At 45.9% G+C, this 144,179-nt stretch overlaps 2 long non-coding RNA genes across 6 annotated transcripts; both read left to right on the top strand.

The window, feature by feature from the left end:
* The first annotated feature begins 3,651 nt into the window (after positions 1-3,651).
* Positions 3,652-70,440, top strand: LOC142568158 (uncharacterized). Of its 5 annotated transcripts, none has more exons than XR_012825376.1 (6): positions 3,652-3,802; positions 16,008-16,131; positions 22,152-22,328; positions 26,107-26,132; positions 38,177-38,323; positions 70,250-70,435. It is a non-coding gene; the product is annotated as an uncharacterized LOC142568158 (long non-coding RNA). The 5 variants fall into 5 exon arrangements; XR_012825377.1 differs by lacking the exon at positions 3,652-3,802 and adding an exon at positions 3,831-5,368 and having other exon boundaries at positions 70,250-70,440; XR_012825379.1 differs by lacking the exon at positions 3,652-3,802 and adding an exon at positions 3,831-4,028 and having other exon boundaries at positions 70,250-70,440.
* Positions 70,441-71,878: 1,438 nt separating this feature from the next.
* On the top strand, positions 71,879-107,148 carry LOC142568160 (uncharacterized). Its single transcript, XR_012825381.1, has 3 exons — positions 71,879-72,042; positions 73,405-73,500; positions 106,980-107,148. It is a non-coding gene; the product is annotated as an uncharacterized LOC142568160 (long non-coding RNA).
* Positions 107,149-144,179: the final 37,031 nt, after the last annotated feature.

The following is a 144,179-nucleotide window of genomic DNA, read 5'->3' on the forward strand; positions in this document are numbered from 1 at the left end:
TAAGCAGTAGCGGCTTGGTGAATATGGCAATAAAATAGGAGCGACAGCCGAACGTCCGAGAGGGATAGACGACCCGGATTACTCAGCAGTTCACGAAGTGCGCCATGGTGGAGAACAAATTTATTTAGAATAAACGAGGCGGCGCCTTTTGCTGATGTAGCAGGCAAGGTGCTGGTTTCAGCCCACTATGTGAAATGTTCCACGGCGACAATAATTCATCGGTTGCCAGCGCCACCTGTTGGTAGAGGTCCGTATAAATGAAAGCCGACACGGTAAAACGGCCGAGCTGAGCAAGGACGTGGCTGCAGACGTGCAGTGGAGAGATGCGGGGCATATTTGCTTTGTTGGTAGGCAATGCAGGAGCATAAGTGTTTGCGGACGAAATTCTACATCCCACGCCAATAATATTGTAGGCGAAGCCGTGCGTAAGTCTTCAAAACTCCGCCGTGACCACACCTGGGGTCAGAATGAAAAGCGGAGCATAAATCTTTTCGAATACGGCGGGGCACTACTAAGAACCATATGCCGCCGTTTTTGTAGTAGTTGCGGTGGTATGAAAATCCGTCGCCAATGGGGAATTGCAGCGCTTGTCGGCGTAATGCTCCAGGTGCCGAAGCTGTCAGAAGATTTCACAAAACATCGAGTATTATGACGATCCATGGATCTCTGCTTTGCTCCAAGGCCATGCCTAGGATGTCAAGTGATGAGACATCATGACTGTAGCTGGCGTACTTAAATGGGAAGCGCGAGAGGGCATTTACGTTGTAGTGTCTGGTTCCAGAGCGGCAGGCGACACGGATCCCTTATTCCGGAATTCCGAGGCTGCACCCGACGAGGCAGCTCGACAGGTCCGTGAGGTTAGACCACCAGCAAAGAGCGCTGTTATCCGTCACCACGCCGAAGGGTTGACCGTAGAGATATGAGCGAAATGTTGAACAATCCATACGATGGCCAACCACTCTTTTTCTGTTACTCAGTAAATAGTTTCCGGGTTTTTGAGGGTACATCTGACACAGCCGACGATGTATTCGGCGTTAGTGTTCTTACATTGATTAAACACGGCACGGAGGCCAACATCACTGGTGCCAGTGTGAAGTTCGGTAGGTTGGCTTTGATCAAAATGGCGCAAGATCGGCGCAGCCCTAAGTAGGCGGCGAAGAGTTGCAAAGGCATATTCAGAGGCCTCCAACCAAATAGAAAGCTCATTGGCGCCTTGCAGAAGCTGTTTGTGGTGTGCGACAACCGTAGAGAACTTGCGAACTAATCGTCGAAAACAGGAGCATAGGCCAATGAAACTGCGTAGTGCTTTAAAGTTAGCGGATATGGCACGAAGTTTCGCAGGATCAGGAAAAATGACCTCTTTGGAGAAAACATGACCAAATGGAGTCAGTTTTCGAGATGCAAATAGGCACTTCAAGTTAAGCTTGAGACCAGCTGTCGTGGCACAGGTGAAAACTTCATGCAAAAGACGAAGATTGGTCGGAAAATCTAGGGAAAATACGACAGCGTCAGGGAGGTAGCAGAGACCAGTATGTCACTTCAGGCCGCGCAGGATGCCGTGTTTCATGCATTAAAGGGACACTAAAGGTTACTATGAAGTCAAGTTAAAGTAATAAAGCAATGCTCTAGAACGTCTAAGGCATCAATATAATCGCGAACGGAGCTTTAGTAATCGAGAAATCGAGGTAAATGCATGACACAATTTGAGACCCCTCAGTGATATTCCAGTACTAGCTCGATGACGAAGGCACTCCTCATCATAATTTATGTCACTAGTAGTCAACTACTCGCATTAAAAAAATCATTTCATAAAGTTACAAGACGGAAGAAATTCTGCTTGTCTACGTCTGTTCGATTCTAAGAAAAAATAACATCTTGACGTTACCCTTCAATAGTATGGGTGGTCGAAATGTTACGTTTTCGCTCGACTCTGCGCGCTCGACTCTGCGCCGCGCGCTTTTTGGAGTTTCATTTGTTTCGTTATCGCGTCGGGCTGCGCTGGTTCTGCTGGCTCGCGAAACTGGCAATTGGAACAAGCAGCGAGAATGCCACGTCCATGTGTTTTCGTGGGATGCGCGAACGGCCCGCGGAACTTGGCCAAGGGCAGTTGGAGCGGTGGCTCCAACGTTACTTATCACTGTGTGCCAACCAGTGAACTTCTTCGTTCGAAGTGGTTAAGTGCGGTACCTCTGCCACAGCGCGTTGGCAAAGAGCCGAAAAATCGCATAGTGTGCTCGCTGCACTCTAGTCCAGAGGATGACGACTTCAACGCAGACTTACTGAAGTCGTGTGGAGTGCCTTTCAAAGCAATGCTTTCCCGCAGCGCTGTTCCGTCGGTCTTGCCTACATCCTCCGGAGCGCAAGAACATCTGCAGGTTGAAGACCGGGCGGCGAATGCGCCATTTGGTTTTCACGAAGGAAAAGCTACAAATGTGTGGATATGCACAGCCATCGCATACAGTTGCCGTCGTAGTAGTACGCGACGACGCAGGCAGCGCGAGCCCTCAGCAGCAGGTCACGTTCATCAGTGCTTAAATCGCTGAAGTCGAGCCCAGCATCGCGAGCCAATGTGTCGTTGTCAGGGTCGTCCAATGCAACCAGCGTCAAAGATGGCGTCATAAAATAAAGAACCAGCTGATCTTCGCGCACTTTCCCTTCCGCTAGCCACCATAGCTCCGCTTTCGCGCGGCTGTCGGCTCTGTCTTGGCTCTGTTTCTGGCCGCGTGTTTGCGCTTTGCGCAGAAAAGCCGTAACGGCGCCGTGTGCGGGCGCCGTTTTACTCAACGACGGCGCAACGTCACTTTAAGACCATGACGTCACCACTCCTCGGTCGGAGGGCGGGCGATTTGGACTGCGCTAGAGGTACGCAGATGCTTCAGAACTCATTTGCTCTTAAAGTAGGTCTCTTCTTCGCATGCAACAAGCGTTTCGAGGTTTCTGGGATGGTATTTCAACAGTCCACGTTGACCTAATATTAACCTTTAGTGTCCCTTTAAAAGGTGGTGAGTGTGTTGCAGAGACCAAACAGCAATATAGTGAATTCGCACTATCCGTCTCCTGTCATGAACGCTGTTTCGGAACAGTCAGCGTTAGCCATAGGCACCTGCCAGCAGCTACAGCGTAGATCTGAGGAGGAAAAAACTCCGCTCCTTGCAACCAGTCTAGTGCGTCGTTGATACGTCTAGCGCGTCGTTCATACGTCTCTTTTCAATACGACGACTGGTGATGCCCAGGGAGTACTAGACGACTGCGTGATACCGCGTTTGAGCATATCGTTAACCTGGTCATCAATAAGGCACCTTTGGCTCACCGATACTCGGTACTGTCGTATGGGTGCATGGCTCCCAGTGTCGATAGTTTCCGAAACAGTCGTTGCACGGCCGGGTGACGTTGCTTGGCAGCGAAAAAAGAAAGAGAAACCTTGCAGCAAGTGAAAAAGTTCGTCTCCCTGCGTCGTTGTAAGGTCGCTGTAACGTCACTGCTTATAGCTGGCGTAAAAGAACGCGGCATTGGCTGATAGGTCAACGCCTCAAGAGTGACAAGGTGAGCGGAGTCATCCATCATGTCAAAAATCGAAGATAAGGTCAGTGGATCTGCAGTCCCAAGGCTTTCACAGCAGCGTAAAATATTTGGATTGACCGATGGGTTCGACACGCGCATGAGAGAGGGGCCAGCTTTAAACTCGAGGAGAGCGAACGGCAGTGGCAGTGATCTTTGGCGAACTAATAGTTCAGACGCTGCGAAGAGTACTCTGCTGTCATTTACATAGTCACAAGGGACACTGAGAAGAGCAGAAAGCAAGGCAAGTATAAGGGTGTCTTTTCAAACGGTGATTTCGCAACAAGCGTGCTAGTAATGTTCAGTGATATCTGCCGAACACGGAAGCACCTCGATTTCGGCTGCGGTGCAGCCGATGATTGCATGATGTGTGGAGAGAAAGTACCAACCTAATATGACCACGTGAGAGCGAATGGAAGCACGATGACTTCGATGACAAGGAGGACCTCCTGAATGACGACACGAACGGTGTAGGTGCAGGCATCGGATCGCTCGGCGTACTGCGCGTTGGTAGTCCGAAGGGATTGTCCAGAAAAAGGCGTCGTCACTTTCCCAATTTTGCAGCAATTATGGGTATCTATCGCTGTAAGTGAAGCGCCGATGTCGACAAGTGGTAGCGTCAATGTTACTTTTATTGTGACTTGAAGAACATTTGTTGGGGAACTGTATGTTCGTGTACATTCCGGTGACGTCACAGTTTTTGTGCAGAAGGCTCCGCCGATGGCGCTAGGGAGAACGGGAGCGACGGTGAGGAGATGGTGAACGGCGAGTGGACAATGCGGACTTGGCGGCAGGAGGAGATTGAAACCTGTGCGAATAATTGCGCCATTGTTGGAAACGTGGCGCATATGTACGCACATTGTTCAAGACGTTTGGTGTAAGTAAGCGACAGTGACGTGCCACGTGTCTAGCACTGTCGTAGTAAAAGCAAGTCGGACGGTTGTTTTCCATGCGCCAATGGTATTGACGGCATGCATACTGGACCAGTGGCCAGGCCGGAGGGCATACGGGCAGGCGCAAAGCGGGCGAAGTGGACCGTAGGTCTGCCGTCCACGCCTCGTAGCGACTTGATCGTAGGTCTGGGGACCGGTTGTCGGAGCCTGATGGAGAAAAGGCGGAACGTGGTCGACTACCTCCTTCTTGATGACACATTGAACAGCCAGCGCCAATGGAAAACTCGACTGGCCAGACGTAAGTGGCATCAGCGAAAACTGCCGAGCAACCTCCTCATGCACGAACTTCTTGATCTGTAGCAGCAGCGAAGTGCTATCCGGGGCAAAAGTCAAGCTCGACATAAAGCGTCCTGAAGAAGAAATTGGAAGAGATGGAAACTTTCACAAAGGCAGATGGGTTAAGACATGCGTGCAATGCTTTTAGCCTAAACGTCTACAACGTCTTTTAAGATATGCCTGATATCGGCACCAGACATTGCGACGGAAACGCGCTGAGAGTGGTCGACAAGACCTTCTATATAACTTGTGAATGTCGCCCTCGGCTGTTGCGCACGAGCACTCAAACATTGCTCGGCGCGAAGCTTGCGAAGGAAGGGGCGTCTGAATACCTCCGTCACGTTCGTTTTGATGGCCACCCACGTTGGGAGATCATGCTCGTCGTTGCGGTGCCACACGCTGTCACCAGGCACTGGAACTTTATTTTGTCAATTTGGTTTAGTGAGGGGTCGCTACCCGGCAATGCCTTACGGCTACCTCCCCGGCTCTTTCGATGGCCCGAAGTTGAACCTGCAGGCTCGAGCACCAGAGTATTGCTTCCCACGCTTCAGGGAAGAGAGCGGCCGGAAGATCTCGTGAAGGTGGGTCTTCCCTTCTGTACCACAGAATATGATTCAAAGAGGCTATGAACCAATATAGTGAGCTGTGTGTGTTTATAAAGTCAGGGTGAAAGTGCGTGTATATTTGTGGGCTGAGAAAGGAGTGCGTCAGGCGTCGGTTCCAGGTGACTCCTTGTCTCTTGGTGAGCTTGGGATGAGGTGGGGGTTGTGCCCGTCGTACGACGCTGTAGTGTTGTGCAATCTCGTGGTATGTCCACAGTGGCTCGCTGACCAGGCCCCCCGGGCCAGAGACGGCAGCCAACGCTCGGTTGACGAATCCTCGTGCCCAGTGGTGCGCTGCCTAGTTCCCTGGGTTCTCTGCGTGAGCCGGGATCCATATCAATTATTAGGTTGTGTTCTTCCCTATCTTCTTTATAAATTGTTGTAACCGCAATAAAGAATCGATCGCCACGAGACCGGACAAGAGAGGGTCGCATTCAAGGCGAGAAGAGAAAAAGAAATTCACGCAAAATCTGCAGAAAGTGTGCACAAGCATCTTGCACTTACCGCCGTAATCAGCGACCCAAAGACCGCCATATCCAACTTTGCATTTGGAATTGTGGCCCCAACCACGTTACGAATACTTTCCGTCCCCCTACTCTCCTCCAAAGTTTAGCTTTAAATCTGTTTTAATATACGACATTGTCGTTTTGAAAACCATGCTTAAGATAGCACATATACGTTTCGCTACTTTTAATTCCAATGCCAGGGCCATCAATCATAATGGTCACTTCTTCCCGTATAGCTGCGCGTCGCCAAAGTGGCACTCAGCAGGCGCAAGTGCCCTTGGTTTAAGTGACGCGAAGTTTCTCCATGTGACACGGATAAAACTTAACTTCCAGTCCTTTGCTAACTTATTGTTTACAAGGAACAGAAAGGCGCGCGCACTGCACTTTTTACAAATGACGATCGATCGACATTCACGACGTTTTGTGTTCTAGCTTGACATTGAGATAGAAGGAGGAAAGGCCACAACTTATGCGCTCTAACTTGCTGCAGACTCCAATCGTCCAATGCTATGAAAATGTTACAGCATTTCATTCATGGTCAGTTTTATGCGGCTTCGTCTGATGTGGTAGCTGTGCTCGAAGCTACAAAAGGGCACAACCAGTTCAACATAACGTTACTAGTCTGTACCGCAGCTTCGTCTACGTTCTCCTAGTTGCCCAAAACCTTTGGCTCAGAGAAGCTATGTACATCAACCTTTGTCGCTGGGATATTCCAGCTGATATGTTCTTATATTCCATCTGAACACGTATAGTGATTTCTGCGCCATTTCCATACAACTGCTCATCACGCGAAGCACTCAGAAGAATATCAGGCAATACGATGGCCTCCAAGACCAGTGACTCAGCGATATGATGGTGCACTAAGGTACCTGGATCTGGGCGCCTCAGATGGGTCACAGTGGAGGCAGAATAAAAAGGAACAAATTCGGTTGGTTTGGAATGAAACCTGCAAGTTCGGGTTTGCTGAACAGACGTGCTACGTGTCTTCGCGCAAGCTCCATCAAGAGGAAAGTGAGAGGAGTTCCAGCCTAGCCTTTGAGCTGAAGATGAGTATTAGCGGAATCATTCGCCTCCGCTATTTAGAACGCCGCGCTCTATGTGTGTTGGTGCGTGTGCTCTAGCCTATCGCTTTCCTTAGACATACACAAACTTTGAGCGTTGTTTTATGTTTTCGAAATTCACGTTATTGTAAAGGAGAACTTCTTCATTCAGATTGTTCGCATGACGAACTCGCATGGAAATGCGTTACATTGCATTTTTGCTTCATCGTTCTTAAATTTACGCAAGAAAATAAAAAAAAATTATTCATACCTAACAATGTCTGTCTTGATATAGACGTAAAATAAGCAGATGTCTACTGCTACGGCACTGGTGAAAGTATTAGGCTAATGCTGTAATTTAAACCATAACGTAAAATAAGACAGGCTATAAAATGTGTGCAAAGAACTTTATTTTCTCCATCTATGCGGTGTAATTATTATCACTAGAAAGACAGGTACAATCGAAGACAATGTTAGTACAGAGCATTCGACCCAAAATTTGAGGACAACTCAAGGATTTCAAGGATTCCAAAGGCCACAATTCAAGGAGGGAAACAAAACTTTTCATATAACTACACTCACAAATAGTGGACTCTGTAGCTGCTTTTTTGTGCACATGATTCATGCTCATCAAGTCGATTTTCGAAGTTCACTTTCCCGTTGTAAATGCCAATCTCCTTATTGCATGATATTTAGAATTGTCCGACTTAAGACAGATACTCGTCGTGGTCATGGCAAACATTTCTAGAGCCTATGCCGCAAAAACGGAGCAATCATGGCTGCCGTGTGAATCAGCTAGCGAAACAACAAGATGTTCGCACGGCTCAGTTGGATGATGTGCCTTTGTGTACCTTCATAGCTGCGACGGTCATTTAAACAATCATGGCGTTACTTACTGTGAAATCACCACAATGCAATAGTTTAGCAGCACTCCCAAAAGAAAATAAACTGTTACTGTTTCCGTCGAGACACCACTGATAAGACAGACCGTACTTGCGCGTAGTTTGTTACATTTAATGTTACAAGGTCGCCTCAGACCCCATTTACAAAGAATTGTAGGAACACATTGATTTTGAATTTTACCATTGATTTTGAATTGAACACATTGATTTTGAATTGTAGGAACACATTGAATTTTACTGGCCCTCGATTCCCTATATGTCAAATTCAAAGGTTTTTAAGGATTTCGAGGACGTTCACAGAACCTGAGAAAGCGCTGCAAAGTAACCGTGAAATACGCTGTTTAGTAATATATCAAGCAAGCTGTGTAACGCTGGTGCCTCTTGCGAAGAGGTGCAAGGCATTATACATCATCATCTTTTGTTGTGGTGGACTGAATTCAGCGGAGGCGTGTGTTTTATTCCGGCGAATATTACGCAGGAGAAAGGAGGTTTGTATTCAGCAGTCTAATGGAATTCTGCCGGATAAGAAGACGTCATGTGGTGGAAACATTCTGCTAAGCATAAAAATTTTGAAATCAAGAGCGTGCTTATCAACTTTTTTGTGATCTATGTTTCAAACATGACATGCAGTATTCGCTCCTGCAAAACAGTGCTCCAGAGTGCGGTATCATTGGAGAAGAGGCGGATGCAAACGATATTCTCATTTGGACGCCTTATTTTATCATTGTAACGTAGCAGTAATGCGGCGGTCTGTATTTTTTACATGATGCACGCAATATGTCAAACCTTTTTTCAGCGTGCATGGAGATGCTTTTTGTGCTGAGGCGCAGTTCCCCTCAAGCAAGTTTTGTCCTTCTCCTGTCGTGCTGTACTGCATTGTTTACGCATTTACAGCTGCTATATTGCGTACATGTGCAACGTTGTGCAAGCAGCATGTCGTATAAATGAGGAACAAGCTTATGATGGTGTCTACTAGTAACTTTAGATAATAATGGGTGCCAGCTGTTTGCAGACCTCTATTCCGCGATCTTGCTTGGCCCCACGCGTCTTGTCGAATAGTGATACACTTCAAGCAGAGATATCTCCGCAGGCTCTTGGGTGATTAGTACAGAAAATAGTTTCTTGCAAGCAGAAGTATAAAAAGAAACATTTATGCACGCAAACACCGCGACAGACATGTACACGTGACACACCGAGTTATCCTTCATTTCTATTGTTCCACCCAGTACTGCGAGTACTTCAAACCTCCTGGGCGCCTTTCTTTCGTGATTTATTGTTTTTCGGACGCTATGGCGATTGTTCATTTGTGTCATTGATCCCACGTGAAATGAGGCGCTATCATCTCCGATACTTAATCAAGTTTGCAGTTTGTGCACATACTAACATTTATTACAGAAATATGTTACACTGGTTCAGTTCGCAATGCATCGGCATTTATGTATACGTCAGGTGAGGTTTACGCATCAGTTTGCATTTGAAGCTTTGTTTATCAAAACGAAGGTTTCTCAGCACAACTCCCGAATTTCGGGGTCCATTTCTTTCTTTTTGGGGGTCCCACGGAAGTTATCTTCACTAGCAAGATCTTCACAGAATACCAGACCACCAGGTGGTGCTCGCTTGTCCCGGCATCGCTCCTTAAAGGCCGTCTTCATCGAATGTCGACCATTCTTGTCATCAGCAGTAGCTCGTGCACAAACTCACGCATTCTTTTCTGCTTGTCAGGTTGGTTAAGACAGCATCTGTCATTTTGTTTCTTATCCTATTACTGCCGCCACAAACTGTCTTTTACGCTACTTGTGCCCTGGCATTAAGTTTTTAGTGCTTTTTTTCTGTATAGTTGAGTGCTGTTAGATATGCCCACTTGCGCGGAGCTCACTAGGAGAATTGATGAACTGTAGTCAAGACTTTGTAATGAATCTGATTGTATGAATGATCGCATTGTTGACAAGATTATAGTTAACGTGAAGACATCTGGAATTGACGTGCAAGAGCTAAAGAAGTACGCGGACAGCATTGAGTCCGGTTTAATGTTTCTGAATGATCTGGTTGACAAGCTGCACAGTGAGAAGGTTTCACCTGTGGCAGAAAACAAAGCCCTGAAAACTGTTCACTTCCTCTCAAGGCCTCCGAGCTCGAGCAGTACTATAGAATTAACTACGAAATAAGACGTATATTGTGTACTCAGAGCGAGGACTTTGTTGCGGTATTGAAGATAGTTGTCAAGAAAATCGGATGTCCCGCTACTTCGTCTGATATCGCTCTTGTTCATCGACTCCCTACTAAAGATAAGGACAAAAAAGAACTTAATTGCGAGATTCTGTTCTCAAACGAAAAAGAATGATTTTATCAGCACGGAACGAATGGCAAGGCCCTGCCTCAGTGACATCGGCAAATAACAACTTTGCTATGTTTATTAGTGGCCACTTGACACCACGAAAGGAGGCATTTTCTTCCAAACCACTGATGATCAATAAACCTAACAACTGGAAGCACTTGTGGACGGATAATTGAAAGATTAAGACTAGAAAAACAAGAGCCGTGTTTGTCACATTACTGATCCGTCTGAGCTCTATGTTGTCAACTGACTGCCTCTATTCTAACCCTTAAATGTCATCACCATCCACCATGGATTCTTACTTGTCAACATCTGCACTGAATACATTGATGACGGGAGTGTGCCATTAATCATTCACTTCAATGCTATAACTCTCCACAAGCACTTTGATGTTTTCGGCAGCTATTTTCGACACTTTAGAACACGTTTTCACTAATATGTGTGTCTGAAACCTGGCTTAGCAATGATGAAAAGAACCTATTCTGCTTTAACTGATTCATTTTGAGTATTCCATAAGAGTCACGAATAGTCACGATGGTGCAGGCGTATTTGTGCCATATAACATTCCATACAAACGTCGCCATGACTTGGAGTTGAATATTACTAACTGCGAACCTGTATTTGTTTTTTTTATTCCCCCGTCTTCTGTATAGACAACAAAACTTCGTGTTCGGCTGCATTTTTCGCTCACCTTCTTCTTGATTTGCTGATTTCTGTAGTGTCTTTGATCAAGTCATGGAACAAATATCATGCGCTAATTGTACCGCAATAATTATGGGCAATATCAATATTAATCTCATGGATACCACTTCATCTAATTATTCTAGTTATCCAAGCATATACCATAGTTTCGGGTAGGAATGTTTAATTACTTTCCCTACTCGCTGTTGTACCATTGCCGATCGCACCTAAATTGATCGCGTATTATCGAACTTAATAGGCCCACCTTTTACTGGCATTGTTACCACCGACATTACTGATCACCACCCTATCGTTCTACGCCTGCGCACTCAATACACCTCATCAAACACTTCATTCTACAGAGTTCTCCTTGATAAAGAAATGTTCCTTGCTAGCCTAACTAAAACTGGCTGGTCGGAAGTTGTATTATCTAATGATCCTCAATAAGGTTTCTCATAGTTTTAACGACAATTTCATCGCAGTTCAACTCCCACTCTAATAAACTAAAATGCAGAAAAAAGGTGTCATCGCCTCAAAGTCCATGGCTTACAGATAGCCTTCTGAAAGCAGAGCGGTCTCGTGAAAGACTAAGAACAAACCTTTCAATACTAAACTTCTTGCCCCTTACAAAAAATTTTCTAACTCACTTTCTGCACAGCTGATAACTGCGAGGAGGAATTATAGGAAACAAAAAATTATAGAATGTCGTAATAACACTAGGAAAAGGTGGGAAGCTGTTAACACCTTTTGAAACCACTACTCTCATAACGTCATTTCGAGAATCATTCATAATGCCATGGTGTACATTAATCACCTTTTGTGAGGATTTCTTCAAATACAATTCTGATTCTGCTTCATGCTGCAATATGTTCTTTAAGCGCTTACCTCACAATCTTTTTTTTTTCTTTTTCTAACAACGCCTGATGAAGTATTTTAATAATTAGGACCGTTAAAGCCAGTAGTGCTGGACTCCATAACGTAAACGCTTAGCACATTAAAATTACCACCCCCCTCCCTCCTTATCGCAAAGTTCTTTCAGCTAACATTAACGTGATTTTTAAAACTTGTTGTTTTCCCACGTGAACTCAAACGCAGTCGAGTGATTCCTGTTTTCGAAAAAGGTGAAGGCCCGATTGCACAGAATTATAGACCCATTTATGTTCTTTCATTTTTAATTAAGGTATTGAAAAATTTATCGAGAAGCATCTAACGAAATAGTTAGGTAAAGTTGGCATTTTCCCCTTATCAATTTGGCTTTCGTTTTGGTTTTGCAACCTTGCATTTGTACTTCCTGCTGATTATCTCAAAAGGCGATTGATGAAGGTACATTTGCAGCCTCAATATTCTTTGACCAATACAAGGCCTTCCGCAGAATCACAGAATTTTTTGTGCTAAACTTGAAGTTATTGGAACAACTGGTCCGTCACTACGTCTAATCCGCAGTTACTTAGAAGATAGAAAACAATTCGCTTTCTACCTTGGTGCTACTCCAAAGAAGCTACTGCTAACATTCGTGTATATCAGAGGTCCATATTAGGTTCCTTACTTTTCCCAATTTAATTGATGATCGGCCTAGTTGCATTTCCTCATCGAATTGCATTCTGCACGCTTACGACACTACTATATTTCGTTGTAACAATTGTGTAACAACGCTAACGAATAAGGTAAACGGAAATATCTGGACCCAAATAGTGTGAACTTCATAAGCTACACATTAACAATAATAAGACTGCTTTTATTGTTTTTGCCTAGAATCAGCCATCACGTGAACTCATTCAGTCTAGTTTCATCAACAAAAACCTAATCACTGCAGTTGATCATTGAAGATATTTAAGTACGGAATTTAATCACTACCTTGAATTTCACCATAACATAGCTAAAGTAAAAAAATGGCATATGCAATACGCGTTTTATTCAAAGCACGACCATATTTCTCATTTTGTACTCTCAGGTAGCTTTATTATGCTTTTGTTCAGTCATATATTAAGTATAACAATGAATCATGGGGAAACGCTTATAACTGTCACCTAAGTTACTTGCAAGTCATCGAGCTATTCGCCTAATAACAATTTCACCTTGTAGAATTAGCGCTCAATTATTACAGAAATATAATATTTCGAGTCTTAATAATTTTGGTAAATATAACCTCGCCATATTTATATCTAGGGAATTAAACAATGATATCGAAGAAACGATCATACCAAAGGTATGCCTTATTATTATAAGTAATACTATATTTGTAGACAATATGAACTTCATTTTATCCTACATTCGAACCAACTATGGTAAGCATTCATTACACTTTTTAGCTTTATCCCTCTGGAACACAGTACCATTATCTTTAGAATCCCTGGAAGCTCAAAGATTTCATACAGAACTTAAGCACGAATTCCTGTTAGCTTTCTCCGACCTTCCCATTTTAGTGTAGTGTGTGTTGTATTTCTAACTTTACTTTACTGGAATTTAACTTTGTTTCTATATTTGTCTACCATATTTGTTGCATCGACATCATTTATCGTGTATGAGTTTATATAATGTATAATTGGGGTTACACTCTTCCATCCTTTTCCCACAATTAAGTCTCAAGGATGTCTAATCAGCCAGGTGCACTTAGACGTATCAGTAATGTTTGTGCAATACATGTGCTTTCATTTCACTCACACGTGTTGCAATGTATGCGCCGAGTACAAGCGATATAAACACGCGAATTTCGTCTGCACTTTGACGTCAGTAGCCAAATGATTTGCGTTTCCAAATACCTTGACTAATGCACTCAGTGCTACTCACTGATAGAAAGTATGCCAATGACGTCATCAGGCGTGTATGAAAGAGAATGCATAACCGCTTCCTTTGAGATCTACATGGCACCCTCTCTTAGACATACACAGCTTCGAAACAGGAAGAATGTGCGTGAAGCCATACACAACTCGAATTTCTGGAAAAAGAGGCCTACACATTGCACATACCATGTGTTCTCTTACAACGCAGCATTCTCTAAAAGTTGGCAAGCTTAGCTTCCTTAGATACACATGAGCGATAAGTTCTGTCAATTTTTTTTAAATCTTCACAATTTTATTTTTAGATTTTGTGTTAGACGTTCATTTTCTCTTACCTACGAACCAACTCAATAACAAGTTCATTATGGTGACCTAAATATTACGTCGGTAGTTCAACAAGGCATTTCCCAGATATTGCGCATCACGTCGCTTTCTTTTGAACCTCTAGAATGATTTCGGCTGTAGCTAGTCCTGTATCTTCCCTGACATATTTCTTGAACTTATTTGCCTTTGACCAAGAGGAAACGATGGCGTGTGATAACACACCACTGAGTTGTATACAACGCGTGAATACCAAAACGTTTTGTGCATAAGCACTCCATATAGAATGCCAAGATGGCTTCATTCATAGACCCTGAACAAGAAAAATTATGAATAGCTGTTGAATAGCAGCGATAAACAACAACCGATGTGTGATCGCCGGTTTGCCATCTTACTCAGTACGCAGCAACCACAGCAAGACAATCATCCACCTATGTTTGCGTCGCAGCTTCTAGCTTCTTCCGTTTCGTGATTCCGCGGCATCGCCCACCTCGCGTGATCGCCGATGGTAGTTCCCCACCAACGCTGTAGACGAACTGCTTCGTCTGTGCGACGCGCATTTCCGAAACTCAACGCCGTATCCTCCACAGACCTATGGTCTCGTTTAATGGATGAACCGAATGCTGACAAGCATGCTGCCCACGTACGTGTACTCTGACCACATGAATTAGGATGACGCCTTACCATTCATCAAGCATGCATACCTATAACACAGCGGAGCATGATCATCTCACTACAGCCCTTCCTATCTCCCTTATGCCTGGTTGCCGCATATCTTCCTCGACACCATCCTATCGTTTTCCGTATATACCAAATATTCAAGTCAAAGTCCAAGTTCAGTTTGTTTGAACATCAACATTTACAGACAGTGTTGCAGCGGACAGGGAAAAAAGCCTCAATATAGGGCTTGACTGCGTCCACTGGCCGTCTACTTGGCAGCAGTGCAAATAAAGACTACATACAAGAGTGTCGAATGGAAGAACGCAAGACGTAAAAAGATAACCACTTAGAATCGTAGAACAAAAAGCAATATCATTATTAGAAGAACGCATATCTAAACAAACGGCCAATAAATATATAAAATGAACATGTGTATAAATCGCAAACAAATTTGATCGCCGATACACTCTGCCTTGCCGAAGAAGCCCAAGGATAGCACATTTTCGCACTCTGCCACCGCAAAACCGCTCAAAGCAGCGGTACCACCGCACTCAGTAAGGCTTTGGATCCCACAGCGCAAGCGCGGTTTATGCTGTAAGTTTTCGTCACACTATGTTTGCTCGTTCACCGTTTTCGACCATTTGAGTGTCCTAACTTACGTCGTCACACGCCTCCAGTGTATGGTCTGCGTTTTAAGCACGATTATACCATCACTGAACAATGACTATCCCAGCTGGCTTCGTCTGCGAAACGGCAATTAAAAGGCGGCGAGATCAAGAGGTTGAAGAAGAAGAGGACGATGACGGTCCATGCGGCGAGCAGCAGTGTTTACATGGCTATCATCCCGATCAATCGTATATACCAGCCTTGATCTGTAAATAAACACACAATAATCCGTAACAATATCATTAAGGGGGCCCGAAAGGCAATAGCACGCCTATAAACCATCCGAAGAAGTCGGACACACATCCGATGCATGTCCCATACTAAACTCCCTGGGATGCTGGATCTGTGAGACCACCATCCTCATACCGCCATCCCTGAGGACTACAACTGCGCTGTACCTTGTGCCCTATGCAGTGGCGCACACCACACCATGGACCCCGAGTGTAAGAAACTACTCAAGCCCAAATATATCACAATAAAAAAAAACATGTAGGCTTAACTTGGTGTTAATGCCGCTACGACAGAGTAGACATTGATGTGGTGGGATGTAAATAGCCATCACTTAAATATATTTGTTTTGGCTGCTAGATAAACGTCTACAGTGACGCTAACTATCCGTATCAAATTAAGAAATAGGGATTTTTTTTTTCTATAGAGCAAACAAATCTAGGCTTTGATTTTCAATATGTGCGTTTTCTTCAAGAACGGAATGCACCCTAATTTATTGCAGCTTCTTGCAAGGGAAACCCTTCTTTAGCGTCAACGGCTGCAACGCACGCCAAGAGGTAAAATGAAGATATGGCAGAGTGCGTTGTTAATTGCGACGGCAAGCTGTGTATCATCTATTTGCGACGGTAAGTTAAATATTTATTATAGAACTGCACTTTGCGTAATCTTGTAGGCTAGATTTTTTTGCCATTCATAAAACTGCCCCGCCAAATAATTTGAATAAAAAATCAGTGACCTGTCGCAAATCCTTACTTTTAAAATTTTTAATGCGATAGCGTTGCGTGAAATGTTTCACTCCGCGCAAACGTAGCTGGCATTATGCGGCATTGTACATACCTAGGCCGCATTAGTTACGCCTACAAGACGTCGTAGTGCACTTAATGACGCTAGTATACATTTCTATAGTATCTAAATTGGTATTTGCTTGTTGTCAATTACGAATTGGGATATTCGTATAAAATAAGAGGTTATAAAGCACATACGACTGCACAAAATCCTTTGGAAGAGTCGAATGTGTTTTTAGTTGGTCTAAATAGATCACGTGCAGACGAAGGGAGTTATGACAACAAGCAGCTTTATGAATAGAAACTGCAAAAAGGACGGAAGCACAGAATGATCCAAAGCGAGCTCTCGACGTACCCCCTCCTCTCTCTTGATAGTCTATACTTTTCTGGACATCCATTTACCTTGCTGATCAAATACAACTGTTCCATTAGACGAATACATCCGTTTATCAGAAGCAGCAAATTCAAATTTTCTGAATGAAGTGTAATCACTTGAGCTGAACGCCTTCTCAATTCAACAACTGCGACAGTGTCTTTTTAATGATTTTGGAAGGAAGTTGTTATATTCATTGACAATAAAAGTATCTTTGATAACGTATCATGCAAGAAATGGCATAATCTTAGTCAATTCAATTCGATATATACTTTACCCCGCCGCACGTATATAAAATATTCGCACCGACAGCATTTTGGCTGGTATCGGCCACAATATAAAAAAATCACTGTAGGCCAGTCAAAACCATTAAGTAGGTACATTTCTACGAACATACTACATGTTACCTCAACAAGCGAATACAATTTGTCACAGGATTGGTCTTAGTGTCCAGTATCCCGGCTCCCATATGTAATGCCCCACGGGGGCCTTTGAGGGCACGATAAATTATGATGATGATGAAAAAATTGATCAATTATCGCGAATAAACAAGTTATGGCATGTGATTTTACAATATTTAGCACATACAGACACGCGCATTCTCTGATTGGTAATATTATGCATATTGCGACAGAATCCAAGGTAAATAGCCAATGATATTCAGTAGTCAGTGGCCGTTCCAAATAAGCCGACTGGAAAGATTTCAATTGCCCTTTAATGCTTGTATAGCATGCCGACTTCGGAACGTAATTACATCATCAGAAAAGAGCGACCTCCAATATTATGTGTTGTGTGCTAAATATGAAATCCCCTAAATTGAAGCACGTGAAACTCATCGCACATCTCACTTGAATTTCTACGTGAGAAAAGCCTATTATTGTTTACATCGCTCGCTAAAAAAAAAACAAGCTTGGGAATTAGGTTGCATACTGTAGTCCCATTATTTTACAGCATTACGGTAGGTTACCATGAACAAAGAAGAAACCGATCTGAAAGTAAACGGCTTGGAAAATATTAATGGGCAGGAACGAAATCGAATAGAGGATGAGGAGCCAACCTAGTTGCACATATCCGGTGACCCAAATCGTCCTCAAAAGTGTACAGTGAAGACCAGCACAGACTAGTCGACATGTGCCCAGTGATTGAAGTCGGTGTCGCAGATGCTCATAGAAGAGTAGTACATACCCAGTAGAGCACCTACAGCGACCCATTTCGGTGGGATGGAAGTTCGTAGAAGAGTGGTACATGTGCACATTATCCTATACTCAATTACCAAATTTGCTGCGGCGGTTGCTTTCGAACCCTGCTTCCTCACAACACAGCCAGGCCTATAGTCAAGCACCTCAACATGTGCTACAGAGTGAAGTGGGCTGTTGGGAAAATGTTAACACAAAAACCGAGACAGACAGACAGACAGACAGACAGACAGACAGACAGACAGACAGACAGACAGACAGACAGACAGACAGACAGACAGACAGACAGACGGACGGACGGACGGACGGACCGACAGACAGACAGACAGACAGACAGACAGACAGACAGACAGACACACAGACGGACGGACGGACGGACGGACGGACAGACAGACCTCGGAAAGTTCGTGATGTACGCATTCTTAGCGTACATCGCGAACAGACAGTACAGTTTTTACAGACAGACAGACAGTTTTTAGTACAGAGTTCTGCGACAGATAAATCATAGAGCAAAATCACTATTACGTTCCGGTCACTGTAACCTATCAAGTGGTCAATAATTATGGCATATTGCTTGCAAAAGGAAGTGCAGGACCTATTCATGTTTTTTTACATCGTAGAAGTGGACAAAAACATACTGACCGAATTCGTCTTAAGGGCAAGTAAATTATTATGTCAGCGTTTGTTAAAAAACAACTGTATATAAGGACAGAAAATATTTTCTATACTAGTATGAAGCATTTGCTGCTTAAAAGAGGAGGGCGATAGCCCACTCTTATTAAGAGGAAGCTTTAGCTCGGGTGCTCCAATCTAAATACATGTAAAAGGAGAATTCGTTTTTCTCGGCAACCACTACACCAAATTTGACGAGGTTGGTTGCATTTAAAAGAAAAACGTAAAATATAGTCATTGCTGGTTTCGAATTTTCGAGTTAGGTCGTCAATTTTTTATTAAAAATTGGCTAAAATCAAAAATTTTCACGGAACGAAACTATCAAGTTTACAAGTCTATAACTCAACAACAAATAAACGGTAATACGATTCTGTGAATTGCACCTAACAGTACATCTAAAGCGGACAAAATTGATACCTCACACAGGAATAAAAAAAAAGATTAGTAATAGGGAAATACAACTTTTGTAGAATCCTTGTAACCAACGTGACAAATTCACGTAAGATGTAAAATGACATATCGGATTTGTCCGCTTTGACCTATCTAATGGATGCTGTTTATAGAATGGCGATATCAATTCTTGATGCAGAGCTATGAATTTGTAAACTTCGTGCTTCTATGTTTTTTTTTGAGACGGTAAAATATCTGAAAATTTTGAAAGAAAATTCTAGCCCTAAATCGAAATTCTGCTCGCAAGAGTCACTAGAATTTAACTTTTTCTTTCACATGCATCCAACTTTATAAAAATAAGTCCAGGGGTTATCTCGTAAAACGTTTTTGCGTTTTACATGTATTTCAATAGGCCGCATCGGAGTTGGGCCCGAGCTAAAGCTTCCTCGTAAGACACCGCAATCCAGGCAGACAAAGAACGTTTGAATTCAGTCTTTCCTGCAAGAACATTCAAGGAAGCATGCGAATCTTAGCCATTTTTTGATGAAAGAAGCAACGCTGCCGCCTTCTGTAGGGTATCACTTTATTTGGTTTTATAGATCTTGACGTAAGCCCTAATGTCCATCTTTTTTAGCCATATATTCATTACCGCAAAATCTCAGTCTCGATGCTACGAAATATATGCGAGATCCTTGCATAGTTGCATCGATATTGTCTATTTCACAGCAAACCTTGATTTTACATTCTACGTAAGCAACATCTTTCGCGTATGCCGCATCTGTATCCTCCTATCTCATATCCAAGTGAAATTCCATACCTTTGTTTTTTTTTTCTATAGCAAGGCACTTTGTCACGCAGTACCTTGCTGTCCGCACAAAGATTCTCGCTTAAAGGAACGGGAGCGTTGGTATTCCAGCCTACTGCTACTAAAAAGCACTACTAAAAGAATCTTACTAAAAAAAGCACGCGTGCCCAATTATCTGCATTCATAATGGTGAAGCACAAATACTAGAAGGGGCCGCGTGTTTCCATAAAACGAACATCAGCATGAAGGCTATGCTTTGGTAGCACGTGGCTTGGAGCGCATGGGCCCGTTGCGGCCAAATTACATAGTACTTCTCTTTATTAAGGTACTAAGAGTAAAAGGCAGAAACAATAATAGCACAAGTATTGGGGCGGTCAAGAACACACTGTGGGATGTTTTAAGACGCAGCGCTATTTGTGCCATCAGATATCACCCCATTAGCTAAAAACACGTTTCTCTTCCGCAATATTGATTTTACCTAAAACGCCAATACATGTTGGTTGCTGAAGGAACGCCGATGCCAAAATCCTGTAGGTATCATAATTTTACGTTGTGCCCACTTTATTGCGATAGTAATTACATGGACAATCCAGGCGCATTGCTGCCGCTATCATGACGTTTCGTAAATGTCAAAGGGCGATAACATAGACGCCACGTGCCTTATGCTTTATGTAGAACTGAGTGAGTGCAAAGGTGAGCCTGCGATGCCGACTCAATCCGGCCGGAAAGGAGGAAAGTGGAGAGGAAGCGTCTCACGCAAAGGGACAAGGGGAGGGGAGGGAGGGGTTCGTTCTACTTCAGCAGCTGCTCCGCTTTATGCGGCGGCGCTAGCCGTATCATGAAAGGGATCTGCGATGGGGAGAGAGTGCACCGACGGCTGATAGTTTCGTGTGCGCTGTGTTTTCACGGCTTAGTTCGCGTTGAAGCGAGAGGCAGCACGAAGGACAACTCGGTCGCTGCTGCTGCCGCGCTTCCTCACGCCAGCGTACTAACAGTGAGTTTCCACAGTAATTGAGTGAGATGTGTTCACGTTGGCTCGAGCACGTATGACATCATTGTTCTTAATTTAGTTTGTAAGCGAATGTTTCAGTGTTTATACGGATGCTAAATTTACTATCCTTACTTCCTATAGTTGTCTACTAGTTTGTTATCCCAATAGATGTTTCGCTTTTCGACAGTGACTTTTTTTCATTAACAGCGCTTACAAAGTTTCCTGGAACATTTGGCACATGACAGGTGTGCACGATCGTATGAGTTTTGTATAGGTTTCGGAAAGCAGCATATGTAAAAAAGGAACACGAAGTTTTTAGTTACGTGGATTTTAATGAATTCCTCGTGAATATAGTTAATATAAAATGTTATTTTCTCTATGTTCCTATTACCCGTCTATGCAATTGCGTTCCGTAGTCATTTAATGCCTTTTATTTCATTTTTCCATGATACATTGGTTTGCTTCGTTAATGTTTTGCCAAATTATTATGCACTTCTGTGTGTGTTCTGTATCTTAACCATCCTCTTTTCCTTTGTTTTGTCTACCTGTGGGAGTGCGATAGCCGCCTCTAGCTGTCGTTTAACGTCGCACATTTTATATTCAATAAAAATGAGAAGAAAGGGATAGAGAGGAGTCTGCGCTACATTCTTCCGCCAGAATCTCCATTTTGTCAGGACAATAAAAAAACAGTTCGGTACTGTGTTACACTCCTGTAATACGTACGTGAAGCAGAAAGCCTACTGCGCGCATGGTTCTGCATTAATTGATGTTACCGGAGGGGTCAGAACTCTTGTAACACATAACGAGCCGTAGTGTTAGGTAAACCTATGGCGCTTTAGCTCGACCTCCTCAATTACACATGCGAGCACTCAATGCGCTACCTAAATGTTATTTCTTTCTTTCACTTTTTCTTTCCGTCTTCTGTTCCATGTTTCCTTCGTTCTTCCTTTCTTTAGTTTCTTCATTCATATCCATGCATGGTATCTTTGCTTGCTTCCTTACTTACAGGAGTATGAGACGCTCCTAATAATGGCATTATTTCTCTCGCTGGACTAGACGTTGCTTTTTTCAGGTAGGAGCCATTTCCATGAGCCACTTAAGGCTTTTGCCTTGAAAAGGCGGTGCGCGCTTAAGCGCGAAAGCAGTAAACAGCATTTTGGTCGGATACGCGTCTACATGGAACAACAAAATACATCATGTCCTATGAAAGCTGCGTATAAAGCACATCAATCCGAATACCAAGGCACCAGGCGAAACACACACAGCTTCCTTCCAAAATAATCTTCATGGTATTTTGTCCGACCTTTCTTATTCTAGCACATCAGCCACCGAAATTTGGCCATTCTAGCAGTAAAGCTAAAGAAATTAGATATCACAAGGGGTGCAAGACAACCTTAATCGCACATTGCTTCCTTTTTTATTGTTTTTGTCTAGAATGCTGGCGAGACAATGAATGGAAAGTGAAATGCTGGGACAATTTCGTGCCGGAGAAGTTGTGCCCTGGAGTTCCTGAGACATATTGCAATAAGAAACGGCGGCGATGCGTTTGCGGCTGCAAACACGGTACGTTTCGGAGGATGGACTGGGCATGCGTGCCTTATCGAGAATGCGGTGAGTAGACAAGCGGATTAGTACTTTCGATCGCCTCTGCTGTGGCCGTGCTGAGAACTTAGGAAAGAAACGGGCAGTGAATCGGTCCCGAACTATGACTAAAGCGTGAGAAATAAGTGTCCTCCGTGTAGATAGTATATTGCACTGCCAATGTGCTTTCGAATAACGTCGGGTGAGTGCCGCTCCAGAATGCCTTCCACTTACGCATCGTGGTGGCTTCCTGAAGAAGCCACCACGATGCTACTTATTTTCAGCTTTCACTTTATTTCTTTTTGTTGTTACAAACGTTGCTGAAAATCTCCTATACGCTCTTAGCTATAGTTTTGGGCCCATACAAATGAATACAAAACACCATTGCAACTCGGGTTAACAGCTAATGTGATTTCCAAGTACATATTCCGGTAACATTGTTGTTAAAATGATATAATTAAATTTGTTATAGCAGAAGGAAAAAACAACAATCGCAAAATTCGTTACTATTACGATAGAGAAACACATGGCTTATGAATTATAAATTGCTTAAGAGCATACTAAAATCATGGACTCTCTTTTACCCTCTTCGGAAGATTATTCGATATCTTCGTTCCAATGTCGGCTAACCTGCGCCTACCATATAAATTGCTAAAAGTTGGTACGTTAAAATTTTTGTTGAATTGTGTCCTTGTCTGTCTGTGTGGTGTGATGAAAGAGGTACTTGGAAGCGGGTGGTTGTCCGAAAGTGTGGCATGAACTCAGCACGCTGTTTTGAAATCTCTCATAATGAGGAATGGCATAATGTTAGTTTCATTTTTAATAGCGGCACCGTGTGTTCCGTATAACAAGAGAAGGACATAATTCGAAGCGATCTTTTCTGCAGTTTGATTACTGGGTCTCGATAAGATAAATACATATGCCCCCATGTATCAATACATTAGGGTAAGTGACTATGAAAAGACTAAATTAAGTCATTCGTAGTGTACATCCGGGAACATGCTGACGCGCCTGATATAAAGTAAAGCATGCATGACTGAGCCGACTGCAAGCATTTGCTATGTGTGCCTCGTACTGAAGGGTTGAATGTAACGTTATACTGAGATATCTATATTCCTGAGTTTCTATCATTGTTTTCATCGCAATCATCAAAGTTATACCTAGTATTTTAACTCTATCGGACGAAAATATAGTGCATTTTGTTTTATATATATTTAGTGTTATATTTTTATCCTTTAATCAGTTTTTTAGGATTTCTAGTTCTCTATTTCCACTGCTTTCTAAGTGATTGATACCTTTTCCTGATATTTAAACTATGGTATCATCAGCATACATAATTTCCTAACCCTTATCAAGGCTTTGGGGTAGGGCATTGATGTACACGGGAAATAGTATCAGACCCAAACCGATCCCTGCGGAACGCCGTGTGTAATGAGGAGGAAGTCGGACGCGACACTAGCCAAGTATACGCTCTGGTATGTTTCTTCTAAGTAATTCTGAAAGAAATATAAGCTGTCTCCTCGAAATCCATAACACTGCAGTTTCTTTAACAGGATCTGGCGATCGACGGTGTCGCACGCTTCTTTAATGTCTAGGAATATGCCAATTACTACTTCGTTGTAATTCAGACAAGTGTTAATATGGTTTGTAACACTAATAAGTGCGGTTCTGTTCTACTTGTTAGGGCAAAATTTGTGCTGATGCAGTATTAGTGTACTATATATTGGGAAGAACTTAGTTATTCCCTTGACTATAAGCTTCTAGAACAGTGTGTTAATGGTAGAGACGACCACTGCACGTAGTCTAGCGCTGCCACCTCGGCGTGCCACGACGAGCCCTTTCGCAGCTCATGCACCCAACTTCTAGGTGGCGCTTGGCCCTCTTGGTTTCTTCCCTGTCACGGCCGAGCTAAATGGGAGACGGTAAGAGAACGCGCGTCTCTATATGTAGCCCGGCTATACCTCTAGTGTGGCTTCTAGTGCGCTAGCAGAGACGAACAGAGAAAAGAGGCCGCTTATAGGTGTGATAGCTGTGCCAATATCTTAAGAATTTCAAAAACGTTTCCAGCATCAGATTGGCGGGACAACATTAATGAATCGTGACGCTGTTCTTTGGTTAGTTTGAAAATTGCTTTAGCGGCCCATTAAGTGCCAACAGGCGTGTACAGATTCTCTGATTCAGTTCTGGATTACTGCTCCAAGCGCCACGAAAAACAAGACGTCTTGCTAGATACATTGTCGCACAGGTCCCCTAATAGATTTCTTTTGAAGCAAATACTGTATTTGGCTCTGTCAACCGTTTGCGTGGCGAGCGGCTGGGATATTTGTGCTAACGGAATAAGAAAACTGTAACGCCCACATCACACGCCTGTTAGACGAGAAAAGAAGTTTCCATAACACATGTGACGAAGGAAGGGAGCCATAATTTTACATCAGGCACTTGCCTTCCTAAAACCTGCGGTAAGCTTGAAATTCTATTGGTTAGTGTGTTTGTGCATGTATTTGTGTGTGTAGGTTAGACATAGTTTTCTCGCACCCGTGTAAAAGAAATACGCGTGTTATTACTATGATATGTGAACGTTACGGGCGCCACCTCTTCACTTGTGACTTGGCGTAGTCCCAGTGAGCTCTTAAACCGAAGAAGCCCCGCGGCACCACTGTAAGAATTGTCGCCATTCGTTGACACAAGTATTACCATGCAAAAACACGGCCAATAAAACTGAGGTTAGAGTCCCAATAAATTGCGAGTGCTTAAAGTACAGGTAAATACTACTGCTAAGTTGGTTTGTTACGTTCGTTTGCAGTTGCCTATCATTTTAATTCATAATATTGTTACGGCGATGTTGGGAGTATAGACAGACTCTATTTACAATACATATATACAAGCAGAGTCAATGTGGTTAAAATAGCTCGCCAGCAACAGCGGGCAGCAGCCAGCGTCTCGCGATCTTCTTCCTTTTCTCTTCTTTCATCCTTCCGTAACAACATAACATCAGACGATACAGAAATGCACGACCCACGTAACACGGAATAAAATTTATTCCTTATGGGAATAGTAAAAAAAAAATCCAGCGATGAACTTGATGCACCCGGCTGCGTGTGCGACACAGCTGCTCCCTCAACTACACGCTTGTGCTATGGCGTGGATAGAGCATTGTTTCGCAGTACCACACTTCTGCCGCAACTAACCCGGAATCGAAATGCTATGTGGAGGCACAAGTCTCATGTGCCAATTTTAATGTCAAGCCCCGTGTGTGCCGAAGGTGCGCAAGCACTTAACTTTATTAGCATCAGGAGGTTCGTAGCACCCTTTCAATTGCAAAAAAAAAACTTGACAAAATGCATTTAAATACTAGATACCTGCGCAATGCATACTGTTAACCCGATTATTTCCAACGAAGTAGAACAAGTCTACCTATATCACAGCGTACACTAGAGGGATGTTTCCATTTCGCTTATAAAATTTGACCAGTCCTGTACAGCCTATGAAGGTAAGTTCTGATAGTCAAACGAGACGCCAGAGGGACAGGTGGAAGTTCCCTAGATGCACAGCGGTGGCACATTGAGAGCAGGTAATTGAAGCCGCTTTTGAGCTTACATGTGCCTGCCCGTCCATCTCTTGCTCTCCTATGCTCGAGCGGCAAAAAAAGTATGCATAAATGACCATACATTATTATCTACAACAGCATTTATTCCAGAGCATCCTCATATATTTACCTTGTTGTTAAGCCAGTGCCCTTATCTATTTTCTATTGTCTTGTTTTCTATGGTATGACGATAATAATACATGGACTGTAATAACGCTAAAGTGCACAGGACCATGGAACCAATGCACGTAAGTGGAGGATCACCTGTACTTTCATGCAAATTGCTCTCCTTGCTGCCTGACATTTGCATCGCGTTTTTAGCCCCATAAGCAGAAACCTATTTAGCTGGACCTCACAGCTACAACGGCAAAAAAACGATTAAACGTGTACAGTTCTTCCTTACAGAAAACTAAATTGTGACTATCACGAACTTCTACAAACACGAAATAAACATTTACAATAATAGGGATTTTAATGCATTTTGTTTCTTTGAGACGGAACTGGTAATATTTTGTGTCTAACCGTTTACATGAACTGGTCCACAAGAGCGGGCAATCTAACGGCGCGGTAAAGACCCCACGGTGGTATTGTACCACCGGGCATTTCTACCAGTGTTACCCCTAGTACCATGCGGTGCCGCACGGTTGTAAGAGGAGCATCGAGGCCAGTAGAGCACAGGGCAATTAAAAGCGTGAATATACTACGTGGAGTTATGAAAAGGAGGTGAGAAACACCGACGGTCACTTCTATGCGAAAGGTAGACACGATAAAGAAGGGGGATATAGAAAAGCAGGAAAACAGAAATTAGCAGGGAAAGCTTGTATGATGACGCAAAAAGCAGTGTCTTGCTATTTGAGGCCCTAGCGGGCCGCCTGAGAAAAAAAAACATTTGGAAACAAATATGTGTCACTGGATGAGGCATGCGCGTACAGCAAGAGAAGCCCGGAAAGGACTCCGCACATCGTAATTGAATGCAACGATTGCTTCGGTGGGCACAAGTTCACCCAATCAAAGTTAGTTACACTCAAAGCACAGTGATAGCGGCGAACACAGCCGGTGGTCGTCGAAATCAGATCTGCCGGTCAAGCGTATCGGCTTTTATAAATGAGCCATCGAGGGCTCCATAGTAATCGCTGGTGCCCGCGCGTCTTCCAGAAAGTTCTACACAATTCGCTTCGCACGTGCAATGAGATTGCACACGCTTCGGTGACAACAAACAGCAGAAAGAACCACCGATAATATTCGAGAAACTTCCCATGGATGCGGGCGCGTCCAGCGCTTAGCGACACATTTATTTTAGACGGTGAAAGGCGGTCACACGAAAAAGATAAACCTTTGCACGTGCCAATAGTATATGACAATAGATGTGAAAAAAAAACCTGCTTGCATCAAGCTTGCAATGTGTCTGTCTAGGCTACAGTTAAAAGGAAACGCCAATCAAGATCATCATTGGTGTCACGTCATTCTCTCTCGAGAGAGCAAACCTTGGGAGACGCATTCCCTGATATGCTGCCTGCCTTGGGTCCCAGTATAGGTGAGGACACAGCGGCCCGCACAGGTCCCCAATAAAGTCCCCAAGTTTCTCTTAATGCCACGAGATGGCTGTTCCCGCAGCAGCCGGGGCGGTGTCAGCGGCAATGCTTTTCTTCGAGAAATACGCGTCTTGCGAATGCCATTTTTCCGGAAACTGTTGCTGACGAAAATAAGAAAATACTTTTGCCGCATTCTTTCTGTGCAGCTTCGTTACTAAGTTCAATTTTGTGAACCAGCAGTTTTGTGATCGTTTAGTTGAACGCACGGAAGGCAATGAATTTTGGCGGGTTATTTCAACCTGCTAGGCGACTAAGAGCCGGCGCCCTTATAACGAAGCTGTAACCAAAGCTCGTCTCTTTTGTTCTCATGAACGTTGGCTCGATCGTTTCTTCGTGCATTATTTTGCCTGCTCATTTTTTTGCTCGTTGCACGTCCTGATCATTTGTTCGCTAGTTCACTCGTTGGTTTCTTAAATCATTGCAGCATTTGTGCGAGCTTCCGTACACACCACTCGTTGATACCTCCGTGCATTTGCTTGTTCTACCGTTAATTCAATCATTCGCTTATTCGCTCTTGATTTGTTCGTTCGTTTCGTTGTTTTAGTGTGAAACACTACTAGCCTACCACCCTAGATTCCACGACTGCATCCTTGCAAGGATGCGGGCGTGCATGCGTGCGAGGATAACTTCAGCTCCCGAGAGATTGTTCAGGGAGAAAAACATGGGTTTCGCAAGCCCCACGGGTGGCTGTTTTGAAAACAGCCGCCTGCCGGGGCAGTGGTGTGTCAATTAACCGCTGCCCCGCTGCGCCAGGAATGGTATGAACACTTTCGCTGATCTACAAACCTTCTTAGCGGATCGTGCCTCTGTGCTAGGGTGCAGTGAAACCATAATCTACGCATAGCAACGGCCTAGCATCGCCTACCCCGACTCTCGAATGAGCTGTCGCGGAGTACTACGCTCGTTGGCGCAGCCAAACATCCCTTATTTATTGATTGATTATTATTCTTTACTTTTTCCCATTGTCGTGCTCGAGCGTGCCCAAGTTTTACGATATTTTTTAGCAGTTTTCTCGCATTAATTTACTTTACCTAAAACGTGCGAGAACTATGTTGTCGGAGTGCCTGCAGTAGAATAACCGTGACTCAATGGGGGGTGATATGCTACTCAGTCCACCACACTGCTGCATCAAGTGCAATATCAACCTACTGCAATATGTGCCAGGTGTTATTTATTTCTGCTTCGCTAAGGATCACGGTTTATGCCTCCAGGTACTGCTGGTGTCTGTGTAGATGCATTCGAGGCGCACATATGCATGCTTACTGGGGCATGGGCCGGCAGGACAGAGTTGCAGCTCATGAAGACATTCTACCACTTGGCTTACAACGGCCTAGTTCCCTTCAGCTGGCAAACATCTGAAATTCATGTTATTTGAAGCTTGCGGCCTAGTATAAAAGTGCTTCAGGAAAACGGTGATTGTTTTCACCTGCTGGACGAAGAGAGCCTTCGATGGAAGGGGTTGTCCTAATAAGATAATTTTGATAGAACAATAAATGTGAAGCCGCTCTTAATGCACATATTGCTTGTTCCAAGCAGCAGTGGGCTGTTGAGCCGCCGACGGATTTCATCGAAGATGGAGCTGGCCTGCGTTTCCACTGTTGCTGAGTCCTTGCTGGGCGTTGTGTCGAGATGCCTAGTGAGGCAGCCGTCATGAACGTTGAAATTAGGAGATTCTGTACACTTTTGGTCAATAAAGAAAAAGTCCTTTTCTGCAGAAGCAACGGTTGGGTCCTCGTATACAAGAGCAGAGGATGGTTGCCTCATCTGATCATGTTGGAGTGCTCCATAAGCCTCATCATTCCTGCTGACTTCTTCTGCACGTTATTTCTCTCTGGCCCTTGTGGGTAGGGGTGATTCCCTTGTCGTGGGTGTCTTCCGCTTCTTCACATATGCTGGTGGGAAAATGCAAGGTGATCTGCGGGCACGTTTCTCTTTGTAACTTGAAGCAAACTGCTGACACAAAACTCAGCGAAGCACCCTTTTCTCAACCATCATTGCCTTCATAAAGTTCTTGCTGCAAAGGGCTTTTTTTTGGCTGAGCACACGGTATTTGCGAGGAACGGCTTCCTGCCCAGTGTTTAAATCGCTTCGGGTCAGAAGCAGCATTAAATTAGATTTCCATTCCTTTGCAGCTTGTGTAGTCACTGTTGCAGTTTTGAACGAAACACTCAGCTTACTCATCGCTGCAGCTTGCCTATCACTCACAAGTCAGCGATCACAAGTGAGCTTGCTTGAAGAGCTGAGACGATGCAGCTGGCGACACCGCAAGGAACAGTTCAGGCCATGTAAACGGCGTGTGTGACATGGATGAGCCATGCGATGTCATCTAATTGTTATGGCAACGAGATCTGTTGCGTATATTTTTGCTTTTGCCGGGATGACGCTGCTACCATCAGCCCCGTTCGCAGGAGCTTGACTGGGACCTTATCTGGGTCGCTTGTCCCTTGTGCATCGCTCGTGCTGTGTCGTCACCTATATATCTTACACCGTGCTCGCAGTTCCAGTAACTGAAAGCGGTCCCGGAAGCTGCACGGTGTTCAAAAATAATCCTTGAGGATGTGGCACTCGAAGTGCCAATTGGATCCCACGTACGCGAAAAGCATGGTGGTAAAGGAAGCGCCACACATAACATTTGGTGCAACATAGTGCCAAAAATAGCCACCTCCAATGTCATTCTTCAACGGATTTTCGGGTAGCAGTTGAGGTAGATTACTTGTTATTTTATTGCGACCCTAATTATAACAGCGTTCCAGGCGAATTTTCGTCGTCGCCATCATCTTTCACAAACATACATATCTTATTTTAAATAAATAAACACAAACGAAATGAAACGAGAGCAGGATTACAACAAAGGAGCTCAAATATATAAGTGCGATGCACTAACCACGGTAAAAAAAAACATGTGCAGGTGCAAGAGCCGTTACATAGCCGCGTTTAAATGAACGCGACAACTGGCGCATCTCATCTCATCGCATTAACTTTTAAGCGCATCGCCTTCATTCGAACGGGTCTAATGCGCTACGAAAGCACGTTGACTGCTGCGCCCGACAGAAGTGGATTCAAATGAATCTTAGAACGACAGAAAGCTCAGCTAGTTGGTAAGGATTCATCATGCAAAAAAGAAGTGAGGCGTGCAGACAGGACACAAGAGTAGACAAGTGGACAACACGGCGTTCGTGTTGTCCACTTCTCTACTCTTGTGTCCTGTCTGCACGCCTCACTGCTTTTTTGATTGTGATGAGTAAGTCAAATTTCGGAGTGCATTTAAATACAGTCAGATCGCATTACGAATTAGGGTAAGGTAATTAGGTGCAGCTATTTGTACAACGTTCAAGGAGTTAAAATTGTTGCCCCTTCAAGTATGAGTAATACCCTTTGTGGATGTGCGGTCAAGAGATGACAGGAATATTACAAATAGGGGTGTAGCCAAGAGGGGGAGAGGGCTCATGGGGCTTCAGCCCCTCCGTGCGCCACCGACCGAAACAATACCCGGCAGCGGAAATAATGCTGAAGATTTTGTCTACAATGTCTATTCAAGCTTCAAAAGACATTTCCGCGCGAACATTGCGCAATCGGGCTGCATTTCGCGGTAAGGAGCCCCATGCATGCACAAAGTTTCAAGGGCGTTTTGATGACGAGAGGGCTCATCGCGGCATCGCGCGGAGGCCGCAGAATGTGCGGAGCTCATGAATTTTAATTCTGAAACTTTATGGATATAAAGTTCTCATAAACTTTTGACGCGAAAGGGGCATTGACATTTCCAAAGTCATGCGTTAGATTTTGAATGCGGCAGCTTTGTGGGTTTAATGATGTTATAAACATTTGATGCCAAGGGTGCATTTGCTTTTCTAAAGTCGTACATCGCACCATACAAGACAAGCCAAATAAAAAAATTATCGGACAAGTTGACAAAGCAAGCAGCGAGGTAGAATCAGGCGAAGCGTTTGGGGTGGTTCAATTGTGTCATCGTGTCACACAAAAGAATATGAAAATTTTTTTTTACCTGCGCCAGAGTATCCATGTCAAGACACTAAAGCCAGCAAAGGCAACTACTGTCTTAATTACTTTTCTACTTTGACTTTTATTCGCGAGGACACCCTGAGCCTCTTCAATTATTTTTATTTGTTCTCGCTACCCGCAGGCTGCCGCAACCAGCCAGAACGCATGCTTGGTTCTCGTGTTGCCCGGACAACCGCGCGGTGCACTTCGGTGCGCGTTCGATTTTCTCTGGCCGAGTGGATTTTCGCCTGGCAGAGTGTTGGACGCTTTCTGGCTAGCAGATGAGAAAAAGAAACAATGCGTGGTCGTTAGCCGCCATCACTGCGTAGACGGATTGCAACGTGTTCGCTGGAGCGCAACCTCTCCGAAAAATTTTGCCTCGCTGGTGTAGGATACCGAGCAGTATGCCTATGGTTCTCTGTGGACCAAGCGTCTCACGTTTTCTTCGATATTCCTTCGGTAGCCAGCTTAGGTGCCCAAAGTAGGCATTTGATAATAGTCAACATGCTTTCCTTCCGTCTAATGGACACTGTGCTCTCTGGACTCAAATGGCAAATGCCTGGTGTACTTCGATGACGTGATTGTCTTTTGCGCAACCTTTGACGAACATTAGCGACGACTGAAAACTGTTTTTGAAGCAATACGCTTTGCCGGTCTATGAAGCTAGAGAAGTGCCATAGTGGTTTTTGCGAGCTCCAGTTCCTCGGTCGCGTCGTCAGTAGCAAAGGAGTCCGGCCTGATCCAGCTAAAATTGCTGCCGTCGCTAATTTCCCAACCCCGTCTACAAAAATTTATCGCTCATCGCATGGCCGCTAACACAGCTCACCAGAGACGATAACCATTTCACTTGGGGCAAAGAACAGCAGCGAGTATAGGAGCTCTAGCAACGCATGCAAGCGCCTCCCACGCTAGCACACTTCAATGAAGACGTACTGGCGATATTGTATACAGACGCTAGTAATGTCGGTCTAGGGTCGGTGCTCGTACAATGCCAGGAAAATAGAGAAAAGGTGACCGCTTACTTCAGCAGGACACTATTGCGAGCAGAGGCTAACTACTCCACCAGTGAAAAAGAATGCCTCGCAATGGTATGGGTTGTTCTGAAATTTCGTCCGTATTTGTATGGTCGGTCTTTCACCATTGTTAGCGATCACCGTTCCCTCTGCTGGCCCATTAATTTGAAAGATCCTTCCGGCCCGCTCGCACGCTGTAGTCTCGGACTAAAGGAGTTCGACTTTTTTGTTGCGTACAAGTCGGGAAAACGGCACACAGACGCCGACTGCCTTTGTCGATCTCCTGTTGAGCCGGCAGCACAAGACGGTAACGAAACGGTCTTTCTGCGACTCGTGGACACTGGCGATATTTCACGCCAGCAACGGGATGACACTGAATTGCTGCCGCTTATTGAATACCTGGAACGACGAGCCAACAGCGTGCCGAAGCAATTTGCAAGAGGACTGGCATTTTACTGCTTGCGCCGCAACTTCCTCCACAAAAAGAACTTCTTACCTAGCAGCAGCAAGTACTGACTCGTTGTTCCATCATTGCCACAACGAGCCGACTGCTGGGCACTTCGGCTACACTCGCGCACTGGCACGGATTCGGCAGACTTACCACTGGCCGAGACTTACTGCGGTCGTTAAACGTTACGTTCAGACATATCTGGATTGCCAACGTCGCAAGCCCCCATCCGTCCAGCCGGCCAGTCTACTGCACCCTGTCAAAGTACCGGCCACCCCACTTGCACAAGTAGGCGTGGATATTTTGGGCCCCTTAACGACGTTTACTACCGACAATAGGTGGATAATCGTCGTCACGGCTTATCTCACTAGTTATGCCGAGGGAGGTGTTCTGCAACGGGCAACAGCAGATTAAGCGGCACGATTTTTTGTCAAAACCATCGTTTTAAGGCATGGCGCTCTCGCAGTAGTCGTCACGGACCGAGGTACTGCGTTCATGGCCAAGTTTTTCGCTATCGTTCTACGTCTAAGTGGCACCGCCAACCGGAAGAAAACTGCGTATCATCCCCAAACAAACGGACTCACGGAATGACTCAATAACACACTGATATCGTAAGCATGTACGTAGATGTAGAGCACAAGAACTGGGACGACGTTTTACCTTATGTCACCTTCGCGTACAACACGGCTCGTCGAGAGACCACTCGCAAGACACCCTTCAGTATTGTATACGGCCGGAAGGTTACGACAGCATTAGACGCAGAGCTCCGTCATAAATTTTATAAACACGAGGCTGGTGCTGAAGAGATCACACAATGAGCAGATACAGCTAGGGAGCTTGCGCGTCTGCGAATCCACCAACAGCACTGTGACGCCAGACGCTACAATCTTGAGCACAAACCCGTAACCTACAACATCGGTGACAAGCTGTTGGTCTGGACACCTATTCGTCAGCGTGGGTTCTCTGAAAAGCTGCTGCGCAAATACTCCGGGCTCTACATACTTCTCCGACGCATCAGTCACGTCAACTATCAAGTCGTTCCAGACGGCTCTCACCATTCAAAGCGCCGACGGCATTTATCCGAGGTCGTTCACGTGCTTCGTATGAAGCCATACTATGAAGACTGACAAGACTGCACATTTTATCGCTGGTTTCTAAGCCTCTATCATCAGGACGATGATCTTCCTAAAGGGGGAGGAAATGGCGCTACTATATTTGGGACAACTTTATTGCAGCGGGCATGTGCCAGTGGGCACGAGGTTGAAGTAGCGCGGGTTTTGGATACGCGTGCAGACAAATAAACGTTGTAGGACTTTCTTTGACGACTTATAAGTATATGTTGCTGGTGCTGCTGCGCATCCTCGTGGATCCCACGTCGTTACATTATGTGCAAATATTTAAATAGTGTTCTTACATGACAGAGAGAGAGCGGCAAATTAGAGAAAGGCAGGGAGGTTTACAAAGTTTCATTAGAATATTTGTCCTAAACTTGTTAGTTTCATGGCCTTTACATTTTTCATATCAGCAGCAGACACTCCTTCGCTGGTTTCAAAGTGATATAGTTCTAAAGTTGCTGTGTTTTTTTACGTATTAAATAAACAGAAAATCCGGAAGCATTGATATCAGTTATTTCGGACGCACATTTTGAAACCTCCGAGCATGTACTTTTATGAAAAAAATGCATATTTCATTTGTATTCATAATGCATAGCTTTCAAGAATTCATTTTCAGCATCTTTGGCAATGGCAATGCAGTTATTATTATTGTATTTGATTCCTTGACAAATTCTATCACGAGGATGCAGAGCCGCAACGTCAGCCCTCCGAGACGACCACAATTTGAGGTTACGTCACTGATTACAAGATATAATCACAGAACTTTCTTTGCTACTATAGACTAAGTGCTATTTAAAGGTGAAACGCCATGTTACATGGACGCTCTATAATATTGGGCAGGAGAAGAGATTCATAGGAAAGAACACCAAAAAGGCCAAAAGAACACTTAAACAGCATATTCGATCAAGCATCACAAGAAATGGCTGCGCTGCGGGGCCAACAATTCTGTGGCTGAATGTCATAGTAGACGTCCAAAAAAAAAGAGAACATGCCCCAATGCTAAACATTGCTCTCACATTTATTGTTTCACCTTCGAGGCGAAACTGATAGTTATTTACGCATATTATTCACTTGTGTCTTCAAGAAATGTAACAGGCTACATTTTTCTCACTTAAATTTTCTGTCCCCATTAAAGAGCAACAAGCCAGGTCGCCTTCAGATATTTAAGTTATGTACATAGCATATGTCCTACGACGATAATCTTTTTATGAATTCTGTAGTAGCTGGATAGAAGTAAACATTCAAGAGGCAGTTAGTTATCTCTACGTGGATGAATACGAAAGCATTGCGACAACCGCGCGATGCATAGAATTATGCCGCAGCACAAGGTCGTAGGTTCGACTCCCACTATCGGTCGATTGTCCGGCTGCCAGGAAAAATCATGGGCTCGAGTCCCTACATAACTCTACCTTAATTTATGTACCTTATTTAGCTTCACCCTAATTAATAGCAAAGGTGATGGGCTCGACTCCCACCATATGTCGTTGGTTCGGGTGCCTTGATTAGCTATGTCCTAATGAATCTCGTCTTAAAGCCAAATTTCGTGAGTTCAACTCCCACCAAATGTAGTTGGTTCGAGTGCCTTAACTATATATTACTTAACAGTTCATTAATGACCTCTTCAAGCAAGAAAACATGGGATAAATATATCTTAATTTAATGTACCTTAATTACCATCGCCTTAACTAAGAGAAGGTCGAGGATACGTAGCCTTAGTTAACACCAAAGGGCGTGGGTTCCAGTTTCGACATTGGTCTAGGGTTCGTAGCCATTTCGAGACATCATTTCGTCACACCGAAAGCACCATACTTTGCGTCTCATTAGCAATTTAATCATTTCCATTGTAAAGTGACATCTTAGGAGATGAGCTTCTCCTCTCCAACAGATGCTCTCTCTCGCTCTTTGTCTCTCCTGAGAGGGCCGAATTCTCATTTCTTCATTGTCCCGTCTTCGCAATACCGTGTGATTTTATTTGTCCGCCTCGTTCTCTTGCTGCGCCAAGCATTCCAACAAGCTGCTCTGGACCCTCTGCATTTTATGCGTACGCACTATTTCTTGCACTTCTGCAGACCTTTGGTGCCCATGCGGCATGCGACGCGGGAGCGCTGTCGCGAATGACGTCTCTCTCTCGCCTAACCGGTGACTTCTTCGACGAGCACGCTGGTTTTGCTTGCATTTTCCGTTGGTTTTGCGGGGAAAACCAGTGTAGTACATTGCACACACGACTGCCAGAGCATGAACCACGCACAATGGTTATCTCTTTCGCTTGCCCGAACCTAAAAGTAACTTAGGGAGGGATGACGATCTCTAGACCAGAGCTTAATTTTGGGCAGGTCATATCGAGCACGTTGTGCGCGTGCGCAAAATTATGTCTCATATACACCGGCACCCTATATCTTGAAGTAAACATGCATTGCGTTTGAGCTTAGTGCATCTGAACATGTGGGCAGGAGATTTACTGTGGGCAATGGCATGTGATGGAGGCAGGCAGCAGGGCAACACAAGTAATCTACTTGTCAGTTTGAGAATCATCTGTGCTGGGTTTTCGTCAATCTTTCTGTTATGCGAAAGCATCCGATGACCCATTGAGCGAAAAAGGGCGGCGTCTGTAGCAGGGGAAAGGCACCTAAAATCCCACTGGCTGCGACGCCGCATCACGTGTGCGCCTCGACGATGCAGAGCGGGCGAAGGGTCGGTGTTGCGTGGCATCGCGACGACGACGCGCCACCAGAGCTCCTCGGTGGAGCATATAAGGCGATGAGACGCAGCGGGGGGCGTTATCTTCTTTTGAAGCTGTGGCGTGACTCATGCGTGAGGGTTCGCCCGTCTCACTCTTGGAAGCCGGCGCACGGTGCATGTCTCTAACCTAACCAGGCTGGGGTTAGCTGCTGCGGGCACATGCCAGCCTTGTTAGCCGCTGATGCTTCCGGTCATGCGGTACCCGTTGCTTTTGAGCAATATCGTACAATATGCAGCCAACGCGCTAACTTAGAAACTGTACAAAATATAACCCACGGAAAATACATCTGAAACATGATAACATACCCCGGAGCGAAACTCGAAAGCATTACTCGCAGGCCAAAACTCGAGCGGCGTTCAAATATACATTAATGCTTTTGCTTCTGCAATTCATACGTAGTGCTTAGGTGTCCTCGAATTTTTTGGCATTGAGGGTTGCTGATTGCCCCAGCTCTTCGTCCTTTCTTTTCGCATACAGCGTCGGGCCGCAGGGATATAGTGTCTTCATTTATAAGAGGTTTTCAGAGAGCAACTGCTGCCGTGCCTTCAGGTAGTCGTTGCCTTTGTCGGAGGAACGCCATACGATGTGTAGTTGCTTTGCACACTTCGTCGTATTGCAATCATAAACTAACAAACAAAGATGCAATCACGATCGTTTCTGGAAAGTACATTATTTGCGATGGAAGAACAATGAGTTTCTCTTCGACATCTATGTACTACATGCGCCCTTCTACCGCCACAGAACCAATGATCAGTAACGTCACATCATTGACGTTGCTTAGCAGGACATTTCACGTGGTTCATTTCAACCTACTCCCTTTCAGCTGCATGTAATAACTTTGTGTGCTCGTTTCATCTGTCTGCTATGAGTGTATTAGTGCATGTGCTTTGGTCATCTCAATCCTTCTTTCGTAGCCCGTGGCGCCTGTCTAGCAGCCAATTTCTCTAGGTACGCCTACCAATAACCTTCTGCGTGTTCGCGCATTTGGCAGTATACTGCGTGACCTGCATTGCTTACTTGAGACTATTTGGTTTGAGATAATTGTTTAGGACACAATAGATACAGCAAGTAGTGGGAATCGCATCGCACTGATTATTCTGGAGTCTACATTCCGAGGCTATTGGCGAATGACACACAGCGCCACGGTCCGATCATTTTACCTATGAATACAAGGAATGACAAATTCTTTATCATTTTGCTAAAAACGGTTTCTCGCTGTAAAGTGTCATATTGTCTTAATTTCTATGACACCAAAACACAGTGGTAGCCTGAATTTTTCAAGCTCCACGTTCTCCTGCGCATCTTCTTTGCCAAACGCGTGACACACGTATCCAATACATCTATCGTAATCCGAGCGAAATAATAAACATTCATTTTGTACGCAGCTGCTGAAGAGCGAAGAAGACCTAATAATGGTGGGCGTTTCGGGAGACATGTACCGATGGGCTCCGGTCAGCTGCTACAAATCTGAATTTATTAAATATCAAAATAACAAACTCCAGCGCACCATACAATACGAAACAGGTCGCTACGTGAGTACCGTTCCATTTTTCTTTTGAGCTACATTCCGAAGCAGTTCAATTGTGAAATATTTATCAGGCTGCTGAAACAGGTTGAGTGAAAGTATTCTGTTCAAACCAGTGAGGTCAACAGCCCTTGAAGATAGTGTAATGACTATCTGGTGTTATTTCGCGGTTAAGTAAATTTTCGATAGTTCAGGCAGGTTTCAATGCTACAAATCTGCTACAAATCTGAATTTAGTGAGTATAAAGGAATGAAACTCCAGCACACCAAACAATACGACACAAGTCGCTACGTGAGTACAGTCCAATTTTTTTTAGCTGCATTCCGAATCAGTTAAATTCTGCAATATTTATCATACCGCTCGAACAGGCTGCATGAAAGACATCTCTTCAAACCAGTGATGCCACAGCCCTTCAAGATAGCGTAATGACTATCTGGTGTTAACCCACGTTTAAGTCAATTTTCAATAGTTCAGCCAGTTTGCTATGGTGTGCTTGTACTCACCGTGCGCACAATAACACTTCAAGTGGAGTCAATGTTTAACGCATACAGATTACCTGACCTGGTAAGACCATGCTGACTACTGGGCGTTTAGGTGAGTTCCTGTCGTACTGCAAAAATTCCAAACACCCTCAGGAATGAAAAAAAAAATTCACGCAGAAGCTTTGCTATGGTTGCCTAAATATGTGTAAGCATTGTTGTACTTCGTCGTCTTCACGCAGCTAGGGGTCAGTATGAATCTTACCAAACGTGATCCGACTAGTGTAAATGTGTATCATTCTTTGTCGGACTAGATCTATGCCTTATTAACTATTACCTGCCGTTATATACCTTATGGCAATTGCTCTAATCCTTACCAACCCTTTTCTGTGCTTCAATCAATCAGTCAATCAATCAAGGTATTTTATTCCCACCATAATAGTCGGGGGTCACGCACGCGAAAAGCGCAATAATGCACCTTCAAGGCGCTTGGTAGCTCTTGCTCAAGGTAGCATACGCAAAATTTATTTATAACATGCGAAAAACATAGCAAATATAAATAACAAACATTCTAAACTAGTACAGAAAAATTATTGACATAAAATGCTGACAAACATAACCGATGCATACATGTAACATAAGTCGGTGTAATTAGAAGCAGTAAACACAGGAATGACATCACATAGTTACAGCACAGTAGCAATTGATAAGACGACAAAATAATAATAATAATAATAATAATAATAATTACCGCTTAATAATAATCCGCGTTCAGCCACAAGGTATGGCGCGGCCAGGCGCTGTGCTTATGTGCCTGACATATTTAAAAAATTACCCGAAGAAATCTTTAACGCGACATCAAAAAGCACGCTCAAACACTTCTTAAAGCAGCTAAAGTAAAATTACCCTCTTTTACATTTCTTTTGCATCGCAATATTTACCTCTTCAACTTTTGTTATATGCAGATAGTCAAATGTTATCTTGTTCTTTTCAATTTTTTGCCTTTCATTTTTATTTACTTTTCTCTTCTCCATTTCTCATCAATTGATGTTTTCGCTTTGTCTATCACAATCATTCGCACGGTCCTACAAGCCAACTGAGGCTTAGACCGGCCTGCTTGTGTTATTTTGTATATTTTGTGGCAATAAACATTATTATTATTATTATTATTATTATTAATATTATTATTATTATTATTATTATTATTATTATTATTATTATTATTATTATTATTATTATTATTATTATTATTATTACCAAAACTAAGAACACAAATCGTACATAAATACGTAATGGAAGAAAACATGGCAATCAGAGGCCGAATCTTATAACGGTTCGGTTGGGGAACCGTTCTTTTGGCCTCACCTGATTGGCTAAAATTTTGATTACGTCACAGGTCGTCAGAGGCAGCGGGGCGGTATTGCAATTTTTGAATACGTCATGCATCTGTCAGTCATCTTCATAGTGAACCGGTCGTAGAAACCTGCGAACGGGTAGTCCGCTTTGGGTTCCGTTGCTGTGGCTTGGCGGTTTGCTTGCGACCCTGGCCGCGCGCGCCTGTCGCGCCACCCCGGAGACACGCGGGCATCGCGCGCGCGTGCGTTGGTTGCTTCGGAGGCTATTACTTGCCTTTGTCGCCTGCTTGACCTTGCTCTTTCGGTGTGGACCACGGCTGGAAGTGCGATACGTGTTCGAAGAAGTGACGGATAATGAGTCGCACCACACTTGCCGGCTTTCTAAATAGACCTTTTACAGGCTACGCTATCAAATGGAGGAGACTCGAGTGCAAGCGTACCAGTGGTCATTCCACTTAGAGGAATGAATATTGCGTCTCCGGCCTGCAGCTCCCTTTGGTCGGTCGTTCGCGAAGCATTTATCGGAATGGCCCAGATCTCTGCTGCCGACAATGTCCACAAAAGTTGCTCTCACAATTACTGCGTTGGCCGGTAGAAGGGCTGGGTCAGCTTTCCCGTGACCTCCGCTTCAAAGCCAATTACAAGCAGATATTTGCATAGTAAGATCGAATTCCCAGTGATATCGCCAGCGTGAATATTTCGCAGATCGCCGTTCTGCAATCAGAAGAGTTCAACCTAGGCTGTGTCAGCGCTTCCTTCGTTCGGCTGATAAAACTATGCAGTCAGGACGGAAATATGGAGAGAAAGCTTTAGCTCCGCGCCAACTTTGATTTTCATATTCAAATTTGTAAAACGCAGACATTATCGTATGAGACAACTGCTTCCCCGATTTTAATGAAATTGGAGGCATTTCAACGAAGATGTTATGTACAAGAATTTGCCGTTTGAGGTAACCACATGCCTTAAGGGATTTCACAAGTCACAGTCGCAAATTAAGGTAGATTTGCGAGCCTGTACAATGCATCAGTTGAATATCTATTTTTAGCCATTTCGCCCGTTTTCATGGGCAGTGGCTGGACGTCGGCCGTAGGCGATACAAGATAAGCGCTTAGAACGACAGAAAGCTGAGCTAGTTGGTAATGATTCATTATGCAAAATAGAAGTGAGGAACTGAAGGGAGCACTGAGGCGAAAAAAGAAAGAAGACACAAAACTCATCTGCGCATGCTCAGGAATGGTAACACCACGTGTCAATAGGGTACACGTGCCGGTCTACATGAGAGATAACTGTTAAGGCACTTCATCTCTTCCTTATGTAAAGTAATCGAAGGCTGACTCACGCACGCACTTCCACCATTGTAGATATGACATGCCTCTACCATAAGACGCGTATCTTCATTCTTATGCCTGTACAATATCGCGCATTCGTCTAACTCTGGCGTGCAATTACAATCTCGGCAATGTAGCGAAAGATTAGAAGGCGATCCACCGTTTAACGACCTTTTATGTTCCATTAGCCTCTGATTGATACACCGTCCCGTTTGCCCTACGTAGAACTGGCCACAATTAAGGGGAATTTTGTACACCAAACCCATACGACAGTCAGTAAAACTGTTGTTCTTATTGTGCTTTACCGGACAAATATCTGTTCGTTTTTTTGCCTTTTACCCGCTGCTGTTTATTCTGTATTCTGTATCTTACCTAGCTTATTGTGAGCAGTGAAAGCAGCTTTAACATCATATCTACTAGCAACTTTTTAAGCCTGTGCGACACTGAATGAATATACCGAATAGCCACTACTCTTTTTTTGCTATTACTGCTTTCTGTAATCACGTCCGTCCTTCTCGAAACCGACTCCTTTAGGCGCTCAGCCACAGTGGCCACCGCTACACTAGGATAACCTGCTTCTAATAGGCGCCGGACCTGCGCATTAAAACTGGCGCTCATTTTGTGCATGCAGGATCTGGTGAGCGAAGACTTAAGGCACGACATGGCAATTCCGTTTTTTACTAATTTAGAATGCTTGGATTGAAAGTTCAGCAAGGGCTTCAAAGATCTTGGGCAGTACTGCGAACAAACATGATTTTGTTCGAAGATCAAGGAAATGTCAAGAAACTGAATTACGGGTCGCTGAGGAAATTCCTTGGTAAACTTTAATCCTCCCTCATAAAGTTTAAATTGCTCACTTACTGAGGTAGCAGCGGAATCGAATTCTTCCCTATTGCAGAAAATCAGGTAATCATCAACGTAACAAAATATCTTGATAACGCTATCACCTAAGGCTTTCTCTAAGCAGTTGTCAACCTTACTCAGGTAAATGTTGCTAAGAATAGGGGCAACCTTTGAGCCAATACAAATACCTGATTTCTGCAGAAAAACGCCATCTCTTCACCCAATCAGTGGCGTTCGTGTTGTCCACTTCTCTAATCTTGTGTCCTGTCTGAACGCCTCACTTCTATTTTGCATAATGAAGATAAGCGCTCAGAGATTCGTTGTCGCAAGTTACCACAGCAGAGCTGAACAAAAATTATGCAGAAACTATTATTTTTATTTTTATTTTATTTATAATACTGTCAGCCCATGAAGGGCCATTACAGGAGCGGAAAATACAAACACATACAAGGATACAGTGACAACAAAAGCAAGTAAATGAACAACTGCAGACATTTCAGCAGGGACGCGAATCAGTTTATATTATATGCACCTTACAAACTTCCCCCCAAAAATAAGAAACCAAATGAAGAGATACACCTTTGGCAAAGTTATGATATACATATTAGTTAGCGGCAAAAAGAATAACGAGTACACATTGGAAAAATTCCTCTACGCATGAGGCCGACATGACCGAGTCGGGGAGCGCATTCCATTCCGTAATACCTCTCGGGACAAAGCTGTACTTAAAACAGTCATTTCTGACTTGAGGGGGTGTGATGTACTGGCTATGACGATGTCTGGATATTTCATTTGTCGAAATTTTGAAGAAGTTGTGTTTGTCCATAAGCAAGTGACCATTAATGATAAGGTAAATTAGTTTCAGTCGCTCATACCTGGTACGTAAGTCTAGCGGAGGTAAGTCGGCAAGTTTACAAAGTTCAGTGGGGGATTGGCAGTAGCGTTACTTGTTAAATATGAACCTTGATGCTAACCTCTGGATTCTGTCAATTTTGTGTTGGTTCGATTTAGTGTAGGGATCCCATACAGCTTTAGCATACTCCAAGGTAGGACGTATTAAGGATTTATATGCTAAAGTTTTGACCCCAGGTGTCGACGCATTTATATTCCGTCTTAGGCTCCAGAGCGCTTTGCTGGCCTTACCACATACAGCATCAATGTGTTGATTCCATCTGAGGTCAGAAGTGAACGTTACTCCTAGATACTTATGTTTATCGACTCTGCTAATAGTTATACTATTCATGTTCTAAGGGTAATGCAAAATTTTTTTTCTTTCTCGTTATGGACATAACAACAGACCTAGCTGGGTTTAGTTCCATCTGCCAGTCGTCACACCATTTTTTAATTATTTCCAGATAAGACTGTAAATTGGCCTGATCATTACTATCTCGAATTTTATTATACATCACACAATCATCAGCAAACAGTCTGATAGGGACACTAATATTACTGGGCAAGTCATTTATAAAGATCAGAAATAAAAGAGGACGTAGGACATTTCCTTGCGGAACTCCGGACACAACACAGGAAAGGCGTGATGTGCACCCCCCGAAATCAACGTGTTGTTCTCTAGAAGAAAGGTAAGATGAAAACCACTGAGTTATTGCGGGGCTCTGAAATACAGAATTAATTTTTATGATTAACTTCGGATGGGACACTTTGTCGAATGCTTTCGCAAAGTCGAGGAAGATTATGTCTGTTTGACCACGGGAGTTCAACGTTTCAGAGAGGTCATGTACAATTTAAATGAGTTGGGTGGTTGTTGAGAGCTGTTTTCGGAAACCATGCTGTCCAGGAAAAAACAAGTTGTATTTGTCCAAGTAAGAAACTAATTGTTTATTAACAATGTGCTCGAGGAGCTTAGAACACGCGCTTGTAATAGAAATTGGTCTGTAATTTGCCACTTCCGCTGTACTGCCACTTTTGTGTATAGGTATGATTTTTGCGTGGTTCCATGCTACCGGAAAGCAACCACTATCAAGAGAGTACCGAAAAATTTTAGTTAGGTATTTAGAGCTCTATTCTGCATATCTACGTAAAATTCATTTGGAATGCCGTCAGGACCAGGGCTCTTCTTAACACCAATATTCAGCAGAATGTTTAAAACGCCTTCTTCATTGATTTCAATGTCTGCAGTGGGTGGTCTAGCAGCTGTGTAGGCTACATGAGGTGTATGACCATTATCTTTAGTAAAAACGGATGCAAAGTAAGGATTAAAATTATCAGCTTGCATTGCAGCAGTACTGCAGGATTCTGAGGCCGTCACTGCAGTTATCTAAGTATGCCTGAGCGTGGTGTCGCTTGCTCATCTCCACTCAGCCCGGTGTTATTATCGATCTGATAGAATTTCATCTGAACAGTATAAACACTTATAAACCCCTATTGCTCGTTATCAGGCTTGTCGAACTTGGTCAGACTCTTACCAAACCTCATCAATTTTTATCAACCTTAGTGGACTCTATCTGATTCTTATGAGCCCGTATCGACCTTTACCAACTTTATCGCAGTTAATCTGATCCTTAACAACCCTTAACGCTTACCTGTTCTTAACAATCTCATTCGACGTGATCCGGTCCTGAGCAACCTTTATCGCTCCTTATTAAGATTATCGGACTTCACCAACATTTATCAACCATTATCGTTATCAGAATTCTCCCGACCGTTATAAGCTCTCATCGCTGTTATTTATTTATTTGTTTATTTATAGATACCGCGACGTGGTAGCAGATAATAGCAGTGTGTATACATAGAAATATAGAAGAATGTAAACGTACAGATTCACAAGAATTGCAGGCATTTTCCAACATTGTTAAATAATTATCGACATATTGGTGACTGAGCGAGCCGATCTGATTTGATCTGACCTTTGCGGAGTCGATTTGATTCATACCAACCTTTATCCATCGTTCTCAGCCTTACCGAAGTTGAACCAATCCTTATCAACCGTTATCGGTTCTTACTGATATTATCGGACTTAATCCGACCTTGAACAACCCTTATAAGCTTTATCGAAATTCTTCGGAGCATTCGAACCCCTTATCGCTGTTAATTATTTATATAGTTATAGATACAGCGATGTGATGCCAGAATATAGCAGGATGGGCCTGCATAAATATAGACGAGCTTATAAACACATACGAATTCGTAATAATTGTAAGCATTATCAAACATTGGTAAATAATTATAATGACCTCTAAAGAGAACATAAGAACATACGAGCATATAAACACACAAATTCACAATATTTGCAAGCATTTTTCAAAAATCTGCTGTAGAATTCTGGGTAACAGTCTTTTAATTAGGAGGATGGATTAAAATAATTGAATTGTGGGATATTACGTGCAAAAATTACTATCTGAGTATGAGGAACGCCGTAGTGGGAAACTCCGGAAATTTGGGCCACCTCGAGTTCATTAATGTTGACTTAAATTTAAGTACCCCTCCCCTCCCCCCCCCCCATGTTTTCGCATTTCACCCCTATCGAAATGCGGCTGCCGTGGCCGGGAATAAAATGAGGATCATTCTACTATTTCATTGGCTTGGGGGAAAATAATAATTGATACAGTTATTTCATGCGCTCAAGAGTGTTTTTGTTAGAGCATGCCGTTGTCTCCTTTCAAACCCTAATGAGTAAGCAAAAAAATGGAAGTGCTTTCATTATAATGGCCATTTACAAGTTGAAAGAGAGACTTTATTCGGTAGACGCGCTTACGCACAGTCACCGGGGGTAATCCACTGCGTCATATGAGGTTACTAACAGTCATACGACCCCGGTATGATTTAAAAAAAAATCTAACTGCCGCATGCAGTATACGTCCCAGTTTTTTAATGTTGGTTAAAGTGAATGGGTCCCAAAATGTTGACAGTCACTTTAGCCTACGGTAAAGAGGATGAAGTCGAAATACTGTCCACTGATGACACATTCATTACATGCTTTGACATTTAAATTTTTATGCTTTGTCCCTTCCTTTTGTTTTCTCTCACCAGAGTTCATGAGTTAGAGTGCCTCAATTAAATGTGTCTTATTAACTTCGCCCTAATTAACACCAAAGGTCGCAGCTTCAACTCCAACTAAAGGCCCTGGGTCCGAGTGCCGTAATGAAATATCATAATTAGACAGACAGACAGACAGAGAACTTTAATAACAAGGTCCTGAGAAGCTTTGCCCTAGGGCAGAGCTGCGGGCCGCTCCCACGTGGGGACGGGTAGGCCGAGCCTAACCGCCGCATCGTGGGCTCTCTGGACCGCCCAAGTTTGACGTGCATACTCTGAGCTCCGGATTGCAGAGCTCCATTCTTGTTCTGTGATGCGATTGGGTCCCTGTAACGAGGGGCATCGCCAGAGCATGTGTGCCAAATTGCTAACAGCCCCACAATCGGGGCAAGTAGAGCTGAAAGCCTCTGGAGTGATTGTGTGGAAAAGGGCCAGGTTTGGATAGCACTGCGTCTGAAGCATGCGTAAAGTGGACGCCAGAGGTCTAGCCAGTTTGCAGTGAGGGGGAGGATAAGTCCTCCTACCCAGGTTATAGTGCGTAGTAAATTCGCTGAAAGTAGTGAGAGTGTCCCGAAACTTGAGAACACCGGAGTCTGAGCTCAATCTTGCTCCCGCGCGGTGGGTTAGTGCGCGCGCTTGGGAGTGGGCAATGTCATTAAGATTGGGAAACGAGTCAAGCTGGGGGTCGAGGTGAGCCGGAAACCACCTGATGGTGTGCGGAGAGATTATCTTGTTCTTGAGAATCTTGTGAGCCTCCTCGGCGATGGATCCTGAAGCGAAAGCCCTGACCGCCGACCTCGAATCAGTGAAGATTTGTGATCTGCTGTTGTCTAGGAGTGCTATAGCAACTGCGACCTGCTCTGCTCTGGTTGGTGCTGAGCACTTCAGGGAAGCCGCATTCTCTATCTGTCCGTTGTGATCAACGAGGGCAATGGTGAAGTTAGACGACTGTCCATATTGTGCTGCGTCGACAAAACATGCCGAGTAGGGATCGTCTTTGGTACGCTTGAGGAGGGCGAGGGCTCTTGCCCTGCGTCTGCCTACGTTGTGTTGAGGATGAACATTACGGGGAAACGGTGCAACTCGTATGTTGTTCCTTTGATTTTCTGAAATTTCATATTTCCGCTCTTTCATGAGGATAGGGTTGATCCCAAGAACTGCCAGGATCTTCTTTCCAGCCGGGGTAGAGGATAGACGGGCCAGTTGGGCTGACTCCTGGGCCTCGATTATCTCGTCCAATGTGTTGTGCACTCCTAGTTGCATAAGGAGGTCCGTGCTCGCCCGTAACGGAATGCCTAGTACTTTTTTTATACTTTTTCTGATCAGCGTGTTTAATCGTTTCTTCTCGGAGTTATACCAGTTATGCATGGCTGCCACATAAACTATATGACTCATGAGGAAGGCGTGGAACAACCGGAGGAGGTTGTCTTCCTTTAAGCCTCCACGCCTATTCGAACCCACCAAAAGTAGTGGGTTCGACACTCGTCCTTCATGATGTCATCGAAATGCAACTTGGAGTTATGGCTGTTTCGCCCGCATCTCCGTAGTGGGTCTTAGGTTCGAATGCCTTAATGCACTTCGCCTTAATTACTACCAAAGGTCGTGGGTTCGACTACCACCAGTGGTCGTAGGATCGAACCTCAAACTTCGCGATGTCAACTGGAATCGAACTGGGAGATGTCGCCGGTTCGTCCGTATTCACATGTTGGTTAAACACACACCAAAGGCCGCAGGCTTAAATAAATAAATAAGTGCCTTAAATAAATCCGACCTAAATAACTCCAATTAAGGCACAGTTAAGTGCCTTATTTCCCTTCGCCCTAATTAACACCAAAGGTGGTGGGTTCGACTGCCATCAGAGGTCGTGAGTTTTAGTGCCCTAATTAACTTTATGCTAATGAACTGTGCGTGAATTCATTTTTCCGTAATGAAAACCAGATGTGGTGGCTCGAGGGTTCGACCTCCAATTCTGGTGCCATTGGATATGCAAGCCATAACGTCGGACGGTAAAATTTTCGTTCCATGAGCTGTCTAAGGGTTCCGCTTTATTAATTACGGATAAATAAGCATTTAAACCATCCGCATCAAACCATTATCAACCGTGATGTAAGCCATATGACCCCTCATAACTCCTCATCATCCTTATCAACTAATTTACTCATCATCTATCTGTGTTGCGCTACGCGAAGCGCGTGCGCCCGCGGTTGTCGTTGGAATTTCGGTCGGGGAAGGAACGCGCCAATGGAAGGCGCATCCCGGGTCCACCGAAACGCACCGGTGATATGGCGTGTTCGCGAATAAATTTTAGCAAAACCGGAATTCGGTTGATGTTCTCCTGGTTCTATATTGGTTCTACATGTTGTCCTAAAGATCAGTTTTATTCCACCATCATCAAACGTTTCAGGAAAGACTCCACAGAAACTCTCCTCCTTACACGTTCGTTTTGCACCACAGGGACGACACATTCATATGGTTAAGATATTGCCGCCAGGTGTCACGAGCCAGCGCTGAAAAACAAAGAAGTTGGGACTGGAACACGCGCTCAGCAAGAGACGGGCGCTGAAGTAGAAGAGGTAGAAGCTGAGGACGCCGGCTTAAATTATTGCACGCCATCTTGTTCAACCGCCTCCCTCGCCGATGCCGGGTACATCGTCTATTGTCTTTTCGTGACAAAACTGGTGGAGGTGCGGGGTACGGTTTATCCGATGCCACAAACCCCTCCTGGTAGCAGGAGTACCAGCCCTATCCTAGTGGACACCCCTGTTCACCGGGAAAGCAGGAGAATCCGAGGATTGCCTCCGGAGCTTGATCATCTCTCCGCAGCAACATCGACGCCACCACACACCGGTATGGAAGGAACGTCGACGTCCCTACCGACCATTAGGCAAGGTACGGCCACAACGGCAACGCAGTATCTGCTGCAGAATCTTCGAGTGCCGAATGTGTTCCACGGAGATATCTTCGAGGATGTAGAAGACTGGTTGGTCTAGTTTGAGCGCGTTGCCGAGATAAATGAATGGAGCGACGTGGCGAAGTTAAGGAACGTCTACTTCAGCTTGGAGGACGGTGGCCGCACTTGGTACGAGAACCGAGAAGGGCTCATCAAATCGTGGCTTGATTTCCGTCGTGCCTTGCTGGATACCTACACCAATGCTGATCGCCGCGAACGAGCCGAACGGGCGCTCCAATCCCGCATTCATCTGCCGAACGAGAGCGTGACGTCGTACGTCGAGGATATGACGCGCCTCTTCCGTCGGGTGGACCCAACCATGTCCGAGGAAAAGAAGCTGCGCCATCTAATGCGGGGAGTTAAGGAACAGCTATTTGCTGGCCTTGTTCGAAGCCCGCCGAAGACCGTGGCTGAATTCTTAACTGAAGCCACCACGATGGAAAAGATGTTACACCAGCGCTCAACTTTCTATGACAGGCAATTGAACCCAACTTCACCTTCGGACCAGCGCTCAGCTCCGTATGACAGGCACGCGAACGCTGCTTCACTGACGGACGCGATTGCCTTTGGAAACGTGGACGTTCTCCGAGATCTTATCCGCTCTGTGGTGCGTGATGAGCTTCAACGGCTCACCTGCCCGCCTCAGCCCACGCTAGGTTCCATTTCTGCCCTTGTGAGGAACGAAGTGCAGCAAGCGATCCAGTGTCCCGTTCCTAACAACAATGCGCCGCCTGTGACAGCACAGTTGCAGCGGCCGTCGTATGCGGAAGTTTTGAGGCGAGTCCCTGTCCAAGCTCCGACCCATTTCGACCCCTCCACGTCTTACGCCGCGTCATACGTCCCGCCGCTCCCATCTGTGCAACCAATCCAACGTATGGAGGATCGTCGCCCACCCGAAAGGAAATCTGACGTCTGGCGTACCCCGGACAGAAGGCCTCTGTGCTATCATTGTGGAGAAGCCGGTCACATATACCGCGAGTGCCCATACCGCCGTCTCGGACTGCAAGGTTTTGCCGCGGATTCACCAAGGCCCAGATATGGTGAAAGGCCTAGGGCGATTGAAGAATACTTGACCCAGCAGAGTATGCCACTGTTCCCGCGGCGGCAGTCGCGCTCGCCGTCCCCCAGGCGTTCTTCCCCCGCTCCTAGAAGCCCTCCAATGGCAGCGCAGGGACGATCGCCAAGCCCTCGCCGGGGAAACTAAGAACAGCGACCTTCGGGGGCGAGGCCGCTGATAATCGCCCTTCCGAAGACCTCCCATCGACGCCAGCACGGTCTATTCAGCACGATTCAACGACGACAGCAGCCGAACTCAGCGACAGACTCTCGCTCGACATACCTGTTGTGCTCGACGGGCGCCACGTTAGTGCTTTATTGGACACGGGGGCTGACTACTCAATCTTGTGCGGAAAACTAGCGACGGAACTTAGAAAAGTTATCACGCCTTGGTCTGGAGCGCAAATTCGTACTGCTGGCGGGCATGTCGTCACACCGTTGGGCATGTGCACGGTCAGAGTTCAAATTCGTGGGTCCACGTTTCCTGCCAGCTGCCTAATACTCCGCGATTGTTCTCGGGACCTTATCTTGGGCGTCGACTTTCTGCGAGAGTATGGTGCCATTATAGACCTCCGGGAGCGCACAGTGACTTTTTCGACAGAAAGAGCAGCGAACAACCGCGATAATTGCCGACGTAACGCGCTTCGAGTTTACGCCGACAGTGTAACTGTACCACCACGCGCAAGTGTCATGGTAATGGTCGTATGCGACGATCTGCGTGACGGCGAAGCTGTTGCAGAGGGCAATTCCTCCCTTATGCTGACACACGGTGTATGTGCAGCCCGCAGTCTGATTATGCTTCGAGGTGGACTTTCGGCGCTCCTCGTGACGAATTTCAGCCAGGAACATCGGCACCTATTTCGTCGTACTACTATTGCTTTCGCTGAGCCCATAGCAGACGTTGCTGAATGCTGTGCGTCTGTGACGAAGGAGAACCCAGCTCAGACACTCGGCAATATCGACATCAATTCAGACCTTTCGGAGGAAAAGCAGAAAGCGCTGCGTGAGTTGCTCCTTCGGTTCAAGGAGTGCTTCGCATCTTCTTCTAAGGTACGCCAGACGTCCATCACGAGACACCGAATAATCACGTATGACGATGCTCGTCCCATACGACAACTGCCTTATCGCGTACCGGCGAAAGAGCGCAACGTGATTTATGCACAAGTGAAAGAAATGCTTGACGATGACGTCATACAACCATCCCAAAGCCCTTGGTCATCGCCGGTGGTCCTCGTCAAAAAGAAAGACGGAACGCTTCGGTTCTGCGTTGACTATGGAAAGTTGAACAACGTCACAAAAAAAGACGTTTATCCGCTTCCGCGGATCGATGATTCGTTAGATCGACTCCGGCGAACCAGGTATTTTTCATCCATAGATCTGAAGAGCGGATATTGGCAAATCGAAGTTGACGAACGAGATCGCGAAAAAACTGCCTTTGTTACCCCAGATGGACTGTACGAATTTAAAGTACTTCCATTTGGCCTGTGTTCTGCACCGGCCACATTCCAGCGAATGATGGACACTGTTCTGACGGGTCTGAAGTGGCACTGCTGTTTAGTATACTTAGATGACGTCGTCGTGTTTGCGGCGACCTTCGAAGAACATCTGAAGCGTTTAGAGGCGGTACTTGAGGCGCTCCGCTCCGCTAATCTCACACTAAAGCCAGAAAAGTGTCACTTCGGTTACGAAGAGCTGAAGTTCCTCGGGCATGTCGTGAACGCCGACGGCGTCCAGCCTGACCCTGACAAAACATCTGCTGTTGCTGCTATTCCGACTCCTCGTGACAAGAAAGCAGTACGCCGCTTTCTCGGTCTGTGTGCGTACTATCGTCGCTTCATCGCCAATTTCTCGCGCATCGCTGAACCACTCATACGCCTAACGCGAGAAGACACACCCTTTGTTTGGGCGGATGAGCAGGACGCAGCTTTCACCGAGTTAAGGCAACGCCTGCAGGAATCACCTGTCCTTGCTCACTTTGACGAGGACGCTGACACCGAGGTGCATACCGATGCCAGCAACATCGGTCTAGGCGCTGTACTCGTTCAACACCAGGAAGGCGTCGAGCGAGTCATCGCTTACGCCAGTCGCACCCTTTCACGCGCCGAGACCAACTACTCCACCTCCGAGAAAGAGTGTCTAGCGGTTGTGTGGGCCATCATGAAATTTCGGCCTTATCTCTACGGTCGCCCTTTCAAGGTGGTGACAGACCACCATTCCCTGTGTTGGTTAGCCAACTTGCGAGACCCGTCCGGGCGACTTGCTCGATGGAGTCTCCGTCTGCAGGAGTTCGATGTTACCATCGTCTACAAATCGGGCCGAAAACACGAAGATGCGGACACGTTGTCGCGCGCTCCCGTCAAAACTTGCGATAAGGACATGGACGAAGACGGCGCATTCCTTGGGGCCCTCACCGCATCAGACTTGATCATACGGCAGCGCGAGGACTCCGAAATACGCCCTCTCATCGATCACCTAGAAGGCAAGAATGCTACAATCCCACGACATATTTCTCGCAGTCTCTCGACCTTCTGCCTCCGACAGGGCGTCCTCTACAAGAAAAACTCGAGTGCCACCGACAAAGAGTATCTATTGGTAATACCTGCCGCCCTTCGTGATGACATTCTCCTAGCCTGCCATGATGAGCCCACGTCTGGACACTTGGGATTTTCACGCACTCTTGCACGAGTACGCCAGACGTACTACTGGCCCAGACTTTCTACCACGGTGAAGCGTTACGTGCAAAGCTGCCGGGAGTGTCAACGCAGGAAGTCGCCGTCTTTGAAGCCCGGGGGGTTACTCCAACCCATCGCACCACCTCGCGCGCCGTTTGATCAAATCGGCATGGATCTTCTGGGACCCTTTCCCTTGTCAGCCAGCGGAAACAAGTGGATTATAGTCGCCACGGACTATCTAACACGCTACGCCGAGACGAAAGCTGTACAACGTGCCACGGCCTACGAAGTTGCCCAGTTCTTTATCGAGCACATAGTCCTCAGACATGGTGCCCCCTCACATGTCATCACCGACAGAGGCACTGCCTTTACAGCCCAACTTATAGAGAACATATTCGAGCTGAGCTGCACGCAGCATCGCAAGGCGACTGCCTATCATCCGCAGACCAACGGACTGACGGAACGGCTAAACAAAACCATAGCTGACATGCTGTCTATGTATGTGGACGTCCAGCATAAAACATGGGATCAAGTCCTGCCGTACGTTACATTCGCGTACAACACCGCCATTCAGGAAACCACACGCTTCACACCGTTCCGTCTTGTCTACGGGCGCGAGGTCCAGACCACGCTAGACGCTATGCTCCCGCACGACACCGACGCATCACTTACTGCCGACGCCGAGCAACTTACTCAACACGCAGAGGAAGCTCGCCAACTCGCGCGCATACACATCGCGAAGCAACAGAGTACAGACGCACGACGCTACAACCTTCGACATCGGCACATCGAGTACCAGCCAGGTGACCAAGTCTGGGTGTGGACTCCAGTCCGTCGCCAAGGGTTGTCTGAGAAGCTCCTTAGTAGATACTTTGGGCCCTACAAGGTGATACGCCGCGTTAGTGAAGTGAACTATGAAGTCATTCCCGACGGTGCCGCGTCGCCTCGGCGTCGACAGCACCGCTCAGAGATAGTGCATGTTCTTCGCCTCAAGCCGTATTTCGCGCGTTAAGGCGACGGCAATCCGATATCATACGAATTCCACACTTCCTCCTTCTGGTTTAGTAAGCATCGGGTCGATGCCTTTCTTTTGGCGGGGGAGTAATGCCGCCAGGTGTCACGAGCCAGCGCTGAAAAACAAAGAAGTTGGGACTGGAACACGCGCTCAGCAAGAGACGGGCGCTGAAGTAGAAGAGGTAGAAGCTGAGGACGCCGGCTTAAATTATTGCACGCCATCTTGTTCAACCGCCTCCCTCGCCAATGCCGGGTACATCGTCTATTGTCTTTTCGTGACAATATATTCACCTTCTGCCAGCGTGGGTGTTTAGCACAGTAGCTCTAGAAAGCGGGCTAAACATCGACGCTTGCAGAAGGTCAATAAATCTGGGTAAAACACTCGGCTTGTGTGCATGGAAGTTCGAAACTTTCATACGTTCATTGGTTCTCAAGTACGAATCTCACCACCGCTCGAGTTCTTCCTCTCGAATTTATTCTATTTTTTTTGCTATAGAGCGCATCGTGTTAAGCTTTACGGACGAACCGACCGAACGACGGACAAATTTTCTTATGGTCGCTTACAGACTAAAAAGATACCGCTTTCAAGAAAATTACCGACGATTACGTTACTTCCTAATGCGAAATTTGAGCGCAGCAAATAAGCTGTTTCACCTTTTGGATAGATTGAGGCAAAGAAATCGAGCAACACATGTATGCGCTATCACATAATTTTTTTTTTCACACGTATTCCTTTAACAAAGACTCCACTAACAGTTCTTGACAGTCATGAAGGAAGCTTTGTGGTCGGAGAAATAGACTGATATATGTTCGACTTGGTACACCAATGCTTGATTCTCAAAGACGAGATCTATACAAGTGCCTCGCGAGGTTGTCACAGCCGTGGGGGAAGCAGAGGCTAAGCGCCGCCGCCGAGAAGACCCTGCCGTTCGCGCCGCCGAAGCGGAGGCTCATCGCCGCCGTCGAGAGCGACCAGCAGTAAGCGAGGCTGAAGCAGAAGCTCATCGCCGCCGCCGAGAAGACCCTGCAGTTCGCGCCGCCGAAGCGGAGGCTCATCGCCGCCGTCGAGAGCAACCAGCAGTAAGCGGAAGCGGAGGGGGGCGGCGTGTACACCCAGCGGCAAACGATGGGGGCAGAAGCGCGCGCAGCAAGCGGACAACACGATAAAGGGAGGAGGGAAGAGATAGCAGCGACTGACTGATGCCGCTGACGGCGATAGTGAGTCAACCCCAGCTATCCGCCACACAAGAACAGGGGGGGGGGACCCTTTCCTCCTCTTTCTGCATGGCGGCGATGGTGTTCTATGCAGTCACGTTATCTTGACTCTCTAGCGGCGTCAGCGGCATCCAGCGGTATCAGTCGGTCGCTGCTAGCGCTGGGGGGATGAAAGGGGGGCGGAGCTGGTTACGAGGCCGACGATGACGCCGACGACGACACGAAACCCAGGAACGGACGCCAAAGAGCTGCGCTCTAAAAGCGCGTACGCTCACGTAGTGGGGCTGGTTTGATGCCGAATGCCAACTGTCACAGCTGTTCCGGTGGCACGTGCTGTCCACCCGTACAAGCGCCAAATGTGTTCTGAATAACCACAATGTCTTCCGTGAAATTACGCAATTAGACGAAAAACCAAGCCAATTTATTTTTAGTGCAACAAATATATTGTTACACACGAGGTGTTTTAATGCAGAACCAGATGGATCTGGTTGGTAGGCGCGGTTGTTGAAGAGCGGTCTCGCGGCAGCGTGGCTAAATTCGTTCTCTTCTTTCTCTCATCTGGTTGTCTGCGCGGCAGGCGTGGTTTACGACAGGTTGTGACATTTCCCCGCTGGCAGACGAAGCCCGCCGGGCGAGTCAGTCATCTCGTGGGTTGTAACGCCTCAGGCGCCCGACGTGTGTCACGTCAGCCTTGGCCGAGCGTCGTCCACTGCTCGTGAAACGCGCAATGCGGTAGTTTACTTCGCTGAGGCGCTCCAGAATAACGTAAGGGCCGACGTAGTGGCCGAGAAACTTCAGGCACAAGCCACGCTTCCGCAACGGCGTCCAGAGCCGCACAAGATCCCCAGGATCGAAGTAAACGTGGCGGTGACGCCCGTCATAGCGTACCTTGGACCAGTCCTGCGATGCTAGGGTGCGTAGCCTAGCGAGGCGTCGCGCTTCTTCTGCTCGGCATAGCGCTTCTTCTGCTCGCGAGGCGTCGCGCTTCTTCTGCCCGTTGTCATGAATGAAGTACAGAAATATAGTGTCGAGGGTGTAGCGCGGCGGACGAGCATACAGAAGGAAAAATGGTGAGTAACCAGTGGACTCGCGTCTCGCGGTATTGAAGGCATAGGTAATGAAAGGCAAGATACTGTCCCAATTCTTGTGTGCTGAATCGACGTACATGGACAGCATGTTGGCAACCGTTCTGTTCATGAGCTCGACCAGACCATTAGTTTGTCGATGGCAGGGTGTAGAATGGCGGAAGCTACATGAACACACACGAAGGGTTTCTTCAACGACGTCCGCGGTAAACTGTCACCCACGATCGCTGATTACTATGTGAGGAGGTCCATGCCGGAGTATAACGTTAGCCAGCAAGAAGATAGAAACTTCTGTAGCTGTGGCCGATGGCAATGCGGCGGTCTCACAATAGCGGGTGAGGTGATCTACGCAAACGATAACCCAACAATTACCCTTGGAGGATCGCGGTAAAGGGCCCAGAAGATCTATACCAACTTGCTCAAAGGGGACGTTAGAAGGGGGAACTGGTTGAAGCAGGCCATGTGGCGCTTGTGGCGGACGCGTGTAGCGCTGGCATTGAGAGCAGCTGGCGACGTACCGTTCGATATCTTTCCGCATCTTAGGCCAGTAAAAACGTTCTTGAGCCCGGTAGAGTGTACGTGTGGAACCAAGATGACGGGAAGTTGGGTCATCGTGCATGGCGTGTAATACTTGGTGGCGAACGTTCTTGGGGACAACTAAGAGGTAGCGTGCACCGGTGGTCGGGTAGCTCTTCTTATACAGCGCGCCACCATCACGTAGGCGAAAGCGACTGCCTGCAGGTGGCTCCTGTGCTGCCGCGAAGAGCGGTTGTAAGCTCTCGTCCTTGTGCTGCTCGGATTTGACGGTACCCATATCCGGAAATTCTGAGGACACAAAAGCGATGTATTCATCAAAATTGTCCGCATAACATTCAGTTGTTTGAAGTGGCATCCGAGAGAGACAATCAGCGTGAGCATGTCGCGGCCACTTTTGTAGCAAATAACGAAATAGTATTCCTGTAGACGGAGGGCCCAGCGCACTGTCGTCCTGAGGGATCCCGCAGATTCACAAGCCAGCATAGCGAATGATGATGTGTTATCATAGTGAAGGGGCGCCCATAAAGATACGAATGAAACCGTTGCACGGCGAAATGACCGCCAGACACTCTTGTTCGGTGACTGTGTAGTTGCGCTCGGAGCGGCTCAAGGACTGGCTAGCGTAAGAGATCACGTGCTCGCTGACGCCAACACGCTGAACTAGCACAGCACCGATGCCTACGCCGCTGGCATCGGTGTGAATCTCAGAAGGTGATGAAGGATCAAAGTGGCGAAGAATTGGTTAGGATGTCAACAGGAACTGGAGCTGGCGAAATGATGAGTCGCAATCTGCAGTCCACTCAAAGGGAACGCCTTTTTGGAGAAGGCGTGTAAGGGGATGAGCCATGTCAGCAAACCGGGGAATGAATCGGCGAAAATAGGAGCACAAGACCAAGAAACTTCTTAACTACTTGACAGAGTTGGGTACTCTAAATGCTTCTACGGCCGCAGTCTTTTGTGGATCTGGTCGGATGCCTTCTTTAGCGACCAGATGGCCTAGCACAAGAGTTTGTCGCTCCCCAAAACGGCATTTTTTTTAATTGGGCACAAGACCCGCTTTCTCCAAGCAGTTCAAGACCAAATCCAAACGTTTGTTGTGTTCACTAAACGTTCGCCCGAAGATCACAATGTCGCCTAAGTAGCACAGGCAAACTTCCCATTTTAAGCCGCGTAATATCGTGTCCATGAACCTTTCGAACGTTGCGGGCGCGTTACACAACCCGAAAGGCATCACGTTAAACTCGAATAGTCCGTCGGGTGTGACAAATGCTGTCTTTTCTCTGTCGTCCTTGTGTATAGAAATTTGCCAGTAACCTGACCGCAAATCGATTCAGGAAAAGTAAGATGCCGCAAAGAGACAGTCGATTGCGTCGTCAATTCGTGGGAGCGGATATACATCTTTTCAGTAACGGCGTTTAGGCGACGGTAATCAACACAGTACCGCCACGTACCGTCTTTCTTCTTCACCAATATCACGGGGGCTGCCCAAGGACTGGATAATTCTCGAATGACGCCTTTGCATAGCATTTCTTGGACCTGATCGCTGATTATCTTGCGTTCTGACGGGGATACACAATAGGGTTTTGTCGGATTGGCTGGACGGCTTCTGTGTTGATGAGGTGACGAGTTCTCTACGCAGTAATTGATGGCGGGCCATCGTGCTGCGCAAAGTCGAATACCGAGGTATGTTTCATAAGCAGGGCCATCAAAACTCCACGCTCGTGATCGCTGAGTGACTTATCAATCATGTAAAGTACCTTCGAGCTCCGGGGGCTCGAGACACTGGTTGCTCCTCCATCGGGGAACTCTGTAAGTACTGCCACGGATACGGGCGAGTCTTCCTGAAAGTGGCAATCTTTAGGCCTTGAGGTCGGACTGCCGCTTCACTGGAACAGTTTAGCGCCCACAGCCCCGCGCATACATCGGTCACTGAGACCACGCAGTGCGGAACTAACACATTTTTCTTGAGGCAGTTCCGATGTACAGGTTCCACTGCAGCGTCGAACGAGATAGGAGTCGGAGATGAACAAGCGACGGCAACATGCATCGCGGATAAGGCGGGCACAACTGTACCCTCAGACACGCACAACACACTCTCCGGGCAAGCTTCATCTTCAAAGAGCACAGGTGAAACACTGGTGTCGACACTGAGTTCTCCCGTCCGGCAGTCAACATTCGCACCACACAATTGCAAAAAGTCAATCCACAGAATCACGTCATGCAAGGAGCGAGGAAGAACAGTAAACTCTGTATTAAAAGCTTTCCCACCCAAAAACACATCCACGTTACACACACCAGCAGGGTATAATGATTCACCACTGACTCCACGGAAACTTGTGCACTGGTCCCAACGAAACATAACCTTGTGTCCCAGAAGGCCTTTAAACCCCACACTCATGACCGAGGCAGTTGCTCCCGTGTCGAATAAAGCCATTGTAGAGATCCCATCAATCGGTACATGAACCTTATTCTTTAGCATGAAAATAGTTGGAGGAAGTTGAGTCGGCAGCACACATTTTCCAGCGACCTCACCTCCATCGGCCGCGCTGGCTTGTTTCCCGGCGGGGGCGACACCAAACGGCGCCGAGGCAATGGGGACGTGAATCGCGGCCGAGGGGATGGTGATCGGGAGGCTCGGAAGGCTGGTGGTGGCATCAGAGTACGGTCGGAGGCAGGGGAGCGGTAGCGATTCCGGGTTCTTTCTTCTCCAAAGTAGGTCTCCTGGGTGGTGCATTGGTCCTCTCGAAAGTGGCTTCCTGAAGCGGAGTCTCCTGGCCACTGAGTGCGCAGTGTACGACCGCTAGACCGCATAGTCGGCCCTGACGATTCGTAGTTTGATGCTCGGCGTCGGCTACAGTACCTAGCTATATGGCCAGGCATGCCGCAGCAGTAACACACTGGCGAAGGGCGAACTTCAGAATGCGGATTGAAGTATTCTGCCGAAGACATCGGTTGAGGGTAACGAGGCTCTTCCCCTTGAAAGTCGTAGGTAGCGGCGAGTCTTCGTGTACGAAAGTTGCGTGGGCGTGGATGAAAACGTTGAGGGGGCGAATCATTGCGCGGTGGTTCGGTCGTAATGTAATGCCGTTCGTCTCTGGAGCCGTTAAGATTCGCGACGCTCACAGAGTCGTTCCAAGTATCCGAAGGGGGTTCCCAAAGAGTGTCTCGGAAAACGGAGGAGCTGCAACGTGGCGCCGCATAACGTACCTGTTCGTCATGTCGCTGGAGCTCCTCGCGGACTATCTGGCGGATGGCGGACGAAAGGTGTGGGAGCGGAGGACTCGTGTCAACACTTGCTACAGCCGTTACTTTGGCCAGCCGTCCAAACTTTGGTGTAATTCGGCGATTCTTCAGCGCCTAGAACGTATGGCAGTGCCGTATCAGTTCTGATGCAGTGTGCAAGATCTCTTTACCAATGAGGAAGTTGTACACGTCTTCCACTATTCCTTTTACCACGTGCCCCACTTTATCTTCCTCTGTCATTTGAGGGTTGACGGTTCGGCACAGCTTCTAAATTTCTTCGATATAGGTAGCGCAAGTCTCGCCGGGTACCTGAGCTCTCTGGGCTAATTTGAGTTCACCACGTTTCCTCTTTGCGTCCGAGTCACCGAAACACTTTTTGATCTCCTCAACGAAGCGTGTCCATGTAGTTAGCATGTCCGTGTGGTTTTCATACCATACCAACGCCGTGCCGGCCAAGAAGAAAACAATGTTCCTAAGCTGACTGGCAGCGTTCCAGTTATTGTATTGGCTTACCCTTTCGTAATGGGTCAGCCACTCATCCACATCTTCCTCTGTCTTCGCCGAGAACGTGCGTGGCTCTCGGTAGTGCTGAATAGGGACTGGGCTTGCCAAGGCACTGCTGGTGAGGGTATTTTGCTCTGTGGCCATGATTGAGCGCGACGGCGAAAGTCCGGCGAGGCGACGGCTACGGCGTAGCTCTTGTACTGGTGGCTCCATTGTAGGTCGTGGGAGTTACCCCGCACCTCCACCAAATGTTACACACGAGGTGTTTTAATGCAGAACCAGATGAATCTGGTTGATAGGCGCGGTAGTTGAAGAGCGCTCTCGCGGTAGCTTCGCTAACGTCGTTCTCTTCTTTCTTTCATCTGGTTGTCTGCGCGGCAGGCGTGCTTTATGACAGCTTGTGACGATATGTTGTCTAGCACACTATTCCTTTATTAAAGCGAGAACTTTTCTTGAAGCGTTTAGTTATTCACTTTTTTGACAAATATTTTTGATGGTTTCCGCACATTTCTTTTTAAATTGTGCGAAATTGAGCAAGCTGAGAAAAAAAGTTGAACGCCTAAATAAAACGATTCTTCCAAAAGTCCCTAGATTTTACCTTTTCCTCATAGATGCAAGAAACCTAATCAGAAAAAGTGCTGTGACTGCCAGCAAAACAAATTTCTCTGTTCTCATGTGTGACGGTCAGCGCTCCCGAGGTACACCGCCCCTTAATGTCACATTGCTTCACGTTAAATTAGAAAGAAAGAAATGAGAGCGTTAAAGAGTGGTAGGATTTTTCGCATGCTTCTGGGAAGTAGAGTGTACTTCGGCCCACCAAAGAGAGAGAGAGAGAGAGAACTAAACAATACAGGCTCTGTATCTGTCTGTTGGGTAGCCAAAGGGGATAACAGAACACATACACAATTTCAATACATATATTATTCGAACTTTCGAACACGAATCGAAGATTGCCTACTGAGTATTGGCATTCACAATTTCTCGCTTTTCTTCGGATTGAAAAAGCAAAAGAGAAAGTACCAAGAGAAACCCTAATTATTGTTTTGTAAAAAAAGCAACACATGGCGTGCATTCTGCTGAAGCCTAATTAACTCTTTTGGTACACGTGTAAACATAAAACTGCATTTTTAAGGACGGGGCATTCACACGTGTTTTACAACACCATATGACTTTCTTCAAAAAAAAACTGGACCGATTACAGGTAAACTCTTTCAACTGTTTGTGCATTGTATTCCTATCTACCGGAACAAAAGTTATTTCCCATTCTTTATGTTTGCAAGCGAAAACAATCCGGAAGTTATTTTTTGGCTAAAAGTGTGAGCAAGATTTTCCCTAAGTGTTGCCTGCGCAAACACAATTCTATGAAGCTGTTTAGAGATATTGCATATGAATCTAAAATAACTTCAAAATTGACAAGGTCGTTCAATCATTCATTTCGTAAACGAGGTTCACTGAAAAAGAATGCTGCGTCTGAAATTTCGTACTGAACCACATAAACTATTGAAGGCACCACCGGTTGATGAACCTAAACATAACCTAAACAGTCACACGCATCAGCACCCAGAACTTCGCGTCAACTGTCGTATTTATTTAGAATGCCAAAACCGAGTCAATTATTTACCATACGACCCATATTACAAAGAGAGGTCCACATACCGAAACATAGGCTACCATTTTTGAGGCGATTTGTCTCTGTTTGTGTAACTCGTATCCCACAGTGTATTATTGCATCTGTAAAGCCCCATTATTGACTTTGAGCCTCCTTTGTACTGTGGCAATTAGTGAAGGATTATGGCGCTCGCCATAGTGGTAGGCCGCAGTTTAACTTTGGTCACATGGGGATTTGTACAGGAACCTAAAGCACCGAAAACGAGTGTCATAGCATTTTTCTTGCACCGAAACGCGGTCACCGCCACCGTGAATCACTGTTGCCCACTGTGTTCTCAGGATAATACACGTAACCAACTTAGCCACCACAGGTTTAATGAACAAACATCAGAGGTTTCTTATTTGTGAGGATACAGAACCAGCTTACATTGAGAAAGGGGCGGAAATAAAGCATGGTTAGGTGCAGTGCGAAGCCCTCTCTACTTGACGTGATGCTACCCTTTTCTGGGAAAATCATTTCTGAGAGAAGAAATGTTCGTGCTGTCAATCGTGCTCACTGTACCGTTGTATGAAGCATCGAGATTGCGGAAGTCATATACAGTTACCAAAAGCTCGATTGGCTTGGAAACTGACGCCTGTAAGTCGTCCAATGTTTTCACTGTGCGAGCTCAATGCAGTGTGTTGCAAATGGGTCGCAAGCCCCAAGGGTAGCGTTGGCCTGGCAAAGGATGAGTGGACTGCTAACAGAACAACTTGTTTATTCTCGCATCGCAAAAGAGCAGCCGGTCAGGTCGACCGAAGTGGAGCAACGGGAGAGGACGTTACTTGACGGAAGAATTCGAAGCCTCTCTCCTGGCGTCCGGGGCAGCTGCTTTTATACTCTCGGAGTCGAGGGCAAGAAGGAACGCCTCGATAGAGGCGCAAGTGACGGCGGCGCCCGGACACGTTGTGACAAGAAGTGACGCATCCGTCGGGCCGGCGCCGGTCAGACCTCCTCGCTTCACAGTTGGGGAGATGCTCTCCCCGGCTGCCGCGCTTTGACAATAGTGGGCACGAACATGTACACACACACACACACACACACACGAAGACACGTGGCATTGAAACATGCCTGGACGTGCTTGGAGGAGGCGTTGGGACAGCGCTGAACTGGCCAAAATGTCCGCCGCTGTGAACGAAGCCCCGGCGTCCGTTGCATCCGCGCCGGCTAGACCGCACGTCGGAGGCGAAACGTAACATACCGCCCCGCCGGGAGAAGGAGATCCCGATGGTCAGGGGACTGCATCCGCTGTCCGGAGGGATGTCGCTCGATGATACTCATAAGCGAAGTCGGTCGTCCCTCGGCGTTTCTTGAGCGCAGCGCACAGAGAAGGCCTCGTTCTCATGTTCAGGTTCACACAGGACACTGCAAAGTAACTTCGGGAGAGTTGCCATTTTTGTTATCGTTCCCAGCAAGCGTTAGAACTACGCCGAAACTCAACCGCTCAGTCAGCAAGTACGGCACAACCCTCACTAAGCCCTGCCAGGCTCTTTCCCCTTTTATACCACTGCCTAGTTCCTTACAGTAGTCTAGGAGCACTCAGAACGCGTCCACAAATTGGAAAATTGCACTAGAAAGCACGTCATGACTTTGAAACCCTAAACAAAAGCATATGTTAAAAATACCGCCTCATGAAGAAAAACATCACTAACAAACAACTTTGAGGCTCATTCCTACGTTAGGGGCCTCGACTTATGCTATCGGCGTTACCGTTGAGACTCCCCTTTGTGTAACGCACCTCAAAGGAATAGTGTTGCAAAGCGAGGCTCCAGCGCAGGAGGCGGCCATTTTTGGAAGAGATGGTCTGCAGCCATTGGAGATGGCAGTGATCCGTCCCGAAGCATGCGAAGCGGAGACCGCAGTGAGCGACCGTACACCAGCTCAGCTGGCGAAAACCCCGTAGTCGCATGCGGCGCGGTCCTTAATGCAAACATCACCCCAGGCAGACACAGCTCCCAGTCAGTTTGTTGTTCAAACCACAATGCTCTCAACACGCGCTTCATGACGGAGTGGAGCTTCCCAAGGAAATTCGACTGTGGGTGGTACACTGAGCTGTGTAACAGCTTTACCTCACACCTTTCGAGAAAGGCTGTCGTCAAAGCGCTAGTAAACACTGTGCCCTGATCTGACTGGATTTCCGCAGAAAAACCAACTCGCGCAAATATGGACAGTAGTGCATTTACTATCTCAACTGAGCTGAGTTCTTTAAGCGACCCTGCTACAGGAAACTGTCGCTGGGCAGATCACAGTCAAAATGTGTCTGTACCCCGTGGTTGTTACCGGCAGAGGTCCCACTGTATCAATAACGAGCCGTCTAAAAGGCTCCGTAATGATAGGTACCAACTTCAACGGCGCCCTCGATTTGTCCCCTGGTTTGCCCACCCGCTGACAGGTGTCACATGTCCTCACAAAGTGTTCTGCGTCACGAAAACACCCTGGCCAATAGAACTCTTGCAAGAGACGGCCCTTAGTCTTCTTAACTCGTAGGTTTCCGGACCACGAACCCCCATGCGACAAGCGCAACAGATCCTGACGGTAGCACTGAGGCACGATCAGCTGATCGAACTCCACTCCCCTGCGGTCTAGATAGTTACGGTACTGGACCCCACTTCTTTCCACAAAACGAGCATTTTTCTTGGCGATACATTCCTTGACATTGCAGCGCATGTTTTCTAGGCTGCCATCCTTTTTTTGCTCGGTTATCAAAGCCGACCAGCTGACTTTTAGCAACCTATTAAGTCCATCTGACGTAGGCGCGACGAGCAAATCTGCAGATAGCTCTTCTAACCTTCCCATGTCGGGCATTTGCTCTCCAGTACCTGGTGCCTTCAACGCTACAGGCTCAATGTTATTCAGTTCTGACATGCTCTGAATATCAGCTTGCTGCGACTCCGACCCTTTCTCAATGTTGGACAACGTCGGCCCCGCAACTACCGCCTTTGCAGAGAGCTCCCGAACTCTTGATCTGGTTAAGGCCTGAACGCTAGCCTCACCAAACAGCCCCTTCTAGCGCAGGAGGTGATCGGACCTGTTCGAAAATAGGTACGGGTACTGGAGAGGCAGCATACATGACACTGCGGCCTCCGTCTCAAGCGCTCCGAAAGGTCCTTCAATAAGCACTTTTGCTACGGGCAGACACACGCTAATGGCTTCCACGGCTTGCTTGATCCATGCGCACTCACCCGTGAACATGTCGGGTTCTATGTAAGAGGGGTGAACTACATCCATTGCAGCTGCGGAATCACGAAGCACTCGGCATTCTTTCCCGTTCATGAAGAGGTCTCGCATGTAAGGCTCGAGAAGCTTCATGTTCGCGTCAGTGCTGCATAATGACAAAAGCACGACTTCTGTTTTTGTTTCTCGACACTGCGCCGAAAAGTGACCCGGCTTCTGGCCCGTATAACACACGCTCGCTTGCCTCGTCTCGAACCGCTTTCTGCGTTCGGCTTCGGCTGCGGCCGTCTCCTTACGCTCGGTTGGACTGCTTTCACTCGCATCCGCACTACGTGTGTCCCCCCTTGCTCTCATGGGCGTGAACTTCGGCCACTGAAACTTGGAGCCTAATTCACCCTTTTGACCGTCCTTAGCTTTGCGAGCCCGACGCGTCGCAAGCTCCTCGGCTAGCTCGGCGGCTTTAGCCATCGTACTAACATCTGGCTTATCCAAGACCCAGTACTGCACGTTCTCAGGTAACCGACTATAAAACTGTTCCAGCCCGAAACATTGCAGAACTTTCTCGTGGTCACCAAACGCTTTCTGTTCTTTGAGCCACTCCTGCATGTTTGACATAAGCCTGTAGGCAAACTCTGTATATGACTCACTTCTGCCTTTCTCATTTTCCAGAAACTTCCGACGGAACGCCTCCGCGGACAGCCTGTACTTTTTTAGCAGACTCGATTTCACTTGCTCGAAATCCTCTGTCTCCTCTCTCTTCAAGCGAGCGACTAGATCGTCCGCCTCGCCGGGTAACAAAGTGAGCAAGCGCTGTGGCCACGTTTCCCGAGAGACCCCTGCTTCTCGCACGTTCGCTCAAAGTTAATTAGGAACAAACCAATGTCCTCTCCAAGCTTAAACGGCCGCATCAGGTCAGTCATATTGAACGATACTCGTTCTCCTGCACCGCGTGCCTGACTTCCATTTCGAGCGCGTTCCATCTCTGCCTCGAGACGCTTCATTTCGAAAGCGTGTTGACGGTCGCACTCCTCTTTTTCTTTCTCTTTTTGCTCTTTACATTCGCGCTCGTCTTTCTCTTTTTCCTCTTTACGTTCGCGCTCCTGTCTTTCTCTTTTTGCCGTCTCCCTCTCCTCAATAGTCTCAAGGCATTCCGACAGCTCGTCATCCTCAGCTTCTAACTCAAGAATAGCCCTTAGCAGTTCTGGTTTTCTGAGTTTGTCTGAGACATCCAGACCCAACTCTCTTGCAAGCTCCAGCAATTTCGGTTTGCGCAACGACTTCCAATCCATGGCTGCTCTGAATGCTGCTTTCTCTACTGCCTACTATTGTCTCGCCGCAAACTAACCAGGCAGCAACGTCAACCACAATTACCAGCTCTGTTTCTAACACTAACAAAAGCCTGGCAAAACTCTGAAGAAGAAAGTCCCGCATTCACCAAACCTCGCCGCCAAGAATTCAGCGCAGTCGTTCCGCTGCAGGCAACCAGTCATCACACAGGGCTCGTTGCACTGCTCCCGGATGGTCGTGGTGCTGCTCAGCATGCAGTCAACCGCATAGCTTCGCTGCTGGCCTCAGTTGTCGCCATCTAACTGCTGGCAAACAGTTGTTGCAAATGGGTCACAAGCCCCAAGGGTAGAGTTGGCCTGACGGCCTGGGGCACAGCTGGAAGCATCCGAAGGTCCTGGCAAAGGATGAGTCGACTGCTAACAGAACAACTTGTTTATTCTCGCATCGCAAAAGAGCAGCCGGTGAGGTCGACCGAAGTGGAGAAACGGGAGGGCACGTTACTCGACGGCAGAATTCGAAGCCTCTGTCTTGGCGTCCGGGGGCAGCTGCTTTTATACTCTCGGAGTCGAGGGCAAGAAGGAACGCCTCGATAGAGGCGCACGTGACGGCGGCGGCCGGACACGTTGTGACAAGAAGTGACGCATCCGCCGGGCTGGCGCCAGTCAGACCTCCTCGCTTCACAGTTGGGGAGCTCCTCTCCCCGGCTGCCGCGCTTTGACAAGCGTGGGCACCAACATGTACACACACACACACACACACACACACACACACACACACACACACACACACACACACACACACATACACACACACACACACACGAAGACACGTGGCATTGAAACATGCCTGGACGCGCTTGGAGGAGGCGTTGGGACAGCGCTGAACTGGCCAAAATGTCCGCCGCTGTGAACGAAGCCCCGGCGTCCGTTGCATCCGCGCCGGTTAGACCGCACGTCGGAGGCGAAACGTAACAAGTGTAAGAAATTGGCGTGAAATTGAGGCTTCGTCAGTGGCGTTACTGGTGGCTGGAAAATTCAACTGTAGTTTATGGTTCAAGGGGAAATGAATGCCATATCTCAAGAAAGTTAGATATGACACTTTTGTTTGAGATTTGCGATGCGTCCTTCATGATCTAGGCGCTGAGAGACAATCGGAATGCGTCCGTGATTTACAAGTGGCACGTTATTTCCGAAGAGCGCGTCTTCGAAGTGGGTATCGCAAAGGTGTAGACTGCACGGAACTTTGTTGGTTAAGCGCTGAAATCGTTGCGCCTTGTTTCAAAGACCGAGAGGAATCTGTAGGAGATTCGCATGCCATTACAGTTTGATGGTCTATATGTATACGAGGACAGCGTCCATCTCCGAAATTATAGTCGCCCCGCAGTTGCCTGCAATGCTTTTGAATACGTGTGCGATGGTACAAGTGTCAAGAATGGTAACACGGCTGAGAGTTCCGCAATCGGCATTCTGAAAGAGTACATTTTTATTCTATGCACAGAGATGAGCACCAAAAGCTGTTCGAGGATCATGTGGTGCCGGCGCCAGGTTGTGTTGCAACTCATTCTGTGGTTCGTTGAATGTTTTATTTCAACGCTGGTGCACATGGTCGTGGATAGGCTGACCGTTAGAGTTTTAAGAGTGCAGAAAATTGTCAGTGATTTTATTGCCCTGGCACGTTGACGGCATCACATAACCACACTTGAGTAGATCTGCCGATAAAGAACGTGAAACAGGACGTTTTGATAGCAAAGGAAAGCTGCACCAATGCTGGCGCATTGAAGTTCAGCAGCAGTAAACAGTTATTGAAAGAGACAGAATGGGATAGGTTTAGACTCAGCGACTTACCATTGTCAGATGTCATATTGCTGTCTTGACAGCTTTGAGGGAGAACTTTAAAAACGTCTGCGGTGGGCAGCCGTGGGCAGTAGGACACTTACTTTGGATACTGTGTCCAACAAGATGCGGTCTGAAGGGACGCACCCAGAAGCGATTTGGTGGCACATAGGTGGGGCAGAGGGCAGTAATGGGACTTACCTAACTCGTGGGACTGCGGAGGAACGCACTTGCAGGGTCATGTCATCGAAACAGCGATGTTACCGGCACAGCCTGACGGCGAGAGAACTGGTCCCAGCACGGCGTAGGTTGCATAAACGTTTTTTTTTCTGAATGAACACACACAGATTGCGTAAAGTCAACAAGACAGGACACGTCTTAGCCTAGCTCTACCGCTGGATCCCCGCATCTGTGAGCTTCGATGGCCAAGATGGAAGATGCCGAAAGGTTCATAAGCTCGTGCGTGAAATCTGCAAGATTACAGAGGGCAATATCATCGCCTGCCGCTAAGATAAAGAATGTCTTCAAATTATTCGGAAAGAGCTGACGCAGAAGTTATATATCGGTGTTGTTAGCTCTTTGAAGAAGTAGGCATTGCATGTAGACCTTTAACCACGCTGTTGTGTTGCGACAAAGCTTTTCTTCTGCGAGTAATTGCTGAAGACACTTCCGATCGAAAACTGAATGCAGTTAGCCATGGGTTTTTTCACGTCCTATAGCGTGAAGTCTTTTACCGAGGATTAACATTCGAATATTATTCATATCTAAGGAATGAATATCCTGAATGCTCTCGCGCTGTTCGGTATACTAAAATGGGCAACTAAAACAACAGAAATTACTATATATTCGCATGTTTTCCCCACAAAACAAGCACAGGCTTGATATGTGTTCTGACTCATCAAACAAAAAGTCTGTAGAATAGTTGGCATTGCAGAGATACCAATTTGAAATGTATGCGCCTGGATGGATGCAGTCGCACAAGTCTTTTGGAGTGTTTGGTTGTACTCGTTCAAAGCGCCATGCACAAAGTGTTGTTTACTGAGTTAGGAAAGGCGACACGCTGAGGCGTTTTTCGCTCTGACCGTGCATGAGGTAAATATCAGCATTCTTCTCCCATTGGGGCCACTTCTTTATTTGTCTCAGATTTGGCATGTCGAAGAATCGCCATAATACAAGTGGTTCAGGGTAGCTTAGGCGGCCTCGGACTGGCGTATGGCACTGAGTTCACTAATTTGGGCAATGATATTAGCAAGTAACTTGGTCAGAATGTAGAAATAGCGCATCTCTTGAGAGTTTAACTGCTGTGCAGAAAACTTGCCCAGGCCCGTAGGAACCAGAGGACAAGATTTGACAAGCCCGAAAGAGGAAATTGAATTTGAACTATAGGTGGAAGCAGCACTGGAGCTGCCTTGACTGTGTAACGGGCAGAACGCGTACCCTCGTTTATTGCCCCAGGCTAACACTAATGTGTTCTACAATATAATCAGCGTAGCAACACAAAACAAAGCTTAAGTAGCACGTGTTTCCAAGGATACATGGCCTTCTAAACCGCCTCGATTTTCGTCAAACATCACATAGCAGTCACATTACAGTTTCATCAGATGCCGACAGGTTAGTGTTGTTTGACCAAGTGAATGCGTGCATTTGGGGCATTTGTATTATTGTGCAAAGGGTTGGCTAGTCTTGAATAGTAACAATAAAACTTCCTTGTTTTTCAGGGTCGACTGTACGTATGCTTACAAACTTACACAGAATCTTTCATTATATTCTTTATTTTTTCATAAGTTAGCATGAAGAATGAGAAAGGTAATGCTCTTACTTTTTTACCTTGTTTCGTATTCAAAGCTTCTCAGCATAACTAGAGGTGTAAGCTTTTAGATTAAGGATAACACAGAGCGAGCATATGCTAAAATGAGAGAAAAGAGCATTCTTTTATTTCTTCCGTAGATAATGACAGTGCTTGGATACGGAGAAAGTCACAAAATTATTACACAGGCCAAAGAGATTGTAAGCAGTATGTCTATGGCATCCTGTTATTGTAACTCTGCATTAGTGGCCTCTGGTAATGTCTATTCGCATCATAATTACACTGCGTACATCTAACGTTGACGTGCTACTAAACAATTCCCCTCACGTCACCTAACGGCTTTTTCAGTGGGCCGCAGAGAATTACTTGTTATTCTGAAACGAGACCACGATGGGGTGCTAACAGCGATACAGCAGCCATACACTTTAGCAAAATAACCAGTTGTCTCGCCTAACCTAGTGAAAAGGCGTGCGAATCAGGAGTGGCGACGTTGGATACCTTTAGTTAAGTTATTTTTTAATTAGTATTTCAGCTCCTAAACATTTTGTAGGCTGCACTCTACACATAACATTTGCTGAAACGTGGGCCTGCTTGCTCGTAGTGTATGGTACATCGCATATTTAATGTTCCTTACTTGCCCCAAATTTTCGATGAATTGAGAGTAATTGATAAAGGGAAAATCAGACATCCACCAGTTCGTATCAATTGCTACAAAGGAAACCGATACGGGTTCCTCGAAAGAAAAGCCTCAGAGTTGAAGAAAAATTCAACTCTTTAACTGTGAGGCTTTTCTTTCGAGGAACCCGTATGGGTTTCCTTTGTAGCAATTGCTACGAACGGGTGGATGTCTGATTTTCCCTTTATCAATGACTTCTCTCCACCTTGCGGGTTTCCGCAGAACTAGTTCGTCAAATTGAGAGTAATAATTGTAACCCCCGAGCTAAATTAGTCGATAAGATGACAAATATTTTTATTAGAAATGAAACCGTCTAATTAAATAAATAATATATGTATACACAAATTATTTTAAGTAATAATTTAGCGCACATATTTCAGTCTACGAATCGTACTCAGCTAGTCAGTTTGCAAGGATTATCCACCTGGCACAAATTTTGAGGATCGCACCGGTTTCGAGATATGGGCCGTAAAACTTACAGTAAAAATGCACTGTTCCATTTTTTTCTTTAGAAAAGCATACCCTTATCCATTTCAGCATAAAAGTAACCGGAACGTCAATGCATTTCGTCTAGAATCTTGAAACTAGTATCTCGAAACATGAATAATCTTGGCAATTCTCTATACATCGACACGCGTAGCGAACTAACTGGCTACAATCAGTAAATTGAACCGCGCCGTAAAGTAGTTTATTCAACCGGTAAATTAGGGCAGTTATGGTAATTCTTCAATTTAGCATTTGCATATCGCGTGGAAGTAATGGCCGCATCTTCCAATAATTTACCTTATGGCCGAGAATTATGCTACCAGCCAAAGAATTTTCTTTTGCGTTTCATGCAGCAAAAATAACACCTGGTATTCAACGCTTAAGGTGTGGAGTTGTGACCTATGTCGATTTTTCTTGTAAGGGTGCTGAAGCGACCGTCTTCACTAAGTGGTACCTGTGTCCAATATGTTTTAGGAGAAGTAATGTTACGTTGGAGGTTGCGATGCACCAACAAGGAAAGGTCGCTGATATAAAAATCAACCGTAAGTATTAAAGTACCACAGCAATTCGCTCTGCTCTTGAGAATTACAAAGCGCTAGCAAATCTCAGCAATTCCTGAAGGTGTATTGTCTTTAGTGTTATGACGCCAAATACTAAATTATTGTTTGATAAATATGTAAAGCCTGCATCAAAGACCGCGATAATTATGAGGGAAAAGACGAAGAGCTTACCAGAAAATATATAAAATTAAATGCGACAATGCCTTTACCTGGCTCGCATAGTTCCTAAGGAACAGCAGTGTCAGAATAGATCGTGCGCCATTCTTTCACGTTGTGCCATTTCTGTAGTTCTTCATTTGCGCAGTAAAGTATAACAGCATAATTTTACTGAAGCAGGGCGCTCCTACAACACGCGTTCTACAGTTGGTCGATTGTCTGAGCTGGGCATGACGTTCTTGCCCGGTCACCCGATGTACAGCAGGAGATTGTAGCCCGTACAATGTTTTTCTTTTTCCTGCTGACTCTTTTTACGGGATTATTATATTTATCAACTTATCGTCAGGAGCGCATGCGCGCGTGCTATATCCGAAATTTCTTTAACGTTGTTGTAGAATATTTGTGGAAAAGCCTTGTAAAATCAGACTTGGCGCATGATTTGGTGAATGTTGATGTTGCACACTCTAGAATGAACGGAAACTGCAGCGATAGCTCTGTAATGTATGTTGATATTTGCAAAAATAATGGATTTTCTTCACCTCTCATGTTTGGTTACGACGAACGGCAACGGTTCTTGGCGCTGTCATTGTGATTCGAGTGTTGTCTTTGCTTAGCTTCATAATTCCGCCCAATAAAGAAGTAATTTGAAAAAAAAAATAACTTTGGCGTTTTGCATGCGAAAACCCTGATATGAGTATGAGGCACGCCGTAGCAGGGGACTCCAGAATAAATTTGACCACCTTGGCTTCCTTAACGTGCCTCCAAGGCACACTACAAGTATTTGCATTTCGACCACAATCAAAATGCGGCTGCCACGCACAGGATTGCATCGTCAGCCTCCGTCTTAGCAGGGCAACATCAAAGCCGCTACGCTACCATGGAAGGCAGAGCTAAATTCCTAGCTGCCACATTTGGCGATGTTTACTTCTTCGCTTTCAATACAAGGTGCCAATTTGTGCTTGGTAGATGTTGACTTCAGGAGCAGACCTTGTTTAAAAGATAACTCCAATTTCTCTTTTGGGTAGAACGTAGGGCTGCTTCCTTTTGACAATAACTACCCGATACATGAGAGTGCTGGTAACAAAGTATTACTTTTGTGCAATTATTTCTGTGCATCACGGATGCTACTAGCAGCTCCAAAATAACTCTGTCTCTTGCTCCACCCCCCTCTTCCTCCACCCTTCAAAGCCGGAGGCCAACCACCCAAACACGTGTACCCAAAATACGAAGTTTTATATGCTACACAACACTGCATTATTACCGGCAACGTGCCGCAGCCAACGCGTAAGTAAACAAGACATTGATGTGTTTGTATAAAGAGTAGCACCAGCTCATATATTGAAGTTGTAAACTATCTGTATGTGTATGCTACAAAAAATTAAGATAATCAAACTTGAAACTTACAGGAATGGCAGGCACCGATTTGCTTCTAATTTAGAGTATTTATGATGGACTTTCTAATAAATTATTTTTCTGACACACAGTAGCCAGAATTATTACTACAGAGTACCGTACAAGGAACATGTAGAATACGATGTAGCCCGAATCTGTCTTTAACTACGTTACAAAAGCCATTGAAGAACCTGAAGGACCCTATCGCAGTTGCTTGACAATCCGTTAAGTTGTGATAATTCTATGTTTTGTGAGGACACTGTGTACTCTTTATATAACATACAGTTCTCAAGTATATAGTGCATTATAAAACTGATCTGCGATTAAAGTTATTGGGCCCGCTAGGTGTCATCCATTATGCGCCTTTGTGCTGCCCATATGATATCGTTACAATGGGGTGGGCTTATTTACCTATGAAACAAGTGTTGCCGCGCCCACACAGAGCCACTCCAAGGACAAGCGTACTTCGTCTTTTTCTTCATCCGTCGCTGCTGTCACATTAGCATAACACTCCTCACTTGACAGACGGAGCCCGCTGGGCGACTGTGACGTGCACTGAGAGTCACGGGGATGACAGCGTTTCAGGAGAGCGACAGAAACAAGCTGCGTCTTCTTAGAACGACAATACAATGAGACACGAGAAGAGCCGCAAAAGAATGTGTCACGTCACTTAAGCAACGGTGATGACGAAATGCCCGGTGTAGCGAGTCAGAAACATGTGTTATGGGCCGTGCTTCCCAAATTGTATCCAGATCTATATTATGTCCCCTTTCTCATACAACGCATTCATATGCCGTGAACCGTCGGTGATTTTGGGGCGGTCCTGGGCCGCCAGCGTACAGAGCTCAACTGTGCGACGTGCCTTCTCAGCGCAGCGGGATTTCTGGGCTATATAAGAGCCTGCATGAACTGTAAAAGGCAGAATGGTGTCAAGGAAGCTCTGGGATGGTTTAACATAAATAAGATAGAAGGGGCTGTTGCCGGTGGGTCCATGCTTTCTAGTATTGTAGGCGTATGTGACAATAGGAAAGATGTCAATGCAATTTACGTGCCTGGTATTGACATAGACAGAAAGTATGTTCGTCAAAGTTATCTTGGTGCGCTCGATCAGACCATTTCTTTGCGGGTGATACAGGGTCGCGCGGCGAAACTGACAAGCACAGAGACACAACATCTCTTGGACAACGTCGGCCACGAACAGGCGACCGCGATCACTCACAATCATACGAGTGGCCCATGACGTAGTATAACTAAAAGCAGCAGGAAGCTCGAAACGTCGATAGCCGTAGTTGTTGTCATCGCTGCTTCTTCAGCCTAACGTGTCAGATTGTTGACGCACACTATAATCCCACGGTTGTCGTTTGTTGATCGCGGGAATGGACCGAGAAGATCTACTTCAAGCATTTTAAAAGAAGCTCATGGTGGGGGTCATGGGGTGAAGAAGTCTAACCGGAGTAGTATTGGGATGCTTGAATTGCTGTCACTTGTCTCAAATGGCCACATACATTTTTATATTCCGCTGCATACTAGGCTAGTAGAATAGGCCTTGTATGCGGTGGTATGTTCTGCAGAAACCCATGAGCCTCGCAGCCGCATCATCGTGGATAGCCCGGAGCACGTATTAGAACACTGCACGAGCCCTCTCCTCAGGCCCGAGTGCGGCCCGAGCCCGAAAGTGCTTTGCGGCGGCCCGTGCGAGCCCGACTCAGTAGTTTCAAACCTGACCCGCATCCGGCCCGAGCCTGAAAGACTTGGGCCGGGCGGGTTTGTCCCATTGGCCCTTGAGCGTAACGAGAACATGGTTCAATTCTTCGTAATTGTGGAGATAATATCCGCCGTGGGACATGACATTTTCTATAAATAGTTTTGACTGTGTCGGCACTTTGTCTGGCATTGTTGCTGATAAATCAGCAGGTTAAATGAAAGAAAGATGATATATTCAACTCATTATACTCCTGCGTTAACCTGCGATATGAAAACCTGCTGTACATTTGCAAAATTGTTGCTCCATCCACCAGCGTGATGGTACAGGTGCGGCATGGTACAGATCACCTGAGCAAAATATAGCTAAGCGGGAGCAGGGGCAAAGTGAGCGCGCGCCAGGGAGAGCGAGGAAGAGGTAATCGCGTTTGTCCTCCTCGGCCGTAGCACAGGCTCTGCATCACTGCCCACGCGACTGAACACACTCTAGAATGTGTGTGAAACTGGCGACACTGATGCATATAATATGACACTGGGAGGAGGACAAGTCTCCTTTTAGCCTCATAGCCTCTTCCTAACCTGAAGCATGGGATGTTGTGCTGCACAGTTCTAGCCTGGACACCCAACTCCATAACTCCATGCCGTAGAATGATTTGAGGAAGTAGCCATGGAGCATCGATTGATGGCTATCTGTCCCGCTTAAGAAAGCACGCCTAATCACCCCACCTGAAGCTGACAAAATAAAGCTTTGCTACCTATTGTAGGCAGTTTTACCAGTGACATACCCGGCGTATTACAGGCTTGATGGAGATCCGGGGCTATGATGGGGTTGATCGATTCCCGGGACAGACCCGACTCCTTCCCGGGCCGCACTACATACGTTAGCCGACCCGAGCCCGGCCCGTGGGCTGAGCCGGGCCCGGGCCTGTTCAGTGCTCTTGCATGTTTGTTCTAAAATTCTTAGGAGAGATTAAGTGGAGGTGGGCACTATCAATCACGTAATGCTTTTTGTGGACCAGGCCATCTTGCAATCGGATAACAAAGCCATTGTTACCTGTTAGCTGAGCAGCTGGCGTGAAGAGGGCATCCAGGCTGCGGTCGGCATACTGCTCTTCCCAGAAGATGGCCAGGCAGTCAGAAACTCATCGAAATTGTCGGCGTCGCATGCTGTCGGTGTCACATGTTGGTATAGGGAGCTTCTAAACGCAGTCGGCGTCCGCATGATGGTGGCCGCTGTTGTAACTCACTGCAAAGTAAATTTTCTGCAAAAGTAGCGCCCATCGAGCAAGGCGACGAGACGGATAGTGCAGAGAGAGAGAGGGGGGGCAAAGGAAGGACAGGGAGGTTAATCAGAGATTATCTCCGGTTGCCTATCCTGTACTGGGGAGGGGCAAGGGGATGCCATAGGTAAAAGAGAGAAGAATAAGATTTAAAAAAAAAACATTACACACACATGCACGTACACACAGACTGTTTTTGTGGCCAATGTCACGCAGCCCGCAAAGGCGTTCCTAGTGTTACGCAGAGTCACCGTACAATCCTACGTCACACAGTGCAGTCACAATTTGTCAGAAAGTCCAGTGTCTTAAGTACCGCCGCAGCGCCTTCATAGCGGATCGCACTGATGTTCGCGTAGGCCAGTTTCCGGGGGCCTTGTGTTCTGTCAATGGGCGCTTGTCCAGTTTGTCTAGGGTGGCTGAGAGGACTGCTCTTTGCAGGTTGAAACGAGAGCACTGACAAAGAAGGTGCGAGATTGTTTCATGGCACCCGTAGAAGTCACAAAGTGGGCTGTTGGCCATTCCGATAACAAAAGAGTACCCATTTGAAAATGCTACTCCAAGCCATAGACGGACTAGAAGGGTGCCGTCACGTCGTGTAAGCTCGGGCGGAATAAGGAGCTGTAAATTAGGGTCCAGGGTATGAAGGCGTGCACTTGTGAAATCGGATAAATTTCATTGAGCTACTGTCAGTTCATGTGCATATACGGAGAGTTTTATCGCTGTGTCGGCTATCGAAAGAGGAATGGCAACGCAGTTGACGCCGTCATGGGCAGATCGGGCAGCTGCGTCTGCTCGATCATTGTCATGTATGCCACAGTAACTAGGCAACCACTGATATAATATATCGTGTCCTTCGTCAACTATGCGATGGTGGACTTTTCTGATCTCTGCGACGAGCTACTCATGTGACCAATGACGCAGTGCTGAGAGTACACTCTGCAGAATACACTGAGTACACCCCGCACGCTGGGCTACCAGTTCAGCAGCTGCCGTGGACGATACATGTGACGCTTTTAGCTTATTTTGACTGATCTTGTTGGTATCACCACAGCAGCAGCTGAACTTGCTGATGTGACTGAGCCATCGATGTAAACGTGTACGCGGCCACTGTGCACCTCATGTAAAAGTTCTAATGTGGCCTGTTTCAGTGCAAAAGACGGCATGTTAGCCTTCTTCGTCATTCCTGGGATGGTAAGGCGTATTTCAGGTCTGTGCAGGGACCATAAAGGTGAAGATGGCCTTGCTGCAGGCACATAGTTCGATGGCACTGAGGTACGACGGGCAACAATTATACGACTGAAAGTTGCCTGTGGCCTTTTTGCGGGTAGAGCGGCAAGATGGTGACAAGGTAGTCGGGCAACGTGCCGAATATGCGCCCTGAGATCGTCGTTTGCCAAGTACGTTGATACTGGGTGATCTCGAGCTATAACAATCGTGGCCGCTGTAGACCCACACCTTGGAAGACCGAGACACATCCTTAGAGCTTGCATGTGTAGCCCTTGGAGTACACGCAGGTTTGTTTTGCAGGCGTTACCAAGCGCAGGGAGGCTGTATCTTGCGAAACCAAAGAACAAGCGTTCTAAAGCTGCAGCATTGACCGCACCGATGTGCCCCACGACTTCCAACCGAGACATTGGAGGAGATGTATTATTGTCATTAACCTCTTGTTTAGGTATGAAACGTGCGGGCTCCGTGATAGGTTGCGGTTGATAGTTACCCCTAAAACACGGTGTTTCCGTGCGTTTCCGACTACTTGTCCATATTGACACTTACAAAGTAACGCTTCATTACCTTCCAAGGGAATGTAACAAGGCAGCATTTCTCTGGAGACAGCTTTAAGTGCTGTTTTCGCAAGTACAGTGATGTTAAGGCCGCTGCTTTTTGTAGCCGTGCTCGTGCCTGCAGTCGTGCTACAGCAGACGCCGAAATGCAGATGTCGCCGGCATATATTGATACTTGAACTGTGTTGGGCAAGCATCTGACTAAACCAAAGAGCGCTAGGTTGAATAGCGTAGGGCTCAACACTCCACCTTGCGGTACTCCACGGAACGTTTGGTGTTGAGTCGTGGCACCATCGTCCGTCATCACGAAGAAATGCCTGCCGGTAAAATACCTGCACAGCCACGGAAAAGTGCGCCTACCGATTTTGGCTTCAATAAGAACCTCTATAATGCCCCAATGTGCTATATTCTCATAGGCACTTTTATGTCAAGGAATAATGCCACAGTGAGTCGTTTCAGACGTTTTTGATGTTAAACACACGTGACCAAGTGGATGACATCCATGGATGAGTGCCCACGACGGAAGCCAGCAGCATCTGGGTACACGTTTTAATTTTCCAGGTACCATTCCAGGCGCGTCAAAATCATTCTTTCCATTACTTTCCCTATGCAACTGGCCAGAGCGATGGCGCGGTAAGATAACAAATCTAACGGCGATTTACTTGGTTTGAGAAGTGGAACGAAGCGGCTGCATTGCCATTCACGTGGAACTAAGCCGTTGTGCCAAGAGTCGTTGTAATGGCTTAGCAGCATGAGTCGTGCTTTCTGCCCAAGATTGGCGAGCGCCGCATAGGTAACGCCGTCCGGCCCAGGTGTCGAAGAGCGCCTACAAGTCGCCAGTGCCGCTTCAAGCTCCTCCACCGAAAACATTACATCCATGCGGGAATCCCGTGGCACAGGAGTGGCTCATGGTGTAAGTGCGCTTTAGAGCTGCAAGCTGGCAAGTCTAGAGCAAAGTTCTTCAGCAATGACAATTTCGCTGCGACTTTGGTGAAAAGTGAGGCATTTCAAACGAACACGCTGTTGCGGTGATACGCAAAGTCCACGCATGGTTCGTCATATCTGAGATGATCGCTCACGTGGATCCAACGACTCACAGAAACATTTCCATCTTTGTGATTGTAGTGCATCAATGCGGTGTTAAATCTTCTTTTGTATCCGCCTTGACCCTCCGGGATCATGGAAGGATTTAGTTCTCCTGTATCTTCTTCCAGCTCACCGGCGAATTGCTCGTAGTCACTGCAGTTCGGCTTCAAATTATTCATATTTCGGGAAAGGCTGAAAACCACGCGTAGCCTCTTGCATGGCTTTTTGAATTTCGTGTTACACACTTGAATGGTTCCCTTGCTGACATACTTCCTCCATGCGCGACCGAAATGCCAACTAGTCAACTCGCCGGAGGGTCTTCGAGGAGCATTTATATGGTCCCTTGATCTTCAGGCACATCAAAATGTGGTCGCTTCCATGCGACTCGATGTCTCGAAACCACTGCATGTTTCTTTCAAGACGCCGAGAAACCAGGGTCAAGTCTAGGCAGCTGCTGATTGTAAGCCCGCCTAAATATGTCGGACTACCTTCGTTGAGGTAGTAAAGGTCGTGCTGTGTGGCAAAGGATGCTAGTCTCCTTCCCCTGGAGTCCATCTTCAAACTCCCTAAAAGCGGATGGTGAGCATGAAAATCTCCGGTGAGAATTGTAGGACCGGGTGTCGCTGATAGCGCGTCGTGCAGTCGTTTAGAGTCCCAGCCACTTGAAGGAACAATGTAAACAGTGACGAGTGTGAACGTAAGCATATTCGTTTTCACAAGTAAACAAACGTACTGGTTGTCGTCGTGAGGCGACACTGGGTGCAACACGTATGACAGATCACATCTAATATATACAATTACCTTGCTCACATCACCCCAGGTAGAGGACATGAATGCCTCGTAGCCAGAAATGCGTGCAACATTCTGAACGCTCCGTTCGCAAATTGCGAGGATGGGAAAACGGTTTTCGAAGAGAAAGTGTGTCAAATCTGAAATTCTCGATTTGAGACCACGGGCATTTCACTGCAATAGAGATGCTTTCTTGACTTCCTTGTGGAAGGTAAGCGAGAGACGGGCCACGGGGCTATGCGACGCTTTCAAGTACTGGAGCCAGCGCGTCTAGTACTTGCAGTGCGCTACGAGCAGCCGAAGTGTCCATGTTTGTCAGTAGTAGATGCATGACATTCGTGAGCGATTTGAGCATAGCACTTGTGAATCCTTGTCTCGCATTTGGTCAACTGAAGTGATATTTCACGTTGAGTGGCGAGTCATGTGCTGTGGCTCTGGCGCGTGGCATGTCTTAAGCAGTGCTGGCCACACCTTACTTGATGAAGCATGAATAGCATGGCCGCTTTTATCGTTGCCATTCGTGCTCTTACTGGAGACAGGTGGAACAGGAGGCGGCATTGCCAGACGACACATTTTCCTTGAACCGGTAGAGGTATTCCTAGACTTTCGTTCCCGGGAGCGATGTCGCCTTACCGCCTCAGAAGCATCTCTGTGCGAGGATCCGTCTCGGGGCATCTTTCTCAAGATTTTCTGCTCTTTCTTTAGGCGTCGACAGTCTTCTGAGGATGCGGCGTGCGAGCCTTGACAATTCGGGCACTTTCACTCTGTTGCACGGCAAGTGCCGGTGTTGTGTTGTTCGGAACATCATGGGCACATCGTTGTATTTCGGCAGACAGCACTCACATGTCCAATTCTTTGACACCTTCTACACTGAAGTGGTTTCAGTACGAAAGGTCGTACCACATGCCGAAAGTGGCCGACCTTTACATGTGACGGTAGGCAGTCACCTCTAAACACGAGCCTTACACAGGTCGACTTGCCAAGGCGCCGAGCTTGTAGTAAGGCAACACCATCTGTTGCAGGTTTGATTAAAATTGGCAGGTCGCTGTCGCTAATCGATGTGTCAGTATCATAAACAACACCCGCCATGGCTTCGCTGTCCTGCAAAATGAGGCAGTGGACATTGATGTTTCCCAGGAGCTTTACTACCATCAAAGCATTCATTGCGCTTCGGTTGTGCACATCAATAGCCAGGACGTTCTTTCGAGTATTAACTCTGGTATCCTTAATTTCTCCTGGGGCAAGAGCCTCCAGAGAAACAGAAATTGCTTGCCGATGAAGGCGGTTAAAGTGACCGGCAGGTGTGTCCAGCACAAAAAGAATTGTGTTGTGCCGATGACCTTCGTTGTGGCATGACGGTAGACTTACTTGACGAAAACAATCCGCTGATGTTTCTTCTCTTGGCCTTCCAGTGTGCCACTCTTTCGAAGCCCTCGTCATCTGAGGTGTCATCGCTTGAGCAGGAGTGCAACACAGTGTCCTCGCTGTCAGCTTGACAAGCAGGGCGATTTCGTTTCCTGCCGAAGCAGTCACGTCGCGTCGGCATTATGCCGATTCAACTTCCATTACCGCGCCAATGGGAGCGGCGTCTCCAAGTAAAACACGGGAAAAAGCCGAAAAAACTGCAGCGCGAAGGAACAGTGGTCTCTACAAGAATCACTTTGTCTTCTTCTCCCGGATAGCGCAGACTAACCAGTCAACATAGTAGGCAGAGATAATCAACGATTGTAAAACGGCTTTCTTAGATATATTGGCGGAAATAATGGACAGCAAATACGACAGACAGGCTCTCCTCCTCTGTGATGGTGTAGTTCTGTTCAACCTTGCTCAATGAACGGCTGGCGTAGGCAATGGTATGCCCGGTGGCATCAAAACGCTGCACGAGGATGGCGCCAAGGCTGATTCGACTCACCTGGGTGTGCAATTCTGTTGTGGCAGTGGCGTCAAAACAACGAAGTTGAGGATAGAAGATAGTAGGAACTTAAGGTGACGAAACGAGCAATCGCAATCTGCTGTACAGATAGTTGACTTATCTTTGCACGGCAACAAAGTCAGGGAGTTGGCGGTATGCACAAAGTTGGGCAAGAAACTTCGGAAGTATGAGAAAAGACCCAAGAAACATCCAAGCTCGCGTTGTGACTGCGGTTGTTTGAAGTCAATAATTATAGCGACCATTTGTGGGTCTGGTCGCAAGCCGTGCTTGTCCAGTACTAGCGCCTCTCGTTGGCCCAATCGAGATTTCTTTGAGTTGAGAGTAAGGGCAACTTGTTCAAGACGCGTCAAAAGAACGTGAAGTCGATGATTGTGCCCTGCGAGAGTATAACCAGAAAGGAAACCTCATCAATATAACATAAACAAATGCAGCATTTTAGGCCACGCAGTACTGCGTCCATATCCTTCATAATGTGACAGGCGCGTTGCGCAAGTCAAACGGCATGACGCTGAATTCTAACTGTCCCTCTGGTGGCACAAAAGTGATTTTGCCTTTCGAGGCTGAATGCAGTTATCCGGTCGGAAATTCACGGATGAAAATTAGGATATGGAATGAAGACAGTCGATAACGTCATCGATACGGGAAGTGGATACACATCCTATTTGGCCACAGAATTGAGACGCCTGTAGTAGACAGAAGGGTTGCTGCGCGGACAATGAGCCGCTTCAAAGACAAGCGTATTTCGCCGTCCCCTTCTTCCGCACATGCTTTGGCTTTAGCATAACAATATCAATCGCCCAACGAAACCTTGTTAAACGACAAATAGGACCAATTCACTAGCTTTGTTTTCAGTAAGTAGGGATGGGCGAACATTCGAATGTTTGAATACAAATCGCATATAACAGCTTAACTGTTCTTATTCGTATTCGAAAATGAACTATTTGGTGCTGTCGAAAATTTAAACTGGTCATCAATATCATCATTATCAGCCTATTTCATGCTTACTGCAGGACGAAGGCCTCTCACTGCGATCTGAAATTGTCCATGGCCGGCGCCAGCCAATTCCCAATACCGCCCGCGAATTTCCTCATTTCATCGCCCCACCTAGTTTTCTGCCGTCCTCGACTGAGGTTCCCTTCTCTTGGTACCCATTTTGCAACCCTAATGGACCAACGGTTATCGAACCTGCCCCTTTACATTACCTGCCCAGTTCCATTTTTTCTCTTAGTGTCAATCAGAATATCGGCTATACCCTTTTGCTCTCTGATCCAAACCACTCTCTTTCCGTTTCTTACCATTATGCCTAGCATTCTTCATTCCATCGCTCTCTGCGCGGTCCTTAACTTGTTCGCAAGCTTCTTTGTCGGTGTCCAAGTCTCTGCCCCATCTGTCAGCACCGGTAAAATGTAATGATTGCACATGTTCCTTTTCAATGATAAAGGTAAGTGTTCAGTCAGGAGCTGTACATGAGCAATCAGTGCTGACTTGAGATGACCATGAAAGCGTTCCACGAGGCCATTGGTTTGGGGATAGTAGGTGGCTGTGCGCAGCCGATCCGTGCCAAGCAAGCGAAGAAGCTCTCGAAAGAAAGCGTACTTGAATTGCTGTCATCTCTCAGTAACAATTTTGGTAGGGCATCCGAACCGGGTGACCGACGCTGTGACAAGAGCTGCCATGACCGTTGCAGAAGGGCTGTCTTGAAGTGGCCTTGCTTCTGGCGAACGGCTAAACCTCTAGATAGAGGTTATCAGGCAACGAAATCATTATCAGGTTGGAGAAACTGGCGTGCTGGGAGAACAGGATACCTATGAACTTTTGTCCGGGTGCACATGCACGGATCCAGTCGGGTACGTTGGCGTTTATTCATGGTCATACAGAGCGCAATGCAATAAGGCGTTACGTATCTTGGACACCGGGGTGAGCGAGCTGGTGCAGTGTGTCAAAAAGCTACTTGCTTAACTTGCTAGGGACAAATGGTCTCGGTGCGCCTGTAAAAGTGTGGCAGACGCGTGTGACCCCATCAAGCAGGATATCGACCAGCCGTAGTGCTGTTTTCGAAGAGCGTAGTTGAAGGAGCTAGGAATTACCTTGATATGCGGCGAGTGTCTGCACATCTGGTCACGTAGGAAAAGCAGTTGCTGTGACGACGTTCACACGGCTAAGGGTGTCAGCAGGTACAATCTGCTCGCCGCTTACATGTCAGATGTCAGTGGAGAATTCCGAAGTAAACAAGAGATGGCGTATTTCTCGTGCTATATGTGCTGACGATATTTTGTAAAGCACATACGTCAAACGCTTGTGATTCGTTAAGACGGTAAAGCGTCGGCCCTCAACGATATTGCAAAAGAGACGACTGGCGAGGTAAATTCCAAGCTACTCAAACCGAAAGTGCTGTGGTGAGCTAGGGTAGGAGCGAGTTTCTTTGACAAGAAGGCTATGGGTTGCCATGAATTATCGATGCGCTGCTGGAGAGCCGCTCCCATGGCTATGATGGACACGTCCATCATGAGGGCCAATGATGCTATGGGGTTAGCATGTGCGAGATGCACGGCGTTTTCTAATGTGCCCTTGACCATGATGAAGGCGCATTCAATGGCGGCGTCTCAATGCAGCGAGGATGTCTTGTTCTTGTTGGTAAGGACGCGATCCAGACGCGCCGCTATGGCACCACAGTTCCTGATAAATCGGCGGTAAAATTTAACCCTACCGAGGATTTGTCGCAGCTTTGTGATCGTTGTGCTCTTGGGGAAGCTCTCTGCTACTTCAATTTTTGATGAAAGTGGCCGAATGCTACTAGCATCGGGGTGATGTTCTGGAAACTCCAAGTTGTCAGCACCAAACTCGCTTCTGAAAACGTCGATGACGATGCCATACTCAGATAGTCGTTGGAGCAAAAGTCGTAGACGTAAATGCTCTTCGACGCATTTTCTCAATACCAACAAGTCCTCGACGTCGACGAAGGGTAATCCATGTTTTGCTGTTTCAATAAAACGTTGGAAAGACTGTGTGGCGTTCCTGAGGCGAAACGGCATTTGCAGAAACTCGAAGCGTCCGATTGGCCTTGCAATGGGCGCCTTAGGTATCTCTTGCTCAGCCACAGGTATATTGTGGTAGGCACGGGCAAGGTCCATCTTTAATATAACAGGGTCTCTTAAATTATATCTTAAGAGGTGAACGGTAAAAACCTACTCTTCCTCCTCTTATCTTTCGCCTCTTTCTCATTGTCTCTTTCTCTTCTTTTTTTAGTCGTTACTGCTCACTACTAAGCATTTTAGTCATTTCTAATCAATTGTGGTCCTTACAATTTGTCGTTAGACATATTGGCCATTTCATAGTCAATATTTGTCATTACTGGTCATTACGAAGCATTTTGTAATTTCTAATCAATTGTAGTCGTTACATGTCGTTAGACATTGGTCATTTTCTAGTCATTACAAGTAGCTAGTAATTGCAGTCCTTACTACTTATTACTAGACATTTCCAGTCATTTCTAATCAATTGTGGTCATTAGAAGTCGTCGTTAGACATGTTGGTCATTTCGGAGTCATTAGTAATCACTACCAGTAATTATTAGTCGTTACCAGTCATTCTTAGCCTCTACCAATCTCTATTATAACGTTATCATTCACTAACTGCCACTATGAAATATTTTTCATTCTTTAACCCGCCTTTAATCTGTCTTCATATGGAGTGATCACGCTTCGGCGGACACTGCCCCATGAGCCTAGACTTAATGAAAAGATATTGGCGCCGTGCAGAGCGACGGTGAAATCTTGTGTGTTGGGTAAAGGGTACCGATCTGGTATAGTCTTAGTATTTATACACCTGTAGCCCCTAAATTGCCTGCAGTAGCCTGATTTCTTAAGCACCATGTGGAATGGAACAGCCCATTTAATGGTGGATGGGCAAATAATGTATAATTCCGACATGTGCTCGAATTCTGCACGTCCCAATTAGTTTTTGTACGGAGCAAGTCGACGTGGCCGGAAGAATGCAGGAGGTCCGCAAGTGATTAGGTGTCGCACGTCATGGCAGACGATTGTTGTTAAGTAGGGCGACGCGGTGAGTTCAGGCGATTCTCGCAGCAAATCCGAGAAGGATCCATTGGAAGCCGCAACGCTATAGAGTGCTAAATTTGTGGTCTCCGGCGCTGCAATGTCTTGCAGAGAGACAGGTTGTCGGATCCAGGAGATGTCGCTTGGCGTCTGCAATGAGGTCGTGGTATGTGAGGAAATCATCATCGATAATAACAGAAATAATGTCGGGAACCACGAACAAGCATCGCAACGCTCTTCGCAGGCCCAGGTTATGTGCGAGCGAGCGTTGTCAAAATATCGAAATGCGAGTTCCATTCACAGCTTGTATGTACAGAATGGGAGCATCTGTGTGATGCGCTCGTCTAGCAGGTAGAATGCTGTGCCCCGTGTCGGTCGCGAAGCGTTACCCAGTGACCTTATCGATGACGTAGAAGAGGCGACTTGTGGTGCGGCCGTGACCGAATTCATCGCCGCTAGAGGTCCGTCGGACGGTTTGCTGACCAAGAGCAACGAAGAAAGGAGCGACGTACTTCGGCAACAAAGCGGCAGTGATACCAGAAGTTGGCTGGCTGATCTGCTGCACCGTAGCGCTGGCACTCGCTGGAGGGACCGCGCTGACGAGATGGAGATAGGCGATTACGACGGGAATGAGAATAAAGGTTCCTACGAGTGATAACCACCAGGAACTCGTTGAGTGCATCGCACAGCTCAGCCACGGGAAATGGTCTCGAAGCTGTCTGTCGTCGGTTTGGAGGTAAAGAACGCGCAGTGCGCGACGCTGACGCCGACATCACAGCTGCAACCAGCCGATGGGGATTGGCAACTTCCATCTCTTTGTCGGCCAATGCAGCGAGCTCTGACAGATGGTGGGTTGAAGCAGTGGCCAGCACCATCTGGACTTGAGTAGCCAAGCGCTGAAGGAATAGCTTACCCACAGAGGCGTTGTCCGTGGGGGAAAGCGCGTGGGCCGAGAAGCTTAAGCATTCGGCGTAGCAACTGACTTGGGCATTGATTGCTCAGCTGCTCGAATGAGAGTAGCTGTTGTATTCGTGTGTACTCCGGCGTAGCTGCCGAATCCAGTATGGCGCCCTTGGTTGCATCACAACACACCACTGGGAGGGTGGGCGCAAACGAAAGGAGAAGATTGGCAATCTCCTGGATGACGGCTGCAGGAAGCGCGTCTATTACAATGAGGTACTTGCGGGCTTGTGACATTATCCGCGAAAGCTCGAAACAGGCCTCTTCTTGGACGAACCACGTCGTCGGGTTCTGCTCGCAAAATTCTGGCAGGCGGATGACGTCGAGACAAGCGCAGCGGTTGAAGCGAGCTCAGCGGCTTACCGGTTGGGCGAGCCTTGCTGGCGTTTTTCGTCGGTGTTCGACATGCCTCCATTTCCTTTCTGTGTGGCGCGTTGTTACCAGGCACAGGACTCGTGTTAATCCAGATGTCCGCGGTCACCAATTGTACAGCACATGAGAGAGAGACCACGTGGCGTCATTCCAGCACCGGAGCTCAATTTCTACTAAGCTTTATATCTGCGTTCCCAAGCCAGAGCTAAGCTCCCACGCCACTCGTGGCAGCTCCTGACTTCGTCATCTTTCCTAAGATGATCGCGTCGATGACACTGGTGCTACCAGTCAATGGGTAGCGCTTTCGAGACGGCCGCTTATGTCCTTAGTTCTCACTTAATATCCTACAGGTTTTCTGTTTGCCTGCAGCTCCTGAAGATATGGATGCAGAAGCTCCACGCGTTCGTCCCGAAGAATGCCTCAGTAGTTGACAAAGGTAACACCGGACCGGTTGTCCCTTATAGATATTTTTTCGTGACAACCTTGTCTGTTATGTCCTCCTTAGGGTGACTAGCACCATTATCTTGAGCTCTTGGGCCTTTCAACGGTCTTGTTCCATCGGCTTCACCTACACCTCCCTTTTTTGGGGAGAAATGCCGTCTTGGGTTATGCTTTCCATTTGGATGCGTGCCCTCGGCAGTCAGTCTTCGCCGCGTCCTATACTGATTATTTAGCCGAGTCGCATTTTCTATCGGGTCTGCAGCCTGTATATCCAGCATCCAAGGCCTCAGTCGCTGCAGAGTGCTCGAGTTGTTCGAGACATGCATTCTAAAACCCTTTTCCACTTACATAGACTAAGGCTCCCTTAAGTCACACAACGATGTTTACTTCCATACCGCACGCAGAAACAGAAAGTTTGCGCGAGGTCTCAAAGCGAACTTGGTTTTATGTTGTTCGTCCCTCTGAAACGCAGCCTGAACGCTTCCGGTGTAAGTCAATTTCTCCTCAGGAGCGTTGACTTCATTACAGCGAAACTGTTTATGGGGACCCTGTTTTGTCGTTGTTGGACTTCTCTAAAGAGGGGCTACGTGTCCTAGCGGGAGAGGAAAAGAAGAGCTCAACAAGGGGAAAGGGGTTGGAGTGACGCCTGTCCCTCTGTGAGAATGATATCTATACGCAAATCTTGTACGGTTGTCATAGGATGCATTTTGTGTGATCGACCCAGATATCAGCATCGAACCAGATATCAGCAGTGCCCAGAGATTGAAACGCGATACTAAGCGCGCATGCCGGCAGTCACGTCAATACAATTCAACCAATCGCCAAACGACTGCTGCGCCCGCATCTCCAGCGGTGGGCCTTGCGTCCAACACACGCACCTTTGGATAAGTGGTTCCGCACATACCATCCTAGCTACAACTGAGGGAAGACCACGAGTAGTGCATGCTCCTGAGGAAGAAGCTGCCAGCCGAAAAACCGAAAATGAGGTGAACGAATCATGAAAAGGAAGATTTACTGTACACGCTGCTTGCGAAGTTTGACATGCATGGTGTAACACTCGGTGTAACTAACACAGCTTCACGTTCGACCATCTTCGTGGGCTAAAAGCGGCGGTAATTTTTCCTCGTAGCCCCCGCTTCTATCGGCTTGAGCTTTGTGACTGCACTTGTCAACGAAGTCACCAACTGCTGCGACCATGTGCCCGGAGCGAAGTTACACCTCTTGCAAGTTCTTTCTATTTGAGCTTATGACAAGGCAATGTCGTCGACGACCTTTTGTAGTTTAATCCGCTAGTCCATACAACATAGTTTGAAATCACTTGGCGTACTTGAATTGTCACGGCACTCGCCTTCTTAATGTCAAGCTACAGCTTTCTATTCTCTTGGTCTGTCATCTCTTCTTTATGTTCTTTCTGCTTCATACCAGCCCCACGTTGAGACACATGCAACAGCGATGAGACGCTCGCACATATTATCCCTGTCTGCCCACTATATAGTGCCCAGAGAGGAGTGATCTGCAGAGTACTGGACCAGTTGGACAATCGCCCACTATCAGAACTCTAAACATTTAGGTCACTGCTCCGAAAGAACATCCGCGTTGCAGGCCTTACTTGCGTTATTAAGGTTCCTGCGGTCTACGGGGCTTCACGATAGACGTTAAGAACGCCGCCCCCTACCGCTCTATAGTGTACGCGCTTTGTTCGTGCTCGTCTCTCTTTCTCTCTATACCTCCATACACTCTCTCTTTTTATCCCCCTTAACGCTTCATCGCGTGCAGGGTAGCCAAGCGGAACCACCTCTGATTAACTTTCCTGCCTTTCTCTGTATTTTTTTCTCTCTCTCTTTCTCTTTCGTATTCTTGTCGGTCAGTCAGTCACTCAGTCAGTCAGTGTTTTATTTTCCCCAAACAAAAACATCTGTGAAAAAGGGGAGACGGCAAAAAAGCAGCGGATACTGCAGCTTCACTAAGCACCGTCCACCCTGTAAGAGCAATGACAGGGTAAATATGCAAGCATAAAGAGAATTATACAAGCAAAAAGTGAATAATTAAGGTGACAGGGTTAACACAAAAGCGAAAGCAAATAATTATTATACACCAGTACGAAAAATAATAGTACATATAGGATCATTTTTGCTCATAATAAAGCAAGAGAAAACAAATTGGCATCGTAGTTCTATGCTTAGTGAAAACTTAATGATATAAAGCAATACACTTTAAGGAATGCGCAGTTAAAGAAACAATGTAACTACATTGGTGGCGTTTAATGTTTTGATTTCAATGTCTTGCTGCTCATATGCGTTAAGAGTGCTTCTTAATGTGTGGCTAAGCATTTGCGTTCCGTGAATAGTGCGTGAGAATGGAGTTTTCCAGGGGAGTTTATATCGATGGAAGTAAATACTTTGAGTAGGTTCAAGATTTGCAAGTGTGAGAAATGTGTGGAGCTTCCCGCGATTTGCACTAATGTAGGATTGTAGCAGCCTGCATTTGTATATATTGTTCGCCGTAACAATTTTATGCTTCACAAAAAGATGGCTAGTGTGTTCAAGGTATGGTATGTTCTATATGCCCTAATAGCTCTTTTCTGAAGTATATTGAGCTTATTCAAATTAGTTAATGCAGTGTTTCCCCATATTAAAGCACAGCAGTTCAAGTGACCATGGAAGAGAGCTTCATAAATACGTCGCTTTATGGTAAGAGGCAAAAGATATCGACAACGATTTAAAGCACCAACCACGCGTCTCAGCTTTAAGCTAATCTGATCTATTTGCTCATTCCAGAATAGATGTTCATTAAAATTTACTCCAAAGTCTTAATTGATTTGGTTACTGAAATTTTGTATGGACCTAAGGTAATATGGTGAGCTAACTGTAGGGATGCGCCAAGGGCTCGAAAAATGACACATTTCGTTTTTGTTTCATTTAGCGTCAAATTGTTTATAGTGCGCCAATCGCGAAGCTTATAACTGGTGTTTGCTCCTAGTGCCTCAAGAGTACCTAACTTTTTTCCAGTGAAAAATAGTGTGCAATCATCAGCATACATTATAAATTTGCAATCTTCATCGATGTTGATTATGTCATTGATGTAATATAAAAATAATGCAGGCCCTAGAATACTCCCTTGTGGCACCCCGGTTTTAATTGGTTGTGTGCGTGATTTAAGACCATTTCTTTCAACGTACTGAGACCGCGCACTCAAATACGACTGAATAAGTTTGAGTGAGATTCCTCTAAATCCATAGCATTTAAATTTATTTAATAATAATTCATGACTTACGCTATCAAATGCCTTACGGAAGTTCAAATTTAGTGCAAGTGTGAAAAGCCTGTTCTCGATATTGTATAGTATGATTTCTTTTTGTGGTAAAAGAGCGCTCTCAGTTGAACGCTTCTTTCTGAAATGATATTGACAATCGGTAATAAGATTGTACTTTCTCGAGAAGATATTGATCCTATCGTTTATTATTTTTTTCAAGGCATTTCGAGAAAATGGGGAGTATTGATATTGGTCGATAATTCCTTAAATTGTTTTTGTCTCCTGTTTTGTATATTGCGGTAACTTTTGGTAGTTGCATGAGCGTTGGAAAAATACCTGTTGATAACTCCAAGTTGTAGATATGTGTTAGTACTTCCGCTATGATACCTAATACATACTTTATTGGTCGCATTTCTATGCCATAAGGATCACAGCGGCGACAATTTTTTATTCTACTGAATAGTGTAATTACTTCAGAACTGGAAGTTTGTTTAAGGAAAAGCATGTTTGGAAATGGATTTATGCTGATTGTTGTTGTGAGCTGTGGCTGGCATTTCCGATTTTCACGAAGAAATCATTGAATTGTTCTGTAAGCTCAGTTCCGTGTAACGTTTTTCCGTCTATTTCCAGATTATCGATTTTAGTGAGACTTGCTCCTTTATTCAGTACTTCATTTAGTTTCTTCCACATAGCATTACGTTGCTCTGGACGTTGTGGATCCAATATGTGGTAGTAGTTGTACCTCTTCGCCCTTTCCTTATCTTTATTTAACTTATTTCTAATAGTCTTGTATTCAGCCCATAAGTCCGCTATACGTGTTTTAATGAACTGCTGGTGAAGTTTATTTTTATGATTCATCTGTCACTTTAGATAGTTTGTTATCCATGGTTTCCGCGATTTGTTTGGTCTGTGATATGTCTTCAGAGGAAACGATTGAAAGTAAAGTTCTTTAAATGTTAATATAAAGTTATTATACGTGTTGTTTGCATCTCCATCGGCCAAAATATCATACCAATGCAAATTGTTTGATACGGTGCCTAAAGTGCTCCAATGTTGCAGGTGTCACTGAGCGGTACGTGAATTCTGTTTTCACGTACGCCGGGTTGGTGTGCATATTCAGGAAAATAAATATAGGCAAGGGATGGCTTATGTCGCAACTTAGTACCCCTGAAATTCTTTCTTCAGTTATAGAATTGGTAACAAACATGTCCAGCAATGACCTTGTTGATTCAGTAAATCGTGTTGGCATAGTAATGACATTTTTAAAAGAGTGGCACTCAAGCACTGATAAAAATTCATTACTTGTGACTGAGTTCTTCAAGACATCTATATTAAAATCCCCGCCAACAGTAAGCACATTATTCATGGCATTTGAATGTGACAAAAGACGATCAAGAAATGTTAGGAAATCAGCCATAGAACCGCTAGGAGGGCGATACAGAACAGCGAACACATTTCTACCCTTCTTGATAGATAAGGCTTCGCAGCATTATGTGATGAGGCTGTATTCTTCAATTACTTCACAAAACTCAAGAGTTATTAGAATGGCAACGCCACGCCCTCTACTCTCCGTGCGGTTTAAAACGCAATGGTTGAACCCCGGCTGCATGAAATGTTCTGATTCAATGGTATACCACGTTTCTGTGAACAATAAAAGGTCAAAGTTTATGCCACATGATTGCAACAGCAAATTGATATCATCTTTTTGTGGTTGAAGTGACCGTGCGTTTAATTGCATCACTTTTAACAACGTGCTGAATGTCCTCAGGGGCGATATAACTAGCCGACATAACATTGCGAATAGGCATCATCGAATGGTTGTAACACTAAAATTGTGAGGTGCTGCTAATCTTTTCCACATCACTTTCGCGACAGGCAGCAATGATAGGTGAGGTCTCCGTACGACGAGCAAAGATGTTCCCATTCCTTGTCCAAACGAACTTCAAACCGTTTTCGCGCTTTCGGGAAATTGTCATCTTCAGGATTCTATTCGTATCCGGGCACAAGTGCTCATTTATATAGATTGGAGCGTCGTTTTGCAATCCGATGGCAGCATTCGTTGTCTTTTTTCGAGCGACGTTGAGAACCCTGCCACGTTTTTCCTGGCGTTGAAACTGGACAATGATGTTCGGTTCATCTTTATCTTTAGTCTGCACCCTGTGACACATATTGCCGTCACAGGCTGATACGGGTTCTCCGATATCTTCGCCAACTTTCGTCAGGAGCTGTGCAAGGTTCTCATCATCTGTTTTTCCTATTCCCTTGATTTCAATATTTCCATTTCGCGAGTATTGGTTCGATTTTAACATGTTCATTTGACGGTCAGCAACATCTCTTTCGAGAGCGTGGATCATGAGTTTGAGAGCCTCATTTTCCTTCTGAATACCTTTGTTCTCGTTGCGAACAAAGTGAGGTCGACGGCTCGCATCATCGAGACTTGAGCTAACATAATTCAAGCTACATTTTATTTCTTCAAATTCCGCACGCATTTTTCGCTCGTCTGTGCGCATGCTTCGTTCGACAGCATCCTTTGTGCTTTTCCACTCGGCTCTCATTACGTCTTTAAAATCTTGCAACAGCTTTGCGAACTCTTTTGACATGATAGGTACAACAAGCATACACAGGACAGAAAGGGCAGATGGCAGCAGTGACAGCGGCTAAGTATTATACTAGCTATGTCAGATCAATGTAAAAACATGTACATCAACCTGGAAAATGCAATGGATGGTTGTAAAAACGTGCGTACACTGCTGTCACTGCTGCCAAAGTGCCGATCCGTGGGGTGGTGCCATATATATGAGGACCAGACACCGTGACCAGTTAAGGCCTCGTCCGCCAGTCGTCGCTTGCGGTCAGTCGTCGTGTTCATTCGCATGCGTCGATAAGATAGTGGTTTCCGCAGCCGTTCAGAAGTGCTTGACAGTTCTCGATATCCTTCGGTGCTACGCTCTGGAAAATGCAATGGATGCTTGTAAAAACGTGCGTCGTCATCATCATCATCATCATCATCAGCCTGGTTACGCCCACTGCAGGGCAAAGGCCTCTCCCATACTTCTCCAACAACCCCGGTCATGTACTAATTGTGGCCATGCCATCCCTGCAAACTTCTTAATCTCATCCGCCCACCTGACTTTCTGCCGCCCCCTGCTACGCTTCCCTTCCCTTGGGATCCAGTCCGTAACCCTTAATGACCATCAGTTATCTTCCCTCCTCATTACATGTCCTGCCCATGCCCATTTCTTTTTCTTGATTTCAACTAAGATGTCATTACCTCGCGTTTGTTCCCTCACCCAATCTGCTCTGTTCTTATCCCTTAACGTTACACCTATCATCCTTCTTTCCATAGCGCGTTGCGTCGTCCTCAATTTGAGTAGAACCCTTTTCGTAAGCCTCCAGGTTTCTGCCCCGTAGGTGAGTATTGGTAAGACACAGCTATCATACACTTTTCTCTTGAGGGATAATGGCAACCTGCTGTTCATGATGTGAGAATGCCTGCCAAACGCACCCCAGCCCATTCTTATTCTCCTGCTTATTTCCGTCTCATGACCCGGATCCGCCGTCACTACCTGCCCTAAGTAGATGTATTCCCTTAAGATTCCCAGTGCCTCGCTGCCTATTGTAAATTGGTGTTCTTTTCCGAGACTGTTAAACATTACTTTAGTTTTCTGCAGATTAATTTTCAGATCCACTCTTCTGCTTTGCCTCTCCAGGTCAGTGAGCATGCATTGCAGTTGGTCCCCTGAGTTACTAAGCAAGGCAATATCATCAGCGAATCGCAAGTTACTAAGGTATTCTCCATTAACTTTTATCCCCAATTCTTCCCAATCCGGGTCTCTGAATACCTCCTGTAAACACGCTGTGAATAGCATTGGAGATATCGTATCTCCGTGCCTGACGCCTTTCTTTATAGGTATTTTGTTGCTTTCTTTATGGAGGACTATGGTGGCTGTGGAGCCGCTATAGATATCTTTCAGTATTTTTACATACGGCTCGTCTACACCCTGATTCCGTAATGCATCCATGACTGCCGAGGTTTCGACAGAATCAAACGCTTTCTCGTAATCAATGAAAGCTATATATAAGGGTTGGTTATATTCTGCACATTTCTCTATCACCTGATTGATAGTGTGAACATGATCTATTGTTGAGTAACCTTTACGAAATTCTGCCTGGTCCTTTGCTTGACAGAAGTCTAGGGTGTTCCTGATTCTATTTGCTATTACCTTAGTAAATAGTTTGTAGGCCACGGACAGTAAGCTGATCGGTCTATAATTTTTCAAGTTTTTGGCGTCGCCTTTCTTATGGATTAGGATTATCTTGGCGTTCTTCCAAGATTCCGGTACGCTCGAGGTCATGAGGCATTGCGTATACAGGGTGGCCAGTTTCTCTAGAACAATCTGCCCACCATCCTTCAACAAATCTGCTGTTACCTGATCCTCCCCAGCTGCCTTCCCCCTTTGCATATCTCCCAAGGCTTTCTTTGCTTCTTCCGGCGTTACCTGTGGGATTTCGAATTCCTCTAGACTATTTTCTCTTCCATTATTGTCGCGGGTGCCACTGGTACTGTATAAATCTCTATAGAACTCCTCAGCCACTTGAACTATCTCATTCATATTAGTAATGCTATTGCCGGCTTTGTTTCTTAACGCATACATCTGATTCTTGCCAATTCCTAGTTCCTTCTTCACTGTTTTTAGGCTTCCTCCGTTCCTGAGAGCATGTTCAGTTCTTTCCATATTATACTTCCTTATGTCAGCTGTCTTACGCTTGTTGATTAACTTCGAAAGTTCTGCCTGTTCTATTCTAGCTGTAGGGTTAGAGGCCTACAAAAACCTGCGTACACCGCTGTCACTGCTGCCACAGTCACTGCCTCCAGGCCTCCAGCCTTCTGGGTGGCTCAGGGAAGGCAACAGTGGAGTGGAGTCCACGTTAGGGTGACTAATGCCAAGACACGCAAATTTAGGGGGCTGTCGACTCAACAAACAACACCTGCACAGGTTGACGACGCACAATGTTATGCAGTGTGACGTCGACTAATTTCTGTCACCGAGCAATGGCAGCAGGCACCCGGTTGTCGCTCGGTTGTACGCGTCAAAAAGCTGGGAATGCGGTTGCGATGGCGGCAGTTTGTTGGCAAGTAGCGGCAAGGAGCCCTCAGTTTGCCGTATATAACAGCAATCAAGCTTTACGGTTGTTGATAGGCTATTCGTGCTGTTTTCTTATCGTTAATTTTGCTTAAGCTTTTGGAAATTTACTTTAATGATAATCGCCTGTTCACAGATTCCCAATTTGTTTTTAGACAACGTTTATCTACGGAATCTGCGCTGCTTAAACAAAAAGAACATCATCATCAGCCTGGTTACGCATACTGCAGGGCAAAGGCCTCTCCCATACTTCTCCAACAACCCCGGTCATGAAACAAAAAGAACAAATTTTGTAAATTATAAACATAAACCTCTAACACTGGGCACTTTTATTGATTTTAGCAAAGCATTTGACTGTATTAATCGTAACCTTATTTTAGATCAACGTTATGAATACGGTATCAGAGGCAATCTGCTTAAGGTGATAAGGTCCTACCTTCCAAAACGGCAGCAATCTGTATGTGTCGATGGTTGTAGCTCCAGTATTGAATATATAAGATGCGGAGTATGTAATGTGTATGTAAACGATCTCGTCCATATCTCCAAGAAAGCTAAATTTATAATATATGCCGACGACACTAGTTTATTTTTATCTGAAAACTCGTCGACTGAACTCCTGCTTGAAGCGTACGTCATATTAGAAAGCCTCAATAACTGCTCACGCGTAAACAGCTTAAAGAATAACTATAGTAAAACAAAGGCTGTCATTTTTTGTTCAATAAATCGGAAAGTTACGATATCAATCCCACTGCTCATTGGAGACTACGCTATCGTAATCGTTAGTAAATATAAATCTCTTGGCATAATATTTGACGAGCATCTTAAATTGGCTTATCACTTCCATTACCTTTCGTTAAACTTGTCAAAATCTGTAGGAGCTCTTTCACAAGGTCGCGACTTGCTTCCCGTGAAAGTTAAAAAATTATTATATCATTAAATATTTCATTTTCAAATAAGCTACTGTCATATCGGGTGGGGAACTGCGGCTCGCGTGCATCTAAACCAAGTACTACTTCTGCAAAAACAAGCTATTCGCATAGTTTCTGGCTCAGATTAACAAGCTCATACCGGGCCATAGTTTATTAAACATAGAATATCTACCATGCATCATATAGTGTCATTTACCATACTTCGCGCCCTTAATAACTTGTGCTTGCCTCGGGCTAAGTTCATAATCCAACTCTGATCGGTGACACAAACGCTCACTCATACAAACACCAGACGCAAAGAGAAATGGTATCTACCCCGACTTCGTACAACGTATGGCTCCCAAATGTTGCATTTCCTGGTTCCGAACATCCTTAGCACAAACAAATGCTACACGGAAAATCTGAACCTAAGCAAAAAAACAATTGTTCAGCAATTTTTTGAGCATGTTAGGGTTACCCAAGTTTGGGTATTCTTGTTATATTTTTACCATAATATAAAAATTGAAAATATTGCTATGTATTGTGTTCGAACTTTATTTTTATATCGTAGTGTTGAATTGCAATTATGTATTAAACCTTATGTTTCTACTATACCGTTGTTATACGCCTTTTTTTGTTTATGTGTGCAATGCATATTTGTATTTTACTTTTGTCCTACATTAAGTTCAATTGTAATTATGCATTGTGTATGGTTGCTTGATTCATGATGTATGTAAAATTGTATTTTTTTTCCTCCAATGCTGCCATTTTGTAAATGGGCACCGGACCCTGTCAAGCTGCTCCAAGGCAGCTTTTTGTCCCGGGCCTTTTGTCCTTGAACAAATAAGTGAATCTTTAATCTTATTACCGATTAGAGATGTGTTTAACACAGTTGGTAATTGCCCGTGTATTCCGCTGTGTATCTTCTCATTTGTCTGTGTAAGCGATGTACTTAATTATACCTAAATAAATATTGCGATTCCAAATATGTGTACAGCTTTTTACTATTCCATATTCGATTCGATGTGCGATTCAAGCTACTTCTGTTCCATTTGTATTCGAAAAATTTTATGCTCGCCTACTTCTGCTGATTAGGTATGATTGCTACGTCGGCCGGAAAGTATAACTGCGCTAGAACAAGGTATTCATTCATTCTGGATTGTTTAAGTCACCTTTTTCAATACCAATCATTCTGAGTTCTTTTTCTTTAATTACGGGGTTTTACGTGCCAAAACCACGTTCTCATTATGAGGCACGCCGTAGTGGAGGACCCCGAAAATTTCGACCACCTGAGGTTCTTTAACGTGCACCGAAATCTAAGTACACGAGTGTTTTCGGATTTCGCCCCCATCGAAATGCGGCCGCCGTGGCCGGGATTAGACCCCGCAACCTTGTTCTCGGCAGCCTAACACCATAGCCACTGAGCAACCACGGCGGGTAATCATTCTAAGTTGCGCTAACGTTAAAGAAACATCCACGAGGATATAGGGATGAGGCTTCTTGCACAGTGGCTTTTGTGTTGGAATCTACAGAAGTACTACCCCCGCATGTGGCAGATAGCCTTCTATTGTTTTTACTAGATTTCTCCAAAAGGCATAAATAATTGCACGCAAGTACAAATGCATCAGAATCAGAATCGGTTTTTATTGAGATGATTAGAAAGATTACAAGATGGTAATGTACAGAAGGAGGTCCCGAAGTCAAGAACTGCAATGGGACCTCTTTTACGAAGTGAACGTAATAAAACAAAAAATTACAGCAGTTTCAACAAATCATTAACAAGGAAGCATTACAGGTTTAATATGAATGGAATGATTGAAGAATTACATGTGCATGAATGTCATTAGAAAAAGCAATGTAACTTAATCTCCTTGAGAACTATAAAGTAGCAGAATAGGTGACGTGACGAACACAGTACCATTTGCTAACTCGAATGTATACGCAAGGCAAAAAGAGAAACCTGATGGTATGGTAATAAAAATGAACTGGAGGCGCCCTGAAATAATGTTTGTTATTATGAACTAGGCATCAGTATTCGACAGAATGGAATCTTCTAGTTGTTTCTTAAATTCGTGAATTTTAAGTGCTTTATATGTAATGGTAGTGTGTTCCAGAATGCGATAGATGAAAAATGGACGGTCTGTTTGCCATAATTAGTATGTATTTTGGGTAAAATGGAGCTTCTGTTTATTGCAAACCTTCTAACATTAGTATTTTTAGAGAAGATTATGGTATGAAGCTATCGAATCGCGTGTAGTTGATTTGACAGAACAAAAAGGTACCTAGGTTATATTTAACGAGTTGTGTAACTGAAAGAATTCGATTAGCTCGTAAAAGGTATGAGGCGTTGCTGTAATATGGGCTAAATGTAATTATCCTAATAGTCTAATTTTGTAGGATGTGCAATGAGTTTAAATGGCTTACGTAAGTGTTTCCCCAGCATGTAACGCGGCAGGTAATGTGGGAGTGAATATACAAAAAGTACATTGATAGTAATATTTGATGGCTAAATATGTTTCGTGCTTTTAGATGTACGCTACCGTAGGTAATCTTCTGTTTTACTTTGGTTAAGTGTTCGATAAATCTAATATTTCTGTCAACTTCTATGCCTAGATAATTACGTGAAAAACTGGCAGGGATAGGACTTGTGCCAAGATAAATAGGAGGAATGGAGTGAAGTGTTCGTTGGTGGGAAGTGAATAAAACAAATTTTATTTTCGACGGGTTTATCTGTAGCTAGTTAGTATGGCACCACTCCAGTGGGCTGCGTAAATCGCCATTAAGGTTAGATACGAAGTTTGTAAGACATTTATCGGAGTTATGGATTGTAGTATCATCTGCATAAAGTATACATTTCAAAGAAGAGAGGCAGTTAGGGATATCATTGGCATAAAATAAAAATAAAAGCGGACCCAATATGGAACCCTGGGGCACGCCAGTATTAGTGTACATGGTTTTAGAATGAACGCCTGAAATAGTTACCCCCTGCATTCTGTCTGTTAAGTAATTTTATAGTAACAAAAGTGCTGGGCCAGTGATTCCTAGTGATTAAAGCTTACGAAATAAGATGTGATGATTTATTTTCTCAAATGCTTAGCTTAACTCTACAAATACTGAAGCTGCATAATTGCCCTCATCGATAGCGAGTTTTAGTTGATCGGTTAAAGCAACGAGAGCAAGTTCGGTCGAGTAACCCGAGCGAAAGCCCTAATGGAATGGTGAGATAATGTTAAATTTTGTAAGGTAATTAGGTAAACGCTTTTCTATAAGCTTTTCAATTACCTTGCTAAAAAAGGTAATACACAGATGGGACGATAATTCTAAATTAAAAAGCGCTCACCTATCTTAAAACATTTAAACATGATGTTGATTAAATCTGCGAGGACATCAGTTATGAAGGGTGCAATTAGCTTTATATGAGAAGGGTTTCATTTATCGATGCCGGCACCGGTTATCTTCACGTTGTTTATAATGTTTAGAACTTCCTGAGTTGTAGTTGGAAATAAAAAGAAAGATTGTGGCAGGAGCTGAGACACGGGATTGTCATGCGCAGGTCTCTGTAGTTCGCTGGTAAAGAAGAAAGCAGCAAACGCATCAGCTATTTCTTTGGCGGTCTTGTACACCTTACCCTGATAAGCAATTCCTGTTATAGTTTCGCGATTATTTGCCCTATTTAAGAAGGACTTAACAATTTACCATTTCCTTTTTGCGTTTTTACCGCATTCCAAAATTTTTCTTTCGTACCATGCTTTTTTAGCATTCTTCAATGAGGCAGAAAGCTGTTTAGAAAACCTTTTGTACCTAATGGCTAAATACTTGTTAAATGGTTGTCGCTTGGTTTTCTTGTAGAGATTATATCCTTTTTGCGCATTAAAGCTAGGAGCTTATCTGTTATCCATGGATTCTTTAGCGATGCGAATTTCTTTTTGCATTTAACTTGATAGGAATAACGATTAAAACAGGACTTAAGCATGCAGATAAACAGTGCCAATGCTTTTTGTGGATCATTTGGAGAAAAGATGGGGGACCAGTCAAGATTCGACACGGCTTCACGAAATGATTGTTTGTCTAGAAAGAATTTCGTGTACGTGATTTTTTCGGAGCCCTGAGTATAGTGAAAAATTAAAAAATATAGGATAGTGATCAGTTATGTTGGTCATGAGAACGCCTGCGTCTGGTGGATATGCCAAATTTGATAATGCATGGTCAATTAATGTACCTATGGGGTGGTTATCACATCGTGTCGGTATCTTAATTAAACATTAATAAGCAAAGCTGTTAAAACAATCAGTCAATGCAAAGCATTAGTAGACGTACCATCAGCGAGGTTAATGCTGATGTCGCCTATAATTATTACATTTTTGTTTTAATTTGCTAGCAGTCCCATGGAGAGCAGCACAGAAATCTATTTCTAATGACGAGGGTGAACGATATATGCAACCAATTTGGTCTTTGTTGTCTTTGTTGTCTATGTGGAGGAAGTAATTTTTAAGTTCAATCCAAACGTCTTCACAATTATTACATTAATCATACGATCGTTCCTTCGGTTGTACGTAATACCTGAATAGACATACAGCATGGAACTGAGGTTACACAGCGCGAAAAAGACGAGGACACAAGGAAACAAAAACCACAGACAAGCGCCGACTGCCAACTGGAACTTTATTTGAAAATCACCGGACATTTATACATAAATAAATGTCCGGTGGTTTTCAAATAAACTTCCAGTTGGCAGTCAGCACTTGTCCGTGGTTTTTGTTTCCTTGTGTCCTCGTCTTTTTCGCGCTGTTTCACCTCAGTTCTAGGTATGAACCAAGCAGCCCTCATGAAGATCTTACTAAGACATACAGCACTACGCCACCATGGTTGCTGAAGGGACGATTAGAGTATTCCGGAACAAAACTAGAAAAACAGAAAAGGTGTTTATTGTGGTCACTGAACCAAGTTTCAGATATTCCGATGACCGAAAATGGGAAGGTGAATGAAGAAAGGAGATCAGAGAATTCAGCGAAGTGCTTGCGCAGACTACGCTCAATCAAATGCAAGACAGATCGCTGATGATTTGAAAGACGATTCTTTAACTGGTTAGCTGTTAGATAGGACGAAATTGCCAGACTTGCCTAGGTGACACGCGTAGCGCAAAGGTGAATTAAAGTTAGGTTATCACTGAAAGGTCGGATTCAGTTGCGATGCGAAAGACGCGGCTTTCGGTTGTTTTCCGAGCCTTGATTTGACAGATTTCTTTCCACAGAAATCTCTAGTTTCTCGCTTTTTTTCAGACCCAAAGCTTTGGAAAAGAGAGCTTTATTTTCAAGTGTTAAGTGTTTCTTAACGAAGACAGGGTTCTCTTTTGCTGTGGCGAGGCCAATATCACTCAGGCAGAGTCTAGCTTTCCGTGCTTTCGCGACGAACTCGGCTTTCTTCGTTCTCGAGCAGAAGCGAGCGATCATATTTTTATGTTCTGTTTTAGTAGGAACGCGATCAACAACGTCGAGGTCGGTGGCCGTTACTAGGCAACCAATTTTGTTGCCAAAGTTTATATGACCGTCGCACAGTACTCTCCTTGTGTGCAAGGAATGCCCTTAATCTCAACGTTGTGTAGTCGAGAGTATTGCTCTAGCTCGCAAACTTTCTTTGTGAGTGTTGTTGTTTGCTTGTAAAGCTTAGTTTTCCGCTTTTAGTACATTGTTTTCGACGCTCAGCTTTTCGACGAGTTTGCTTAGAAATACCGCGCTGGTTTCCAAAGTATCAGTTCTTAAGTTCTACGACGTCTACGCCTGAATTGCTCGCCCTCAGCAAGAATTTCCCGTAAATGTCATCAATAAGTCTTTCGCTTATGTTTCGAAGCTTCGATTCAATGTCATTATTTCTGTTGGCGAGCTCCGCGTTCGTAGGCATTGTTCGCCGTTCACACCCGTGAGGCCGCGCGAGAAGACCCAAGCTTGGCAGCAGAAGTTAACACAAGTTCAGCTGCAATATTTGGGAGCGGCTGCAGCAATATTGAAATTACAAATGACAACGATACATACGTATATGACTAACCTGCAGATGGAAAGAACGTTGGTCAGTGCGTGTGCCTATTGCCACAGCCACTACCAGAATAAGGTGCCGGAGTCGCTGCGCCTCCTTTTATCCTCGTCGCACTGCGGGCTGATGGTGCAAGCGCAACGCTGGCTCTGACAGCACCGAAGATTCTTGATCCGCGCAGCTGGCTGATGGCCGGGACACAGGTGGAAGTCCATAGCGGGACGTTGGTCACGGAGAGCGGAAAACAACGACACTAGCCTGTAGAACCAAAGAAGGTTGGTCAGTGCGTGTTCCTATTTCCATAATCGCTGCCAGAAATGATCAAAAAATTACAAAGATACTATCTACAATTTATTCTGTGGTGCACCGCGAACATATTGTGAAAGGACTTGACTCTGTTGTCTTGACTCCGCTGTCAAATAGTCCAACGTCCCTCGAATAGAAGAAAACGGCCACTCCTGACACCATGCAGTGTTCGGACCCTCGCCGTATGTCGAGCGCAGCCGTAATAGCCGCAGGAAAGAACTGAGCGGTGACTTTAATAGCGGGCGTTATGACAACCCTTCATTTCGGGCCAGCTTCCTGCATTATAGCGAACACTCACGTGACAAGTGACGTCACTTACAGGCACCCGTTTCGACATCAGGGTCACAGCCCCGCATAACCTGGACGCATGACACGCGGCGTAAGCGCTATTGTCACATAATTTATTATCTTATGGCACATATTGAAGTTCACGAATTGTGGGTGGGGAGCTTGGAAGGTAGGCCCTCGGCGTTAATCTTTAGGACGATAGCGACTTTTATATATTCATTCCCAAAGCATTGCAACAAAAGAGAACGGCGCGCCACTACTTTTTGCTTCAAGCATGAAACGGAAAATAGCGTTTGGGTAAAATGTACAAGAAAGCTGGCCATTTTTACCGCACGGCTGACAGTGAGTATATCGAGACCACTGGACTCCTCACACTACGTCCCAAGCGCATATTCCTTGCGATTTCCCCGGCTTCCATTCGAGTATTGAATTATAAGTGTCATAAAGTGATTAGCTAGATAGCTAGTTAATCATATTGTTAGTAGATAAATTATGCATCCTGATTTCTCGTGCAAGTTATATCCACCGCTTCCGCATCTCCAGCTCAAAGTCTAAAATATATTATCTGCCAGAGGCAATTTTCAAAATTTTGTATGCTGTAACAAATACACACCGTGTGGGCGGTGCTAGACAAACATGAAGATGGAAGCCACAACCACAGCAGCGCGCTGGACTGGAAGCATGTTTCAAACATAATTTCCGGACTTCAAATGTTGCAACTTGAGAAGGTAACCTAGACCTGTGTCCTTTCTCCGTGGTATAAGATTGATTAGCGGTAGCGCTACACATCAACTACTGGAGACTCTCTTAAAGGATAAACGATTCTGTGAATCCCCATCATGAGCGCGTACTAAACAGGAACTACTGTTGCAGTTCTCTGTCATGGAGAGCATTTCTACTGCAGTTCAAGGCCACGGAACCGTAGGACACGAGCAGCTGTGCTCGGACGTTCATTGTAGGCCCACATACCAAAGAACTTGCTCTCCTCGAAATCTTGTCGCCAGACATGTCGTACGAAAACTGACGGAAGCTCTTGTTTTTATGGTGGATAACGATCACAAGCAATAGCTGTAGGCTGCTTCCTTAATGAACTGTCGCCAAAGACAGACTACCTTCCAGAAATTGGCGTTTCTCACACAAAGGACGATGCGCAAATGTCGCACATAGCATTTACCACACACTGCGAACTCCGATCAGTAGTTTAAGAGTCATGTTTGTAGAAGCGCCAAAGATAATCACAGATAATCAGGCTAAATTTCATTCCGGCACCAAACCAAATTTCGTGACGTAGATCACTCGGGGCGACAAGAAGGTATGCTCCACTCCTGGCAACGTCATTTTGCAATAGAAGCTACAGACATTCTGAGAATTGTCTTCAAAGGCGAAAGCATTGTTTGGCTCGGTTGCAACTTTGTTATTGTTTTGTTTTGCCTAGTTGGTTTTTCTAGCGCATGCACGTCCATCCATGATCTTTCCCATGGCAAAGCATCTGACACATGCCAAATTTTCAGGCCACATCCAGCCCCTTCAATGTAATTGTACCAATTGAGCCGGAACGCCAGGAACGAGCGCGGCTCGACGGAGCAGAGCGGCTGAAAGGGAACAGCAGCTACCCCAGTATCGCGTGAGACGTTGCATGAGGCCAGAGTGCATCACCACGAAGCCATAACACCCTGTTTAACGCTGCTGAGCGCCCTTCGAGTTACGAACACCTCGCGGGCAAACGAGTGCGTTTTTCTTGGGCCTTACCGAGGCGCAGTCAGAAAGTAGGCGAGAGCATGCGTGGACAAGGGACGCGCGCATAACACATGCTGATGAGAGTGGCGGCGACAGTGTGATTGTGTTGTGCATCTTCCTCTTTACAATTCCACCTTGCTGTCGCTCTCATAAGCGCTCTCAAATAAGGCACAAAGGCTGAAGCGGCTGCCATCTGAATGGCCCTTCGTGTCAGCCTTCTTTTTGGAGTAGTCGAGAGCTGGTGCTAGAGCAAGTGAATGTCTGAGCTTTCTAAAACCCACCTCTTGCCATGAGCACCGGGTGAATGCTTCGTTATCACTGATAAAATAGGCCAGTGTTTCCGCAATCGTCAAAAAATTGGCGATAGAACGCCGTTAATAGGCACACACGCCCTGTAAGCGTTCCATACATTTCTTTCCTCCGCAGAATCAAAAATCCCACAGTGAGCTTTCTCCTGATGGACGCGGACGCCTTCAGCGCTGACCAAGTGTTCGCGAGACTTGACCTCTTTGTAGCTGCAACGACAGCTCATAGGACTATTTGAGAAATCAGCCGCTCGTGTTGCTGCGAGGGCTTGGCGCCGGAGCAGAATGTGTTATTCAAACATGGTCTAAAATGGAAGCACGAAGTCGTGAAAATGCAAGCCAGTGGTCGACGTCATCAAAAATATCACGGTGAAAGTTTTTTGCCTGTCGGTCAATCTGGAGGGCAAAATGAGCCGGCGTTGCTTCCACCGGGGCGCTGAGTGCAACCTTCATAGCAGACGTAGTAGGTTTTCTTTGGTGTTTTTTTTTCGTAAAATTCCAAGTTCGAGGCTGAATCTATGGGTTCCCCAAATGGGATAGTGAAATATAGTTACCATTGATTGAAGGGCAGCGTACCTTCTTCTTTGTGTGCATGGCGCAAAGTGCAGCTTGTCCATCTGCCAAAATATTCGCTTCTGCAAACAGCAATGCATTTTCAATATAACAGCTTAGATTAAGCAAAAGAAGCAAAGAATGTCGTCGGCCACAGTTTTCTCGTCTTGTGTTTTTTCGAGAAGTTGAGACACAGCGTATATGGTGGTTACATATGGAAGCTTGATAACCCATCAGCTATTGGCTCAACATAAGGGACATTAGGAACAAGTTGAATGGTGTTTGGTTTATACATATACTGTATGTCTGTGCCCAGGCTCGCTGTGGGCAAAGGCATCCGTGTAGCAGCTCGCAGGGACCAAAAAACGTTTTTTTTTTTGCTTTCAATGCTTACTACGAGATTGTACTAAAACTAATGCATTATTGTGATTTCTTATATCTCTTTTTTTTCCAGTTAGAACATACTGCACCTACTGGGTCAAGAAGAGCGATGTGAAGAATCGGCACTGGGCTTGTGACTTCATATTAGACCATTACTGCCGAAGCCCAGAAATTGTCATTAAGGATACAAACAAGTGTTGGCCTGAAGGCAATGCATAAAGATATGAATGAACTACACCAATACAATCGGCGATGATGTTCAATATTGGCGAAAAGCCGAAAGCGTCTAGATAACAATTCGCTTTGTTAATGAATAGTACGACGAAGGTGCCTATTTGTTGAAGTGGGGACATTTAGTAAACGCTTCTTCTTTCATTGCCTAATTTCGAAGAGAACACAGTCGTCAAACAGCACATCTGCAGCAGTCGTTAACTTGCAAGCTGAATCGCCATACGTGGGTTAATCGGAGGAGTGAGTGTGAAGATGGTCTGGCGCTATTTACTGCAACACTTTAGGGAGCACGGCTGAACGCCTAGAGAACTTTGAGACCACCATCACGGAACGCAACTGCCATCCTCCTTTAACATCGCAGAAGCTTCCGCAGCCGCAGTGATGAGCGTGGCTTGAGTAGAGTATCTAAACAATCTCAACCACAGCGCCTAAGCAACGCCATAAACATCTCGCGCTATAGCTCGCGTGCCTCAAAGTTGGCATTCACTGAAAACTCCCATCGCCCCTCTCCCCCTTGATTGGGAAAACCACGCAACCGTTTGATCGGTGCCTTTGTATTGGCAGTGAGACATCGGCGAACAATTTTGAGGTCACGTAGAATATTAGAACAAACCGAGCACCAACCAAGAAAAAAGGCGAAAGAGGCAGCGAAAGCTATGCTCTTTAAATACTGAAAATCAACTCATTAGTTAATCTACTACTAGACTTTCATGGAAGGCTTTATTCTCGCAATGTTTATCACAAAGCCATTGGAACCGGCGACAAGGAAACCTTGCTGGGACATTCAATACAATTTCATTAGGCATTTCCTGTGAGGTATGAAGAATGTTCTTCAGATAATGGTGATGCGTATCATCATATTGATAAATACGAATAAATATATTTCGGGGTTGCAAGAATTGCAGCATGAGGACTTTCTTGCTTACAATGGCGCGTTAGGATTAGCATGTACAGGAAAACACGAAATAGCCAAGGAATGCTGCGAAACGTTAAAAAAAGCAAAAAAAATTAAAAAGCTGCGCGTACAATCTTAGTATAATGACTTGAGCAAACATTTTTTTCCGGTGTAGAAGTGTTTGTAGCGTAGGTTTCTTTCTAAAAGTTGCAACATGAATAACGCAGTTGCCAAGTCTGAATTGTAGGGGCTCGGTATTGCGCCTCACCTTAGATGGAATTACTTTGTAGGCTGAAACCAGGCGCTAACTGCCGACAGAAGAGAGTGAAGCGTTTTTCAGGGCGTAAGGTGTTAGGGGTTCATTCCACTAGCAGTTTTGGTTAACGATATTGTCCGCCGCCACCGCCAGTGTCTGTCGCAGCTATCGCCGGAAATGAGCAAAACATACCCAGTTCCGCCGGGATCGAACTAGGGCTCTTTGCGCGGCAGTCATCTACTCTGCCACTTCGCTACACGAGCACTTTCTATTACATGACATTTATTACTATGAATGAAATGGCGTGTGCACAGCACAAATTTCCAGTGTTACGAATACCATATGGTCACAACCAATCACAGGTCACCGAGCGGCGCATACAAAGCAAGCGTCACACAAAGCAACGCCTTCCATCACACTAAAAACTTGAAAGGAGAAGTTAAACACCTAATTCAATGTGGATAACAATCCGGCTGACATTCTTGTTTGTGTGCGTAATCATTTGAGCGAAGTGCGATATTGAGAAAATTTTTCTTTCTGCATTTCGGTCTTGCATACGAGTTTTGCCTAGGCTGTCCATAGAGGATACGTCCCGAATTCCCCGTCTCTATATAGAACGGATCCACAGACGGTCGAACAGGGAGCCGTCGCCCTGGCGCTCCTGGTTGGCAAGAGAACCTGAATACACAGCGACTCGAAGGCGACGATGAGAGCGTTTGCCACGGGCACCGTTTCCAGGCAGCCCCTAGCATTCCTCGGCGGCAAGGATGCTAAGCCGCACACGATCGTTTGGTTTCGCGCGAACGTGGGAGAAATTGACAGACCCCCGACTAATCTCAACGAATCGGCTCACGACGCTGCGCGAGGGCTTACAGACCACGTGGCGCTAGGGCAGCCAGGCTTGGAGGTTATGTACTGCCGGGATCATGTTCTCTCGTACAACGAACTCACAAAACACTTTTACTTGGCACGTAGATGACATCCGCCTCAGCACGTAAAGCTAAACAGACCCCACGCTCATCGCCAGATTAGGGACATATTCCACTCCCCTATTAATAAGCAAAATATTTCCCGAAGTCGTGGCTTCATACGCTTGCCCACGATGCGGGAGCGTGGAAGACTTACAACATAGGCTCTGGTGGTCCTCCGCGTTAAGCAGCGGCAAAGGCAACACCCAAAGTGGCAGTGGCCCACTTCGGGCTAAGAATCTAGCACCACCTGAGGGATCTGAATAAAATTTTTCATGCCATATGCAGGCCTATCACTAAAAGCATATCCCACGCTACACCATCAGATGGAATGACAGGATATCGGATACTGTGAAAATTTAAATAAAATATTTTTGAAAATTTCTGTGGAGGACATCCCAGAACGAAATTGTACCTTTGCAGTCAATAAACCAGTCCCTTCACGAGGTCTCTTCACAAAGGCCGCAGTGAATTGACGAAACGATAATATGTCTTTTCCGCAGCCATGTTCTAACTAGCATGCTTTCAATGTGTTTTTGTAATAAAAAGAAGTTTTTGTAGAAGGGGAAACTGGCCGGACCAGCATTTGCTAGCTTAGAGCGGAAACATTCGCTCGAAATGCACCTTAGCACTCGGGGAGACACGAGATATCGCCTGCACACCGCGTAGCGTCCACATGCGCATACTTGGCATCACAGTTGTATATTACTACACCATGCGGTACGCCATGTAGCAGCTGCGTATGCAGCGGTACAAGGTAGATGGAGAAGTTTTGAAGAAGAAGAAGGTTAAGGATACGTTTACAGGAATGGTAGAATAATAAAACGTATGTATACCTGATTAAGTGAAGCTGTCGAGGTGACTATTTCACGGTCCCATTTAAAGTGGATGCCAAATATTTTTTGCGATAGCAATTGTAAGGACACTCCAGGCGCATTTCTGCCATCGTCGTGAGGTTCCGTATGAGTGAAAGCATGTGAGGGTGAGCCGGCGTACGCGGTTCAATTTCAGGTGCGCGAGTGAGGAACGGGGACCGGATGCGTGCCCTCTCCTGTGGCGCGCGAGGCCAGGGATTCAGGCGAGGGAGGAGGGGCGTTCTTCGCTGGCGGCTGCCAGGGTGGTTAATTTTCCTCCTCGCCGCTGCGCCGTAAAGAGTGGAGATAACCGTAGCGTCCACTACGGCGTTGGCCACGCGAATAGCGGGCGCCGTAGTAGACGCTTTGGCCAACGCCGTAGGGACGCGTTGCCGGCGCTCATGTGTCTTGAAAGCAATCTGAGACACGGCCAAAGTGTGCGCCTGCGCGGGTCCCACTTTGAAAGTGATCTACGGTGTTTGTAGAGTGCCCATAGGGCCGGTAGATTCATATGTGCTGTGCTTTCGACGTTTGGCACAGGTTGAAGCGACAGATGCACGGAGGTCCATTGACTCGCTATCATCGAGTGTGATGTGTTCATGTTTACCTGCGCGCGCGTCACACCGTGCTGGTTAATTTAGTTAAAATACGTTGGCGGCCTAGTTGGTTTCAATCTATAATAGAATGGGTAAGCGCGATTGAACGAGGGTGTAGAAAAAAGCAGACACGCAAAGACAGCCCTTTCTCTGGGTGTCTGTTTCTTTCTACGTTCTTGTTTAGTCAGCTTACACAGATTCATAATTGTTAATTTAGTTAGTAAGCGAATGTTTACAGGTTTTTACGGCCGATAAAGCTACTATCCTTACTTCGCACAGCTTTCTACTAATTGGCTCTCGCAATCGGTGCTTTACCTTTCGGGTGGAATTGCGAATTTTATTTTCGACGTTGTCAGTAGTATCCTATCATCCCACTTGTATTGTGATGTGAGATGCCCCCACGAAGCGTCGATAAGAGCACAATTTTACTGCAGCCGCATATCATTGCACCAGGTTGCACGCCATGTAGCAGTTGCATATGCAGTGGCGCAAGGTAGATAGTAAAGGTTTGAAAAACGAAGTAAGATTAAGATGTATACAAAAATGCTGGAATGAAAACCATGTATTGCCTACCGGGATGAATTAAGTAGGCAAGTGACTGATTGTAGCCGTTGCGTTTCAAAGAGAATGACAAGAAATCATCATCATCATCATTTATGTATTTATTTATTTAAAATACCTTACAGGCCCATTTAAGGGCATTGGGTAAGGGGGGACACAAAGTAAGTGTTTCAACAGGAGTAAACAAATATAAACATCAATAAAGGCTTTCACAAGATAAGTAAAGCAGTACAGGAGTAGACAATATAAATATCAATACATGCATTCAGAAGATAAGGAAAGCGAAGTTCAATAAATGTTTGTCTAGGCTAAGCTTTAGAGAGTGTAAACACAGTGATATACTCATGCTCACAATAATTTATTTATTTAAAATACCCGAAATGCATTGTACCATGCATTTCGTCCCGCGATGTGGCATGTGCGCCGCGTAGCGTCAGTACCTGCAAACTTTGCTTTGAAGTTGCTTTGTATTCCGCCAAGTGTGCCCACATGTAGCAGTGGCATGCTGTATGCAGCTCGAATTGGTTAACTCAAGCAGCCTGGGTGACTACTTCTCACAGCCAAGTTTCAAAAGGGATGATAAAAAATCGCCATCATCAGCAGTATCGTACCGTGACATGGGTCAAGGGATGTGACAAGTAGGCCGCGTAGTCTGAATATATGTTTTTTGCTCTTCAGTACACTTTATGGAGCCTCCGCGCAATGTACGGACCGCTGTTGAAGCTGCGAATTGTAGAGCCACGCGCGCACGGCGGCCACCAGGCAGCGTGGGACTTAGCAGAGAGCTGTGAGGAGAGCAGCACAAGCCGCAGCTTCCCGTCGACGCGAGGAAGATAGTTTGTATCGTCCTCTACCAAAAGACGCGAAGAGACTTCCATACTAACGCCTTCTAGTGTGACCTGCCGAAAACGGAGCTCCTATGGAGACGGTCCTCCTGCTTACGCTGTGGCTGTGCTACATGTGCCACGTAGTACTGTGACTTGACTTCTTTAGAGTACAGCTCTTAACGGCCTTTCCTGCGGCACTCAATTTCGACAGCTGTTGGCATTCCATTACGACAACACCACACTGGAAATATGGAGTTGGGCCAACTTTAAATTTTGGGGCTGGACCTACTTACTTTTGGGAGTGGGCCAACTTGGAATTTAAGTGTGGGTCAACTTGACATTTTGGGATGGCCCAATGTCCAATTAAACGTTCCTGAGCGTCCTTCGAGTTATGAACATCTCGCGGGCAAGCGAGCGCGTTACCTTACCTAGGCGCCGTCAGAAAGCACACTAGCGGATACGTAGACAAAGAACACGCGCATAACACCGGCTTGCGAGAGCGACAGCGAGGGCGACATGGCATCGTGGCGACGTACTTTCCCCTGACGCAGCGCCTCAAGCGCTGCTGCAGCAGCTGCAGCGTTTCCTTTCGACCAATGTGGTCTGTCGAGGCGCGCTCGTGCTCAGCGTTTCGGCTCAATTGAAATAATTGCATTGAAGAGGCTGGATGCGGCGAGAGCATTTGACAATTGTCAACTAAAGCCAAAGCATTATTTGGCACCGGAAAGGTCAGGGATAGACGCGCATGAGCTATAAAAAGCAAGTAGGTTAAACTAAGCAGTAACAAAGTCACAGCTGAGATAAAAGATGCGTCCGTATTAGTAGACAATTCTCGGAATTTCTGTAGGTTTTTCCTAGTTAGAATATATTGCGCCTACTGGATCAAGCTGAGCGATGTGATGAATGGGCACTGGACTTGTGGCTTTATATTGGAACATTATTTCCATAGCCCGAAAAATGTCCTTAACGATACGAAAGGTTGTTGGTCTGAAGGGAATGCCTAAAGATAGCAATGATTTGTACAAATACAACTGACGACGATTTTTCTGTGATGCGATAATCCGTCGAGTATTTTGCACTCGCGGACGAATGAATGTAGGCACTCGGATACAAAGATCAAATCGAGAATAGATGATGTCGTAGGACTGATCCTTGCGTACTTAGTCGGCTACAACGTGAAATTAATTATGACAGGATGCAAAGTCTAGCAACTCTTCGCAACTAGGCACTTCTCGTGTCCCAGGCACTTTTGAAGGCCAGTCAATCCCAGGCAGATTAAAATCCCCAAGCAAGATAATCTTACTGTCATGAGGTAAATATGCATCTATAAAATATCGCCACTTTGCCAGTACGTCCACCGGTGACCTTTGCGCTCCGTAGGCAGCCCCAATGAAAACTGTGAGGTTATCTAACTTTGTCTTAATCCCCAGTGTTTTGATGCTATTTATGTCTGGCAAAGCCGAGAAGGCTTGGCTATTTTTAATATGATCGGAAAGGCCTCTAACCTTTATATTCTCGATCTTTTCCGACTATATTATAGTTGGGAAGAACAATTTCGGCATGTAAAATATCCTTATGAAGCCACGTTTCATTGGCTATCAGTATGTCAGGTACGTGTTCGAAGATGCTTTCTAACTCAACCAATTTATTCAATATATGGCTTGCGTTGGCGCTTATAATCTGAAATTGTCCAGAGCGGGACTTCTCAAGTCATTTCATTCTCTCGGAAGAGGCATGACACCAGTACGTTCCTTGCCTTAGTAGTTTCATTCCAGGCATACATGACATTAGTCATCTTCAGCTTACGAAACACAATCATCTCCCTCCCCTTTGTTTTTCGTCTCGTGTTGAATTCCATAGATGTTTCCCTATTTTAAGCACACTTAAGCACTCTGATTTCCACTCCTTTCAATTTGAAGCCCCTTTTTTAAGACACTCATTTGCTCCCTGAAGTCTCCAATGTTAATAACTAGGCTATGTTTCTCGACACACTTCTCACCTAGGTGGTGTATTCTTTCAATCGTGGTTATGACATTTCAATACCACTTACGCTGAATAGGATACATTTCTCACGCAAGAAACGGCACATGAGCGGACGGAGCCCACTTAATGATTGTTAGGCCCTTTGAGGATTATCTTGTCACACCAGAATAATGTCACACCAGCTTGCAGTGAACACAAGCATCGCGCCACCGTCAACACGCATCACAACTTAGACAAGCGCTTTTTCGAATATGCGTCCTAGTCGCCGACGGCGACACAAGCAAAAACAAAGAAGTGAAGGGTGGGGAGTCAGCAGGCGGCCGGAATGAAGGCACAGGCAAGGTAAAAAAAAAATCACAAGGCGTAAGCGAGTAGCATGCCGCCGCCGTAGTTGCCTACGATGCATGCCTATGGTACAGAGCCGCGGTTACGCGAAAAAACGAGACAACCTTCGGAGCAACTCAGTCTATAAGGCGAGAATTGTAGTAGGCGCGTTGCTCATAAATGTACCATGCTTGCAGTCAGCCAAACCATATTAAAAATACTACTTTATTGTCAAATTCCAGTCTCTGACATACTTATGTTTAAACGCGGGCTGGTTGGTGCTTCGGCATATTTTGACAAAAAACAGCTCGTAGGCGAAAAAGCGCTCTATTTTTCGAAAAAGACGTAATTCTGTTCTCATGCGATTCCGGCAGAAGGCGCTTAATTCCATTCCCATTCCGTTCGTCCAAGCGGTACATGATTCTGGAGTCATTCGAAATCCAGAGTAGTAACTACGCTACACTGGTCGGCATGGCGTAGATGAGCTCGTTCCTAGTTCTGCTCGCAGCGTTGCTGATGGAAAGCTGCCTGCTCCTCAGGATTACGTATGACGCGCAGCCTACCCATTTTGGGCGGCCAGAAATACTGCTCCGCGCACGCTCCGCTGCGACGGAGAGCAACGACGTTACTACTGGCGCAGTCAATCTCGCGCCTGTCTTTCTCTTTTTTTTTGCGCATGCGCATAGGTTTGTGTCGGAGGGTTTTTGGCCCACAGGCGACCGATGGCTGAACGGATGAATCGGCTAGCCATATACAGCTTCATTGTAAAAATGAAACGACTATGACCAACTCTTATTTAAAAAGATGAAGAGAAAATAGAAGCTTTTCAATACAATTTGCTCCTAGCACTTTCTAATAAAATATTTTGCAAAGTATTTGCAAGACAGCTGGCGGTTGATTAAACAAGGCAAAATTATAATTCTCTATGGAAATACCGATTTGCTATATCATTGAAACCATGAAAAACAGTGCTCACGAGTCGTCATTCTCGGCATGGACTTCCTGAACACATGCGACGCAAACGTCGACCTGAAGTCAAAGTCGGTAACGCTATCCGAAGATCATGGGATACCGCCGCAGAGTGTTCGTAGTCACCATGCCATGACTGCACTTGAGGACCAACTCAGCATACCGCCTCGTTTCGGCATTAGGCTGTTTCACATGGCGCGATTGGAGCGAACAAAGTTCTGCGATGCACGTCGCAGAGCGATTTTCGGTGACAGCTTTCACATGCGCTTACGGCAGCACGATTTGCGTCGCAGCGATGCGTAAGGTTGCCCTTGCTCACGAAATGTCAATGCCTTCATGGTTCAATAAAAACAACATGGAAACTAGTCAAATATTCGGATTTCCCTATTATTATTCGCTAATAGAATAAATACAACATTTTTAACGTTTAAAAGCGTTGGTACTTCACGACAGCTTGCAGATGAGGTGACTGAAACGCTGCACAACACCGCAAGTGTGAGCGTGTGGCTCATGCGGCTCGTGCGGCGTCGGTGTGGTAGTTTGGTAGACTCTAGTTGTGTGGTAGTTTGGTAGACACTAGTTACGTTGTTACTATGGAAGCCACAACTTCTTTCCTGGATGAGTATTTGCTTTTGCAGAACAAGCTACTATTGAGTGTGCATGTATAAGCAGCTGGCACAATTTGCAGCAATGAAGAGGTTGACGACAGTGGCGATCAAGTTGGTACGTGCCTTATGTTGAAGCAGTGTCCTTCTCCCAACCTGGATAGCGTGCAGCTTATCTTTTTAAACGAATCGTGTAAGCGGAAGAAAAAAAGAATGCTTATGAAGCTCCTAAGCCACAGGCGCTGGTGGGTACGGTCTATTAAAACATAACTAAAACTGGCGCGCGACATTGCTCCACAGAGCTACCAACGCACGGTTAAACAGAAAAGTGCCTATTTTGACGGCGCTTTGTTTCGTCCCACATTGCCCCTTCCACATTGCGCCGATGGCTGCGACTCAGCGACGGCGCGACCAACTTTTTGGAATCCAGTCACGGAAAGCCCACGACATCGCGGTGGTCGCTGAGCGATGGATATTGCTGGGTCGCTAAATAAAAATCGCGCCATTTGAAACAGCCTATTGTCATTTCCGTCGGCAGTGAAACACCTGGAAATGTACAAGGCGTCATCGAGGGCGACCAACGTCGATTGCTCGACTGTGAAATTTGCTTCGCAAGACGGATCGCTCGGCTACACGGAGGGAAAGCAGAAATGATGCTGACAAACTTTAGCCAGAAATTCAAGCATACTTCACCAAGGGCACGATGATGGCCTACATTCAGAAAATTGTGGAAACTACCGATGCGTTTCTAGTCTCGAATACTGCCCCATTCTGCCGCATTCACAAACGGAACTTATCCTTAACTTATCACTTAAGTAGCCGGTCGATACTTAACGCTTTTCATAGACAAATCTTGTACTCAAAGTAAACTTTAATCGACACTTGAGTGCCGGAAAGTAAAGTACGGTCATTGGCAACCTTAAGTGTGACTTTCGCTACTCTCACCTAGCAAGCAAGATGGTACGGCATCCTCGCCGACATTGCCGATTTAGCCGGACGTGTGCGCAATACTACGGAGGATTAGGCATACCGATACGTGTCTCCATTACGGCCACGGCTTAAAGATCGACAGAATCCCATGGAAGTGTTCAACGACGTGGAATTCTCGTGGCGGTACCGCTTTTCCAAGCAAGCGGTGCTACGGCTGTTGGAAATGCTGCCACTGGTCCCAAAAGAAAACGAACGCGGTCACTCCGTGCCGCTGCTGCTCCAGCTTCTAATTGCGCTGCGATTCTACGCCGCCGGAACATTTCAGGTTGTCACCGAAGACCTCGGTAATGTTTCTCAAGCAACCGTGTCTCGAATAATTGCACGAATGTCAAGAATGATTGCCGAGGCTTTGTTCCCGCAGCTCGTGAAGTTCCCAAATGCTAATGATTTGGCATCCGTAATGGAGGAGTTCTACACCATCGCACGGTTTCCTCGTGTGAGAGCGTGCATTGACTGCACTCATGTACCCATCAGAAGTCCCCGAGGAGATGAAGCGGAGGTTTTTCCATGTCGAAAGCGGTGCTTCTCCATCAATGTCCAGGTATGTTTTCTACGCTGTCGTACAATGTACGGAGCTGCCAGAAAAGCTGTCGGGGCTAAAGATTATGGTAGCAGTGAGCAACGCTACCGATTTCGCCTATACCAAATGACCACACATTTTGCAATTAGCTAACTCCAATATCATGGAGGCGTTTATACATTTCACGCGTTACCTTTCGAGTGCACTTGGAATGACATATCCTGGGGATGTGTGTGACGCAATTATTAGCCGTTTTTAAACACAGCTAAAAATGTGGCTTGTTTTGCAGGCAAGCACAGGGCCTCGGCTTCAATTTCTTTATTTGGTTGCCAGCTGGCCCGGCTCAACACATGACAGCCGAATTTTCAATAATATTCGAGCCAGAGTGCAGTACGAAGAAGGGAATGTGCGTGGCGTCCTACTTGGTGACAAGGGGTACCCCTGCAGGTCTTATCTCGTGACCCCTTTTCGAGAGACACAAAGCAGCCCTCAACACAGGTGATTTGCAGTTTCAACACTACTATGAAATGCTGCGAAGTAACAATTATGTTCGGAAATAATGATTTAATTGAAGAACTGCTTTGTTTAGGTACAACAAGTGCCACTCCAGGACATGCTGCAGTGCTGAGGAAATTGTTGGATTATGAAATCAAAGCTTTTCCCGCCTTGAAATGATTCTTCAGACAAAAAGATCAGTTCCTATCGTCATCACAGCTTGTGCTGCACTACACAACTTCGACCACCTGCTGAGAGACCCTGTCCCCCCTCCTGCACAAATCCAGGCAATACACAACGCCGCTTCGCAAGCTCCCACTCTCTCCTTTCAACCAACGCCACGAGGCATGCCTCCGTTGCCAGACACAGCAAGTGGTTTCAGGATCAGAGACCGCATAGTCGCACAGTATTTTACGTAAATGGAATGTGACAAAATCACAGCAACAAGAAATACGTTTACTGTTTCTTCAAAGCTCCCAGCAGAAGCTTTAGGTTTTCCGCTTTTCTTTTTTGGTTGGCTTCTTTAAGCCGAAGAAGCTGCACAGTTCGTTCATGTTCAGCTTGCCTGTGCAAAGATTTGTATTTGTGCTCGAGGCGCATGAATTTCATTTTCAATAAATGTTCCTTTTTTTCTCCTTCACGGTCATCCTTAATGGTACTGAGGCGGGCAGCCAGTTCAAGGGAGACCGCCGTCTGTCTCTGGCTGCTGCTTGTCACGGGGCGTCTTGTTCCAGCTAGCACAGGACCGCTTGAAGTTGCGGCAGCACCTAGCTCTGTCACAGCAGCTTCCTGGCTTGTACCATGAATGAGCTCTCGGCTGTCTGTGGTCGTAGATAATGGGGCAGCATTCGTTTCAGGTTCTGCTGGTGGCCTTCCAGCATAATCCCATGACCAGTAGTCGGGCTCATCAGCCGCATCTTGACTACCTGCAGTAAGAGTTGAAAGTGACCACAGAGCAAGATGGCTGCTGCATTGCTACACTGAACATTCTGCAATGTTCTGAACACCTTGGTGCCTATGCATGGTCTACGGTTGTATAGTGCACGAGGTCGCTAATGTAAGTGGAATAATATGTAATACACACTATACAGCGCAACTATAGCCGCTTTTCAAGCTGGATTTCAGCGCCTTTCGTTTCCTTCTCAATTAGCTTTACCTCATTTCCCGGTTGGTCACACTGACAACTGGTGCTTGCATGACCTACTGAGGACACCATGTAAACAGCACAAGGCAATTTATTATTGCATGTATGCGCGAATCAAATTGTTTAGTAACACGCCAGCACAAGTGACTACTCTGGAACGTTTGGTGACTCGTGTATAAAAGCAGCCGCGCTTGGCCCAATGATTAGATTTCGCCGATCGCCGACTGTGTTCGCCGCTATCGTTGTGCTTCGAGTGTAACTTGCTTTTGTGGGCACAGGTTCGTCCACTAAAGAATCAGTTTCGTCATTCACACTTTCACGACTATTTTCTTTTACCGTCTCTACTACGTGACAATATATAAGCGCACAAAACCTGGTTTTACAAGCCATGAAAGTGTAATAATGATTTATGTGGTACTCATGATTTCCTGTGCCATTCAAGAAATTTGGTAATTTTTGTTGTAGAAGAACAACTTAGCTGTGTGCTTTTCTTTCTTTTTTTGTCGGCCTATAATAATGTGTTGTTGACTTACACAAATTTATGCAAACCTGCAATTTTGATGCTTGTTTTTCATCTGTACCCCCCCCCCCCTGTAATGCCTGAATGGGCGCTGTGGGTACTAAATAAATAAATAAATAAATAACAGTTTAGCGTAAATGACATGAAATGTGGGCAGCAAAAGGAAAAAGAAATGAAGAAGTCATACCATTTGCCTCACCTAGAGACTCGTTCTGCGTCTGCGACAGTAGTGCAACGACAGCAGGTGTGCACTGGGATTGGCATGACTGCGATTCGCCTGGCACAGCGTGATGTCCGCTGGGGTCGCTGCCGAATGGATTTGACAGTCGAGCTGCCATATGTGACGCTATAGCTCCGACTTGCTGTAGTTCGTTGGTCACTTGGCTAGGTGAGGGTGCACCGCCAGCTGGAATTGCAAGGAAGCAGTTTGTGCGACGACAAGGTTTAACATATCACACGAGCACATGAAATGATTACACAGCCATATGAAAACATAAATTGAAGCTTGTTATGCTGACTGTGACTGTGTGCAACACAGCCAGGCGTTCAACATATGCACCTTTAAGAAACGGCAAGGTACACCATACCACAGCTTATTCGGAGACATAGATTATTTATGTGCTAGCGGTTCCCAGAGCACTGGCATCTTCTGCCGCAGGGGAAAGTCCCTGCTTTTGTGCTGCTCCAGCTTATTGTTTTTTCGATAGCCAAGCAGCGGTAAACTCCGAGGACAAACTGCTCTTTGAGAAGCGTAGTTTGTGTATCAATGCTGCCAAATGTGAGAAAATTTTTCAATCCAATTACTACATGGTACCCATTTGACATATCATGCAATACATTTTCCAAATAAAGAAGGAGGGAAAAACACAGCCAGAGCGCGGAAATTGAAGCCGTTCTTGGGAAAATCTACTCGTTTTAGAAAGTGCTAGTATACGATTGCAGCACCCAATATAACTTCTTTTCTAGAGAACAGCAAGTTGTTTGTGCACGATCACAAAATACGACATAAGTTGAAAGAGGGTGCAAAAAAAGAAGGTATACAATGTAATAGGCATACACTATATTCTGTACTACATGCAATTCATTTCAGCACTCAGCCAAATAAATGCCGTAATTTCGGCACTGAATCATATCTGTACTATCAGCGTCAAATTAAACTTGGACATTGGAGCGCGTGGCGCAAGCATATATAGTGTGCGCTGTGCAGTCATCACCATCTGCCGTCGCGCACATCCGGTTTGGGCGCTGCGCGATCGTGAGATATTTTCGCTTCTGTTCTGTTTGAAAGGGAGAAAATAAAACTAAAAGAAAATTGACGCTAAAATATTCCTGTATACGGCAAGTATCGCCACACAGTTCGCCGACAGCATAAGTGCTATCGGCATCAAATGAAACGCCAACAGTGGTGCCCCTGGTGCACTTTGCACCGTCATCATTAGAGATACATTCGCTCGTGTGGTTTGCCGCTTGTACGCCACATTCATTTTTTCGATCGAAAAACTTGCGCACCCTGGTATCGCTTTGGGCCGCGACAGTGGCCGGCGTGAGGGAGCCGATCGTGTTCGGCCGTTTGACTCCCGGACGAGTGCAGTGCGGCCAAACCGGGTGCGCGCGCCTGTCAATGGTGATGACTGGACAGCGCGCACTATATCTTCGCTTATGCTTGGGCTACGCGCTCCGCTGTTCAAGTTTCATTTGACGCTGATAGTGCGTAGCGCAAGCGAAAAAAACAAAAAAACATTCGGGCCTCAAGCTGCGAGACGTTCGCGGGCGCCAAATGTGCTTGTTTTGGCCAAATAATCCAACGACTTAGGTCGCTGAACGCTATGCAATGTTCAGAAAGAGGATCTACGTCAATAACATCGCAACTGCACAGGACACAATGCTCAGCACAATGCGTTGACGGGCTAGTTGGTGCGAATCCATGAATACTTTGTTTAGCGCAATAAGACGGTCTATAAAAGAGCGGTCTATAAAGGAGTGACGCAATAAATTGATGTCAGTTGAGAGTAGTGCCTTGTCCTGTCGTCTTTCTTGTGTCTGTCTTTTTGCGCTAAACAAAGTATTCATGGACACAATGCTCACCTGTAGAAAACCGCTCCCGCATGTCTTGTGCGTTACACTTGCACCACTTGTCTTTGACGTTTTCCCAACACTGTTTAAGTTGGCCCCACGTCCTCCGCGTCACGTTATGGCGGCAGTTGAACTCGTCCTCGATTTTCTCCATGACACCCGTTTTCGACTGACGAATACAGCGTCTGTTTTCTTCTTCTCGACCACGCTGCGATGGCGCGAAACGAACTCCCGGAGCACGGCACGTTCTTCTTCGGAAAAGTTTGTTTTCCTTTTTTCCACCGTCCGCGCGGGTTGAAAATACGCAACGCACACACACTCTCTGCGCAAAACACCGTACGTTTTCAGCAGCGAAACCAAAAAAAGTTGAGATGGCAACACACACAAGCGCAGTGGCTACGGGAACTAATGTGAACTTGTGGCCAGACGAGTTTGAGTAAAGCGCTAGAACCAAACCGTTCTTTGTATTTTACTCAGAAGAATGCGCGGGCAAGCACTGCAACATTTATATCCGCATTAGTCTGCGGCAAAAATGATATTTTTTTTTACTATTGAACCGATTGTACACGTAAATTATTTACGTATCCTCGACACCAGACGATATACTTGACTCGAAAAGCGTTACTTTCGAAAGTGATACTTAAGTGTCGTTTTTGAAGTACTCTCCTAAAGTTTCCTAACACTTGTACTTTTCCCGCCCTACTCAAGTTCTCTTTCTGAATACGGGCCAAAGTCTCCCTCTGAGTAAAGAGCGCAGAAGGAGCGCTCAGAATTCTTCTCCGACGATACAGACTGTTTATCGACCTCATCGAGGATTCAACAAACACCAGTTGAAAAGCATCGCATAATGCCCGGAGAGTGCGCTCGACCTCTCCGCCGGAGCCCTTACCAAGTTTCGACGCAAGAACGTGAAGCTATTAGGCTTCATCCACTAAACCGGTGGCGCCACTCAGCAGCAGCGGTGCCACGCTACTCAGCGCCGCCTGTGGCAAGTAGCACGACACTGGGAAGGTGAAAAGACCACGACATTTAAACTGCCTGCACATTTCGTGAAAACCCGCATTTATATCCGTGAAACGTCGTTTTTTATGTGCATGAAAGTACAAGTGTGGTCGTCACTGATGCCGCAAATACTTTTTGTGGGTTTAGGCATATTAAAGTAAGCGGAGAGTGCTTTCATGCTGCTTCGTTAACCAACGCAGACAAGCTGTACGCTACTTCACACGTTCTCTCCGCGAAAGAAGTGGCTGACCAGCACGTTCACGCGAAGTGTCGTTCGCCGCAGGGAAAACAACTGTACGAAGTCATCCTGCGCATCAGTAAAGCCCACTGCGGCACTAACATCGAGGTCCCTAAACTAGCACCTTGAAAACGTTGTACGTGTAATAGGTTGACCGATCTTTCATCGACGCCTCGCTGTTGCCGATGCATGCCTCATTTCGCTACGGCGCGTTGTAAGCCGCGGCCTATCATTTGATGCCCACGTCACATTGTTACTTTATACCGCCATACAGCTAGATCTCAACGGGATAAGGCTGCATGGTCGCTTTCAATCACGACTTTGTTGATATGTGTTCAGTCGATTGCAATCCCCGCAACGAGTTCGATCTTCACGATCGCGATCGTAGGCTGTCGTCTGCAGGTCATGCCGAGTGAGCTAAGCTAACTCGATTCTAATTCTAGAACGGTGTATCAGTGACCATGCTTGATCGAAATTGAGAAATTTGATCCGATCGGGAGCGATCTTGATTTAAAATGACTGTGTGACACTATGGTGCTCCAACGTTCTGTGTGCTTCGTCATCGTCTATCACTGCGCCAAACGAAAGCTTTTGCGGTTTTGAAGCAGTTGTAAGCGCTCTGTCCTTTCCGACGTAATCGGCGCTACTACGAGTCGCTTCGCACGAGGCAAATAAGTGAGACAAAAGAGCCCAATTAAGAGGTCTTTTTATTCGCGAGATTATTCTCGTCAGCTTGCCGCACTTTGTTAACGTCCAGAAAAAGCGTGGGGCTGTGCTTTGGATCGTGCTTTTTCCTTCCTTTGCAAAAATATTAGAGTATACCCTGGCTGATTCACTTGGGACCCATTCGGAGCCGTCTGCAGCTGAGAAATGATATTGATAAACAACGTGATATGAATATGTACGACACGAAAATTTGTTTTCATAATGTACAATGAACCAGGTTCATAATGCCCTTTTGATAAGGTCTGATCTCGCCGGCGAATTCGTTTGCTTCCATACGTGCTTTGCTTTTGCGAGGCGATTTCATATATGTAAAGTCGCAAGAAAGATCGCTGAATGTGAAACTGCGCCCCTGACGCCAGCAGCCGAAACGAGTATCGTATATGAATTAGCACTTTTCACCTCAACATAAGCGATCTTGGCATGGAATATTGCTCATCAAACAAGCCAATGTTGTTCCTGCACTGCTCTGCCTCCACTAAGCAGTAGTCAAATAAGCACAGTCGTGACAAATGTATTTTAAATGTCGAGCAGCTGACCCAGCCATGGCCGCTGGCAACTCACAGGCGTGGAAACGCGCACGTGCAGCAGGATTCACAAAACAAACCGTTCTAACAAATATGATGACAGAAACTGACTTACCTTGCTCCCCTCCCAGCTGCGCTTCATTTCTTTCACCGTTCAAGTTTGTAAGGCCTGCTAGAAAATATGCACCAATTTATCCCGGGCTGGCCTTCATGACTTTCAGTCTCTTACGCAGCAGTATCGCCGGTTCCACTTGGTATTTTTCGCATCACCGTAATTTCGATGCTTGCACATGAAGCGCATGCCATTGCACTGTCGCAAGACGTATCTGGAAAAGGGGGGGGGGGGGAGGGCTGATTAACAAAGCACAACGGCCCCAACAGGGTTTGACACGAAGTGCAGTGCGCATTAATACGCGCCGTGCCGGCCGAGCCGCACAGCCATCTTCCCAGTACTGTCGCATCGCTGCGGCAGATGGCGCCAGAGTATCCGCAAACTCGACTGTACGGAGCCTATAAGACAACAAGTTGACGAAATGCTGCGCGACGACATCATCCAGCCGTCGAAAAGTCCATGGGCATCTCCTGTAGTCTTGATGAAAAAAAAGAACGGAACCCTACGTTTCTGCGCCGATTACCGTCGACTGAACAAGATCATGAAGAAGAACGTATACCCTCTCCCACAGATAGACGACGCATTGGATCGGCTCTGCAAAGCTAAATACTTATCGTCAATGCATTTCAAGTCTGGCTACTGGCAAATCGAAGTCGACGACAGAGATCGGAAAAAGACCGCCTTCATCACGCCAGACGGCCTCTATGAGTTGAAGGTGATGCCACTTGGACTGTGCTCGGTGCCTGTAACCTTCCAGTGCGTCATGGGCACTGTGTTAGCAGGATTGAAATGGCAGACTTGTCTTGTTTACTTGGATGATGTCACCGTCTTCACCGCAAATTTCGAAGATCCCCTTAGACGGCTTGCGACAGTACTAGACTCCATCAAGTCACCAGGGCTCAATCTGAAGCTGGAAAAGTGCCGCTTCGCTTACGATGAGCTTCTGTTCCTAGGCTACCACATCAGCATACCTGGAGACCAGCCTGTCACGCGGAGGACAGCTGCCATCGTAAAGTTCAAGCTGCCCATCGACAAGAAGGCAGTGCGTAGATTCCTTGGCGTGTGCCCCCTACTTCAGGCTCTTTGTCAAGGACTTTTCACGCATCGCTGAGCCCCTGACATATCCAACTAAATGTGATGTCGAGTTCAAGTGGAAAACGCCGCAGGCCGACGCATTTCAACTCAAACGACACATGCAGTCGTCCCTGGTACTTGCGCACTTCCACGTGGACGCCGACACCGAAATCCACGCTGACGCCAGTAGCCTAGGCCTCGGTGCTGTCCTAGTCCAGAGAAAACATGAGCTTGAATGGATGATAGTTTACGCTACCCGGTCGCTGTCAAAAGCGGAAGGTAATTTTTCTATGACCGAAATAGAATTCCTAGCCAAAATTTGGGCTACGGAGAAATTCCACCCTACCTATATGGCAGACTGTTCAAAGTTATCAGCGACCATAACGCATTGTGTTGGCTAGCGAAATTAAAGGACCCTTCGGGGCGCCTGGCGCGGTGGAGCCTAAGATTGTAAGAATAAGACATCACTGTGATTACAAGTCCGGACTTAAACCCTCTGATGCCGACTGCCCATGGCGCTTCCCCATCAACCTCCCACCGCAAGACGACGAGGATGACGACGCCTTACTTGGAATAATAAGCGCGTAAGGTTTCGCTGAACAGCAACGAGCAGATAAGGAGCTAAAAGTCCTCGTCGAGTATTTGGAAAGGGACACCGACGTTGTCCTTACTGCATTTAAGAGAGGATTCTCTTTGTTTTCGCTTCAAAACACCTTACTCGTAAAGAACTTCTCACCAGTCCTTGCCAACTACTTTCTTGTTGTTCCTTCAGCGCTGCGTCCTGAAGTACCGCCCGTCCTACATGACGATCCGACTACCGGGCAGCGCAGATTCTCCCGGATGCTGCCGAGGATACATGCAAGGTATTACTGGCCGCGCTTCACCACACTCGTCACACGTTACATCAAGACATGCCGAGGCTGTCAGCGACGCAAGACACAACTTACAAGGTCAGCTGGATTACTACAGGCGATCGATCCTCCTTCCTGACCATTTCAACAGATCGGGATGGATTTGTTGGCACCCTTTCCGACGTCAACATACGGAAATAAGTGGATCATCGTGGTGACGGACTAGCTCACCATCTTCACTGGAATGAAAGCTCTGCCGAAAGGTGGCGCAGCCGAGGTAGCGAAATTCTTTATCGAGTACATCGTGCGATGACATGTTGCCCCAGAAGTGCTCATCGCCGACAGAGGAACGGCCTTGCAGCAGAGCTCACCCAAGCTTTCTGCAATACAGCAGGCAAGCCACAGGAGGACAACCGTTTAACACGCGCAGACGAATGTTCTTACGGTGCGCCTGACCAATACCCTCGCCGACATTCTAGTAGTTTACATCGATGCCGAGCACAAGATGCGGGAAGCGGTCCTACCATACGTAACCTTCGCTTATAACAATACAGTGCAAGAAGCAACTCAAATGATGCCGTTCAAGCTGGTTTACGGAAAGAACCCGACGACGACTCTCGACGCCATGCTGCCGCATGTCATCGACGAAGAGAATCTCGTCGTCGTCCCCTATTTCCAGCACGCCGAAGAAGTACGTCAACTCACCCGCCTGAGCATCAAGAATCAGCAGAGGGCCGATAGTCGGCGCTGCAATCTGCGACAACGACACGTGGAACATGAGCCTGGTGACCATCTTTGGATTCTGACCCCGATGCGCCGACGAGGACTTAGTGAGAAGCTTTTACGCTGCTATTTCGGACCCTACAAGATCATCCATCGCATTGGCGCACTCAACTATGAGGTCGCGCCAAAAGGTGTTTCGCTATCACAGCGGTGCCGCTCATCACCTGAAATAGTCCATGTTACGGGAATTAACGCTTTCTGCGTGCGCTAACGAACTTTCGGACTTTACCTAGCGCAACTTCGGACTTTCTTCTTTTCCGACTGCGTTACTTTGAACTTTGTTTCTTTGTTGTTTTCTTACTTTTCTTTAATAAGTGTCGTTTTGTTTTTCGCTCTCGTATTATGTTTATAGCACCTGGATGATGCTTTTTCAGAGGGAGGCATTGACACGTGTACTTGTTTTTCTTTTTCGATGGAACATTTTCGCCATCTGACAAATGTTATCGCTCAGGTCATGACCAGGCCCCATATTTCGGAATTTCTCGAATGTTATCGATGGTTCGATCTGCTCTCTGTTGTCCCAGAAGCTTGTGTAACCTGATTTTATGCGCAACACGAATTGTGCAGAAATGGCTGGAAGTCATGCGGCCACCAGCGATTACTCTGGAACTCTCGATGACTCCTGTATAAAAGCCGACGCGCTTGACGGGCAGATCAGATTTCGACGATCGCCGACCCTGTTCGCCGCTATCGCTGTGCTTTGAGCGTAGCCTTCTTTTTTGTGTGGGCACAAGTTCGTCCAATAAAAGTTAGTTTCGTCTTTCAAAAATTGCACTGCATTTTTCAGTGTAACTACTACGTGATAATATTGTGCCCCGGCTAAACGTTAGCAGGGCTATTCAGAGAAAAATACAAGATAAAAAGCACAGCGCAACATATTTTCTTTACTACAGTATTCGGTCGTCAGACCATCGTAGGTCTTACAATTACTTGTCTCACGGTAATTGTTAATCTGATTCTTCTTTGAACACCTTGCCTAACGTTCGCGGTTGTACACGCTGTGTAAGCTAGTGGTCCTGAAGTACTACATGTTTCCTCAACTACATTCTGTGACACAACAGTCCTGCAGCACCATTCTTGGTATTGGGTTTTTACTTATATATGCCAGCATGCCGAAGTGAAGCAGAATATATAGTCTGTTTTATGCAATCAGTATAAAGAATCTAGTAACAGGATCATTTTATTACTAGCTCTCATTCTCGTATATTATAGCGAAGCTTGATATGGCCTTGAGGCAAATTTTCTGCGTCCGCGCGTGTGCACCATCGCATGGATAACGAAAATTTTTCGTCTAGACAGCAGGTGTAAAAGAAAGTGTAGTCTTGCAGGTTCATTAGCGTCATCAGAGCTATGATGGATAGCCCATTGTTCATCTTAGCACACTCGTCGCAAGTGTTGAGTCGAGTAATTGATGACCCATTGTTCTCGACGCGGCGCTCATTCCCCACCGCTAGGGGACGCGCCGCAATAGCGATCTTGTCCGTGTGAAGCCTGTTATAAACATACACTTATGTATCATCCAATGTGTGTTCGTCTATGGAGTGATGTCAGTGTCACCTAGCAACATTGTCATTAGCTGTTCTGAGCGGTTCCATGGGACGGACACGTTCCCTGTGCACGGACGAGGATCAACTTGTCGCTCTAGAACGACGACGGGAGCGACAGCGAGAATGGGCGTGCCGGCGATGAGAAGCCACTGAGGAATACCGTGGGTTCGTCGATGAGCGCGACCCGTCGTGTGGGCCGACCGACAAAGACCTGCAGCGTGCCCGTTAAGAACGGTGGCATGAGCAGAACCGGGAATGTCAGAGACAGCGGCGGGACGCGGCTAAGGCCTGTCGTAGCAATCCCCTACCCGGCGACGATCCGCATCGTGCCCGTCGCTAGCGGGCACGCTAACAGAACTGGTGACGTGATCGCGGGCAGCGGCAAAGCAGCACTGGCGAGACGCAGGCTTGAATTTCATATATAGAGTAATGCATATGTATATAATATCGTCATTTTACAAGAACACGTAAATGCTTCGCTGGTCGTCCTTCTTCACAGAATGGAAGGGCCGACAAATTTTCGCTATTAGTGTGATCATTATGGCCTTTGATAGCGGGCAGGAACAAGGGGTAATAAAAGCGCGGTCAGTCTTTACTCTTGATCGCTTGTAGATCTTCGCGCATATCTCATAAGAGGTCGCATGTGGACCATGAAAATACAAGGACATACCCAGTAGCATGTCACACACATTTTATCGCTAGAGCGTTAAGGGCCCCGCGTCGCAGATGATCCGGCGTCAGCGTCCCGCGTTGGCCATCGTTTCGACAAAAATAATTTCGAACCATGCCAATCCAACCACGTATGGCCAAACACACAGTCAAGCGCATATAAGTTACTGAACAAATTGAATTTCTCAATGTAAAATACGTCAAGGAGTCGTAAAGTACGACTTACACACAACCTACAGACATAATACTGTCAGATTGCAATCCGGATGTAGGAGAAAACATAACTCTGTTGCCCAAACACTCGAAGACAAACCACTTTCTCAGCGTTTCTGTCGTGCATAGACCGCCCAAGGAGCCGCGCGTCCAGTTCTTGCAACAACTCCAGATGGCGCTCATCTCCACCGCATCGCGGCCTACGCAAGAGACTGCGTTTCTACCAGGGTTTTCCGGTAAACACTACGGTTACTTAAGCTGCAGTTACCGGGAAGTGTAGAAAGCAGTCGGGGATCCGTGAATGCTATCGCGTTCCGCACTTAAATGCAAAGCTTAAGCATCATTCAAATTTCTTATTCGACTTTTTTCGTCGGTCTGTATATTTTAGCGCACTTTCTTCATCGAGGATATACATTTGCCTTGCTTATCTTGCACGATATACAATTCAGTTTGTAACTGTGCAACCATTATTACATGTATAAAACCAATGTAGCCTTTGTTACCAACCACTATTGTCTAAAACATAATATAATGAAACGAATAATATAACGTTGGCTACACCCACCATATGGCCTAGAATGACGTTGCCTTTTAGGCGCCACAACTGGACCAGAGCTTTCCTGCCAGGGTTGGGCCTACCTTTTGTCGGTAGCACTTGGACTGGTATTGGCGGTTGGTATCTGCTAACATATGGCCCTATTACGAACAGTACTGGTGGGCTGTTTGTGCATGAGCTCCAACTCTATGAACGGGAGAAGACATCGCCCTTGAACCCGCCAGCCATCTGCAGTCGCCAAATGGCTGCACCACCACAGATTACCTGCAGCATGAGGTGCATTGGCCGCCTATGTGCTCAGCCGCGGACACAGTCATATGGCGCTACGGCTGGGCTACAGCAGGGGACAAGCTCTTGATCACGTGATCTTAGTATTGGACGTCCGTATAAAACTGCGTGGATCAAGACTTTTCAGCGCTGCTTCGCAAGCTTTCTCAACACCCAAAGTACACATCGCATGGTGGGCGATCTTATCCCAATTGAATTTTATGTGAGGCATCATGGTGAGAACAACTGCAATCACCAAGAGCATTGCAAAAATTCGTATGGAGTGGTATCGTAATAAAAGCAATGGGCATTTTGGTTTTTGTGACAGTGCGTTAGTCTGTCCTGACGCACAGTGCATGACCAGCGTCCAAAATCTTTAGATATGTAAGGCGTGTCCAAAGCCCATATTTAACCGCCGTTTGTGAACAATTTGTTTGGTGTGTAAGTACAACATTTGTAGATGTCAAGCAGGCAGCGTTCTAAGTGTTGAACCTTTCTTTGTGCTTCGAATACATGGATATTTTCGGTTTTCGTGGTATATACACAGGTACCGCAAATGCGCTGAAACCTTTAAAACTTACGTAGGAGAATATATTTCACTCTCTGAACATACAGTTTTACCTCCTCAGTGATTGTCAACGCCATTGCATGACATGGTGCCTGTTATGGTGCGATGGAGCATGCTACGACGGGATGGCCAGCGTACGCCATTCAGACCTCCAGCCCTACCATGTGCGACATATTCCGTTTATTCGTGTATTTTTGTGTCAAATGGTGTAAAAGGCTTGTGGCGTCCGAAGTATAGAAACCCCAATTCTGAACTTAAACTGTTGCTAGATACAACCCCGAGTGATTTGTCAAGAAATTATTAAATTATTGCAATCAACTTCAGATTGTTCCTGAGCCAAAAGCACAATAAGCTCCACATTCTAGGTTATTCAGAAACATAAAAAACACAGGGCAATACGCGCTCACATTCCTTCATTTATGGATAGAATATTTGGTATGGGGTGCAGTGGCTGATTATTTAACCCTGACTTCTTGTACAATCATAGTACGGTAGCAGTGTCATTTAAATAAGGCACTTTTGGACTCGGGTATGAACATTGGGCTGCCATATATGCTCAGAAGCTTTGCACAAAGGAAAGTTAAACTTCATGTCGTCCCCGCTGTTGTAGCAGAGACCAAACGTAAAAATAAAAGCTTCTTGTTCTGTACTGGTGTCATGTGTATCCATTGTGAACACACCAGCAGCGGAAGTAAATTATGGCTTCAGGCCACTCTAATTGTGACAGGCAACGTAAGCGTCATCGCCTAATTAAACATGACGGCGTGCATGTGATTACACATAAAAGTGTCGGAGAAAAATTATGAATTCAATACTATTTAGCTCCGCCCACAACTTCACTTGCACCTATCTCCCGTGCCTCTGCCTTCCAAAGCATATCAGATGAGGAACGCCAATATCGCCAAAAGTTTGCTTCCGCCTGGGATATCATGGAAACAGGTTGGCGCATATTCAAAAATTTGATCTGCGATTCCGAGCAGTGTTTTCCCTTCAGTGTTATTTTGTGATAACCAACCCTTGCGGCTCTATTCAGAAAACCTTCTTAAGGAAGTTCAAGATCCAACGCAAATTATGGAATATGCTTCAAGCGAAACTTTCGTGAAGCGGTCATTTAAATGCTATGTAATTGCAAATTTCGTTCCTCCTTCTCAAATGTAAGAGAAACTGGCGTGCACACATGCGCACTCGCGCCCCAGTGCTACGTAATTTCACGCGTGCGATGGTTATCTCCAAGAGATAGGTCGCGTTGACTCGATTAGAACTACGTGTGATTGCGGTCTAATTGTTGGAGCATCGTGTTGCTATTATGGGCGACCGGGGTTCACTGTCACGACCGGGCACGTAATTCAACTTGTCTTAGCTATGAGGTAATCGGCATGACAGCAGCAGCGCCCCGTAGCCTTCGCCAGGAAAGTCCAGGAAGGTTGCTAATGAAAGCGTGGCTTTAAAACAACGACCATTGCAACATATATTTATTTACAGCTAATGAGAAAACCTGCACTGGCTTGAAGTGTAGTTATACCGAGGCCCTGGTATGTTATTGCACTTGTTGTAGAATGCATCTTCGCACTTTGTGTGGTTCTGCCCCAAGCTGGTGAAATCGAGCCAGTATAAACAGGAAGAATCAGCTGTAAATAGATTGGTATATGTTAAACACAATAAAAGGTTATTGACGAAAATAAACTATATTAGGAGCAGGTTTCATTAAACCCTTATTTTTTGCCTCTTTAGCGTACGCAAATATAAACTCCAAGAAATTTTGGGGGTATAAACGAGACAGCCCGAAAGTTCTTACTAATATAGTGTGTGTGTTTTTTTCGTTAGGCTATAAAATAAACTTTCTAAACGCACTCACTTAGTGCCAATTATTGGAAACATTCATGAGAGGTAAATGTACGGCCAAATATTAGATCAAAACACACTGCTCCTGTGCATAGGCACAAATGAACACCGAAAGCATTTTATTGTTACCTACAAGTCTTTTTTACCAACGGAAAATTGAAAAAGAAGGACCGCGTATCAGAAATAACGCTCTTTATCTCCACTTAAGGTGAACGCTAGAAAAAATGGAAAAGGGGAAGGGAAATGTGAGCAGTGAACACAAACCATGATAGCACTGCTTTCGTGCAGAAGTGAAAGCATTCTGACCTCTTTTCCGCCAGCGCGTTGCCCCTTCTACAGTAATTCACATGTGGATGGCATTTATGTCGGTACAATTTATAATAGAAATGCTTTTACCGTGACGGAATGCCCTCTAAATTATGCAATTACGGCTTTTGTGCTTAAAGGGAAGCTAAAAACAAATATTAAGTCAAGCAAAAGTGATAGATTAGTGCTCGGTAACCTCTAAAAGGGTGTAAATGTTATCGCGAACAGAACTTTAATATTCGAGAAATTTAGGTAAATGCACGACATGATTAAAGACTCCGCCGGTACATTCAAGTACTTGCCCGATGACGAAAACACTTTTCAGTAAAATTCTGTCACTACTACTCAAACACTCGCGGCCAAAAACATCCTTGTATTATAAGACGAAATAAAATACTGCTGGTCCTGTTTTATTTCACCTTTGGAAACAGAACTCATTGAAATAATCCTGATAGCGACGTTAGCAGTCGAAAAGTTTCGTTTTCGCTCGACTCCGCACCGCCCATGCTTTCGCGTTTCAGTAGTTATCGCGTACATCTTCGCTGCTTTTGCTTGCTCGCGAAACTCGCACAAACTGCAAGTAGCGGAGAATTCAACTTCTATGGGATGTCGCGGGATGCCCGAATGGTCTACGCCACCTGACCAGAAATGCCACCTGACCTGCAGCGGCGCATCAGCCGCTCTGTCTTGGCTCGGCACCGCTGTCTGTCAGCCTCCATTTTACTCACCGATGGCAGAGGGTGGTGATGGCGTATGCAACGTCACCACTCCCCGGTTTTGGTTGCGGGAGATCTGAATTTCTAAAAAGGGTTTCGGGCCCTTCAGATGTAATCTTCTCGTAAACTAAATTATTTCTTGGCACGAAACAAGCGTTGCGATGTCTCTGAACTGGTATTTATGCCGTCCACGTCAACTTATTATTTGCCTTCAGTGTCCCTTCAAGCTACCCTAGCATTTGTAGACAATAATCGCAATAATATTGATCAGCTTTAGAACAGAAACCGCACGGGGGGCTGTGGCATCTATTAAAATCCGTCCTTCAAGACACCTTTGCCCAGAAGTTACCTGACAGAAGGTAGTAGCTAAGACGTACCTAAAACAAAGACATGTTCTAGAAGTTGAGGAAAAAATATGAGGTTAAGTGCGAGGCAACAAATAATGGGGGACGTCGTCGATATACTGCGGACATGCACTAATATACCTTACCCAAAATTAGTCGGTACCTAATCGTGAATAGGCGTTCGACAGTGCTACGGGTTCTTCTGATGATAAGCCCTTTGATTACGTCCAAAAAAGGAAGTAAACACTCTCACAATCATAACAAAGTTCGCAACCATCTTGCATTACATGTCTTCCTGTGAACGTATGTATTCGCTTTGGCAGTTTTATGAGAATAGTGGTGTACACTGACCATGGAATGAGGCAATTAAGTTCTGAGAAATTACGACAATCGGAAAAGTTTTTTGTGGTTTTGTTAATGATCAATTGAGAGCGGTTGTTCTATTTCTTTCACAAGGACAAACTCACCACAGAGAATATGAACCGAAGTGAAAACCTATCTAGATCGAAATATTTGTTCGAGCAATGAGGTTGGTTACAACTCACTTCGGAAGATGCCTTTAAAGAAAAGCGTTCTTTCAGGACCGTCTCCGATTTTACCAACCGCGGCTGCGGACTGGATCGATGGAATACCTTTAATGCAAGGTCCTGCGAGCTACGGGGTGCAAGGTCCCATAGAGCGGCCTACTCCCACGTTGGGACCGGGAGTTGTAACTCCCTGGCCGCATCGTGTGCTCGCCGGACGGCCCAGAGCTGCTCCACCAGGTACGTGCTGCGTAATGCTTCTTGTAGCCTAGCGGAGTCTTGATCATTGTTTGCATGGGTCCGACCACACGGCCAGAGCAAGTGATGTACGTCTAGTGTGCTATGGCAATTTTCGCAATATGATGTTTTGTACAGAACAGGCACGTAGTGATGTAGTCTGTTCTGCGTGGGGTACGTGTTTGTATGAAGCATTCTGAACGTGAGGGCTTGAGGCCTGGTGAGCTTATTGTGAGGTGTGCTGTATATTCTGAGGTCTAGATAGAAGTGCTTTGTGATTTCGTTGTATGTGGGGGAGGGTCCCGATTCTCGCTGGGAAGGTCACGACCAGAGTAGGTGGGGTCACGGAGGGTTAGGTCTCGTGCGCTCCTGTGAGCCATCTCATTGAGATTGCGAGGGGCGTCCTCGATCTCTCCGACGTGTGCCGGGAACCATCAGATGGTGTGATGCTGCAGCGGTGCGGATCTATTGATTATTTGTAGTGCTTCGCTTGCTACTTGCTCCTTTCTGAAAGGCTTTGACGGCCGAGCGTGAATCGCTGTAGACGTGGGTAGTGGTCGGGTCTGTGAGCGTGAGTGCCGTGTTGCGAACTTTGCTATGATTGTGAGAATGTTTACTTCCTTTTTGCACATAATCAAAGCGCTTACCATCAGAAGAACTCGTAGCAGTGTCGAACGCCTATTCACGATAAGGTACCGACGAATTTTGGGTAACGTATATTATTGCATGTCCGCAGTATATCGACGACATCCACCGTTATTTGTTGCCTCGCACTTAACCTCATATGTTGGCTTGCCGAATAGCACATAGGTAAAAAATATGAATCGCGTGCCCGATATTGCGATCCAACCTCTGCCTCCGAGCACAGCAACGCGCGCTCTAAGATTTAAACCACAATCGCGCGTATTCTTTTATCGCGCCAACGCCACCTTGATCTTTCACATGACTGCTGCGTGGGTCAGATTGCGTTGCACGGGTGCCTGAGAAAACATGCGTGGCCCTAGTTTCCTTTACGCCAAAGAGGCGAGAATAAAATGGGAAATGTCGTAGCATACGATGAACTACTTCACTAAGGTTTATTTTCACATAGACCACAATATTAGCGTTGAGTATGCATAATCATTAGGTCAATATTCTTTGCATATCCTTGCAACTGATATTGTATATTTGACCTAATATTTGCAATAGCGAAACTATACAAAACGTCATCATGATTAGCATTTCACAACGTTTGCTTGAGGGTACAAACGTTACTTAAAACCTGCAGAGGATGTTTTCTGGCTCTGTCGTGCTTCTTGCACTGCTCAGGCAAAATATCAACCTGCTTGGCCTGGCAGAACGCACAAGCGTGCCTCAGCCGTTTATTGTCATATACGTAACTGCAAGTATGGTTAACCATACAAAAAGCTCCAATTATTTTTTCTCAGTTATCATTCGCTATACTTCAGATTTTCGGCGTCATCTGCACTTGAATGCTTCACGAGAATGTAAAATAATGAATGTGTAGTCCCGCCCTTTAATGTTGCAATGTACGGGGCCAGATAAATACGAAACATGCTCAGAGGTGCTGATACACGTGCAAATCCACCATCAAAAAACCAGCGAGTAATTGCGAACATTACGTTTCACAATCCAGATATGCAGCTTCTTTAAAAAGGAACAGACGCACTTGGTGAGGGATTATATGCCGTGCGGCGTACTTTGCCATTTCCACATATTTGCTTTATTAGGATAATGAATTACTTTGAAGATGACGATGCTGTTCGATTGTGCAAGCTAAGCACCACGTTTCCAGCCACTAAAGACCTTGTAAATCTGTAAATATTTTTAGTGATCTTCTTCACGCAACATTTTCGGTAGGTTTGCTGGGTCTCTACTAAACCCACGAATGGACTCCGTAACGAACGCTCCCTAGTTCCACTCCAATGCCATCATAAGGCTAGAACACCCCCGAGTCATGAATAAACATTGTTCTTACAGTCATCATTCCGATGCTCCCCTCAGGAAAACTAAAGGGCGCAGTTTCTAGGGCTGGTGATGCTATATTGACTCGATGCCGATTTTATCTACTGGCCCTGCGGACACAAAGGAACCTCATGAAATTGGCCATGCACGCTGTAATTTTTATGTTTCTGACTGACACTGGTCAGCACATATTTGTGATGTATGCTAAGCTTCGCACTCATCTCTAAGAATGCTATTTCTGCGCAATCGCCAGCTGGCCGAGTTTCCGGCGGTGAAATAGCGGTCGTTGTTCCGGTGTTCCAAGCTGGTGCGACTGTCGCCGGACATCATACTTCTGTTTTATGGCGTGAAATATTTCCCTGCCGGCCTCTCCTTGGGTCTTTTTTCTTGGTCAGCAAATCCTCACTGTACCGGTGTTGTGCAACACGCTGTAAAAGTTGTTATTGATTTCCCCAGTTGTGCTCTACACCGGCGCTCTTCCACTGAGGATATTCGCTTCCTTGAGCATGCTCTTACCTGCATATGTGTTTAATTAGTCTTACAAATGCAACACAGGGACCACATCGGGTCTCTCAGTTCTGACATACTGTTCGAGCATAACATCACGTTTTTCCCCACCGCCGCTATCCTTACGGGCAACACGACATGTCTTGCGCTTGTGAACTTTGAACACTGTGAACTTTGAACTTCTCTCTAGTGGAATAACGGTTGCGCACAATAGGCTACCCCGGGATACCACAGTTTTTCTTGCGAGAACTATTCCTGTGCGATCTTTGGTTGGCTTCCTAACCCTTATCAACTTGGATGCCGTAATGAAAATATTTGCACTCGACCTCGGAGCCCAGGGGCGCTATAACGCAAAACTATTCCCAAATTTTCTATTCCAATTCTGCTATCAGCCCTCCGCGATTGGTCAAAAACTTTTTTCGACCACCTCCCCCCCCCCTTCACCTGTCTGTCACGCGACGTCACGAAAACCGCAATACCTCCCCATCTGATATGATGTGTACACACTGATTATGCATAATTTGACAGAAAAAGGAAAAACAGTTATTTCTGATTCGACCCCTTTTCGCCATTAGCGCTCGGCTATTGGTAAAAGGTTTTCGGTTTGCACTCACTTCACTTGCCTGTCACACGACGTCACAAAACCGCACAAACTCACCGCGTCAAAGTGACGTGTACGCGATAAAGATGCATTAATATGCCGAACAAAACTGCTTTTTTTTTGCAATAGCCGCAGGCTGCACCGTTCCGAAAGGAATAAAAGATGGCTGCCGCCGATCGCTGAGACGCTGGCTACTCGCACCTGCCGGAGAGCATGGGTGTATTTGCGTATAATAAAACTTCTTGCGTGACCGTGTAACGTTTTCAAGCAGTTTCGGCACGTTTACTACCTCATTCTGCCAACTCTTTTTTGCTGAGGGTCAATTTTAGCGTCATTCTTAAGCTTCCGTTGCATGCCGCCGCGATTTTTCGACCATTCCCCACAAGCTAAGTAAGGGAAAGCCGACCAATCGCAGACGCCGGCACCACCCTCTTCATCTGGTTATCGATTGTCAGTGCACTGGCTCTGCCCCAGTGAACCCCTCTCCACTTGGATGTTCTCATCGCCTCTTGTCAGCCAATTAGATACGACAAGCCGCTCAGTGTAGGCAATGTTATTCGTTTTTCAAGTAAACAAAAGTGACCTCCTATGAACGAGGAGAGCGTTTGATTGGTCTGTTCAGACAACCCTGCGGGTGACCGCCCGGTGCTTGCCTCAGTGCTTACGCAAATTTGACGTCAGGAAACTGGAATAGAAACATATTGGAATAGTTTTACGTTATAGGGCCCCAGGATGCTGGAAAATTCATGTTGCACCCTGGCGTTCTACAAGATATATTTAACCTAGAAGACCATCCTCTCGGACAGACGTTGATCAGTGGCCCTACCGCATCTTCCCTACTGAACAACACATAAACAACAAATTGACAAATTCAACCGCATTGACCTCGAGTAACCGTTGTGCTTGTTCATAAACCAAGATATGTCAATTTTCCGAAGATTATCGGTACCTTAAGTGGATTGCGAGAAGAGAAGTCTGTTCAGCACTAGAAAGCGATGACGCCCTTGTTTACCTCGTTGGAGTACATTTTTCTTCCATAGAACTTCACTCCGGCGACTGCAAATCGCAGACCATCACATGTACCATGAGAAGACTGCCACATTTGAGCCTATTATTTAGGCATCCTCACATGGCTTCAAGTGATCAATCTGATTGTGCTACATGAACGATCCGACCGTAGTTTCTAAGAATATTTAGATGGGTCTTGAATGTCTACAGAAAAACTATCTGTTTTCGGTCAGGCGGGGCTACAGCTAGATTCATCCAAATGCAATTTTGGTTTTAATAGAGTTTGTGTACATAGGCAGTGTTTCGATAGGTCTGGTGTTTGCCTTTAACTAAGTAAAATACGGGCAGGGAAGATTTTCTAGTGCCGACCTGCGCCAAGTTTGCAGCTTCTTGGACTCTCCCGCTACTCCTGACGGTTTGATATTTTTAGGATATTGAGCGCTCCCTTATTCAGGTCTTCATGAAAAAAGCTGCCTTATACTTTGGCTTTGAGCAAGCGCACGTGTTTTCTGAACTGACAGTGCTGCGCACTTGCTCTCGCATTCTCGAGAATTTTGATGCATCAGCTGCAACAACATATGGTAGTGATATCAGTGCTCAGGGAATTGATGCTGTCCTTTCCCAAAATCAGCAGGGGCGGGAACTTGTCATTGTCTACTCCAACCGGCTTTTTTCCCTGCTTAACACAAATATTCTATTAGAAAACGTGAGTGTCTCGCTCACATATATCCAGTGGCGACATTCCACCCCAATTCGTTTGACTGGTCATTACCAGTCATTAATGATAACCACGATTTGATCCAGCTTTCGTCACTCAAACATTCTTCTCGATGACTTTTTAGTTGGGCTCTACACCTTCAAGAATAGAATTACGCAGTTGCATACAAAACGGGTGGATACATCAAGATGTGTTCTACTTGTCCTGTCACGCTGTTGGTCCACATGACGCTTCTGCTACCAACGTACCTGCGACCCCGTTCCTTGCCTGACTTCTTTTCGCAATATCGCAGTGGGACAGCACTGTTACCTATTCTTGAAACGTAACATTTAACGAATTACATAGAAAATACGCGACCCTTTCATTTGTACAATTGAACTCAGGGACGGCATACTGTACCGCTCTGGCAAGCGTCCTCAGGGCCCTGGCCGACTATTGTGTGTTTTTGCTCATCTCCATCAGACTGTTCATCCGTGCCAACTGCCACCTAACTTGGCGTTTTCGAGACTTGTGAACATGTTAGCCGGCGCGTCTTACGGCCCGGTGTTTACCTCGACGTGTCTAATTACGTCGCTGTCCCGGCACTTAATCAACTGTATAACATACCACACTCACATCCGGCTTCCTTCAACTCCTTTATTGGAAATATTTTATTGCAATAATATTCTCTGTCAGTTTCTTACATCTTTCATAAATGAGTCAACTGCAACAGCAACCGATCGACGCACCGGATACGCTATGGCAAGAGCCCCTCTGGCAAGCTATGCAACCAATGTCGGCGTCATCCTTTTAGAGAGCATAGTTATTCACCACGTTGCCCCTCAACGGGTCCTCATCGACCGAGGTCGCCTGTTTGCATTCCAATGCTCTCATTTTTTTCATACACTGGTGCGCAACTAAGCACCAGCTTTGTACTGCCTAGCACCTACAAACGAGCCTACTCCCCGAGTGCTTCAGCTTATCCCCTAATAATAAGCTGCCCGTGTATGTTACCGAATAAGGTATGTTTATAGACTGAGCCCATGTGTTGTAGATTCGTCAACTGTGCACATAATTGTTCTCTTCACGATACCGGTGGGTTCTCCAGTTTTGTTGTTCGACGCCAACACTACGCTGCCTTTTGAAACACTCTTGCCCGTTAGCCTGAATTGGGTGGGTCCCTGAAGCCGTACTCAAAGCTTAAAAGCGCCTCATATTGGTCGAAGCGGTATTGCAGATTCCTACAAAAATTAATGTCGACTATATAAAAAAAATCCCGTTGGCTCTTAACACTGTGAAGAAGCATGACCAGCGAAGCTGTGTATGTGGACCCTTTAATGGGGAACTGGCACCTCCACTCCGGGTCGGCCCGGCATTGTCAAGTAAATCCTGCGATTTCACTGGTTACTGTAGTATTTTTTGCATTGATCTGAGTATTGTCATGCCATTTCGTTTTCCTTCCTCGCTATTTATTCTAATGAGATCTTTTTTATATGTAACTTGGGTTTTGTGTCCATTTTTATTTTGCCACTGTACTAATTTGATGTTCCATAATTTCTAATGTGCGTTTGTGCCTGTGTGTATATCTGCGCGGTTCCGCTGCCTGTCGGGCTCTGCCACTCAAGCCCAATGAGGCTCTGGCAGGCCGCATATTTGTACTTTTTTATTACTTGGCGCAATAAAGTATTATTATTATTATTATTATTATTATAAGCTGTCACCGAATACTCATCGCCACGTTTGTCTTGGCAGGTGCTGCTTTGGTCGCTGTGAACTAACCTGGAACAAGCTTCCGCGGCTGCGCCATTCTTCGTCCCAGGCATGACCCGAGCATTCAGCTGGAAAGTTTGGGCGACGTTTCTGATAGCCCGCTAAGCTGCTGTCCAAAGTGGCCGGCCGCTTCCAGCTTCCACATCGCAACGAACCATGGCGCCTGGTTCTCTCACCGGACGATAAAAGGCTCTCCCGAATCAACAGTGCTCCGCAGACGGTGGCGAAGCTGTCACCGAATACTCATCGCCACGTTTGACTTGGCAGGTGGGCCATTAATTTTAAGAGCATAGTTGTTTTCCAGTGCTGCCGACTGCTGTCTAGTTATGTTGAACCTTGTGCTGATGCTATAAGTATGTTGTGCTTTATTGTGTTGAACATTGTGCTGATGTGATAGGTATTTAGCAAACAGTATATTCAGCCTTGTCAATTTTTTTTGTGTGTGTGTGACCATGCCTGACCGAACCAAATGTCAATCGTGCTCGGCGAAGCTGCCAGGTGATGGCAGATTCCTAACATGCTTGGATTGCAAACTAGGCTATCACCTTGGCAAAAACTGTTCGGGTGTGGCTGAAAATACGTTTGCGTCAATGGGTGTGGCAAAAAGAGAGGCCTGGAAATGTAAGCAATGCAGAACACCTGCAAGCGATAACAGCTTATTGACAGCCGCAAATTTTCAAGTAACTGCAGTGGCTGATGATCCTGGCTCTTTCGCAAAGGAATTAAATGCTTTCAGAGAAGAACTAAGGGGTATTAAGGACATGATAGTTGTTCTTTTGCCTCTCCAAGAAAAGCTCGACGAGCTCCTAGCTCTCAAACCAAAAATAGATGAAGTGCTGTCAGTGAAAGAGACTGTAGTTGAGCTGCAAAATTCTGTACAGTTTCTGTCTTCGGCCTATGACATTGTTGCGATACAGACAAAAAAGTCTGATTCGGCCTTGAAAAGCCTGGAAACTCAAGTTCTGTCGCTGACGGAAACGGTCAATACCCAATCCACTGAGATGGTTCAGTTGCGGGCTGATATTAATGGCTGTGAGCAGTATAACAGACTATCGAGCCTTGAGCTACACGGGCTTCAGTTTTCATCGGGAGAAAACCTGCGAACTGCTGTCGCCGATCTCGCACAGAAGCTAGAAATAATAGATTTTGAACCCCGCGACATAGTTGCGATCCACCGTTTACCTGCCAGAAAAGATAAAACGCCTATGGTGCTCATTAGATTCTCGTCCCCATGTTTGCGGGACACATGGCTTGCTGCTCGCGGCAAACTTCGTGCCTTAGCACAGACAAAAAAAGTGCCTGCTATGTATCTCAATGAAAATCTCACACAAGCAACTAAGGAACTTTTTTGGAAACTCGGTCTAAAGGCAAAGAAAACGGCTATAAGTTTGTCTGGGTAAGGAATGCAAAGATCTTTGCACGAAAGGAAGACGGAGGCACTGTCATCAGGATTGCCTCGGTCACAAATATCGAGAAGATGCTTTAAACTCATGGCGATAAACTACATTTCTCTCCCGGACTTCGCTTCATTGGGATCTATTTTCGAAAATTGTGGCAAGCCTTCTTTTTCAGTCGTTCACATAAACATAAGAAGCACAAAAAAATACTGGGATCAGTTTCTTGTCGGTGTCGCTGACGTCATGCCCTTAGTGGATGCATTTGTACTCTCGGAGATAAATGTTCAAGACGATATGTTGTCGCAGTTTCATCTACCGAATTACCAAGAATACTTTTTTTTACGAGAACGGCCAGGAGAGGTGGTGGTATTGCAGTATTCATCAAGTCTAAATGTGTAACTACAACTACGACGTTTACTTTTACGGGGGCGGAATGCCTTGCCTTCCGCTTGGAAAATTCTAATTTGGCTTTGTTGTTAGCTGCGATTTATCATCCCCCCTCCGAACATGTGCAAACATTTTTGAATGAACTAAAGCAAAATCTCGGTTGTATACCTCCTAATTCGAACGTATGTCTCGTTGGAGACATTAACATAGACATTTTAAACTCGGAGAAAGCCATGGTTACCAATTACTTGAACATCCTAGCTGACTATGGCATTGAGTCGGCTATTAACGAGGCTACACGAGAGGAGCTTCTTTTGTCTCGTGTTGTGACTTCCTGTATTGACCAGATGATGGTCCGTTCAATAGATTTTTCAAATATCGGTTCCGTCCGAGTGACGAAAAAGCTGGCAGACCACTATTTTATAGGATGCCAGCTTTCATTCCCAAGTTCCCAGCAATACCAAAGTAAAGAATCCCAATATATTGAAATATTTGATTGCTTTAATTTCGACCGACTAGTTCCCACTATGACTGGAACGCAATGCTAACAAATAGCTGTCCGAACAGTGTATATAATAATTTTATAGCGGTGATTTCCGATTTAAAGAAGGCATGTAGAAAAACAGTCTTGGTTCGAAAACGAAGACCACACCTATACTGGCTGAGCAATCGCATAATAAAAGCTACTGAAGAAAAGGAAAACTTGTGGAAGCGGTGTCGACAGCACCCTGATGACGAAACACTAAAATGTCTCTATCGAGCAGCCCGGAACAAAGTTACAGCACTGATACGCTGTTCTAAGAGGAACTACTATCGTAATATATTTTTTTCCTCGCGTCATAAACCCGCTAAAATGTGGTCCGTGGTAAATGAGCTTAGAGGCTCTTATCCAGGTACGTATTTGGAACCGATAATAAAAAATTTTGGATCTATCAATCAAAATCTGGTGGACAGCTTCAATGATTTCTTTTCTTCGATTTGCGCTGATAATGATGGACCCAATGATCCTGTTGGTCTCAATGGTGCTCTTA

The sequence above is a fragment of the Dermacentor variabilis genome, unplaced genomic scaffold (assembly GCF_050947875.1).
Source record: "Dermacentor variabilis isolate Ectoservices unplaced genomic scaffold, ASM5094787v1 scaffold_17, whole genome shotgun sequence".
NCBI classification, from domain to species: Eukaryota; Metazoa; Arthropoda; class Arachnida; order Ixodida; family Ixodidae; genus Dermacentor; species Dermacentor variabilis.